At 37.4% G+C, this 144179-nt stretch overlaps 1 protein-coding gene across 1 annotated transcript; it reads left to right on the forward strand.

Annotated features, from left to right (window-relative positions):
- Positions 1-16826: 16826 nt before the first annotated feature.
- On the forward strand, positions 16827-117859 carry MDFIC (MyoD family inhibitor domain containing; the record flags this gene model as incomplete). Its single annotated transcript, XM_079711752.1, has 5 exons — positions 16827-16898; positions 17172-17360; positions 39033-39155; positions 81252-81524; positions 117612-117859. The coding sequence occupies exons 2-5, from the start codon at positions 17276-17278 to the stop codon at positions 117857-117859; spliced, it is 729 nt and encodes a 242-aa protein (XP_079567878.1). The 5' UTR covers positions 16827-16898; positions 17172-17275.
- Positions 117860-144179: the final 26320 nt, after the last annotated feature.

Below are 144179 nucleotides of genomic sequence, written 5' to 3' on the forward strand. Positions count from 1 at the left end.
ATTTGAGATGCCATAGATGAAGCAGAGTTTTCAGTTTGAAAATCAAATCAAGTTAATTACCTGCCAAGACAAAAATAACAACACTCTTTAAAGGAATATAAAGGTATCTAGTCTCCACTACATAACACTCACAATATCCAGCATACAACACATATAGAAAAAAGAAAAAGATAAGAGTAGAATTCAATGAAACAAAGAAGCAATAGGGAAAATCTAAAAGCCGAAACTGGTTCTTTGACACAATCAACAAAATTGGTCATCTACTAGATAGTATATCAAGGAAATAAAGGGGAGGTGGGGAGGGACAGAGACACAGATCAAGACTGAGTAATGGATGGTCATGGCCTCTCCTACAGATATTACAAGGATAACAAAAGAATGTTAAGTATGACTTTTTGCCAACAAAATTAACTACTATAAATACAACTTACCAAAACTGACATAAGGTAAAACAGAAAATCTGTAAACTCAGTACAGGCAAAGATTTCTTAGAACACACACACACACACACACACACACACACACACACAATTATACTTCAGGAAGGTTGTTAAATAAAATACAGGTTTGGGAAGTAGATACTTGGCATTGTATTTTCTAACTGTAGTGCTTTAGAGTCTTTGAATATGTGCATAGGGAAAACACTAGAGAAATGTTATTATGCCTAAACACACTGTGGTAGGAAGCTTTTGACATGGTTCACAATGAGCTCTATCTCTTGGTATTCACTCCCTCATGTAATCAACTTCCATTTAGTGTGGCCTGGACCTAGTAACTTGCTTTTACTCAATAGAACTAGGTGACAAAAGACCATGTCTTCTATCTTGCTAGCACCCTCTGTCTTGCTGGTACTTTCTTGCCCTCTTGCTTGCTGGCTTTGATGACACTAGGTACCATGTTGTGAGATATTCTATGAAGAGGTCCAAGTGGCAAGGAATCTTGTAAGGGCTGTAGTAGATAGCACATGAGGAACTGACACATTAGTCCAACAGCCCACAAGGAACTGAATTCTGTCATCAGTCTCATGACTAAGCTAGGAAGTGGATCCTTCCCAGTGGATCCTTGAGATGACTGAGACCTTTTGAAAGACCCAGAGCCAGAGGATCAAGTAAAACCATTCCTAGTTTCCTAACTTACAGAAACTATTAAATAATAAATATTATTTTTAATCTGCTAAATTTGGGGGTAACTTGCAGCAACAGAACTGATACACACAAACATACACCTACTGTATGTTACAAATTGGAGGATAAAAGAAGAATGAAACAGGTTTCTAATTCTGAATATTCATGAGTAGAAGTTATAGAATTTGGAAATTTTAGAGAAAGTGGTCTTAAAAATCACTGAAGCCATTTCCTTTTATTCTCATGAATAGTAAAGTCAGTAGGTGATTTTTAAGACCACTTTATCACTGGATTTAACATTTCTATCTTTAAAAAAATCATTAGTTTATTTAAGTCTAATAGTTTAAAATATTTGTCATCTTTAAAGTTCCTTAAAATGAACACTGTTTTATTTTTTCTTTTAATTTTATTAATAAAGGCATTTAAGGCTACACATTGCCCTTTGAATACAGCTTTTCCTATATTTTCTAGGTTTAGAGTCAAAATGTTCTTAATTTGTGTTCTAGTAAGTTCACAATGTCACTTTTGATTTCTTCTTTTATTTAATGATTTTCCAGAAGTATGTTTCTTAACTTTAAGGTAGTTTGGAAAACTTTGATCATTGTCTTATTACTTTTTTTTTTTACTACATTTTAATCAGTTATTTTTCTACATAATACTAATGAACAATGGGAAATTGAAAAATTTAAATTCCATTTAAAATAGCATCAAAAAAAAGTAATATTGTTGGGAGACAATTATCTATTCGTTTCTCTCATTTCTGCATGTCTCACCAGTGCAGACACTGCCTGTCTTTGTTCTGGACCATCTTTTCAAGTGTGCTTGTGTCACAAAAAACATTGGAAGACAGAGATAGAGCCTCCCTACAGAGAAAAGGGTAGGCTTGCTTACTGTTTATTATAAAATGTTTAGGTCTCTAAGCTTGTGCAGTTATCACAAGAACTTTTTTGCATCATCCCATAGGAACTGGGGTTTGGGGACGTGGTGCAAATGCTGATACTCTGGCTTGTGCTATCTCTGTGAGTACTAAACTGTCTTTTGTTTCTGAGCCATAACTCAACTGTCTTATGCCACCACCCATGTAACTGTGACAGGATAACTTGTTAGCTTGCAAGTAGGGTAAAACTTCAAAAAGATCATAGTTCTTGACAAAAACACTTAGGAATAAATCTAACAAAACATGTGTAAGACCTTTACATTCAAATTATAAACATCAGTGATATTAAGGAAAACGACTAAATGGAGAGAAATAACATTATTGTTGATTGAGAGACTCAATATTGTTATGATGTTCATTCTTCTTATACTAGTTTATAGATTTCATGAAATCTTTTTCAAAATTTCAGAAGGTTATTTTCAAGATATATGACAGGTTATTCTTAAATGTATACAGTAAATCAGATGACTTAAAATCAAACCAATTTTTACAAGGAACACTCTTGGAGGACATGTACATATGATTTCTAGACCTAAGATAAAAACTGCAGCTATAATGTAGTATCTGGGTAACGCCAGGAAAACAAGTTGATGGAACAGAATAGAGAGCCCAGAAAGAGACTGACAGATTTATGGTCATTTGATTTTTAATGAAACTGGCAAATTAGTTGAATGTGGAAAGGAAAGTCTTTTCAACAAATTGTGCTGGAACAATTGGATATCAATATAAAAAAAAGTGAATCAAGATCACTCTTTCACTACATACACAGAAAGAAGAATTTGAAACAGATAGTAGACCTAAATTTAAAACTCAGAACCATAAAACTTCTTAAAGCATAGAAACCCACCTTTGTAACCTCAAAGTAGGCAAAAATTTCTTGGACAGGTTGCAATAAACACAAACCATAACACTTTAAAAACAATAAATTGAACTTTATCAAAATTTAACATTTTGCCTCCATCAAAAGGCTCCATTAATAATATAATTAGACAAGCTGCTCTCTGGGGAAAAAATTACAGCAAATATATCTAACAAGGGACTTGTACCCAGAATATAAGTACACAGACACACACAGACACACACATACACGCAAAGTAACAAATTCAAGCAACTAAGTATAAAAATGGGCAAGATATATAAATGGTTAATAAATGAAAATTGTACAACCTCATTGATGAGCAGAGAAATTCAAATTAATATCACAATGAGACACCACTTTAACCTACTACAATGGTTAAAATTTTAAAAAATGCTGACAACATGAGATGGTACCAAAGATGTTGAGCAAATGGAATTATTCTGTATTGCTTATTGGATTGTACAATGATATAAGTTCTTTGAAGAACTCTTTGGCAGTTTTTCATAAAGTTAGCTATATATGCTTACCCAGGTATCCCACTCCCAGGTATTTACCCAAGACAAATAAAAATATATGTACACACAGACTTGTATTCAAATGTTCATAGTAGATTTATTCATAATAGGCAAAACTTCAAATAACCCAAATATCCATCAGCAGTTGAATGGATAAATAAATTATGGTATATCCACATAAATGAAATAATTCTCAGTAATTATAAAGAAGAAACGACTGACACAGGCAACAATATGGATGGCTATGAAAATTATAATGTTAAACTAAGATAACCCAGACAGAACAAAATACACTGTGTCTAAATCCATTATTATGAAATCCAGATGAAGGCAAAACTAATCCATGTCGATAGAAATTAGATAGTTGATGAGGCAGGTAGCAATCAGTGAGGAGGAATAATAACAGGAAAAAGGCAGGAAGAATATTTCTAGAAGGATGGAAATATTCTATAGCTTGTTTTGGGTGATGGTTACATAGATATACCCAACTGTTAAAACATCAAATTAAGCATGTATAATCTGTACATTTTATTGCATATTATATATCTCAGTTTAAAAGTCAGAATATCTGATGCTTTAGGGAGGTAGAAGAATTCACTTATTTACCCATAGGTATGATAGAAAAAATTCAGACACTAACAGAATAGGCACATATTTACCCTTTGGCTGAAGGGCAACTCTAGTGTTTATTTGCATTAAGAAGCAAACAAACAATGATCCTGAAACATCAGCTTAAGTTCTGGGCACTAAGGTAATTGCCAAGGCTTAAACTCTCTCTTTATAGTTTTGAATGGTGTTCTTTTGTACTCTGTAGATTTAGAAAGAAAAAAAAAAGCTAAATGATTGTGTTAGTTATCTACTGCTTCATTACAAATTACCCCAAAAGTTATTGGCTTAAAACAACACCCATTTATCATCTCATGGTTTGTGTAATGAATCTAGGCAAGGCTTAGCTGGGTTCTCTGCTTCAGAGTCTCTCACAGGCTGAAAGCAAGGTGACAGCTTGGGCTGTGGTCTCATCTGAAAGCTCAAGTGGGGGCAGATCTGCTTCTAAGGTCACTCATACAATATTTTGCAGGATTTGGTTCTTCAGGGGCTTCTGGCTGAGGGCCACCCTCAGTTTCTTGTCATAGAGGGGAGAGAGAGTAAGAGAGAGCGAGAAAGAGAGAGAGAGAGAGAGAGAGAGAGAGAAGGTGCTAGCAAGATGGAATTTTCAGGCTTTGTAACCTAATCATGGAAGGTGTATAACATCACTTTTGCCGTATTCTGCTCATTGAAAGCAAGTCACTTGGTCCAGCCCACACTCAAGGAAAGGGATTATATAGAAGGTGAGGATTACTGAAGGTCATCTTAGATTGCTGCCTGCCAAGACACTTACTAAGGTGTCTAGCAGAGGGGATACTAAGTGTAAGGTACTATTTTATAGAAAGTTGTATTTTCTGGTCTTCAGTATGCATGTTATATTATTTAATAATATTGAGAAATTCACATGATGCTAAACATAAAATATAACAAACGTTATATATACTTTCATAGTTTATAGTTCTAAGTGAATAATACAAACATTGATTGACAAGATAATGAAGTAATCTTTCAAAGTTATAAGTAGTTAAATTTGCATTACAATTTGTGAAGTATTAAAGGGAATATGGTTTAAATAATTATTTTAATTCAATTTTGCTAGTCAACCAGTCGTTTTCAGAAATATAAATTTGTGCCTGCTAGAATTTTTTTTCTTTTCTTTGGCAACGCTGCACGGCATGTAGGATCTTAGTTCCCTGACCAGGGATCAAACCTGTGCCCCCTGCATTGGAAGTGTGGAGTCTTCACCACTGTACTGCCAAGGAAGTCCTAATACTTTTTATAATATGGTAGCTATAACTTGATTGTTTAAACAGTTAATTACTTATTGGCTTGATATTTCAATGACAGAACTCATCCTAAACTATCAAAAATAATTATTTAACTTTAAAGGTGGCTTTCTAAAATACAGATTTTTAAAAATTTATTAAGCACACTATTATTATTCATTTAAAATAGCTAGGGAAACAAAATGATTCAAAAATATTTCTAATATCAGAAAAAAACTCTCTTTTATTCAATATTTTGAAATTACCATTGATCTTCTACTGAATACACTAAACTACATACACATAGACATGTAAAAATTTTTATTGGTATATTTGAATCAAGCTTCTGTATCATACAGAAGCAAGATTCTTATAAGTAGCAAGATTCTTATAAGTAGAGGAAGCAAGATTCTTTTAAGTAGAGGTTATCACTTTTTGGAGAAATTTTAACAAACCAAAAGAATGATGTTAAGCTTGTCAAAGACCAAAAAAATGGATTTCTTTCATTTCATCTTGCTTAAAGAGTGCAGTTTTTAATGTATCTGTTGCCCTGGGTCAAAGACAACTAGGGAAATATTTCAAACTGCTGATTGTTTTACTATAGTTTTTATCTTTCTCTTGGATTAAGGTTTCAAATTCTCTAATTGAAAGTCTTCTCTTTCCCCCCTTGCCCTGTTGTCTATCCTGATTAGAGTGAGGGGCGGGGGGAACATACATGTCTCCTTGACTTAAGAACCTGTGAGTCTTGGAAAGCATGACTTTAGCAGAGCCCAAGAAGGGAGTGACTTAGCTTCTTTATGCTGAACTAAACATCAGAATCATAATTTGAGTTATTTAAGAATCTTCCATAGCTTCGTTTCTAAGGTAGTTTTGCTAAATTTGGGAATTATATTCAGTTTTTTTTAATAGCTTTTAAATAGCGATGCTAAGAAAATCCCAGGCTCTCTCCAAGGATTGATTTATCAGGAAAAAAAAAAAAAGGTCCTAAGAAGTTGCTTCCTTCTGGTTGTGAAAGTATTCACATCCTTGTATGAAAGAGGTTTAGTGTCTGTAGTGCTGAATGATCACAGATGATGTCCGTCAGCTAGTACCTAAGGAAAGAGCACTCTGGGTCTCAATGCAGACTAAATGAAATATTCTAATGTTATTCCAGCAATTTTAAGTGTCATGATTTCATTTTGTAATGGTTTGTTTCAACCTTACCTTTCTTATCATCTTTGGCCTTAATGATTATGTTTTACATGATTCAGAGATTTCCTTTTATTTTCAAACTATTTTATTTTCATACCTTTTATAAGCACCATTCCTTCTTTTTTGTTTAACAAATTAACTTTAACTTATTAGGGGGATTTCCAAGTACCGCCTTCTTGATTACAGAGAGACCCAGGAGATAGTTCTTCAGAGTCTAAAAAGTAAAGACTCTAAGATGAAAAGAGACAGATGACACCAAAGGACTCCAGCCAATGTCATATTCCAGCAACACTGTAGGGCAAGATTATTCTACTGTTGGTGGTATTGGTGGTGCAGTTTGGTGGTATTGGTGGTGCAGTTTATGGTGTAAATACAAGTGAGCCTTCTAAGCATACTCTTCTTTTTTTTTTTTTTTTTGTGGCTGTCAGGTGGATTTCTTTTAAAATTTTTATTGGGGTATAGTTGATTTACAATGTTGTATAAGTTTCAGGTGTACAGCAAAGTGAACCCATTATATATATACATACATCCACTCTTTTTTAGATTCTTTTCCCACGTAAGCCATTACAGAGCATTGAGTAGAGTTCCCGGTGCTGTACATGTCATGTGAATTTTTGCCAGCACCACGTAGCCAATAGCATCTTCAGCATACTTCAAATGGGTTTTTGTTTGATCACCTGGGGGAAATTTAATAAACAGTCTCATTGTTAGAGAGGAGAACACTTAGTCTAGAAATCCCTCTAATAGAATTCTGAGAAGAATTAAAAACGTCTGGAATGTATAAATGAGATCCTAATTTGATATAGGCATACATGTTGTAAGAAATGCGGTAGAACAGGTGTTAGGTTTGGAGTTCACCTTCTCCTGTAACTTTGCACTTGCTGCTTCCTTTCTCTTTCCTCCTCACCTTCCTATCTATGGTTAAGTCCATCTCATCCAGGCTCTTCTCCAAACCCATTTCATTCTTCAGACTCCTCTCTCTTAGGATTGGGTTTGTTGTTGCCTCTTGTGTCCCATCATAGGGCCCAATTCCTACTTCAAAGTATGAATCCCATTATATTTTATTCTTCTCTTTACTTGATCCTTTCCCTTACTCTACTTTTAAGTTCTTTTAGAGCAGGGACTTTGTCTCTAATTCTATGCCCCTCTTACACACACTCACAGCATGACATTGTGTGTCTCTAATTCGATGCCGCTCTTACACACACTCACAGCATGACACTGTTCTTTACTAACCACTATTTGTACTTAGATTCTTATATGTGTGATTATTTGACTAACGTCTACCTGTCCTAAGACTGAAACTTTGTGAAGACCAGGACACGTGTTTCACTTTTCATTTTATTCCAGTGTTTAGCAGAGTATTTGACATCTTGTAGGTGATTAAAAAAAAAAAATGCTGCCAAGACCTAACTGGAGACCTGGGGTAGAGCTTATATTCAACAAATATCTGATGAATAATTACATGAAGATTTCAGTTACAGTCTGAGCTTTTCAACTTACTACTTAATTGTTCTCCATTGAACTTCTCTCAAACGTTGTTTCCTTATTTTTATAGAACGGGGATTATAATATTGTACATTTAATACATATCAGAAAGGGTTATCCCTAAGATAAAATTGAGGATGCATGGTAAAGAATGTGTACATTTTAAAGGACTTGGTATATGATAGTCGTTATAATTAATTATAAGAGATGGGCTATACCTCTGGAGGTATTGGACCTATGTCAACCTGGAAAAGGTTTTTGATAAAAGAGTTGAGTCCCTTCAGGGATTCAGAGTAGATTGCTTTTCCCTTTGATAGTGAGCTAATAGCAAACATCAAATAATTAATAGTACACTGGGCCTAAAGAGCTTCAATTTCACTTTTTCTAAAGACAGTTGTATTAGTTTTCTGTGGCTACTGTAACAAATTACCCCAAACTTGGTGACTTAAAACAACAAAAATGTATTCTCACAGTTTCAGAAGCCAGAAGTCTGAAATCAAGGTGTTTACAGGGCTGTATTTCTTCTGGAGGCTCAGGGCGAGGATCTGAGCCATGACTCTTTTAGTATCTGATAATTACCACCTTCCTTAGCTTGTGGCCACCTAACTCCAATCCCTGCATCCATCTTCATAGTGCCTTCTCTTGTCTGTGTGTCTGTTATAAGGGCACTTGCTGTATTAGATAGGATTCTCCAGAAAAACAGAACCAATAGGAGATATATATGACTTATTGTGAAGTATCAGATAGAGGCTGAGAAGTCCCAGGATCTGCCATCTACATGCTGGAGACCCAGGAAAGCATGTGGAGTAGTTTGAAGGTTGAGAGCCAGAGAGCCAATAGCACAGATTCTAGTTTGAGATTGAAATCTTGAGAACTAGGAGTGCCAAATGTGACAGAAGATTGATATTCTAGCTCAAACAGTCAGGCAGAGCGTGAATCCCATCTTCCTCTACCTTTTTGTTCTTTTCAGGCCTTGAAAGTTTTGGATGATGCCCATCCACACTGGGGAGGTTCATCTGCTTTAATCAGTCCACTAATTCAAATGCTTATCTCTTCCAGAAACACCCTCATAGACACACCCAGATGTGATATTTAACCAGCTATGTGGGCATTCCCTGACTTAGTCAAGTTGACACCTAAAATTAACCAACACACCTGCTGTTGACATGAGGGCCTACCTGGATGATCCAGAATGATCTCTTCATTTCAAAATAATTATGTCTGCAAAGGCCCTTTAGCCAAGTTAACCATGTAATGTAACATTCACAGGTTCTGGGGATTAGGATGTGGGCATATCTTTTTAGGGGCCAATACCAGCAGACTACAACAGTCTATATGAGAGTGAGTAAGAAAATATGGCTTTGTATGGATGGGCTGTTGTAACCAAAGTGTTCTGGTGTTGCTGTTTTATCTTTAACACAGATAAATTAGGTAATCACCTCTGTAGTGATTTTAGAGATATATGTAAGATACGCCTCTTTCAATACATATCCTATAACATCTTCATTTCTTGTCATTTTATTGCATTGCCTGGTAATAAGACTTGCTTGAATTTTTGTTTGGTAGATTATTATTACTTTATTATTTATTTATTTATTTATTATTGGCAGTAATAGTTGTCCTGGTTTTGGACCTCTAGAGCAAAGAATTGAGTTTATCAGCCCCTTGGTACATGGCACATTATCATGGTCTGTCCAAGTCCCTTTTCTTGTATGTATGCTTGTCTGCCTCTATATGTTCTCTCTGATTCCTATTCTTTTTTTTTTTAACATCTTTATTGGAGTATAATTGCTTTACATGGTGTTATTTCCTGCTGTACAACAAAGTGAATCAGCTATACGTATACCTATATCCCCATATCCCCTGATTCCTATACTTCACTCTTTTCCTTCCTCCCATTATCATTCTAAGATGTGTATGTAAGTCCTTTTTCTTGTGTGTGTTCTTATAAACTGTGCTCTGTTGTTTTGTGTGTATATAATTTTAATTATTAATTGCTGCTGCGCTAAAATCACATTGTTCCTTACTCCTTTCACTAAGTACAATGTTTAAAGATCCGTTCTGTGGCTGACATGTGCATATAATCTGTTTCTTCTAGTAGCTACACAATGCACATGCTCGGCAACCACGCCATAAACTGCCTGCTCCCCCAGGGATGGCTGCCCAGGTTGACTCCAGCTCCCTGCCACCAAAACAATGTGGCAGCAAATAACCTAGGTCCCTTTATGGGCCTGGATACATTTTAGGGGGACTATGAACATGGGAACAGGTTTGTTGCTCCTAGAATTTGGAGGACTATGAGTTACTAATATCTTTGTGTTTAAGGTTGGAAACCTGGGTCAGCAAGAGAATAGAATGGGGATCCAGGTGCCTGGGGAGGAGGGACTGTTCAAAGTAGGAGAGAGGAGAATAATGGGAGGTGGGAGAATATTCAAGAAAGCTTTGCCTTTTTCCCAGAGTAGATTATAGGTCTCAGGATTGAATGAACAATATAATCAATCTGTAATCCTGCATTTTTTATTTAGCATCTATCTCTTAACAGAAAATTTGGAGAAATAGAGGCATTGGTTTAAATCCCAGAGTTGAAAGTTCCTCTCTTTACCTGAGACTATAAACGAGTTTAGGGACCATGGTGACAAAAGAATCCTCATCTTCTACATTATTTCAAATATCTTTGTCTGGATCATCATGCTAAAATTATGTCTAATTGTGATTTTAGCACATCGGTCATCATTTTCAAAGACCTCCTGTATTTACTACTTTTCCACAATACCTTATATATCTAGGTTCACTATCTACATACCTTCCTGTTGGCTGCATATGATAGAAGCACATTTTCATTTCTACCTTCACTCCACTTGTTCTCTGACATGTGCCACTGTCTGCCTTAACCTCTCCCTCCCTTCCTTCAAAACACAAGCAGGAAAGTACAGTAACAGCAGGGAAATACCTGAAGGCCAGTGCCCCAGGCCAGAGGAGTCAGACAACCGAAAGGGACACTAACTGAGAGCTTGGTGGGCAGGACAAGTCAAGCTAATTCAACAACAGGAGATTCTATGCTGCATTCTTTGGTCACACATTTACAATAGAAAATCGTTGGAACTCCTGCATGGAAGATCAGATATGCCCTAGCTTCACCATCACTTAGAAGTGATGGATTCATTTACGTGGCTTCTCCAGATAATCAGTCAGAGCAAGAAGCCTGGATGTTTAGAAACTTAGCTCTATGGCAAAGCTACAAAAGGACCTTTGCCGAGTCATTTAACTTCTCTGGGGCTTTCCAGTCATTTAGCTTCTCTGTGCTTTGTAGGCATTATCTCTTGAGTCTGGAATTCCCTAAGCATTTTGACAGGCAAACTTTTACTCATCAGCAGTACTCAGCTTGGTATCTTCTCCTTCCTGAAACAGCCCCTGGCTCTCCCCGCCCACGCTCCCGCAGTTAGGCTCTGCTGCCTTCAAGTTCCTGCTGTACAGGCATTATTGACGTGAATGGCCCTCCCCCACTCTGCTCTCTGCCCATCCCTTCCCTCACACACTCTGAGCTGCCAGTCTTTCCTCTATCTTTGAACTTCTGACGCCCAGCATATGGTCTGGCCTATAGTAGATTCTAAGTATATGTTTGTTGAACCTAATGAATGAACTTTATGTCTTTATGTTTCTTTATATGTTAAATGGAGGAGTTGGGCCTTTCGGCAGATTTCAAATGTTCAAAAAGTGGAAGAACCAGTTTTCTCAGTTAAATTTAAGGGAAGGACCTATGCATTATGGAGAAAAAGAACAAAGTGCTCTATTTGAAGTAAGGATGGAATTCCAGAAATCTGTCCACTTGACCTCTCCTCTTCAAACGGGGCACCAGGAGGTGGAGAAATACAGTCACAGCAAGTTGGCCTAGAATCATGATTGCTCATTTCCCTGGCAGCTATAAAAATGTAATCCTGTGAAAGTTATTCTTTCAAGTAGCAACATTTTCTTATGTGAACTTTTTTTTTTTTTTTGGTGGAATTTTTCCTTAAATGTAAAAATACTCACCTGCCTCCTTAAAAAACAGAATGCAGCGCTAACATAACTGAATCTTTCCTTAATGACTCAGGCCCTCATTAGGAACAGTCCGTTTCACTGAGTTGAATTCACAAAGGCATTGTTATGACGTGTTTATTTCCCTGTATCTTCCCTGTCTGTCAGCTGTCATTTCTTCTGCTGTCACTTTTTTCTGACCTAATAGCTCCCTGAGCTAATCTCTTTTCCTCAAAGCCCCTGTGCCCTAAATCTTCTGTGAGGTAAAACAATAGAAAATAAAGTTTGTTGAAAAGTATATGTGTAGAATTTGAGAAAGTGGATGGCCGTTGTGTTGGCATTATGTGAAGGTTATGGAGGTTACCTGAGGGTACTAAGAGACTCAGTTTGTATGTTTGTATGTCCTTGGGTTTGGGGATTGCTAAAGTCATGCTTCTGCCTAAATGAGGTAGGTATATATGTTTTGTAGAAAAACTAACCTTGGTACAATCTGGGTGAATGTACTGACTGAATGTACCTTAAATGATATAAAGCATTTAAATCCTTTTTTAACCAAGTAAGCAGTAAAATACTTTTAAGCGTGAACCCCTAATTTATATTTATTTATAAATTATACATACTTTTGTATTGAAACTTTGTATAAGTTTTAAAACATACTTGAGAATTGAAATGACAAATGATGACATAAAAACAAATAGAAATACTCATTCTACTGTTTCCTCCTCACATTCCAGAGAATTGTCTTGTCTGCCCCCTGGGAAGTATGCACAATAGCACACCCCAGTTGTAGACCTCTGGCTTAGATAACTATGCAAAGATATTAACTTCGACGTTTGCTAGGCAGATAGCCCTCTACCCAACTGAAAAGTAATTTAGCTGCTTTTCAAGACATTAAATCAAACTAAAAAAAAAAAATCTCCAGAAACTAACATGTGGCCTAGGATATAATAGGTGCACAATAAATGTTTGAATGTTGACTGAGTGATGAAGATGTGGTAGTCCACAAGGATGCTTTATAAATCCTTTTAATTAGTTCACTTCATTTGCTTAGCTCATGTCAGATCTCTTTCACAATGTGTTTACGTATCATTACATCATCATCAGTGTGTACATCACTAGGCAGGAATGGTTGTAAGGCACATTGGGATTTCAGTGGCAGAGGGCTTTGAGCCAGGGCTAGGGTATTTAATTCTAAAGGAAGGCTGGTCCCCAGGGAAGGTTTCCATCTATCAAGATGACTGGAGTTTGAGACATGATCAAATCCGGTTTAATCAGGACCATCAGGTGATACACCTGGGGCATCTGGGCTGGTGGAGGGGCACAGGCAGTAGTAGTACTAAATAATGGTGATTCTCGAAGCTAGTCAGATAAAAGTATTACTGCATTGAGAACGGTGTGGAGAAACGGAGAGGGGCCAGTAAGGACACATTTGGTTTGAGTTTCAGGGCACAGCTGTGTTTTAGGCCTTCTGTTCTTACACAGCATGCCCACCTTGGGTACTCAGGACATCCTTGCCAGGAAATGCCATCTGTGTGCTTGTATTCCAGACACCTATCCAGCAGCCTACTGGATGGTTCCAATGAGCCATTTCACAGGTTTCTCAGACACTACATCATCCACATGACTAACTCAGCAGCTTTTCCCCACACCTGCTTCTCCTGAATGTTTCCATCTCTGTAGGTACTATTACCCCCATTCATCAAGATGCAGAAAACTGGAAGTCACCCTTGATTCCTCTAGCTTCCTTATCCTTTATCTCAGCCTATTTGGCTCCATTCCCACTTCTATCATCATCCCTTGCCTCCTAATTGGACTTCCGAGCTCCAATCTCAGTGCCTCCAAATCATTTTACATATTATACCAGAGTGGCTTTTATAAATAGACATTTGGAAAATATATCCTCCTTGTTCAAAGTTGCTAAGACCTCTACTCTTCTCTTCAACTTCCATCTCTCTCCCCCTCGCATTGGGTTATCCTCTTATACTGGACTTCTTTCAGTTCTTCATTGATGCTAGGCTGCCCTCAAACCTCTGCACTTGCACCCACACTGCCTAGACTGGTCTTTTCTCTTATCAATTTCTTCTTCTGCTTCCAGGAGAGACATAACTTTTTCCAGAAACTTTTCCCTGATTCCTAGACCAAACTGTATCTCCCTGCAAAAAAGAATTATCATGGCATTCCAGAACTTTCCCTGCCATCCCATTCAGCGACTGTTGTTAAGTGGTTGTGTGTCCATATTTCCTTCTAGACTGAGTTCCATGAAGGCAGTGGCCATGTTGATCATCTTCACTGCTGCATCCCCAGCACCCATGACAATGCCTCCCACTTCCATACATATTTGTTGAATAAAAGAATGAGAGGATGAGGGCACTGGAGTGCTCTTCAGGAACCAAGCTAAGTGATGAGTCAGAAAGACTGAAATACAGCAAAGGATGGGGTAAATGGACAGCCTGGGGAACACTTAGGATCCCACACTTAATTGCTGGTTTATCAAATACTAAGCTTATGGACTTCTAGGTGCTCCTAGAAGGAAGACCTGAGTTTACCTAAAGACACAAGATAGGCTTTCAGTCAGACAGACTTGAGCTATAAATCCTAGCAGTGTAATCCTGGCAAGGTACTGGTAGAGCTGATGTCAGAAGTCTTTGAGATAATTTGTGTAAAGTATAGATTGCACATGTATGCCAGGCATGGTTACCTGGTATTTTGATGTGGCCCTTGTGATATTGTCATTATGCCATGTTCAAAACTACCCATCAAAATGCTTCTGCTGAACAATAATAATAGTTAATATTTTTGAGTACCTTTCCTCATAGCTGATGTCCTTCTGAAAATTATCTTATTTAGTCCTTATGGGACCCTGTGAAGAGTTTCTTTTATCATTCTCACTTATGAAGCAACCAAGGCATAGAGAGATTGACTAACTTGCTCCAAGTTTTGCTGAGCAAGATATAGCATTTGACCGTCTCGGTGATTCTACCACACAGACTCTCATTTGTTCCTAATGTTTTTATTTGAATCTTATTTCTTCACTGTTAAAGAGTAAGATGTTTAAATTTAATTCAAGGAGTATTTATTGAATCACCGTCCGTGTGTGCAACATTATGTACTGTGTGAAATTAAATTAACAAATATTTACCGCTGACTATGACTTTCTAGAAGAGTGCTGTAATTTCTTAAATATTCGTGGAGTTTAACATCTTAGTGAGGGTACATTTTTTAAAAAGGCAGGGCAATATATAAAATAGGGATAAAATAGTATCTAGGCATGAAGCTTCCTCAAATGTTTGCTCTAATGGTAATGCAGATCAGAATTGATCTGTTTTCATCAAGCAGATTCCAAATAGTCCAGGCCCCCAGACAAGTTTTCAGAGAGTTAAGGCACTTTTATACACACATTCCTGAAATCTCTAAATTGAAAAAAAAAAAAAAAAAGGCATTTGTTAGTCACAGGTCATTGGGCAAAATGTCATTTGTCTTTTGGGGCAGAATATGGTCTGAATAACTGTCAGCAGAAACTTCAAAGGCTGTGTTTTTCAGGTTTAATTGAAAGTAAGTTTGGTTGCACGAATTCTTTAAAGGTAAGAAATAGGACTTCTCAGTCAATTGGAATCAATTCCAGTTGGTTTTTTGAAGATATGAAATTCCTGGGATATTATTGATACCCCTGGAAGGAAGATGTATCCAAAGTACATTTTCTCCAATTTTGAGAACATTATTGTCATTACTTTTGTCCTAGAAAGTCAGAGAATGAGTTTGTTCTAGCTTTCTACAAATTTTGCATTTCATTCACAATGAAGTAAAGAGCAAAAGTTATCTGAAATACTTTACATCTGCAAATTAGTTTAGACTTGTTATTCTTGGCTCATCAGATTAAATTGCAATCGGATCGTCTCCTTTATAAATGGAGAGTTGATCAGCTTTTTACTTCCGACCACAAGTTTATCTCACCACATAAGTCATCTGTGGGGGAGGCATTCCGCCTGTAATAGGCTGGGCCTGAGGCCCTGGGCCAGTGCATCCTCAAGGGTGTCACCCTTGCCTGCCTGGATGCCTCCAGGGACTTCATGCAACTGCAAAAGAAGTTGCAGTTTCCTCATCCGGGATCCTGTTTGACCAATACAAAGAAAGAAAGAACTGAAAAACACAATAAAGGTTACTTTAGAGTCAGAGATGAAGAGATTAAACACTCAGCTAGGGGTCAAGGTTTCAAAACCACCCTTATTATATTCCACCAGGAAAGTCTGATACTTTTTTCGTTTTGCATTGTTCACCCTAAAGGCTTCTACTTTCCTCAGGGCATCCCCAGAATGTCAGTGGGTCTGAGGCAGGGCTGGGAAGAGGAGTAGGGAGAGGGGATGCGGTGACTCTCTGGGTGGGGGGCACTCTGGGGCAGCCAGGGAAGAGCCTGCTCCCTCCTTTCCCCCCCCACCGGCGTCCTCCCCAGCGCCAGCCCTGTAGGGCTTTGGCCTCCTGACCCAGACAGAGCCGGGCGCTAGGGAGCCTGCGGCCGAGCCCGGGTCGCGCCGCCCCCAGCCTCGGGGCCGAGAGCCAAGAGTTCGAGGCCTCCCCGACCCGGATATGATGAAAAGGAGCCACAGAGGGAGAAGTGTTTCTGGAGTATAGGCGCGCTGTAAGGGGGAAAGAGTTAGAGGGGAGAGAGTCCCGCTCGGAGGGGAGCCAGCGGGGCTGAGCTGGCTGGAAAGAGGAGGCGGAGAGCGCCGAGCAGAGGAGCGGCGGCTGCCGCCGTTGCCGCCACTGCGGTGGTGTGCGCTGAGCCGGAGGGAGGAGGGGAGGGACACCCAGGGGTGGCCGCCGGCGGGCCAGCGCGACCCACGGCCCTGCCGGAGCCTCGCTAACTTTCCGAGGCGGAAGAGGAGGAGGAGGAAGGGGCTTTGAGTGAGTTGGGGGGATGCCGAGGTAGGTGGCGGTCCCCCGGGCGGGAGGAGGATGGGTTCTGATCCCAAATCCGATCTCCCAGCCTCTCCCCCTTGGGTACCCCCGCCCCCCTTCGACCCCCTAGGACTCGCTGCTGTCAACTTGCTGGGTAACAGTTTTCCTCCCGGGTTTCAAGTCAAAACTTCCCCGGGCTGGGGTTTGGGGGGAGGGAAGCAGAGGGGGAGGGAATGTCCTGCAGGGGTGGTGAGCTCTTCTCTCAAAACACTTTTTTTGTTGTTTTTTAATCCCCGCCAGAGGCGGTCAGTTGCCTGCACCCAACATCTCCGAGCCCTTAGTGCGTCCGACCCGCAGGGCGGCGAGCTAGGCGGAGGCGCGGCGAGGGCTCCGTGAAGCGGCCCATGTCCGGCGCGGGTGAAGACCCCGCTCCCGGGCCCCAGCTCGGGGCCGAGGCGGGCGGTGGCCGGCTGGGCGGCGCGGCCCAGGGTGAGTGTCGCTTGCAAGTTGCAAGCTCCTTTGTCATTGTTGCATTTTCAAATGTGTTCGCACATTGACTGCTGGGGGTCTGTGTGGGGGGACTTGGGGCGAGGACCGAGCCGACCTCGTCCTTGTGAACTTTTGCATAGTTAGCATTACTCAAGCAAGTTCTCCAGCATTGCAGCCCTAGATCAACAACCGGATAAGAGGGCGGGATCCATTGGTCCCTCCACTCCCCCCTTCCTTTGGCTGCGGAGAAACAGGATGGCAGGATCGCTGCTTTCTTAAGCATATGCATTTCAGGGCCTAAGACCCGACAGTGTGGGCTCTGAAGCACTTCCCCACTACTTCTCTTCAGTTCTGTGCCTTCGTCAGATCAAGGACTGCCGCTGCTTTCTGAACAAGCCTGCACTCTCCCTTCATCTTTCTGTTTCTTGTGGGCTCGTCTGCAACTCTGATAATCCAGGTTTCTGTGACCAATTGCTTTGGGATGGCTCATGCATACGTTTTCAACAACTGTTTTTGTTTTGAAATACACAGGCTTCAAAAGAAATGCTTTTCTAGAATGAATTAGCCCTTTGTGTTCCTCCAAAGCGTAAACACATTCAGCCTGTAAAGAAAATACTTCTGTTTTGGGGGAAAATTCCACAATAAGCTTATTAACAAGTCAAACAGTATCTTTTTTCTCTTGAAGGTAACATACTTCAGGTTTTCATTGGTGACAGAGAGCAAGGATCTTAATCTCCTGATGTATTTTCCTCTTAGGGTGGTTCTGATTTAAAGAGTTCTGACACTGATACAAACTAAATAATTTTCCAGGGCTCCAAAACCTATTTTACTTTTTCTCTTGATTTTAAGCCTATCTGATACACGCCCCCCCGCCCCCGCCCCCGCCCCCTTTAGCAATAATGTAATGAGCTTCTTGGGATTCTTTTTGTTAAGGCAGTAAAAAGTGGAAAAGAAGAAGTGAATGTCGAACCCACAATAGGTAAAAGCAGAAAACATCCATGGCTAAATTAAAATGTGGAATTCAAGGGCTGTTAAATTGAATTATGTTTATCATTTTTTTTTTTTTTTTGCTTCTAAACAGTGAATCATTTTTTCTAAACAGAGAAAATCAGAAAATCAGAACTAGAATGGTAAACACGTTTTCCCAGAAGCAACCCATGTTCCTCACACTGTATTGCCAAGGCAATCATTTTCTTGTCATTAGGCATGCCCTCAGTAGTCATATCGACTCCTTGATGGGATGTTTAGGTTCACACTTGAGGTGTTCATCACTATTGTTAACAAATGCTTATGCCAAGAATCAACCTCAAACCCACTAGAAAAACAATTGATTTAGAGCTAGTGATATCTACAATGTCCAACTTTAATAATACACATTTTTTAAGTCAGTAGAAGTTGCAGTGATAATGCACTGTACAGATGTAATGCTGTAAGGTATCACATGATCTGACTTTAAGAAGCCAGCATCTAGAATGGTCTGAAGGAGAATGTGGACTGCATACAACACGTTATCAGTGTGGAAACTCTTGGGTTACGTTTTACCTGAAAATTGACTTAACCTCAGCAACATTTTTTTTTTTTAGTAGTTTAACTTTGACTCACCACATCCTCTAAGTAGGCATCAATTTAATTATAAATGTAATGTAAAGTTGAGTTTTTAAAAAAGAAAAGCCTCAGAATCTTGTTAAAAGATTGTGTCTCAAACAAGCAGATTTCATGAGCTGAAAGAAAAAAAGTTTTGGAGCAAGTGGGTAGGGAGAAAGCTTCAAGACGTAGCCGCCATGGTTAGGGTGGTTTTATTGGTAAAGGCGTTAGTGAAGAAACTTTGCCCGCAAGCCACTCTCCTCTTAAGCTCTTGCTCGAGTTCTTTCATCCTCATCCTTCTGCCCTTGGGTTATTGATCATCTTTTCAGAATAATAGTTGAATAGTACTCTGGTAAGATAAGGCTGCTTAGTTAATAGAAACCTAATTTTAAAATTTTATATATTAAAATCAGTGAGAAAAATGGAATGTTCTATGAAAGTTAACAGAAAATGTCTTTTCATGAAGGGGGAGGATAAGATCAAGTCTTCCCCTGCGAACAAAGTACAATATATATGTGTATTAATATGTATGTGCATATATATACACATATTATATCACATAAAGACATACGATATAATCTATACATATATTACTGTGTTGTGATGCACTATCTATACTACTAACCAAAGGCATAGGAAGTTAAAGATGAAAGTAATTTTAGGGGGTCTCTAGTCTGAACTCCCCATCAAATCTAGAATTTCTATGTTCTTTCAGGTGGTTAGTTAGACACCTACAGTGTAGTACATTCTCCTTATCAGCATTCATAGTTGTGAAAGATTTTCATATTGAAAGCATTAAAAATCTTATTTGTGCATTCTGAAAATTGTCACAGATCAAGGACTTAAGCTCATATGCCCCAGGCTGTCAGAGGGAACCAGAATGGGTGTGGGAAGGTAGGGAGCAGTGGGGACTGTGGACTACTGTAGAGCTCAGGCCCAGGAGACGGTACTTCTCAGCTGCAGCTCATTGTTGCCATTTGGGTTAATATCTTCCGGTATTTCAAGAGATACTGGAAATATGGAGTTTTATGTATCATTGCTCCCTTTTTAAAAGTTGGCAACTAATTAAATTCAATTTTTTATCCAGGCCAAACAAAACAACCACACCTGCAGGCTGGAAATGGCCTGTATGCAGCTGATTTGTGATCTCTATTATAGAAAATAGAAAGTAAACCTGTGATTTAAAACCATTTCCCTGTTTATGATGAACTTCTGAAAGATTGACTTGATTTACCTTCTCAAGCAAAGTACGTGTATAAGTGTCTCGATAGGTGAAGGACAGTTTGGGCCAAACTTATTTTTGTTTTAAGAGAGAATGGATCTTGTATAGGGAGTTCACCTAATTCTCATTTTTTTCTTTTTTGGCTCAAGCATCTTAAAATTCATTGTGTTATCAGCCCTGATAGGTATTTGCTTTTTTGTGCAAAAGTTATTAGAATCCATGTGGTTGAAAGAGCCTTTTGATTAAGTGCTTCCATATTTGTGACTTGTAACTAGAAGGATCTTCAGAAATAACTTAGTCTAACTGGCTCACTTTCTAGAAGGGATGCCCAGAGACTTTAAGTGACTTGCCCAAGGTCTCATACACAGTAGAAATCAGGGTGTTTTGTGGTAAATGTGGTTGAAGTAGAGAATGAATACAGCTTTTTTCCTGTGGATGGATGAATTGAAGATAATCAGCTTTGGATACTGCGAATAGCTTGAGCCTGTTCCGGCCCCTGCAGCCCCCCTCCCTCCCCCATTGCATTTGCCAAGATTTAGACTGTTGGACTGTGTGCTGGAATATTCTTTAATGTGATAATGTGTGATTTACTGCACTCTTCTCTCTTGGGAGAGTCCTCTGAGACTATTAGGCGGACTTTTCATAGCAGGATGCAAAACGCCACTAAAGTTAATTAAAAATAATTTAAAATAGAAGCTAGGGAGAAGATGTTCAAGTTGAAATTACACAAGAAGAGCTTTGACTTAGAAGCTTAGCTGATTTGTCAGGAATTTATAGTGGCTAATCAGGTTTCCTGTATGGGAAGCCTGTTTATTTCAATTATACCACGTATGCTCGTAATATCCATATTCTTCAACTTTTATCATATCGTTTTATCCTTTTGATTAAGAATGGCATTTCTCAAAGTGTGTCATCTTTGGGCAGCTTCTATCTCTGGTCCTCAATCGGGGACGATAGTGCCTTCCAGGAGACATTTGGCAACCTCTCAAGACATGTTTGGTGGTCGTAACAGGGGTGGGGGTGGCTGCTCTGGGGATGTAGTGGGTGGAGGCCAGGGATAACGCTAAACATCTGACAATGCACAGGACAGGGCAGCGCCTCGCAACAAAGAATTATCTGGCCCAGAATGTCGATGGTGTTGACTTGCTATCCTAGTCTCTCAAGGCTACTGACATCTTTGGCTCCACTCCAGAGTTACAGAATCAGCATCTTGAGAGTAAGACTCAAGAATCTGCATTTTTAACAAGCTCCAGGTGCTCTTTATCTCTAGTTGAGAATCATTGTTCTTAGAGGCTTTTATCTGTAGAAAGACATACCATATATATATATATATATATATTTGGTAGAAAACCTTAAAAAAATCTTGAGAAAAGTCCCCTTTTCAAATTCCAAACTTTAAATCATATCATTCCACGTGTACCATCTCTTAGAGCTTGCCAGCATTTTTATCCCATATCCCAATTAATAAAACTAGGCCTGAGTATTCATCCTCAAAAATGTTTCCTGTCAAGATTATATGTACTATAGTACAGTTACATTGTGAATATTAGAAAAGAAATATATGAATAAAAATTTAAAAGGATGAGATAAAAATAAGTAAATAAATAGATCTTTTAATACTTTCTTCTGCCCACCTCAGTAGACATTTTTGTCCCACCACCCTACACTTCTCTCTGGGGATCCCAGCATTATGCAATAATAAGGAAAGAAGTCCCTAATTTGCATGTGAGCTGTATTCACTTGTAAATTGGATTTTTGGAATCTGGATTATCTTTTGTCATAGAAACAGAATGATAACTTATGTTTACCTCCATAATCTCAAAAGATTGTTGAAAATTTTATGAAATTTTATATATTTACAATGATAAATTATAGAGAACATACTCTTATGATTCTGGCAACCACATACAAATAACCAAGAACAAAATTGAGTGAAACATTTTGAATACAGATGCTTGAGAAAGAACAGCCTTAATTGGAAAACTATAAGGAAACTTGTCTAGATTTGGAAGAGGATTTGGGGGCAGTTTCAAGCACCTTGGACTTTATATTCCCAATTCTTTTTATGCCTAAAGGAACTAATGTTCATTTTACAAGTTTAGTTAGAGAAGTGCAAGCCTTATCAGCTAGGCATAGTCATTTTCCTTCTGCTAAGTAAAAGAATCAAATGCGTAAGAGGAGGATGTAACTGGGAAAAAACTAAGAGGGGAGGGAGCAAGGAAGTGGTTTAAAAAGGTACGACTAAAAAGTGTCTGGAGAGGTTGAAGTGTTTGAGTTGAGAACTGCGAATAAAGTTCTAAGGGATAGCATGGTATGAACTGAGCTGGAGGGGACCATGTTAAGAAACAAGATGATGGCACAAATCTTGAGAGAGGGAGCACTGCTTACCTTGAAGTAGGCCCTAGTATATATTTGTGGAATAAATGATTGGGTAAATGGAGGGCTTGATTGCTGTCCAGAACAAGTGTGAGTCATGGCAGCAAAAGGCAATGAACAGCATCGGTTTGGGGGTCAGGGTGGAGGATGAGACTAGGGAAAGCATTTATATGTTTGTGTTTATAATTCAGAATACTTGTATAGAGGATAAATTTTTGATACCAATTTTCATCTCTACCATAGCCTTTTTGTTTGTCTTCACATCATTTATTTCTGCCTTACTCAGGTGCTCTGTGAATGTTCCATCATATCTGTCTATCTATAGATAGATAGATAGATATGATGCTATATGACAGATACAGAGAGAAATACATTGATGAATGAAATCTGGGACGTGCAGGGTGATGGGAGGAATAAATAAGTTTACACATACCTATAATATAAGGTAGATGGAAAGGTTATAACAGAGGCACAAAGAAAATGATGGCAGAACATGGGAGGGAGAAAGCATCTCTAGCTGGGGCATTTGGAAAAACCTCAAAGAAAACTTTTGATTTGAGTTGGACTAAGGAGCATAGTCAAACTCGCCTTTGTGGACATGGATGTGAAAAGCAAGACTTGGAAGGGACTGTTACAGGATGTGGAGGACTTCACTAAGACCATTGTGTGAGCTGCATTAAGGAGCTGAGAAAAAGGTAAAGTTGTAAAGATAAGCTAAAGTAATTTTGAGGAGGGCCCTGATTTTCTTGCTGAGGAATTGGTATATCCTTTCTGTAGGCAATAGAGCCATTTAAAGTTCTTGATAAGGGTAAGGATAGGACCAAATTGGTGTTTTTAGGAAAATTAATCTGGTGGAAGTTCAAAGGATGATTTTGGAGGGAGAGGCATGAGTGCAGGCAGTGATTTTCCAGGAGGCTATTGTAATAGCCTGGCAAAAGATAAGAGGACCTAGGGCTGTACCAGTGGGCGTAGAATTGAGACTATGGATTTAAGAACAATAGCAAAGGTAGGACAGAGCTCTATCTTGCTGTGAGAAATTGTTAAGGGCATTGATTTTTACTTATTCATTTTCAAATCTCCTAAAGCCAGGCACAATGTCCAAATTTTGTTCAATGGAATTGATGTGGTTGGGCAAAATATTTAATATGGGAGAAGGTGGAAAGGTAGAAATTTAAGGTAATCCACAGGTTTGCTTTTTAGCCTGAGTGGAAACATGGGGGGAGCTGTTGAGTCTTCTTTTGATCATGTTGGTTCCATGGAACTTATCCTTACGCCAGGATAAGCCAGTAGGCCACTGAAAAAGAGAATTTGTTACTAGGAGAGCGGTGAGGGTCAGGTGCACGGACTAAGAGTTCACCACCAAGTAGCTGATCGATGGGCACAAGAGTGAGAGAGAGAGGACTGAAGACAGACTTGGGAGAACGGCTGCCCTTTTGGGAGGAGAAGGAAAAGAATACAGAAAGAGAGTCCATAAGGATTGGTCACAGAAGTGTTAGGTGTTTAGAGGTCATGGAAGATGAGAAGAGTTCTGGTTTGTTAAGGGAGAAGCAGGGAGTATAGAAGGCTCCTTTTGGATGGGCAGATTTTGAGCATGTCCACCACACACTCATGGAAAGAAAACCAGGGGATAGAGAGAGAAAAGATGAAAGAGGCTGGGGTGGAGCCGTGCTGCAGTGAGTGTTAGTAATTAAAAGAGTAAAATTGTAGGAAGGAAGGAGATGATGAGATCAGTCTTAGGAAAGTTGGGAATGTTCCCCTTTGAGATGGGGATGGGAGAAAAGGATGAGTGATCATCTAGAGAAAATTTGATGTGAGAAAGGATTATTGAAGGCCTAGATCTTCTCAGCAAAATAGTTGTAACATTTGCTGAGAGCAAGGGCAGGTGTTAGGATGAGTCAAGAAATTTGAGATGTGTAGAAAAGATTGGGAAGAATGAAGAATTCAAGAGGGAGTCAATCTGGGGCAAACAAAAGGACTGCTCAGTAACACTGAGGGCTTAACAAAGAATGAACGGCATGAATTTTTAGTGGACACGGTCAGCATGGTTGATTGCCTTTCTCAGCAAGAAGCATTCGGGACCTTGGGAATAGAAGCAGATAGAATGGAGTTTTTGTATTAGCATAGGGTTGGAAGTTGGCAGAATGGAAGCAGTGGAGGGGCTGGGGCAAGGGAGGAGGATTAGGCATGTGTGGGAAGAGTGTCTTTGTACCAGCTGATCTTGTGTTCCAGGCTGTATGGGGAGCTGGAGAGACCAGCTGTGCAATTAGAAGGCTATGATTTCTGGCCAGGAAGAATCATGCCTGTTGGCCTTGTTTGGTCAGTTCACATACAAGGATTTAATATACATAACTGAGTGATCTTTACAGGGCTACTGGGGAAGCTGTGGAATTTTTGGGTGTGTAAGAGCCTTTCCTGTTTCTTTGAACCTCATTTCCTGGATCTTGTGAGGTGATTTCATGGAAAGTTCTAATAAAAGTGTGCAATTATTTTACTAGCATTATATATATATATATATATATTTTTTTTTTTGCGGGCCTCTAACTGTTGTGGCCTTCTCCCATTTTAGAGCACAGGCTCCGAACGTGCAGGCTCAGAGGCCATGGCTCACAGGCCCAGCCACTCCGCAGCATGTGGGATCCTCCCGGACCGGGGCACGAACCCGTGTCCCCTGCATCGGCAGGCAGACTCTCAACCACTGCGCCACCAGGGAAGCCCTACTAGCATTATATTTTTATAATAAAAGATTTTGGGGAAAAGGAAACACATAAATTGTCACAGTCTAAAGTTAGGCCATTTGCAAATGGAAAGTTAGTTAGAACAACAACAAACAGAGGAGGAAAACAATTCAACCAAATTGTTTTTCTGAGTCAATGTAATTATTCTATTGTATAAAGGCATGGGATGTGATTTTTATGTTTCTATTCCGAAAAATCTTTACTCAATTTTTATTAAGGGGGGATTGATTCTGCGCTGGCTAGAGTCTAGATGTTTGGATAGTTGAACTTTGGTGATTCACTGGAGCAGATAAAAGATGCTGCAGCCCTTTCTGCTATCTTAATCAGTCCTGGGTTTTAGATGATTTTCTCTCTCTGTCTTTACCTTTTTTTCTCTGTGTCTGTCTTTTTCCCCCTCCTCTCCCTCTTGCCATTAACACTGTACTGAAGTTACTTAAACTTTTCATATTTTCTTTTGACATTAGCATACGCATTCTGAAGGAGGTAAGCATTTTTACTGTAAGTTTTTGAAGCTGAGTTGTATTTGATAGGTTCTAATCGCTCAGAGTTCACTAGGTAGGAACTACAGAGTTATTTTAACATTAATTTCGTTTGTGGTTTCTACTTGCAGTCCACTTCTGTTTTCAGGTTCACACCCACGTGATCTGAAGTAAGATGATTCATATGCATGTGCTTTTATGCCAAATTTTTAAGTAGTTTCAGGAATAAAGTCTGAAATACATTTTCACGCTAGCACATATATTTTATCAAATATATCGACATATTTGAACAGGAAACCCTGTCAACAAATATTTCTTGTGTGCCTACTATGTAGAAAATCCCGTGATGATTGAAAATGTATAACACATAGTTCTGCCCAGAAGGAATTTGTAAACTAGGTGAGAGAGAGGATAATGTTTACATGTGTGCCAAATTAAATTGTAATCCCTTGTCTAAATATCAATTCAAGATTACGACAAGTACCATGTGACAGATGAGTTTATGGGCAGTTGCCAGCTTACTGGTACAGTTCTGGCTTCTTGAGGTTGAGAGCAAATCTCAGAATAACGAGTCAGTTTTGTCTGGGTTGGGCTGTGAGTGACCCCAGCTGAAGAAGGCACAGTTTGTAGGTCTTCTTGGTTTGGATTATGCAGAGTTGAGCACCAAAAATAAGGCACCTTGTGGTTGAGCAGGTGACAGGCCCTCTGAAGGCAGGTGGCAGAGGGCAAGGGAACACGCTTCCTCTCCTCCCTTTCTCTACTCCAAGAGATGGTCCTCCTACTCTTTTTCATAGGGGATCAGTCTGTAATCTTCTGGGTCTCTATGAATATAGACCTATCCTGTTCTTATTTTTTCCATCACATCATCCAAGCAACATGCAGGATTTTAGGAAAATTTTTTGAGAGGTTTTAGTCTTTATTTCTTACTGAGATACAAGGTGAAATTATGGAGCATGGGAAAGATGTAGGACTTTACAACCTTAAAATATATACAATGTTAAAATAACTATCAGTTTTTCATCCATATGCAAAATGAATTTAATTCTTACTGAGCCAAGGAGTAGCATGTTCAATCTTTGGGTTAGAAAAATATTTCTGGTTGGAGCAGAAAAAGATGGGAGGCCCTGGTAGTGGGTATGGGCGAGAAAGTATGGATTTAAGAGAAATTGGGGTGCTGTAACTAGCAGGGTCTGGTAATTGATTGTTGGGGCCGGGGAAATAAGGGGGAAAATAGAGAGCTAAAAGTGATTCCATGGATACCATTGACCAATATACAGACTATAGTTGGAGAAATAGGCGGGGACTGAAGAGAAGTGGTGATGAATTTTGGGAAATGTTAAGTTTGAATTGCTAAAGATATAGTCGTGTAGAGTTGAAACTCCAAATCTACAGGTCAGGGCAGGAATCAGGGTGAAGGTAATGGATCTACAGGTTATCCTCCTGGAGGTGACTGAAACTGTGGAAGTTAATGAGATTGCAGAGGTTGTAGAGCCAAAATGGGTTGGTGGTCTTAAAGGAGAATTTAAAGTAGGCAGTGCCCCAAAGAGATGGTCCAGAAAGTCAGAGGCTGTGTTGGTGAATTAAATGAGAGGCTCCTGGTTTTGTCCTTTAGGAGAATTACCAGAGAGGAAGCATCCTCTGACTTCTAATTCATATCTGTCATTCTGAAGTCCAAGAAATCAATTTCAATATACTGCAAATTCTCTTTATTATTTGTGGCTTCACCACTATTTGAAATGCTCTTCTCCATCCTCTCTCATTTATTTCAAGATCAGGCTCAAATCATAGCTTTGAAATGCCTTTACAAATTAAACAACTTCCTTTGGTTCACTTTTGACTTCCATTGGCCTTCCTTCTTGTAATAGTGCTAAATAAGGGTTTATTCCTTAACCAGAGAGCTTGGGGCAGAAAATGTTCTTGATAAAATCACTCAGTTTAACTGAGAGGTAACAGAAAAGTTTTAAAAATTGTGGCACTTAGAATAATGATGATGCTAAAAAACTAAAGATGGGTGTGTACCCTTATTTTAAAAAAGGGGAAGAAGGTAATATCCTCAATTCCTTTTTATATTGTAACAGGGTTAACTGACTGCTGAGTAGGGGAACTGCTATAGATATGGTATCTGGATTTCAACAGTCAGTAAGGCAAATTCTTTCATGATAGCTTTTTTAGATAAGAGTAAGAAGACTATCGTGCTTATAAAAGTGGATAGAATATGGAAGAGGGAAGATTAGGTTTTGATTGCAAAGAGCAAAATATGATGAATCAGTGAAAATTATAAGTAGAATTTAGACAATTGTGGAGAAGTCTTTGAATAATTAAGGCATCCTAAGTTGAAGTAAGCTGTCTTCTGAGGCTGTTTCCCTATCCCTGGAAGTATTCATGCCTACTCTCCTTGGCTTATTCCTGGCGATGCTGGATGTTGATTGTTTTGAACTGAATTCATGTTTTCAGGTTGGGCTAAGAGATCTTTATAAGCCCATGTCACTCCAAATTCCATGAGCCTATGAGAGTTTGGCTTTAATATGAGTATATTTGCTGGTAGAAATAACACAATTGAACTTGTATCTGAGAAGGCAGGAGTCAGGGGTCAGTTATCCTGAAAATACATTTTTAGGGTGAGGAACTTTAGATTTAGATGTAAGAGGTGCAGGACATTTAAGATGACTGAGATAATGTGTCCTGGTCCCCTGCACCACCGTGCCTTTATCTAACCTCCCCACTACTTTTTTTTTTAATAGAAAGTGTCTAATTCTTTCTCCCCCCATTTATTTAGAGCCCAGATTATTGAGAGATTATTTGCACTACTGCTGCATTTTACACCTATTCATTTGCATATCTGTATTCAATTGCATATTCATGTAATTTTTTTGTAATTGTTTTCCCCTTTGCTGTGTATAAAACCTGTTGTTCTCTACCCACCCCCAACCTGTAAACTAGTTGAATCAATGTCATTTTTCTCATTCTTTTGAATCGAAACACACCATAAGCTTCTAAATGCATAAGAAGCCCTTTGAAGTAGTGAATTTAGATTTTGCTCAGAATCTTATTATTTTTCAAAGCAATGGTAATAATGATTAGTTGATTAAATTGATTTAAGCATTTAATTCATTCAACAAACATAGTATATCTTATTATATAATAACTTATAAAATTATGAAATTTTGTGCATATGCTCATTCATCTGTTAAAAATGCTTTGGTTATCTTAAAATGTTGTTTTGGACAATGAGATTTTAATCTGTGTTAGAACATTAGGCTAAGCAGGTAGGTTTTGCAGTGTTTCTTAAAGGTCATTAAGCTTGAGAGATTTTTGTTTGTTTGTTTTTCTTTTTTTGGATCAGTGAAGAAGTAAAATCCAGAACCTCAGGTCTTCCTGAAAGCTGCCTTATCTTTGGTTTTTAAAGGTTACATTTGGGAAACATTTGTAGATTTCCACATGTTCTTAGCCTCTGGGAAATAGAGATCCAGATTTTTTTTTTTTAACTTTTCCCAGACATTTTAGTCTCAGATTACTTGAGATTTCATAATCCGGAATACACATAGATGATCTGAGATAATGCTGGTATTTGAATGGAAGAGTAAAAATGAAATGGTTTAAAGTTTACAGATAAAGGAGGTATGAATATAGATTGCATAGCAGTAAGAATATACGTATTATGTAGATCTTAAATGATTTACCATAGATTAAAATCAAATATTTAATTGAAGTAGATCTAACATGCAACAGTCCTAAATTTTAAGCATGAAGAAAGTTGCTAATGCTCCTTTCTATAAGAACTAAGTGTATTGTATACTGATTAAGTTTTATGAGGTTTTATAAGGATATCCGCCAAGGACCATCATTTATATTAGTTCTTCGCAAAGTAAGCATATAAAGTACGGATAACAAGTAGACCAATGTACTTGATGATTGGCTCGTGCATTTTGCACTTACCTCTGCCTAGTTCAAAAGAACATTTGAGGTAACTTATAGGAGTACATTTTTAAAAAGAGATTCAAACAGAATAATGGGAAGTATGGGTAGCCCAGGAGATCCAAACCTGAGGGAAAATAGAAATGTACAGGTATAACTGTAGGGTCCAACCCGGTTACTCAGTTTTGTCTGCAAAGTTGAGGCAAAAAGAAAACATTTTTCCCTCATATGATTTTCATTGTCCATAAGGAAAAAAAAAATAACATATAGCTTCTCAGAGGAAGGAATAGTTTTCCTTATATTCAGTCTGGAAACAGATTTCTAGCACAGTTTCTTACATAGAGATTACTGAATAGATAAGATACTGTCCTCAACAGTATCCCTAAGGTTTTAAAAAGGTGCTTATTGTAATGACACTTAATGTAATACTAATAGCAAGTGTGAATGAGCCCTTATTGTATACCAGACACTCTGCTTTCCAGGCATGGTTCCGTTTATTTCTGCATCCACCTTCTGATGTAGGTACTGGTGTTATTCCCATTTTAAAGATTAAGAATCTGACAAAGGTTATGTAATTTGCTCAGGATTCGCATAGTTAGTGGTGGACCCAGGCACTCTGATTTCAGATCCTGTGCTCTTAACCATTTCTCCAGTAAAAAGTACAGTTTAAGCATATTATTTCTGTCCCAGAGAACCTAATGAGAGTCTTTATTTATCAGGAAGGATTCAAATATCTGGACTTTCAGGTGACAATATTGTCTCTATTTCTTGGAAAACCATGGCATGAACAGTATTGGACATGTTTTAAAAGTTCATTCGTGGGCTTCCCTGGTGGTGCAGTGGTTGGGAGTCCGCCTGCCGATGCGGGGGGCGCGGGTTCGTGACCCGGTCCGGGAGGACCCCACATGCCGCGGGGCGGCTGGGCCCGTGGGCCATGGCCGCGGAGCCTGCGCGTCCGGAGCCTGTGCTCCGCAACAGGAGAGGCCACAGCGGTGAGAGGCCCGCGTACCGCAAAAAACAAACAAACAAAAAAAGTTCATTCGTAACTTTGACAAGCTGATTTCATCCTCATACGACATTACTAAATTCTTCTGTTACTCTTATTTGTTAAAACCATTTAACTATTGAGATAATAAATGTGCTTGACTACAAACTGTTGGAAAAAAAAATCCCTCTTCAATAGTTTGAATGATTGTCTTATAGAAGTAAGTTTAAGTTTATTATTTCTACCTACAGTGGGCAGAACTAGAACTAGTTAAAGATCACCTGTCGGTGTATTTATGCTCAAAATAAAGAACAACTTACTACTGAATCAAACTGACAAAGAATAGAATATGTTCCTTTATGGGATATCATTCCTTGGAATTTTGGAGAAAGGCTGAGTATTCCAGGGGGCTTTCTGTCCTGGGAAGGATATGAAATTAGCTGAGCTGCAAGATCCTTTCCAGCTCTGCATTTCATCATTCTATTTCCAATTGAATATCTATTTCTGAGACTCACTCTGTAGTCTCATCAGTAAAAGTGAGCTAACGTTTTCTTTATTGTATGGTTGATGGGTTCTGAAGATCAAATAAATATTATATATTAAAGCCCTTTGAAAATTGCTAATACTGTAATTATAATAATTCATTAATTCTTTCAACAAGAGGAAACATTTTTTCTTTTCTTTTTTTATTTAATAACTACATACCAGCTGAGTGGCTGTTATATGGCACATATAATATTTTACATGTATTACTATCCAGTTGACTTATTTTTAATACATTTAGATTTTTCTCTCTTTTTAATCACCATTCACCTATTTTATTCCCCAACTGCCTGAGATAAGTAAAATGCTCAAAGTTTTAAATTTAGATAATGCCAACTAGGTAAAATATTATACAGTTTTAAATCAAATGGAAATTCTGTTTATCTGAATCTGTCTCATTATCCTTTAGCAAGAAAAATCAAGATTGGAGACAGATTGCTTCTCACCATCATGCCCTTCTTTAGAAAAATAGCAAAAAATAAAGAGTATTGATCCTGTAAGATAGACAGTCATTTCTGAGTAGGACATATTACAGTTAAATTGATCCTTTATGGGCTTCCCTGGTGGCGCAGTGGTTGAGAGTCCGCCTGCCGATACAGGGGACACGGGTTCGTGCCCCGGTCCGGGAGGATCCCACATGCCGCGGAGCGGCTGGGCCCGTGAGCCATGGCCGCTGAGCCTGCGTGTCCAGTGCTCCGCAATGGGAGAGGCCACAACAGTGAGAGGCCCGCGTACCGCAAAAAAAAAAAAAAATTGATCCTTTAGAACTATTACTTTTTTCCTTTGACTCTTTGGTGTAATTCATGCTCATCATTTTCTTTGAAAATTAACTCAAATCCAGTGCTTTACAGAGGGTTTACTAGGTTTTTCTCCACTTCATTCTAAATACTCTACAGTGTGTATATGAAGTTTTGGCTCTGTTGTTTAGCCCTTGCGCAGACTCAGATTTACAGATTTTTAGAGCCAAAAAAGTTCTCTGCAACCATCCAGCTCAGTGCCTTCATTTCTCGATAAAGAGAATGAGACCCAGCCCCAGTCACAAAGCTGGTCAGTTTTTGAGCCAGAATTATGACCCAGGGCAATTTTCATTCCCTTCTGTTTTGTAGTTGCTTGATTGTTTTGTGTGTATGTTGGGTCTCCCCAGCTAGAGGATTCGTTGTCAGGGACCAAGCTTTTTTCCCCTCATCCAAAGATTCTTCTGCATTGTCCCTATTCAGTGGAGGCACAATAGAATGCTGGGAGGCTAGCCTTTTGGTAGCAGATGCCAGTGGTATATGACTATCCTTTGCTCTAGTGCTATTTTTAAACTGTCTTCAATTTTTGTATTAATATTGAAAACATATTTCTTATATGTTTATCTATTAGTGGGACTGTTTAGTGTTATATGTAATTCAGGTTTTGTATTCTCAGAGTTGTCCTGACACAGAGACAGAACTAAATACCTCTGTATTAATTACTGATTAGATAAAATTGTACTTTTTGATAACTTGGAATACTGTGACAAAGGGGATGAGAAGCAAGGTCTGTGTCTCAGTGTTTGATGGGCTCTTCTAAGTTTTCTGTAAGTTGTGTAGTACACAAGAGCTTACCTAGCACAGTGCCCCTCAAACCTGGCCATATATGATGATGACACGCCCCTCCCACATACCACCTGAATTGGGACTTGTGTATCTTTATGTTTAAAGTGCTCTGTGGTAGAGAACCATTGGCGTGGAAGAACAGCATCATTGAAATAAGGTCCCCTGTTAAGAGAAAGTTGCTAAGTTGGGAAGGAGTGCTTGTATATGTATAGTTGAGGAAGAATGGATGTGTATACAGAAATCTTGTAGAAAGATACAGATTGATTTTTTGCATCATTGAAATTACTTGATTGCTTTTGGGATATGTCTTTTGGGCCCACATAGCAGTTGAATTGCAACTACAAACCTTCATAAAGCCAGAAAGGAATTAAATAAATAAGGACTATGGTTTCTGCTGCTGCAATTCAGAAGTGATAGACAGTCTACACTGATAACAGAAATCTGTTATTAGAAACTGCTATTTTGTCATCTTAATGAGTAGTGGCTAACCCAAACCTACTGAAAGTTGTAGTAAGATTGGTTCTGTACCTGGACATCATGGGACCCATTTTACAGTTATCTATCAATTAAATCTCACTCTCATTCCATTTATTCAATATTAGATATAACCGCACACCATTTATGAGGCCTCCATATTGGTATTCCATTAAATATTAAAGAGATGTTAATAAAGAGATGTTAATAAAATAAAAATAGATATGTTAGGAAATCACAGAACAGTCAAGTGGTCACAGAAGTTTATAAAAGTGGAGAATTAGCAAGTCAATTTAAACTTGGAGTTTTTTCTGAGCCTTACTTTGGGCTAGGTTCTATGGATTATAGCAAAAGCCTGAGACCAACTTTTTTTTTTTTTGAATTTTATTTAATTTATTTTTTTGTACAGCAGGTTCTTATTAGTTATCCATTTTATACATATTAGTGTATATATGTCAATCCCAGTCTCCCAATTCATCCCACCACCACCACCACCACCACTTTCCCCCCGTGATGTCCATACATTTGTTCTCTGCATCTGTGTTGCTATTTCTGCCCTGTAAACTGGTTCATCTGTACCTTTTTTCTAGGTTCCACATATATGTGTTAATATACAACATGTGTTTTTCTCTTTCTGACTTACTTCACTCTGTAGGACAGTCTCTAGATCCACCCACATCTCTACAAATGACCCAATTTCATTCCTTTTTATGGCTGAGTAATATTCCATTGTATATATGTACCACATCTTCTTTATCCATTCATCTGTCGATGGGCATTTAGGTTGCTTCCATGACCTGGCTATTGTAAATAGTGCTGCAATGAACATTGAGGTGCATGTGTCTTTTTGAATTATGTTTTTTTCTGGGTATATGCCCAGTAGTAGGATTGCTGGGTCATATGGTAATTCTATTTTTTTAGTTTTTAAGGAACCTCCATACTGTTCTCCATAGTGGCTGTATCAGTTTACATTCCCACCAACAGTTCAAGAGGGTTTTTTTTTCTCCACACCCTCTCCAGCATTTGTTGTTTGTAGATTTTCTGATGATGCCCATTCTAACTTGTGTGAGGTGATACCTCATTGTAGTTTTGATTTGCATTTCTCTAATAATTAGGGATGTTGAGCAGCTTTTCATGTGTTTGTTGGCAGTCTGTATTTCTTCTTTGGAGAACTGTCTAGGTCTTCTGCCCATTTTTGGATTGGGTTGTTTGTTTTTTTAATATTGAGCTGCATGAGCTGTTTATATATTTAGGAGATTAATCCTTTGTCCGTTGATTCATTTGCAAATATTTTCTCCCATTCTGAGGGTCGTCTTTTCATCTTGTTTGTAGTTTCCTTTGCTTTGCAAAAGATTTTAAGCTTGATTAGGTCCCATTTATTTATTTTTGTTTTCATTTCCATTACTCTAATAGGTGGATCAAAAAAGATCTTGCTGTGATTTATGTCCAAGAGTGTTCTTCCTATGTTTTCCTCTAAGAGTTTTATTGTGTCCAGTCTTACATTTAGGTCTTTAATCCATTTTGAGTTTATTTTTGTGTATGGTGTCAGGGAGTGTTCTAATTTCATTCTTTTACATATAGCTGTCCAGGTTTCCCAGCACCACTTATTGAAGAGACTGTCTTTTCTCCATTGTATATCCTTGCCTCTGTTGTCATAGATTAGTTGACCATAGGTGCGTGGGTTTATCTCTGGGCTTTCTATCCTGTTCCATTGGTCTATATTTCTGTTTTTGTGCCAGTACCGTATTGTCTTGATTATGTAGCTTTGTAGTATAGTCTGAAGTCAGGGAGTCAGATTCTTCCAGCTCCGTTTTTTCCCCTCAAGACTGCTTTGGCTATTCAGGGTCTTTTGTGTCTCCATACAAATTTTAAGATATTTTGTTCTAGTTCTGTGAAAAATGCCATTGGTAATTTGATAGGGATTGCATTGAATCTGTAGATTCCTTTGGGTAGTATAGTCGTTTTCACAATATTGACTCTTCCAATCCAAGAACATGGTATATCTCTCCATCTGTTTGTATCGTCTTTAATTTCTTTCATCAGTGTCTTATAGTTTTCTGCATACAGGTCTTTTGTCTCCCTAGGCAGGTTTATTCCTAGGTGTTTTATTCTTTTTGTTGCAATGGTAAATGGGAGTGTTTCCTTAGTTTCTCTTTCAGATTTTTCATCATTAGTGTATAGGAATGCAAGAGATTTCTGTGCATTAATTTTGTGTCCTGCAACTTTAGCAGATTCATTGATTAGCTCTAGTAGTTTTCTGGTGGCATCTTTAGGATTCTCTATGTATTGTATCATGTCATCTGCAAGCAGTGACAATTTTACTTCTTCTTTTCTAATTTGGATTCCTTTTATTTCTTTTTCTTCTCTGATTGCCATGGCTAGGACTTCCAAAATTGTGTTGAATAATAGTGGTGAGAGTGGACATCCTTGTCTTTTTCCTGATATTAAAGGAAATGGTTTCGGTTTTTCACCATTGAGAATGATGTTGGCTGTGGGTTTGTCATATATGGCCTTTATTATGTTGAGGTAGGTTCCCTCTATGCCCACTTTCTGGAGAGTTGTTATCATAAATGGGTGTTGAATATTGTCAGAAGCTTTTTCTGCATCTATTGAGATGGTCATATGGTTTTTCTTCTTCAATTTGTTAATATGGTGTATCACATTGATTGATTTGCATACATTGAAGAATCCTTGCATCCCTCGGATAAATCCCACTTGATCATGGTATATGATCCTTTTAATGTGTTGTTGGATTCTGTTTGCTAGTATTTTGTTGAGGATTTTTGCATCTATATTCTTCAGTGATATTGGTCTGTACTTTTCTTTTTTGTAGTATCTTTGTCTGGTTTTGGTATCAGGGTGATGGTGGCCTCATAGAATGAGTTTGGGAGTGTTCCTTCCTCTGCAATTTTTTGGAAGAGGTTGAGAAGGATGGGTGTTAGCTCTTCTCTAAATGTTTGATAGAATTCACCTGTGAAGCCATCTGGTCCTGGGCTTTTGTTTGTTGGAAGATTTTTAATCACAGTTTCAATTTCTTGTGATTGGTGAGACTAACTTTTGATCCAAGACATTTAGTTTTCAAAGGAGGCACAGTTGGATAGACTGATGATTGTGATTTAATAGTAGTTACATATTTATAATTTCTTGAATATAATGAGACAGGGGATGATAATTTTTCTTTTCTTTTCAACTTGAGGACTCCTGGGATCATCTAATTCTATAATTTCACAGATAAGGAAACTTCAAAAAAATGTGATAACTGTCTCTTAATAAGTATTCAGAGCAGGAAGAACTTTATTTTCCTCTTAGTAGTGGGTCACTACTAAGTTATGTGTGTACGGATCACATGGCATTTTCATTTAGTCAGTGGAGAGTTGAGAGGGTCTGTGTTTTAGCACTTGCATATTGGACATGATTCAAATGTGAGTCAAGTGTGTCTAGAGGCTTTATTTGTACCTATTTTCTTTTACTCAGCAATGCTTCGTAATGCCCTGGTTTCATGAATTAATTTTAGTGGAATTAAACTTGAACAGCTCAAAATTATATAATTAATTTCATTCAGCTACAATTAGAGTTACTAATTGAATCAAGCCTACTAGCATGACACCTGGCGGCAGTCAGCTACATGACAGTATCAGCAAGTATGTAGGACTCTGCGGTGAGAGAGTTCCTGTGTACTAGTGAGTTGGTAGAAAAATCTTTTCTGTTGATCATTTCAGAAAGGCCTTGGGTTGACTGTAGCAGTGGAAAAATTTCTGGAGTTGTTTAAAAAAGTCAAGATTTTAATTGAAAGTAACACATCTCAGGAAGATTACATTTTCTCTAGGATAATGCTGAGTAAATGTTACATAAATCTAGAACATATTGGTTTAGCATGCTTCTAATTTATATTTTACTGCTATCTGAATATGGTTTTGCTTTCTAAAAATACTTAGCAGTGAAGACCCTATTTTTTTCAGAAATCTTAGCCTCTGGACTTATTCCTGAGTGTCTGTGTATTTTCATGTGTTGAAATGTGTTTTATGGCAGAACTTTTCAATTGTGAAATCCCCATGGTACATGAGAAATTTCTGCATATGCAGAAATTTTTTCCTTCCACTGGAAATGTTAATACAGTTGACTAACAACTTCTGATTGAATCTCTTTCCTTTCCTTGCTTCCATGGCTTGACATTATCTAGTTTTTCTTCCTTCTCTGACTCCTTTCTAATTGTACAGACCCCCCTTGATAGTCTTCTTTTAATATACTCACTCTTTTGGTGAGTGTATTCATTTGAATATCTTCAGCAATCAGGTTTAGGAAGATGACTGTTTCTCGCTATATGGTATTTGTGACTTGCAGATTCAAATGTTCAACACTAAACTCATCCACTAGACTGTAAACTCCATGAAGGCCTGGGCTGTGTCTTGTAACTGATTGTATCCCCACTGCATAATACGATGCCCAGACATCTACCATGTACAAATATATATTTTAAAAATTATTCTCCTGGTCTCTAGGTTTTTCCAGTCAACTCCAGACTAAGAGAACTCAGTCAGCTCCAATCCCATCTTCTCTGATAATCTGTGAATCCTCTAGTTATTTTCTCACAATTACCTCCTTTCCCATTTTTTATCCAGTTGTTGAAATTCTCATCAACTTCTACCTGGACTGTGCTAAGTTTCCCTTTTAGTTTCCCTTACTCTGCTCTCCCTCTTAGATGCATCCATACTCCAGTGATTCTCAAGGATGTAAGTATAGTAGAATCACCTAGGCCCCCTTCCCCCAAATTAAATTAGAATTTTAGGTCATGGGGCCCAGGAATCTTTTTTAAAAAGTCCCCTGAGTGAGTTAAAGTACAGTCAGGATAGAAAACCACTGGTGTGTACAAGTTCATTAATCTTTCTTATGTGTGGCTTTGATTAGGCAATTCATAAAGATTCAGTGGCTCCTGTCACTTATTTATCTCACTTTGAAATAAGGTCCAGATTTTTCACCTTGGTATTCAAATATCCATAGCATGTCCCTATTCAGACTTTTACCATCTTATTTTCTAATATGCCTCTTTAAGTACTTCACAGTGCAGAAAGTTGGAACTTTTGCCCAGGTGTCTGCTTTTTGAGTTCACCCATTGCTGTCTTTCCACCTGGAATGGCCTTTCTCCCATCTCTACTTCGAGAATTCCTGCTGATCTTAAAGACCATCCAACATGCACCATTTTCTGTAGCACTTTTCTTGAGCTCTCAATACTGATGAGTTTCTTTTTCTTCCTTTGAACCTTTTTTTTAGTGCTCTAGACCTCTTATAATGTTAATTTTACCTTATGTTATAGCCTGCTTTTTGCCTGAGTTATGTTCCTAATAAGACATTACTTTTCCTTACTTCTTGGCTTCCCCCTTGAGAACCCATAAACCCACATATAAATCTCTCATCTTCTTTGATGCTTTCCCTGCCACCCCTGCCCTCTGCATGTATGGACTCACTTCCATCCTTGATGTAACCGTTCCACATTTTTCTATTATGGCAGATCATTTGCTGTTTCAGCGACTTCTTTACAATAATCTTAACATAATTTTTACAGTAAAATCTTCACTGCTAGTCATATAGTAGGTGCTCAGTAAAGCTCTGCTCTTGAGTCAATAACATATGCAACAGTTACTAGAGATACTGCTCCCATTTCTTTAAATTATGGCAGATTTAGAAGCATTTAGAAAAAAATCTATAAAATGAAAAAATAGAGAAAAATATGTAACATTTAATGATAATAAATATATATATATATATATTTTTTTTTTTTTAGAAAAATGTGATAAAGAAAATACTGAGAGAGATATAACTCAAGCCACTGATAGCTGCTTCACACACGGAGAGATGCAAGACCAGTCCATTTGGGGAAATTGTTCGGATGACGAACTCATCAGAAGTAAGTATTTTTGGAGAAAACTGGAGTGCTTTGGGGACATGACTATGATAATATGCTCTCAGTTAATCGTCTGATATAATTCTGCTGGAAATCTGTAAATCAACAGAGTTCATCTGAAAGTGTTTTTCATGAGTCTTTTAACATGCAGAGCTAAAAGTAGGGTATAAATAATACTGTCAGCTTTCATCCCATCTTTAAAAAGGAAGAATTGACCTATACATTTTGGACTCCATCCTCAGAGAGATTTAAACAAAGCTTAATATCTTCTTGAGCAGTGACTAAGTAGAAGTCAGACAGTTCTAAGTATAAACAGACTGTGAAACTAAAAAGATAAAGACGGAGGTAAAGGACAATGAGTAGTACTTTGGTAATGCCGTGTGGTCCTTGTTCTTCTGGCCAAATGATTCCAAACTGTTTTTTACAGTTAACACTTTTATCACTACTTGGCTTCTTTTTATTCTCTTTCTCTTCTTAAAATTGCTCTGTAGAATATATAAGAAGCTTTGGTTTAGTTTTGTTTTACTCTGGGAATACACTGAAATGTCAGTAGCTTTTGAGTGCTATTCAGAATGCCTGTCAATGTCAGGTTTTACTTGTTCTGGTCGCTAAATTCCCCCAGGTGGATTCAAGATGAATTTGCCATATAATGAACAATTTTCTGTAGTGAATGTGTAAGTAGAAAGAACACTACTATGCCACACCTGGAAGGGCATAGGAGTACTACATCTTTTGAAATTCTCATTCATGGTAACAGAATTATCATGTCACTTCTCAGTTTTCCAGAGTAGACAGAGGAGAAGTTTTATTCTGGGAATCAAGTGTTGTTTTACTTTATTTTTTTAAATTTAATTCTTCAGTTCAGACAACTTCATAATACAGACCCTTTTTTGTGTTACATATTACATTTACTTTGAATCTTGGAATATTGCCTTTCCTCTCTAGAATGCCCAGTATCTGTCCCTAACTGAAACCAAACAGAAAAAAAGCAGATAGAAGGAAAAAGCCAACTTTGTAGAAAACAAAAAATAACAATAGAAACAGTACTGAAGGAGACTTCAAGTTTTCAAACAAAAGTTCTAAAAGGGAGTGTGTTTTAGTTTAATTTTAGAACCATTCTGGTGTTTTACACTTTTCTATTTGGGAAGGGAATAGAAAGGAAATGAAACTCAGAAATTTGTGAGGAGCGAGATTTATATAGCTTTCTCCAAAGAATCAAATAAACATTATTTCAAGTAAACATTTATCACCGAAACATATATTGGTTGTCTTCTATCTAAATATTGACTCTACTATTGTGAAACTTAAGGTTTTGTGAGATACTGGCATATTTTATCTGTGATTTCCCAAACAACCAGAGAGTTAGAGCGAGAAGGGGTCTTACAGACAATTTTAACTTCACCTTTTGGGAGGCATAATTGTTTGCTCATTTTTTTTCCCATAGTCACAGAATTTTAAATGTGTGTGTTTCATTTAATTGATTTATTTCCCTAATCCCCCTTCCCAGGGCCCACACTAGGAAAACGTGAGTAAGAACTCTTAGGACAAAACCCCAAATATAAGTACTGTTGTGTAAGGATGTGGTGAGTCATATTAACATGTTAAAATTTTTTTATGCTATTTGATGAAGCTCATTTTAGTTGCAGAATTCATACCATTAAAGGGAATGGATTTAAAATGAACTCCTCTCTCTATTGTCTATACTGGTTACATGGACAGTGATAAAAAGAAAATATTGTAAAGTGCATGAAATCGATTCTTTATTGAGATGATGATGCAGCCTGTACCATGGGGCACTGGAGTATTTGGGAACAACTGTCTAGTTGCCTACTAACATGCACTGAAGGAATGAAGAGAGAGAGATTTATGGCCCCCTCTGAGAGGGCTGCTGGGAAAACTGACAGATGAACGGATATTGAAAGATAATGGCCAAAGACAGTATTGTTCTCTGGCCCAAAACATGTTGCCAAGAATTTCCAGATATTTGTGGGTGACTTTGGACTGTGAATTCTGATGACAGAGTTCAAAAACTACATTTTTGTTATTTTCCTGGTCATACTTTTCTAGACAAAGGCTACTCTGTTGGGTCTACAGAAAAATTTGATATCTCGATTTGCTGGGCTGGAGCATTTTATGTCATCTTTAAAACCGACTTAAGTCTGGATAGCATTTGCAAGTTTGATAATCTGATAGTTTCTGCTCTTCCAACTCCCAGATGCTAAACTCTACAAACCTAGCCTGACTTTCCATCTTTGGCTTTACCCATTGAGTCGTTGGCCATCTCTGTGTCATTTAACATCTGTCTCTCTTAACCCTGCAGTTAGGGAGATGCTTCAGCATCTAGCCCATTTTTGGGGGCCCAGTGAGTCTTTTGTAATAACGATAGGCCCTGGAAAGAAGGCGGTGGCTCAGAGCTGCATGGGGGAGGAGGGGAACATCTGTGGTGAGTCAGGACTGGGCTGGCTCCTGTGCCAGAGTCCTGTGTGGCTCCCTGAGTACCGTGGAAGAGGCGGACAGCTTGCTCTCATGGAATTGATTTTAGTTTCCCACTGTAGTGCGAGGTTGGCTGGATGGAGGCATCATCAGAAAAATGAGGCCGGCTAGGGTGTGGGAACATTTTCAAATGTGCAACCCACTCTTTTTCCAAGCTTCCATGGGACAGTTCAGCTGCATAAGCAAGAAGTGAAGGGGAGTGACTGTTTAATGAGACTTCTTTTTCTTATCTATTCTTGAGAGTGGTGAGTGAGGGCTGGCCGCTAATGTCTCTGTTGTCCCAGATGCCTGCTGCCTTCTTTGTTGGATGTTTAAGGCATAATTTATAGGGGACCGTTAGCTGTCAGTGTGATGAGGCTGTTTTTACTTTTCTGAGAATAACCGGGCTCTGGAAAGTCAAGGGAGTGGCTGCTTTGGAAATTGTATTCTAATTAAAGGGTGTATTCTCAGGCCTCATAAACGAGATCCAAGCTGAGAATAATTTCCAAATTATTCTGTGAACTTTAACCCTGACCTCAGTGGACCACCCACTTGTGGCTCAAAATTGGTGCAGGCTCCGCACAGCCCTTCCAACTTGGTGTGCCTTCTCTGGTCCTTCTAGAAAACATCACAGGTGGCAGACCTGAGGTATTATGCTCTCAGGGCCTAGATTTCAAATTGGTTGCCCTTGAGTTGCTGACTTATTAGAATCCTTTCTGGAAGTTATAAATAAAGCAGAAGAAATCCATATGGAATCGAACATTTCAAATAAATAGGCCATACACAATCTGGTCAGGGAATGTGCATTGTGATTCTCTTTCTTATGAAATAATGAAAAAGATGATTCCAACCACTTAAATTTGTTTTAAAAAAATCTAAATCAAACCAGTAAAGAATTAAAAACATAAGGAGGTTTTGTGAGGAAATTTTATAATTGGAAAGGTTTTTTTTTATTGTATAAATTTTTATCCTTTATACAGTTTAAAAGTCATTCGTATTTGGAGAAAATATTTTGGTGTATAATTTAATTTCTGGAATGGGGCTTACATTTTAGAGTTTGTAAGAGTATATTTCTATGGTTAAGACTGGCTTTTCCCCTCTGATTAGCATATATGGGACAGTATAGAATTTGGAGCTATGCCTTGTTTTACTAATCACTAGTCCTCTGACTTAGTGGAATAAATGTTGCAGTGAAGTGACGTCCTCAATTAATATTAATTTTTCTATTTAACCCATAATATGCATAAACTGATAACAGGCAATAGCCAACATTTCATGTTTTAATTAGGCTAGAAAAGGAACAGAAGTAACATCATTTCATCTCAGTCTTTGGGGGGATTTCTAAGGTAGGAAGGAGTGTGTCTCTGTGTGTGTGTGTGTGTGTGTGTGTGTGTGTCTGTGTGTGTGTGTTACTGTGCTTATACTCATAGGCATGAGTAAATTTCCCTTTAATTTAGGTCAAATTCTACTATTCTAATTATTTCCTATGGAGAGAGAGCTTACATTTTTCTTTGTTCTTCTTTCTAAAATGCCTCAGGTCTCTCTCTCAGTTTTTTCTAGGTCTTTCTGAAAATTCTTACTACTTAACTTTATCCTTGGACATTGCCTTTTACATAAACGCCTCCTAATTCTAAATGCCATTACTTCACCCTAGAAAATTTCCTTAGCTTCTCTTCTGAAATAAATTTCCCATTAAATGAAACTATTTTGCTCAGCCAGTTCTCTCCTTTGTGATTTTGTAGAATTCCCATGATCTGAAGCAAAGTTAGAATGCTCTACTTAAATGGTAATCCCCATTCTATTTAACCCATTTATTCATTTTGAAGAGGTTTTAGCTCTCATAATAGTAAGCACTTAATTGGTAGTAAAACGCAAGCCCTTGTTCTCTAATTCACACTCGCCTCTTTATGGAGCTGGTGCATCACGCTTTTTCACTCATGCTTCTACTTGAAACCCTCCTCTTGGCGTCCTCTGAGTTTCCTCTCAACAGGCTCTGTTGTTAGGAACTCTATCATTTCATTTACTAGCCTTTGCCAACTTATTGCTGATCACCCCTTAATGAATACCATTTCATCACATTAGGGAATGCTTCCTCTATCTAAAATACTGAAAGAAAGGCAGAGACTACTCAGGTGTACTATTTATATACTTAGAGCACTTCTCACTTTGACTATAGGGAAAGAACACTGAGAGGTCGGGATTTAAATGTTTTCAGCATCTCTCAAGTTTTAATGCTCATCTCAGTAAGTATTATTTGGTTTTCTTTAGAATTCACTTTATATAAAAGAGGCCATAAACAAGCATCCCACCCCCTTTCCCCCCAGGTAAGTACCACCCAGTAGGACTGGGAGATGTGGCTTTCCTGCCATGTTTCTTAGGTAATCTGGTAGTCTTTCCCTAATATCAATACTTCATGCTCATTCATTTGGGAGCAAGTCATGGTGACTTCTATCTTGCTTAGGGTCTAGTCCTCTATTTGTCTCTCAGAAAAATTCTCTTTTTTAATATGCTGACCAAATGGTGATGTAGCTACAGTTCAGATGCTTTACTTGTTGCTATAGAGAGGAATCTTTAACCATCAATCAATCCAAAACCCAACTCATGGTTTGATTTTAGGGTTGGGTGGATAATCAATAGCCATTTTTGATGGCTACCCATATTGAACACATTGGTCAATGATAGCCATTAGGCTGTGTTCTAGAATGGAGCTCAAGTTCCCTGACGCACTTTTTCCTCGTGGTGCGTGCGTTACCCCACGCTCACCTGGGTTCTGCTCAAAAAGCTAGGGAGAACCATTGTCCATGTTTTGTTTTCAGCATCTTAGATTCAGGGACCTGGAGACCAATGAAAGCTGACTTCCAGGGTTCAGACCTTGGATGCATCATTAGTACTGGTGTTGAGCAAGTTCCCTAACCTCTATGAGATCAAATTTCTCATTTTTAGAATGGAGGTACTAATTCTGTATACCTCATTGTGTTATTTTAAAGGTTATACAGGAAAACACATTGTATGCTTAATTAGCACAGAGCTAAGTGGGTAAACACTCAAGTGAATTTATCACTTTTTATTATGATTATTCTTGGGCCCAAGTATCAGTTAGAAGGCTTTTTTTTTTACTCTCTCTCTTTCTTTGGTTCCAGTGGGTTACATGTCCAGACATCCTGGGTACAGAGGCCTGGTCTTTCTGAGACCATTGATATTTACATCCATGACAGTAGCCAGCATAGTGGCTGCTACATGGTTTATGATTAATAAATGCTTGATTACTTAAGTGTATTGAATTAATGAGAGGAGGGCAGAGATTCCTGGTTCATTCATGTCAAGTTCCATATGGAACTTCCAAGTTCCATAGATACTCTAATGATGTAAAGCTATCAAGTCCTAAGTTTGACTGCTGTTCACTGATAAGGCTCTTCTGAAGCGTTTTCAGTGAACTATGGCAGTGCTCTGGATAACGTTTATTGTCTGCCTAGGTGGGTAGGGATGACGCTTTATGTAGGGCCTTTTTTGGTCCCCTATTCCTTATTTTTCTTGCCTACCTGCAAGAAAAAAGTTTGAGACTACTTAGTTCCCTTCCTTCCTTCCCTTGCTTTCTCCCTACCTCCCCACTCTCCTCCCTTCTCTCCCTCCTTTCTTCTTACATCTTTCGCTGCCTTTCTAAGTTAGTTTTTATGTTTTGTATTCTATAAAATACAGTATTTTTATTATTGTTCTTATGATTCCTATTAATAGTATCATTTAATCTATTACTTTACCTTTCATCTTTATCAAATACCATGACTCATTCAATTTCCAACCTATATCCTACTACACTTTCGTTAAAGATTTTCAGACATTCCTAACATCTTTTGCTCTTTACTGGGGGAGATGAGATGGTATTGAAGTACAAGTGGTGGATGAGGGCTCAGTGAGGGAGCCAGATTTATTCCTTTCCCATTTGGGAGTTCTTTGAGCCTCAGGGAGGAGCTGAGGGCTGGGAACTAGCTTAGTGACCACCCTGAAAATGCTAACCACTGAAGAAATAAACAACCTTTAATGATCAGGACCATAAATACTGCGGTCTAGATAATTTTAGTTCTCAAACCTCAAACTTCCTGGATCTGAACACTGTGAATTTACTCATAGATTATTATTTGTAGAACATGTTATTATAATTAACTTTCAGGATTAAGAATCAAAATATAACTTTGAAAACTGAATAAAAAATGAGTTACATTACAATGGAGTGCTAATAGTGTGCCGACATTGTGTTGTGTTGGATACAGTGATGAATAATACAGGTGCGGTCTCCACATTCAGAATTTACAGTCTGGTGGAAGAGACATACAGTTCATCTTGAAATGATAGTGTGTGTTTTGAATGCTGTGATGGGGAAGTGCAGGCGGCTGTGTGTTCACATTTGAGAAACACAAATACTCAGATAGGGGAGAGTCCAAGAGGGCTTTCCAGAGGAAGTGGTGTCTGTTTTGACACCTGAAGGAGTTGGCCAACTCAAGCAGAGCAGGGGAGGGAGTGGAGCCAGAGTGTTCCAGGCCCAAAGAACAGTACACCCACAGGTCTAGAGGCAAGAGAGAACGTGGCCAGCTTGAGGAGAGTTGGAGAAGTTTTGTGTAAGCTGGGGTGTAAAATGTGAGATGAGGGATGGAAAGATGGAGGGAAAGAATCTGTTAACAAGGGTTGAGGGAAGATGGAAGGTATTGAAGGGAGAAGTGACTTAAATTTATATTTTAGTTTGGCTATATTTTAGGATGATTGCTTTTGCAATAGTTAGAAAATAAATAAGAATGGGAAGGACTGAAGGCATTAGGAGATCAACTGAGCCTGTTGTGTTAATCCAACTGAGAAAAGAAGGTGGCTTGGACTGGGGTAGTGGCAGGTGGGTCTGCAAGAAGTAGATGGATTCAGCTTTTTATAGGGTACAATCAATCAGTAAGACCTCTGGGGAAAGGAAATGGCAGGCGCTGGGAAGGAGGCCAAGGTTTTTAGTTTGGACAAATGATAGTTGTGATGAAAGGACAGTGGGGCAAAGGAGTTAAGGATATTGTCCAACTAGGGCTTGAAGTGATGGGCTGTGAATGGCAGATGGGTAGGGAAAGAAGTAAAGACAGGAAGGATCTTACTGATAAGAAAGAAAAACCAGTGATACTAATGAATCCCCAAAGATTTCTGTTTTTTTTTTTTTAAGAAACTAAACAAAAGAGGTATAGATGCAGTAAGTGAATGGGATAAGTGGAAAGAGAAGATGGATTATGAGAATGGGAAATAGGAATTTAAGACTTCTGAGGTGGAACAATCTCAGGTGAGGACAAGGACCAAAGTGTGGCCCTGAGGATGGGCGGTGGAAATAGCTTTTCCTAAACCCAGAGTACTCGATTGGGAAGAGGTTTTTGGAAACTTCATAAAAATTGCCATATTTGGCAGGTGGGGAAACAGAAATGCAGATTTCCCTCCAAGCAACATGGCAAAGCTGGGGCTTTATCTATGTTTTTCTTGCATCTCAATCTTGAATTCCTCACCAAACCTTAGTGGCTAAGAAGAAGGCAGCCAGTGTCCATGGTTCTTGAGAACTTTTCTCTGGGTCTTTGCTGCTTTGTGCTAAGGTCAGTCACCTGTTGTAGATCAGAGAGATAGTAGTTTGATATTCTCTAAGCTGAGGACCCTGAAATGAGCAAAGAATAATACACATGGTTTGAAGCTGCTGGTTTTCTTTACTGGAAGATTCTAAAGGATCTTTTCCATCTAGTCCAGTAGACATACAAAATTGGGACTTAAAAAAAGATTAATATCAATCAGTGTGTGCATATCAAATTATATGTGTGTGTGTATTTATTTTTTTCTTAATGGAAGATGTTTCCTCACAATAGTTAGCTCTAGGGAGTAATGTGAAATTGAGTGAGGACATACTGGTGAAGAAGACTTCCATTTAATATTCTGTATGCTATCTTCTGCATTGTAGTTTTTCCCCCCATGAGGTGAATTATTTTATTGTATTAAAAGCAATAATATTTGAAAAAGAAAATTCTCCCATATAGCAAAAATTGATCAGGGTGAGGGCCTAGCTTCCCAAAGCTGCATTAGAGCCCAGTTACCTGTAGGAAATGCTCAGGTCACAGGTAAGCCAGGAGATTCCGCTTCCTTCAGGTTCTGCAGAAGACAGGACAGCTATATCATTTTGGACGTGGAGAGCAGTGTAAGATGAGAATGCAGGACCCCTTGTTGAAAACTTATGAATTTCACTGTGACAAGAGCAGAGCATTAAACCAAGTGCACTGGTCCTTTTAAGCTTGGGGCTCAAGTGCTCTTGGCACGGGTCACATGCCTATGAAGCTGGGCCTGGCTGGAGCCTTGAGAGAGCAGGGATTTAGTTCTGGTAAGCAAAAAAGGTATACCTTGTACACATTTTATAATTTTTTAAGTATGTTCCTGAAATTCAAGAATGAAGGAGTTTTTCTGGGCTTGTCAAATCAGTTGCTACGTTGTTAGTCACAAGCATGAGTGACTTGTGACGATAGCTTCGTGAAACAGCTGCCATGCGGCAAGCTCTCAAAGGGAGACAGTGGCTCCCAGCTCTTATCCGGCCACAGAAAGGGTGAGATCTGCTTCCAGCTTTACCTAGGCTCAGTACTGAGAGTGAGGGGCTGCCTCAGATTGAGGAGCATTGGTGGAATTCCCTCTCCACACCTTTCAGGAGTTCCATTGCCCTTCAGCTTAGCACAGCTGGGAGTCAACACTGTGACTTGTCCCATGCTTCTTTCAAGGAGTCCTTCAGGACTTGGTGGTAAATCCGAGCTCCATGGTTCTCCACCGGAAGCTGGATTCTTCCCAAGTCCCTGGGTTCTGTAGCAAGAGACACAAAAGTCAGGGAAATCCCTTTTAAAACCCTCAGATGCTGGCTTAGAGGGTGAAATTGCATTAAGCGAACCAGAGAAGAGAGTGGGTGGAGAAATTTGTTCTGCTTTGGCATATTATATTTAATTAAATACATTTTCCATGGTTCTTGAGAACTTGGATTGGGAGATTTAAGATTCCCACAATCTCGAATTGTCACAAATAATTGATTCATGCTGGTGTGATCATAATAAGACCATACGTCTCATCTTTGGATGCTGCCCATACATTACTTGTCTTTATGAAAAAGATATTCACCTGTCTTCTATGTAAAGGCCCGTCTTTGCAGGTTATTTTCTCCCTATTCCTTCAACATTACCAAGGTTCTGTCATAATCACGAAGGTGAGTGATAGCGTAGGTTGCAGCGGTGACCACAACACACCTAGTGAATAGTGTGATCGTGTGTAATTAACATTGTCTTACTAGTCCTCTGAGTTAGGCTTTTCTCATTGCACTTCTCCCATATCCAGTAAACTTTTTAAAGTCTTACCAAATAGCTCTGAATGTGAACATTTACTACTGGGAATGTAAAATTAAACCCATATTCTTACATATTTAGGACTTCAATATTTTTCACTTTAGCCAATTTAAGAGGGTCGACTTTAGGTCTGGCTTTTTTTGCAAGAAACAGAGCAAAAGCCATTCGGTATTTTTTATTTAGATACGCATGACTTGCCTTTTAATTTTTTTTTTTTTTGCGGTACACGGGCCTCTCACTGTTGTGGCCTCTCCCGTTGTGGAGCACAGACTCCGGACGCGCAGGCTCAGCGGCCATGGCTCACGGGCCCAGCCGCTCTGCGGCATGTGGGATCTTCCCGGACCGGGGCACGAAGCCGTGTCCCCTGCATCGGCAGGCGGACTCTCAACCACTGTGCCACCAGGGAAGCCCCCGCCTTTTAATTTTTTAAACAAAAGATTCCTTTTTAATTTATTCAATTTCAAAGATTATACATATAATGTGTATATAAATATACATATGAGTCTGTTTTTATAGAGGGTTGAATAATACTTTTGCCATGAAGTCCAAATCTGTTTGGACTAATTCAAGGCAGGGTGAACAATTAATTTCAGGCTACAAAATCTTCTCATCATTTCTACTTTACATTTGAGCCTAGTTGCCAATCTGGTACCTGGAAAGTTGATGTGAAGGGGTGTTGGTAGTACATTAATTTCCTGTTAACATTGCAAATCCAATGGCAGAACCATAGTCAGTCATTGTGTGAACTGGTGTTGGGTGTAACATAGCTGTGACTCTTTATTCATGCCGTCGGCTCCACCTTCTAGCATAATCACTTTTATGCTTAACTAGTATCTTGTGTGTCTTCTAAGTCAAGGCTTCCCAGTGTTTGACTGATATAGAGCTTCTTTTAATTTCTTTGAAATCACATCAATTCTTGCCTCCTTTAAAGACTTTATGTCTATTTCACTTTAGCCACCTTACAAATATGGACACACCTTGGACCTTGCTATCAATGAGATCTGCTCTATTCTAAGATTTTGAAATCAGAAATTAACTTTCTCATTTCTTCCTGCACTTTACCTTAATAATAAGTATGCCTAATCTGCTAACTATGTTCTTTTCCCCCATAGTATCGCACCTCCTACTTCACTTCACCTACCATTTTTTCATGGCCATCTGGGACCTGCAGATGATCCTTCATTATCCCCTAAATTCTACAACCTTATGCTGTATCTGCCAGGCTTACACTGAAACTAAGGTAGCCGACCATACCATCAGTCTTCTCACTTCACATTCCAAGGGCTGTGGATCATAGACCAAAAATGTTGTGTAGCAGATGGAGCAGCTCTGGTATAAATACATGGTCTCTAATCTCAATTAAGGCATCTCTGCTAGTACTAGAGGTACAGTTTCTGGTTGATTTCCACTTGTGGTCCATTCTTGCCTTTTTATTTTATGACATTTTTTAATAAGGACTCAGATTATGTTCTAATTCCTTCATCACGGAGACATGTTATGTTCTATTTAAACACCAGTTCCTGGTATTCAAAGCCTGTTCTGGTCTGTATAGCTGATACCTTGTCCTTTCTTGATCTATGTTATGGAAGGGTTAAATACAACTAAAATAGGCTCTTATAGATCACTTTTCTCAGTCCAGTGGTCTCTTCTCAGTCCTCATATTTTCTGTAAAATTTGATAGGACGTTTCCTTCTTGAAATTCTTTCTTCTCCTGCTACTCTTGCCCCTCTTTCTGCCTCTGTAGCTATAACTGGCTTCCTTTCAGTCCCTCAGATGCCCTGAGTCCCTTTCTGTCTCTGGGCTTTTGCATTCCAGATCTCACCCCAGGCTTAATTGTCGCTTCCAAAGGGAGGCTTTCCCAGACCTCTCAATCTAAAATGGGTTTCCCTATTTCTCATAGCACCTTTTCCTTCCTAGCCCTTGTCACAATTTGTAATTGATTTTTGCTATTACATGTCTAATATCTGCTGGCTTTACGTTGCACTCCTAGCAATTAGCATTACTCTAGGACCACAAGAAACTTTCAGTAAGCTATTTTGGATGAATGACTGTGGGAATAAAAGTTTACTTTGTCCTTCACTACTTCCTTTCATGAACTTTTCCCTTAGTTAAAATATGCTCCTTGCTCTTCCCTCTACCTGTAGAGTATTTTCCTTCTCCCAAGCTTCACTTGTGTTCCCTGTCTTTCCACATCTCCAGCCAGACATCTGTGATTTCTCCCTCATTTGGACTTGTATTTATCTTCATCTCTCCTAAAGGACTCATTAATTTCAAAGTTGTAGTGCCTGTGTGGATGGCCCTCTTCCCTGTCACGAGCTGAAGGCCCCTTAAAGGCAGTATCGGCATCTCATTCAGTTTTGTATCCCTCACAGTGTCTAGCCCAGGGCCATGCATGAGAGTTTGTTCCCAATACGTACATGTTAATTGTTGAATAAATGAAAATCGGTACCTTTTGACTGCACTTAGCTTCTCTGTAGGAGTCTGACGGCTTTGACTTGGTTAAGCTGTAGTAATTTGTCTTAAAATGTGGACTGACTTTCTTTGCTTCTCTTAAGGAGCTAATTTTCTGTCTACAGTTCATGCATATCAAAGGATGCTTTTTATTAGTTATATTAACAATGTTATTACTTAGAGCTGTTTATAGTTAATGAAATTTTTCATATTGATGATCTAACTTGGCCTATCAGCAACTTTATCAGGCAGGTGAGATAAATATTATTATCCACAGATGAGATTGAGCTCAGAAAAGTCAAGCAGTGTGCCTAGGGCTGCACAGCTAATATCCCGATTACCTAGCCGTGATTCCCACGTGGGAGGTGGAGCAGAGGAAAGGGTAAGGACTTTGTGCTGTTTGTGGTCCCCTAAAGAATGCATTAAAATCACAGGCGGAGATGACAGTTTTCCCAAATTATAAGCATATTCCAAGCTGAAAGTTCTAATCCATTTCCTAGTTGGGATTTATTGCTATTCTACCACTGTGAATGATATGACTGCATCCTGCCTTTGTCTTAGGTCAGAAAAAACGTTGGGAAAATTACAATCATACTCCTTTGGAATGTCATCTTTGTTGTGATAAATTCAAGACAATTCCTGGGCTTAATATATACTTGATATCTTAGAAAAAAAAGTCTTCTTTACTTTTCAGAACTATTTACTCATTCCTTCCATGAGAACTTGTTCTCATTTCAGGAGATGGGCAAAGAATCTTGGCATCTGCCGTTCTTTCTGTGGTATGAAGATAGGCATTTTCCTTCTGCAACAAAAAGAGATCTTAATAATGGAAGCTGAAGATCTGGGGGATGGGGATGGGCAGGAGTTTGATTCTATAGTCATACGCCTTTGTGCAAAGCAATTGTTCTCAACTCTTCACATTAGCTTAAAAACAGGCCCCACCCCAGACCAATGACCTCAGAATCATTTAGGAGTAGGGTCTACGCAATCTTAATTATTAAAAGCTCCCCAGTTATTTCTGAGTTGCAGCTCAGACTTAGAACTCGTAAAGTTTTTAATCAAATATGTTGCCCTACAACAAATAAGCTTGTATGATAAGCTGAAAACTAGTTTTTTTATTTGAACATTTAAAGACTTTTTTTTTTTTTTTTAAAGTGGTTCCTTAATAGTTGTGACGGTAAGACCCAGAGGAACTGATGGATATGGCTGCCTACTGGGGAGAGCCCAGGTGCTGGCTACCTATCTTAGCCCTTCGGGGAAGTTGTTTTCTCAAGAGATGTTTACATTGTTCAGAATGTATGTTTCTTTTAATTTTGCTATGTAGCACTTTAAGTTTTATTACATTGGTAAAGAATGATTATAATTTGTACCCCTAGCCTTGTTCAATGAAAAGACTTGAAAATCTAAAATTTGATGTGACTATAAGGAATTATGGTGTATCTTAGGATCTTGACATTTATGAAGTCAAAATCGAAGTTTGTTACGTAAGTCAAATGTTTCAAGTATGAAAATGCTTTTGCCTGTTTTTTCTCTGAAGAATTACAAATGCTTGCTTCTTTCATCTGCTTTAGACACTATGTTCTGAACTAGAGTAAGCTGTCTCTTTCAGTCAAAAATTTCTGGAATAGGCAGGCTTCCAAACACTATATCTAAGTGTCTTATAGATATATTGGAAAGAATATCTCCCTAACTATTAAAGCTAGAGTTTGTTCTTAGAGTAAAGCAAAGTCTCTTATAATAGAGATACAGTTTACCTAAGCGTCATATTAATAAGTAAAAAAAAAAAAATCAGCTTTTTGAATAATATATGAATTCATATGGTATCAGTGGTATCTAGGCATTTGGGACAAAACATAATTAGTTTCAATTCCCTTTGAGAGGGAGATGTGGATGTTAAAATTAATTGCTGATGAAGCATATACTTTGGAGAACAGTGTATTTCAAAACTTTGTGCAATATCAGCTATTTCTTTCAATGGTATGGAAATATAGCCTAAGACTGAGAAGATTTATTAGGGGCGGTTTTAAACCATTCTTAGTATATAGAAGTTCATAGTTTGCTACTTAGAACTGGATACCGAAAAGAAGAATAATAGCAAATATTTATAGGCCTGCTTGGAAAACATTAATTCTATACAATTTCTGGCACCATTGTTTGTAGCCAATAAACCAAATACTAATCGCTTGTATAAGAGTAATCAGTATCACAATATGTAAATATTCAAAAGGGCTTGGTTATATAGTTATTATGAGTTACTCCTTTACAAAACACTGAATAATGGACCTACTCCAGAAAAATCAGCACTTACAGAGTAAGAAGACTTAGATTTGTGCAATAAATATATTCTGAGGGAGGAAAGGAGGAATACAGTTTGGAATAAATTGACTTTATTAAGTAAAAGTGAAGAAACTACCTCTATGGAAGGAACTATTTTGCTACCAGGAATAAATATTCCAAACTTGCACAGTAGAAAATCTAATCATTCTAACCTTGAGGGACTTCTTTCAAAGGTTTCAGTTTTATCATGGAAATTAATCAGGCTATGATATATATATATAGTATGTGTAGTATAAGACCCTATGCAAGCAATTTTCCATCAACTCTTAATTTTTTGAGACACATAAACAAAATACTGTACCTTCTCATTTTTTGAACAACTCTTTGAAATCTGCACTCTGGGAAATTAGCACAGGTGTATCATCCTTATTTGAAACATTTTCAAGTCTTCCTGAGATGGGGCTTCCCTGGTGGTGCAGTGGTTGAGAGTCCGCCTGCCGATGCAGGGGACACGGGTTCGTGCCCTGGTCCGGGAGGATCCCACATGCCGCGGAGTGGTTGGGCCCGTGGACCATGGCCACGGCCGCTGAGCCTGTGCGTCCGGAGCCTGTGCTCCGCAGCGGGAGAGGCCACAACAGTGAGAGGCCTGCATACCACCAAAAAAAAAAAAAAGAGTCTTCCTGAGAAATGGAGCCCATTACTTAGCCAAGGATTCACCACTCTGCTCCTCATCGCCTTTTTCAGGTTTGCTTAGTTTGATAGACACTGGATTCATGATCAGCTCCTTGTCCCCATTAAGCCTACAGAAAATGAGGGGTTTGTTACAACACTCACTGGGAGGAACTCTTCCATTTGGTTTGTTTTTCTGATGACATCTACAGTGTTAAAGTAAAAATATTTAAACGAAACCGTTCACAGAGTGCGTGCTTAATGTGCCAGAAGCACAAATGTGTGGGAGTATTCATTTTCTTTCTCTTTTTTCTTTCTTTCTTTTTTTTTTTTTTTTTTTTACTAAAAACAAACAAACAAAAGCCCAACCACTACTTCTTGGATCTAAAAAACAAAATAGGATAACTCAGCTTACAGAGTCAGGTTCTACCATTCTAGGAGGCTGAATAGCTGCGATTATAGCTTGGTCAGTAATAATGACAGATTTTAGTGTCCATTTTAGTGTATGAAACACTAAATTATGAGTTGAAAAACAGGTAGTTTATAGTCCTAGAATAGCATTTCTTGGAGGCTGTGGATGATGTTACATCATTTCAGGGTGGTTTTCTTTTTTTCCCTTTTAATTGCAGGTGCAGTGTTGTTTTCACTTCTTTGCATATTAATACAAATATGAAAATATTTGTTGATGGTCTATTTGGAAAAGAGTCTTATTACTATGTACATCTTGACCCTCATTGTATCCTTATGATTTTTTTTTTTTTGGCACACAGTATTAAAACTTAGTCCTTTGGAAAATGTCATAAAGAAGTTTCATTATTCAGATAACTTAATTTTTATAAGTCTTCATAAGGGCTGCCTCAACTTAGAGAGTTTCCAGTCAGTTGGGCCTGATGCAATCCACTCTAGTATGCCTTGCAAACTAACTGCTGAAATCTCACATACTGTTAATGATTATGTATGAAGACTCTGGAAGAACTGGAGGTGTCACTGATGATGGATATAGACATAGCATAGTGCTTTTTTAAAGTAGGGGAAGGTATACATGTGGCAAGCCAATTAACTTGGCTCCCAAATTCTAAATAGACAAAGCATTTGGAGGAAAATGGAATAATGGCCAAAAGCTTGACTGACTTGTCTCCCAGCTCCATCTTGACAGGAGTGAGCCTTCTGGTCAGACATAGTAAAGCAGCAGCATGTAACACTGGTGCTTAGAGAAAGGCTGTGTGTATGTAGAGAAGGTAAGGCATGGAGTCCTATGATTTGGATTCTAATCCTGCCTAAAACCCATTAGCTGTGGGGCATTGGGTAAGTCACTTGTCATCCAGCTTCAACTTCTGCATCTTTAGAATATAGATGGGAGGAGTACCTTCCCTCACTACCTCATGAGGTTGGTTAAGGGTCAAACATGGAAATCTAAATGGAAATATTTTAAATCTAAGTTTATAGATGGATATTAGTTATATATAATGATGAGAATAACTAGTACCTGGGTTAAAGGTTGAAGTGCAGGACCACTTTGAGTTATGCCTTGAAAAGAATGGAATCTCTTCCATAATTGCATTTTTAGGCTGATCCAGAGATACTAAGCAGAGAACCAGGGAAGCAAATGGGGTGTGATTCTCTGAATGCTCTCACTGGTTATCCAGAGTTGGGGGAAGAGTCAAGTACACATATCATGGCCTCTTTCATATGATCTTAAAAATAACCACCCAAAACAGATCATCAGAAAATGTGCACTGAATAGGCCCCTCTTATATTTAAAGCTGAAAATTAATTTTAAAATAAATGAAGTCTCTCAGTCAGATAAAAATATACAACAGAATATTCTTCTACAAAATGAATACTCTTTTTGTCCTTGATTTCTGGTAATATGCCACTGTATTAGTGTTTTCAGTATAAAATGATGCTTCTACCTAAGTTACTAATCAATAGGAATTTACTTCTGTGTGGATTTATGTGCTTAATAAATGGAATTCTGACTTTTCTTAACACTAAATTAACACTTTAAAAATGGGAAAAAAAATATGCAAATACCAATATACCAACCATGCTCAGATTTAACAAGTGTCAACATTTTGCCAAATTTTCTTGTTTTCTCAGTTTGTTTTAAAAAAAACAAACATGTTTCGTTCAACATGGCAGATTGAACATATATATTCCTTTCTCTTTGGAAATCTCCCTTAAATGATAGTAAATTAATAATATTAAAAAAGACAAATTTAAATAGAGAGAGAGAGAACAGACAAGGACACAGCAGTGGATCAGAAATGTTAAGAACTTTCTGAATGATGGAAAGTAGATGGAAAAATAATAACTGAGTTTGTAGCACTGAAAGCCAGAACTGGGGTGTCAGTATAATGCAATATGGTACTTAATACCCCCTAAAAGTTCAAGATTTGGAGACACCTGGGATCTTGGAATCTGGGGTGAAATTTGGACTGAGAAGAAGAGGGCAGGTGGAAAGTTTGCATATACAAGGATTAGACCATCAGATCCCTTCCACCCACTGAATCTGAGCAGCTGTGCTACTCCCACTCCCACTCCCACCCTCACAAGACACAAAAGAGTGGTGCTCTAGAGAATTTAAACGAGGGAGGCTCCAGACCTTGGACACCTGGAATAGCAGAGCATGGGAGCAAGTGACTTACTGACCACAGGGTGCTTGGTGCCAGTTAACTCCCTGCATGATGAGACACAGACGCAGTCCCAACCTCCTTTCCCCTTAATCATTGATGGTCATGAACCAAATATCACAAACCAGAGAAAAGTACTTACTTTTGTATTTTTCTTGCTCATTAGTTTTCCAATTTTGGAAAAAAACAAATGGAAGAGATTTCATCTTCCCTCCTGTTGGCTGCCATGGTCCCTAGTAGCATTCCTGAGCTCCCAACAACTGGCTGAGAGCAGAGGGGCTATGAACCTAGTTAAATTAGTCATTGTTGGCTGTAGGCGGACAGAAAAGGGCTCAATCCCTACTCCCACTCCTTCAGGTTAGTCTTGCTCCCAATGAAGCTACCTCTATTTAAGGTGTCATACCTTCTCCCTGCCTCATACTTCTTTCTCTAGAAAAAGAAGAAAATTTTAATAACTGTGTTAATAGATATTATCCAGGTGGCTTAGATTTTAAATGACCAGGTCCTAGTGAGGTGGGTACTTAAACTGATTCTTTTCGGATTGTTTTCTAGATATCATGTCATATATACATCGTTTTTCTACATGTTGACAGTGAATCATGGATCTATACTCTTGTAATATTAAAATTAAGGAAGGTGCCTTAGAGATCAGTGCATTCAACCTCTATTTTTTCAGTAAGCAGAAAGAAATAAACAGTTTGTCCAAAGATAATCAGGTAGTTAGTGGCAGGAGCAGGGCTATAATTTTTGAAAATGGTCTTTGATTATCAATGAGAATATCTAGTTACCCCTTGCAATTTGTAAACAACAGTGTGGGATTTGAAAGGCCGTATTAATAGAAAATAATTACTAGAAATTAATAGGAAGTTTAAAGTCCCCAGGTAGATACATTTATTCAATTCACTGTCCAGTTGCCCATTTTGTTCTCCCTTAAGAGTTTATCTTCATGATAAAAATGGCTTTGGTCAGCATTCTACCCACCTGTGGTTCTGGTATTAGAATTCTGATTCTTTCTCCAGTAGAGCATACGAGGCAAGAGACAAGGAGAATCCCTGGAGGGAGAGTATGTTTTTTGGAACCTCACCAAGATGTTACTAAAGCATGTGTGTTGCTCAAATAAACCCTGTGGAGTTGGAAAAAGGTTGAGACTTACTGCTCGAGAATTGTGTTTTAATTGAGTAATGGAATCTGATTTAGGAAATTGGAATAAAATATGAAGATTAGTACGAATCAGCGATAGTGTTATTTCTAAAATCTGAGCAGATTCATAAGAATAGTAGCAAGATACCCTCACAACCATTCATTTTACTATTGAAGAACATCAAATAATTCATGCTATTCTCTTTAGCCTCAGAACAATTTTCACCCAATTTCAACATAAACAGATTTGTGCGTTTCAGGGAAATGGATGTATGTGTTTCTTTCTTGGAAGGTAATTAAAGGATAAGGTTTCTATAAATGTTTCCTAATATTCCAAATTGTGATAGTATTTTACATGGCCCCTTTATGTAACTTCCTAAGAACCCTTTTATTGAGAGTGTCTTGATTCACAGTAAGTATTTAAGCCAATTTCTGGTCAGTTATACCGAGAGTGGTCTTATAAGTGAATAATTTATTATGATAACGGCTTATATAGTAAAGAAGCATAATATCTGGAAAAATATTGTCAGGAATTGTTTATGGAAGCACGGTCTATGATTTTTCTACTATATTTGTTTATAAGTTGAATTAGGCAATAAATATGTGGTCCAAAGGGCTGTGGAATATTCTCCAGCCAAACTGGCTTCCCATCAGTTTAGCAAATGTGCTGAGCCCTCTTCTGCTTCAGGGCTTGTTCTGAGTTGTTAACCTGGCCTGAAACTCTGTTACTCCTCTTTGCAAGGCCCCTTCCCCTCCAGATCTCTGTAGAAATGCCATTCCTAGCTCTCCAGACCAAAATAGTTTCCCTTGTTATTCTCTCTGGTAGCAGTACTTTTCCTTTATAGTACTTAGCATCATTTTAAATTGCATATTCTATTTATTTTTATTTAATGTTTAAAGTCTTTTTTTCACCTCTATTTAGTCTCAGCACTCTGTCTGATACATAGTAGATGTTCAATAAATATTTGGCAAAAACATGCATAACACATAAAGAAAACATAATTTCATAGATAATGAGTACTTCCACCCACTCTTTTATCTTCAAGTGCTAAGATAACAATCTTAGTTTTTTTCTACTGGCTCCAGTTATTATTTGTGTGTTTTTGTCTACTATTGGAAAACAGAGCATCATTCTTTTGATTAAATTAATATGAGGTCGGTGGTGATGAATAAACTTGACATTCTCATTTTTCCAATTCTTTTGAATTACAAATAATAATTGGCCATTTAAATGTGTGGAATAGTTGTGGAGCTTTGGAGGATGAAGGTAATTGCTACGGGTTCTAAAAATCATCTGGATTAAGAAGAAGAAGTCATTATATCAGGGAGGTATGGGAGAAGGCAATTGTGCTTATGTTTCCCTTGTTTACTTTTCTAGGTATACAGTATGTACTTATTAAGATTTTATTTAAATGGCTGAAATTGGGAGCTGTAAAATGAGCATTATTTTTTCCTCGTGTCATTCCTTCATTTTTTCTAAGTGACCACTGTTCAAAGTGCTGGAGCAGATATTCTGAAGAGATGGGCACTTCAGCACTTAATAAATGCTCATTGAATGACTATAAAAGTGCATGAATGACATGTTTCTTGCTACAGAGGAGCCTGCAGTCTGGTCGAGAGGGCAGACCTTTAAACAAATTTTGCTCTAGGGGTAGAGAGGAAGGAGATTTGGGGTCAGCATGTGATGCAGTGCTAACAAATGAAACTTGAGGGATGTCTCCTGGAGGGTTTCTGGGAATGGTATTTTTATATTCTTAAAAGGGACAGTTGGAAAGAGCTCCCTTTTTTTTTCAAGGACTGTCATCATCTCTGGATATGGTGCCTGGACCGGTGTCAGGGAGTCTTGTAACTTTGAAGGGAACAGTCAGATGGGAAAGCTGACATGCCAAGGATGGTGGTGAAAATATATCGATAGAACCTGTGAAATTAATAATACTAGAGCTACCGTGTTTGGATTTCTTTTTATGCAAGATAATGTGTATCCGTAAGCTCTGTGAGGGCAAGTTCTTTGTACATTTTGTTCACTGTAAATCCCTTATGCCTAGAACAAAGACTGGGACTAGAGTATATACTCAACAAATATTTTATAATAACCTATTTAATTTATCAATAGTATGCAGCCAAAGGTACCTTGATGGATTTTGTATGTTGTAATGGCAAAATTAGAGGAAGAAATGTTTGTATAAATGGTCTCAATCATATTCATCTTTAAATGCAGTTAATGAGTTTGTTCCTCTGTGTTTAGTCATTTCCTGGTGCTTATGTTTGGGAAACATTTTATTCTCACAGAGGCTAAAATTGTCTTGATACAGTGGTGAGGACAAGAATCTAAAATTCACATTCCTCCAATCAGTCTCCAAAAATTTAAAGCAGCCCTGTAAGGAGGTGCGGGGAGAGCTTTTATCTCAGGAGGAGACAAGATAATGAGAAAATACTGTTATTTTCACTTATTCACTTGCATATTGAAACCTTTCCAATATGTTTAAGTTTATAATATGTTCACATATAAGAAAGAATTTTAAATTCATATATGTGAATCTACCTCTACAGGTTTAGAAAACTATATTGCACCATTATTCTGAATATTGTTGTTAGTTAGTTTCTGGGATAAGCAGCTTATTTATTACTTCCTTATGGAGGAAACTCACAGCATCTCCTGTTAGGGTTGGACATGACAGTTAGGACCATCCCAGTCTTAGTGTCAATTCTGAAAACTTTGCTTGGAGACCCATTTTCAAATTATGTCAGAGACAGCATCATCTATAATGAGAACTGCTATTAAAAGTTAAGTACAAAGGTTTCCTTGTCTTGGGCCATATGTTAAAAGAATTTGTTGAAGAGTGAAAAGCCATACTAATAACAGATACTCACCAATGAACTTTGATGGTTATGTGCTCTATTAAAGCTCTGAGGGGGCTTCCCGGGGGCTTCCCGGGGGCTTCCCGGGGGCTTCCCTGGTGGCGCAGTGGTTGGGAGTCCACCTGCCGATGCAGGGGACGCGGGTTCGTGCCCCGATCTGGAAGGATACCGCGTGCCGCGGAGCGGCTGGGCCCGTGAGACATGGCTACTGAGCCTGCGCGTCCGGAGCCTGTGCTCCGCAACGGGAGAGGCCACAACAGTGAGAGGCCCACGTACCGGGGGGAAAAAAAAAGCTCTGAGGAATTCATAGTGACAGAATTTACTTTTTTTTCTGATTCACTTGTATAAGCTATTGGAAATAAATGGACTTTTTAAACGTTCAGTTAGCAATTCATAGTTTCCTCTCCCTAATTTCATATCTCCTAACTGGAACTTCATTTACGTTGCCACTCCTGTAATCTCAAGGAGATACCAGTTTTCCTTGTACATTAAGTTGGATTTACTTTTATTACAGGGAGGGGGAAAAACTTTTAGCTCTATAATTTGGTACTGACTTTTCTTAGGCTGTTTTCAAAAAGGTCACTTAACTAGTATTTTTGATGCATTTCCCTACACACAGTTTGATATCTCTAACTGAATCTTTAATTCCCTTGTTATAACAGAGTTTCTTGAATCCTTGCTGTAGCTTCACCATCCTTATATTATACTTTTACAGCAATTCCCTAGACTCATGAAGGTGAAGGATGAAGTTTATAATGGTATTGAATACCAAACTGTTGCTTGATTTATTCAGGAAGGTTGTTATATACTGGCATCAAGTGACAGCTTAAAAGCTAGTATAATTTATCATCATCAGTTAATTTTCACTGGGTGTCCACTGGGTGCTGAACATTGTACAAGGCTTTTTGTCAGCAGGTATGTGCCTGATAAGGTTGATGGAACTCTGAGAAGACGGAATCTTGCCCTTAAGGCACTTGCTGTATAATCAAAGGCAAGTCAGCAAATGCCTAGAGTTGTCAAGCTCTGTGTACAAAACCTATGTAACAGAAAATATTAGGGTTCTTTTCAGCAAATGGAGGTCCCACTCTCATTAATACCTATACAGCCACCAGAAGAAAGGGGGCATTGGGTGGACCAAGAATAGGTGTCTACTATGGTCTGTTTGACTGGCACACATTTCTGTGTGTGTCTACACAGATATATTTTTTTCCCTACATATCATTTCAAAATACTCCTATGTAATGAGATCCAGTTATCTTTTGAACAAACATTATGTACTCTGCCTCTGCCTAATGAGAGGCAAATCAAAGTCACATCCCGATGATATATCTAGAGCTAGTGTCATATGGCTATTCCACAGATCTCTGGGTGATCTTTATTCCTCTGGAATGACCCAGAAATCTGATCTCAATCAAATTTGGATGTAGTGACTCATCATCTTGGAAATTATGGCTTAAAACGGATCTGATTGTATAAGGGTGAAGGAAGTACAGGATAGCTGCCGTGTAAACTCAGTTACAGTACTGGTCTAAGGAGTATCCATATTCCCCTGATTCAGGAGAGTCCAGAAGATGCTGTGGTCAGGGACTATCATCTAAGCATCTCTATTCAGTTTCTTCCCTAACCTTGGGTTTTGTGGCCAGTGGATGGATTACCGAGGATTACCCGAGGATTATCTGCTAAGAAGTTTTCCCTTTTTGGGTTACCTTCATGGCCATCTCTGAGAAGGGCTTTGGGGAGAGTTCCCTTGCAGGGGGCCTTAGCAGTTTTTTTCTTGTTGATAATAAGAACTTAGATTCAGGGATTGCCTTAGGGTGGAACAAGTCACAGGTCTTTATTTGCTAGGCTAGGGTTTTTTTGTTTTTTTTTTTTCTAGCAATATAAATTCTTTAACATCTTTGTTAGGTGCTTATCAATATCCTTTTTTTGGAGGTAGTGGTGGCATACTTCATTTTCTGGTAACTGGCTCAAAAGCTGTGTGTCAAATAATGGTCTTTGACTCTGGTCCCTTGCCTTGCCACTTTTGTTTCAGAGTTCAGGGATCCCTCTGTCTCCTTTAGTCTTGATCTAATGGCTTCCTGTCACTAGCTCTACTTATGTGGGTGGTGAAGCTTGACCCAGGCTGTATGCTTCTCCAGGCTCCTTCCCCAGGCTGTACCCCTTGTGAATGAGTTACATGAACTACTTAGTGAGTAGGAAAGGCACTTGAGAGAGCCTGGAGTTTCAGGCTTCCGCAGATCTTGCACCTCCTTAATATCCCCTTATTCCATTTTCCAACACTTCACATTTACCCAGTCAGCACACTGCATTCAGACTGTAATAAATAATTTGGCTGCTGAAATTCAGGTAACATATCTGAACTTTAGTGGTCCAACATTACTGGCTACCAGGGCTATTTCTTACGGGTTTATATCTGTGAGTTGCACAAAGGCAAGTGGGGGCCAAAATCTAGCTCTTGCTCTACTCACCAAGGTTTGCGTTCAGGCAAGGAAGGCTTTTTGAAATTTGTCTCTACAGAGGGCAGTGCCTTTTTCGGTTTGCAGAGTAGCAAATTTATTTGTGTGATGCTGTCTTTGGCTGTTGCTTGAAGGTAAAAAAAAGCTTTCTTTAATAAAACTGTCCGCATTTTCTAGTCAGCTTTTATGTTGGCCAGTTAGAATGGAGTTTGTTGTTTTATTGTAGCAGCTACTGAAAGCCATGAGAAATCCAGTATACCAATATACGGGTAGATTTCTGCAAAGTCCCCTAACGCTCCAGCCTTCCTGTGTGTCCCAAGGACTGATGACTGCTTATTTTAACTAGCTACTTTGCTACTGTTTCATACTGACAGCTTATTTTCCAGCTAGGATGGAGTGATCCTCATTTTTCCCAAACTTGTCTTTACTTAGTTTCCCATTTTAATAACCTACTCCTGATGCAGGTTTTTATATTATATCACAGTCCTTCGTTTCAAGGTTTTTGACTTGTACCTTGCCTTACCAGAGAGCCTTATCATATAGAGAAGGGCTGAAGGCACCCAAAGGTAGGCTGGGTTGAGGACCTACGTCAGAAAGCAGTCTGCACCTATCCAAGTGTGTCAATGTGTATATTAAGTTGAAACCTAAGAGTGCTGCATGCTTCTTAACGGGATGTCTTCTTACATGCTTTGTGGTCCTTGAAAGCTGTAATCAGCGTGTAAAGACTCTGGGTGAATTCTGAAGTTTCAAGTATTTGGGATTTTCAGTATTTGCTTTTTTAGTTGCCAACTACCCTAATTTTACTATAGTTTATGGCACTTAATGTTTGTAAATGGTAACTTGGTTAAGCATTTCTGATGTGTTATTTAAAAAGGTAATACTTGAATATGTTCTATCCCATTGTGATAGATGATCAGGTGCTTTTAAAGTGATTACTTCTAAAAACAAATAATAATAGTTTAAAAAATCTTTTTCTATAAATCTCATGGTGAAACACTAGCAAGGTCACAGAAATGTTTAACTAATGGTCTGAAAATTAAAGTAAGGTGTAGCTACTTAATACTGCCTGACTTGCTATTGTTTTGAGAATTCTGAGGAAAACTTCTATTTGTTGAGACATAACACAGTAACAGTAGGACTTTTCAAACTTCTGCTTGCCCACTATTGATCTTAAAAACAACAATAACAACAAAGGAAATGCCTTTTTATACCTAAAAAAAGTATATGTGATATATATATATATTTGTCCTGAATATGCCCATTATTACCTATTAGAAAACTCAGGAGTCATTCTTCAAAAGAACATGAAGGCATTACATTCCTTTTAAAGTTACCACATTAAAAAATATTTCAGTATGTAAAATAGGTTTTTGGAAGATTGTGTCTTTGTGCTATTTTTATTAATATATTTTCAGTCATACAAAAAACACCATATAAGCTATTGATTTTCTGCAAAATATAAGCACATATACATTTATTTAGATATTTATTATACAATTATAAATAATTGTGCAGAGGTCACTATATCAGTTGAATCAAATGAGAGAAATACCTATTGAGTCAGTGAACAAAGGAGACCACAGCAACCAGAGGTCTCATCTTCACTATGGGATTAGATGGGAGGATGATATGCTCTTTTTTTTTTTTTTTAGAACGATTTTATTTTTTAATTTTAATTTTAATTTTTTACATCTTTATTGGAGTATAATTGCTTTACAATGGTATGTTAGTTTCTGCTTTATAACAAAGTGAATCAGTTATACATATACATATGTTCCCATATCTCTTCCCTCTTGGTCTCCCTCCCACCCTCCCTATCCCACCCATCTAGGTAGTCACAAAGTTCTGAGCTGATCTCCCTGTGCTATGCGGCTGCTTCCCACTAGCTATCTGTTTTACGTTTGGTAGTGTATATATGTCCATGCCACTGTCTCACTTTGTCACAGCTTACCCTTCCCCCTCCCCATATCCTCAAGTCCATTCTCTAGTAGGTCTGTGTCTTTATTCCTGTCTTACCCCTAGGTTTTTGTTTTTTTTTTTGCGGTACATGGGCCTCTCACTGCCGTGGCCTCTCCCGTTGTGGAGCACAGGCCCCGGACGTGCAGGCTCAGTGGCCATGGCTCACGGGCCCAGCTGCTCCGCGGCATGTGGGATCCTCCCAGACTGGGGCACGAACCCATGTCCCCTGCATCGGCAGGCGGACTATCAACCACTGCGCCACCAGGGAAGCCCCACCCCTAGGTTCTTCATGACATTTTTTTTCTTAAATTACATATATATGTGTCAGCATACAGTATTTGTCTTTCTCTTTCTGACTTACTTCACTCTGTATGACAGACTCTAGGTCCATCCACCTCATTACAAATAGCTCAATTTCATTTCTCTTTATGGCTGAGTAATATTCCATTGTATATATGTGCCACATCTTCCTTATCCATTCACCTGATGATGGACACTTAGGTTGTTTCCATGTCCTGGCTATTGTAAATAGAGCTGCAATGAACATTGTGGTACATGACTCTTTTTGAATTATGGTTTTCTCAGGGTATATGCCCAGTAGTGGGATTGCTGAGTCATATGGTAGTTCTATTTGTAGTTTTTTAAGGAACCTCCATACTGTTCTCCATAGTGGCTGTACCAATTCACATTCCCACCAGCAGTGCAAGAGTGTTCCCTTTTCTCCACACCCTCTCCAGCATTTATGGTTTCTAGATTTTTTGATGATGGCCATTCTGACTGGTGTGAGATGATATCTCATTGTAGTTTTGATTTGCATTTCTCTAATGATTAATGATGTTGAGCATCCTTTCATGTGTTTGTTGGCAGTCTGTATATCTTCTTTGGAGAAATGTCTATTTAGGTCTTCTGCCCATTTTTGGATTGGGTTGTTTGTTTTTTTGTTATTGAGCTGCATGAGCTGCTTGTAAATTTTGGAGATTAATCCTTTGTCAGTTGCTTCATTTGCAAATATTTTCTCCCATTCTGAGGGTTGTCTTTTGTTCTTGTTTATGGTTTCCTTTGCTGTGTAAAAGCTTTTAAGTTTCATTAGATCCCATTTGTTTATTTTTGTTTTATTTCCATTTCTCTAGGAGGTGGGTACAAAAGGATCTTGCTGTGATTTATGTCATAGAGTGTTCTGCCTATGTTTTCCTCTAAGAGTTTTATAGTGTCTGACCTTACATTTAGGTCTTTAATCCATTTTGAGTTTATTTTTGTGTATGGTGTTATGGAGTGATCTAATCTCATACTTTTACATGTCCCTGTCCAGTTTTCCCAGCACCACTTATTGAAGAAGCTGTCTTTTCTCCACTGTGTATTCTTGGCTCCTTTATCAAAGATAAGGTGACCATATGTGCGTGGGTTTATCTCTGGGCTTCTTGTAGACAGCAATCCATAATGAAAGCTGCTAACTTAAACTGAAAATATTCTATTTTCGAGTATATGGGTGGTGAGCTCCTATTATCCAGATGAGTTAACTAGAAACTGATATTCAATAGCTGGTGTAAAGTAAGGCCAGATTTGTCATCCATTTGAGGATAAAAAGAAGCATGAGAGAAAAGCTCCACTTGGAGGGATATAATAAAATTTGTGTTATTCATCGATGTACTGTCTGGGGACTTTTCAGTAATACATACAAATATTAAAAGAAAGTGTAGCTCACTTTCTTTAATGATCTTTATTGTTGCATTTATTCTTCTGTTTGTATATTTATTTGAAGCCTGTTTATTTACAAGAAGGTTTGGGGTTGATTTATAGGGGGGAAAAAGAGCAACTGGTAACAGAGAATAAAAAATAAAAGGCAAGTAATAAATCAGAATGAAATGGCAGGGGAGGGGATTAAGCAGGGGAAAGTGAAGAGGGAGAAATCAATGGGGTAGAACTGGGAAGATAAACCTCCCCAGGCCCATGAAGATGTATCACTTTGCCAGTGAAGGTCCTACTGCCCAGGGAGATTCAATACCTTTCTCAAGCTCACAGAACCAGGAAATACTGACTCCAGAATTCAAACCCTAGCGGGTCTTGTTTGTCAAAGACTGCACGCATCCCACCATCTGTTGTTGGCAGTATCTTGTTGAAGAAGACACTTGTGTACCAATTGCTCCTGATATAAAGGAGACCGACGGGTCCTAGCTTGCCTGGGACTGTCCTGTTTTTAAAACCACTGTTCTACCTCTCAGCACCTCCCTCAGTCCTGAGCAAACTGAGGTGGATGGTCAGCCTGCTGGCTTTCCTTCCAGCCACTGTAAAGGAAGAAATTTGACAGAGTTGTATCACTGTCCTTGAATGGCAGCTGAAGGCTGGGGTACTTTTCCTACAGAACTGCGTGATGCATGATTATCCCTCAGTGATAGTCGGATCCTGTGTTATAAACCTGAGCTGCTGCTTTCTAAGATCCACCAGAGGCTGTGGATTTGGCAGTGGTCTTTCCACTGCTACTAATATATTGTTTTGCTTCTTTCTTGCTAGGGAAGTGTGGTGTCTTTTGGGCCATTTGGGCTAGGGGCAATTTACATATATTATATGTTGATATACTATACATAGTTGTTCATAGGCTTTGATAGAAGATATGAATTTTTAAAAATAAATCCCAGCATTAATTCCACGGCTAACTCAAAGTTTATTTCTTTTTTTTTTTAACATCTTTATTGGAGTATAATTGCTTTACAATGGTGTGTTAGTTTCTGCTTTATGACAAAGTGAATCAGCTATATGTATACATATATCTCCATATACCCTCCCTCTTGCGTCTCCCTCCCGCCCTCCCTATCCCACCCCTCTAGGTGGTCACAAAGCACCAGCTGATCTCCCTGTGCTACATGGCTACTTCCCACTAGCTATCTATTTTACATTTGGTAGTGTATATATGTCCATGCCACTCTCTCACTTTGTCCCAGCTTACCATTCCCACTCCCCGTGTCCTCAAGTCCATTCTCTACATCTGCGTCTTTATTCCTGTCCTACACCAGGTTCTTCAGAACCATTTTTGTTCTTTTTTATATTCCATATGTGTGTGTTAGCATACATTATTTGTTTTTCTCTTTCTGACTTACTTCACTCTGCATGACAGACTCTAGGTGCATCCGCCTCACTACAAATAACTCAATTTCCATTCTGCTTATGGTGTAATATTCCATCGTATGTATGTGCCACATCTTCTTTATCCATTCATCTGTCGATGGACACTTAGGTTGCTTCCATGTCCTGGCTATTGTAAATAGAGCTGCAATGAACATTGTGGTACATGACTTTTTGAATTATGGTTTTCTCAGGGTATATGCCCAGTAGTGGGATTTCTGGGTCGTATGGTAGTTCTATTTTTAGTTTTTTAAGGAACCTCCATAATGTTCTCCATAGTGACTGTATCAATTTACATTCCCACCAACAGTGCAAGAGTGTTCCCTTTTCTCCACACTCTCTCCAGCATTTATTGTTTGTGGATTTTTTGATGATGGCCATTCTGACTGGAGTCAGGTGATACCTCACTGTAGTTGAGTGATTAGTGATGTTGAGCATTCTTTCATGTGTTTGTTGGCAATATGTATATCTTCTTTGGAGAAATGTCTATTTAGGCCTTCTGCCCATTTTTGGATTGGGTTGTTTGTTTTTTTGATATTGACCTGCATGAGCTGCTTGTAAATTTTGGAGATTAATTCTTTGTCAGTTGCTTTGTTTGCAAATATTTTCTCCCATTCTGAGGGTTGTCTTTCCGTCCTGTTTATGTTTTCCTTTGCTGTGCAAAAGCTTTTAAGTTTCATTAGGTCCCATTTGTTTATTTTTGTTTTTATTTCCATTTCTCTAGGAGGTGGGTACAAAAGGATCTTGCTGTGATATATGTCATAGAGTGTTCTGCCTATGTGTTCCTCGAAGAGTTTTATAGTGTCTGACCTTGCATTTAGGTCTTTAATCCATTTTGAGTTTATTTTTGTGTATGGTGTTAGGGAGTGTTCTAATTTCATCCTTTTACAAGTAGCTGTCCAGTTTTCCCAACACCACTTACTGAAGGGGTTGTCTTTTCTCCATTTTATATTCTTGCCTCCTTTATCAAAAATAAGGTGACCATATGTGTGAGGGTTTATCTCTGGGCTTTCTATTCTGTTCCATTGATCTGTATTTCTTTTTTTTCTTTTTTTTTTAAACATCTTTATTGGAGTATAATTACTTTACAATGGTGTGTTAGTTTCTGCTTTATAACAAAGTGAATCAGTTATACATATACATATGTTCCCATATCTCTTCCCTCTTGCGTCTCCCTCCCTATACCACCCCTCTAGGTGGTCACAAAGCACTGAGCTGATCTCCCTGTGCTATGCGGCTGCTTCCCACTAGCTATCTATTTTACGTTTGGTAGTGTATATATGTCCATGCCACTGTCTCACTTTGTCACAGCTTACCCTTCCCCCTCCCCATATCCTCAAGTCCATTCTCTAGTAGGTCTGTGTCTTTATTCCCATCTTACCCCTAGGTTCTTCATGACAATTTTTTTTCTTAGATTTCATAAATATGTGTTAGCATACGGTATTTGTCTTTCTCTTTCTGACTTACTTCACTCTGTATGACAGACTCTAGGTCCATCCACCTCACTACAGATAACTTAATTTTGTTTCATTTTATGGCTGAGTAATATTCCATTGTATATATGTGCCACATCTTCTTTATCCATTCATCTGATGATGGACACTAGGTTGCTTCCATCTCCTGGCTATTGTAAATAGTGCTGCAATGAAAATTTTGGTACATGACTCTTTTTGAATTATGGTTTTATCAGGGTATATGCCCAGTAGTGGGATTGCTGGGTCATATTTCTGTTTTTGTGCCTGTACCATACTGTATTGATTACTGTAGCTTTGTAGTATAGTGTGAAGTCCAGGAGCCTGTTTCCTCCAGCTCCGTTTTTCTTTCTCAAGATTGCTTTGGCTATTCGGGGTCTTTTGTGTTTCCATACAAATTATGCAATTTTTTGTTCTAGTTCTGTGAAAAATGCCAGTTGTAGTTTGATAGGGATTGCATTGAATCTGTAGATTGCTTTGGGTAGTATAGTCATTTTCACAATGTTGATTCTTCCAATCCAAGAACATGGTATATCTCTCCATCTGTTTGTATCCTTTTTAATTTCTTTCATCAGTGTCTTATACTTATCTGCATACAGGTCTTTTGTCTCCTTAGATAGATTTAATCCTAGGTATTTTATTCTTTTTGTTGCAATGGTAAATGGGAGTGTTTCCTTAATTTCTCTTTCAGATTTTTCATCATTAGTGTATAGGAATGCAAGAGATTTCTGTGCATTAATTTTGTATCCTGCTACTTTACCAAATTCATTGATTAGTTCTAGTAGTTTTCTTGTATCATCTTTAGGATTCTCTATGTATAGTATCATGTCATCTGCAAACAGTGACAGCTTTACTTCTTCTTTTCTGCTTTGGATTCCTTTTATTTCTTTTTCTTCTCTGATTGCTGTGGCTAAAACTTCCAAAACTATGTTGAGTAATAGTGGTGAGAGTGGACAACCTTGTCTTGTTCCTGATCTTAGAGGAAATGGTTTCAGTTTTTCCCCATTGAGAACGATGTTGGCTGTGGGTTTGTCATATATGGCCTTTATTATGTTGAGGTAAGTTCCCTCCATGCCTACTTTCTGGAGCGTTTTTATCATATATAGGTGTTGAATTTCATCAAAAGCTTTTTCTGCATCTATCGAGATGATCATATGGTTTTTCTCCTTCAGTTTGTAATATGCTGTATCACGTTGAGTGATTTGCGTATATTGAAGAATCCTTGCATTCCTGGGATAAACCCCACTTGATCATGGTGTATGATCCTTTTAATGTGCTGTTGGAATCTGTTTGCTAGTATTTTGTTGAGGATTTTTGCATCTATGTTCATCAGTGGTATTGACCTGTAGTTTTCTTTCTTTGTGACATCTTTGTCTGGTTTTGGTATCAGGGTGATGGTGGCCTCTTGGAATGAGTTTGGGAGTGTTCCTCCTGCTGCTGTATTTTGGAAGAGTCTGAGAAGGATAGGTGTTAGCTCTTCTCTAAATATTTTATAGAATTCGCCTGTGAATCTATCTGGTCCTGGGCTTTCGTTTGTTGGCAGAGTTTTAATCACAGTTTCAATTTCAGTGTTTATGATTGGTCTGTTCATATTTTCTATTTCTTCCTGTTTCAGTCTTGGAATGTTGTGCTTTCCTAAGAATTTGTTCATTTCTTCCAGGTTGTGCATTGTATTGGCATAGAGTTGCTTGTAGTAATCTCTCATGATCCTTTGTATTTCTGCAGTGTCAGTTGTTACTTCTCCTTTTTCATTTCTAATTCTGTTGATTTGAGTCTTTTCCCTTTTTTTCTTGATGAGTGTGGCTAATGGTTTATCAATTTTGTTTATCTTCTCAAAGAACCAGCTTTTAGTTTTATTGATCTTTGCTATTGTTTCCTTTATTTCCTTTTCATTTGTTTCTGGTCTGATCTTTATTATTTCTTTCCTTCTGCTAACTTTGGGTTTTTTGTTCTTCTTTCTCTAATTGCTTTATGTGTAAGGTTAGGTTGTTTATTTGAGATGTTTTTTGTTTCTTGAGGTAGGCTTGTATTGATATAAACGTCCCTCTTAGAACTGCTTTTGCTGCATCCCATAGGTTTTGCGTCATTGTATTTTCATTGTCATTTGTTTCTAGGTGTTTTTTGATTTCCTCTTTGATTTCTTCAGTGATCTCTTGGTTATTTAGTAGTGTATTGTTTAGCCTCCATGTGTTTGTGGTTTTTTACAGATTTTTTCTGGTAATTAATATCTAGTCTCATAGCATTGTGGTTGGAAAAGATACTTTCTACGATTTTAATTTTCTTAAATTTACCAAGGCTTTATTTGTGATCCAAGATATGATCTATCCTGGAGAATGTTCCATGAACACTTGATAAGAAAGTGTATTCTGTTGGTTTTGGATGGAATGTCCTGTAAGTATCAATTAAGTCCATCTTGTTTAATGTATCATTTAAAGCTTGTATTTCCTTATTTATTTTCATTTTGGATGATCTTTCCATTGGTGAAAGTGGGGTGTTAAAGTTCCCTACTATGATTGTGTTACTGTCAGTTTCTCCTTTTATGGCTGTTAGCATTTGCCTTATGTATTGAGGTGCTCCTATGTTTATGTTGGGTGCATATATATTTACAATTGTTATATCTTCTTCTTGGATTGATCCGTTGGTCATTATGTAGTGTCCTTCTTTATCTCTTGTAATAGTTTTTATTTTAAAGTCTGTTTTGTCTGATATGAGAATTCCTACTCCAGCTGTTTTTGATTTCCGTTTGCATGGAATATCTTTTTCTATCCCCTCACTTCCAGTCTGTATGTGTCCCTAGGTCTGAAATGTGTCTTTTGTAGACAGCATATATATGGGTCTTGTTTTTGTATCCATTCAGCCAGTCTGTGTCTTTTGTTTGGAGCATTCAATCCATTTATATTTAAGGTAATTATCAATATGTATGTTCCTATTACCATTTTCTTAATTGTTTTGAGTTTGTTATTGTAGGTCTTTTCCTTCTCTTGTGCTTCCTGCCTAGAGAAGTTCCTTTAGCATTTGTTGTAAAGCTGGTTTTGTGGTGCTGAATTCTCTTAGCTTTTGCTTGTCTGTAAAGGTTTTAATTTCTCCATTGAATCTGAATGAGATCCTTGCTGGGTAGACTAATCTTGGTTGTAGGTTTTTCCCTTTCATCACTTTAAATATGTCCTGCTAATCCCTTCTGGCTTGCAGTTTCTGCTAAAAGATCAGCTGTTAACCTTATGGGGATTCCCTTGTATGTTATTTTTTGTTTTTCCCTTGCTGCTTTTAATATGTTTTATTTGTATTTATCTTTTGATAGTTTGATTAATATGTGTCTTGGCGTGTTCTCCTTGGATTTATCCTGTATGGGACTCTCTGTGCTTCCTGGACTTGATTTACTATTTCCTTTCCCATATTAGGGAAGTTTTCAACTATAATCTCTTCAAATATTTTCTCAGTCTCTTTCTTTTTCTCTTCTTCTTCTGGAGCCCCTATAATTGGAATGTTGGTGTGTTCAGTGTTGTCCTAGAGGTCTCTGAGACTCTCCTCAATTCTTTTCATTTTCTTTTCTTTATTCTGCTCTGCTATAGTTACTTCCACTCTTTTATCTTCTGGGTCACTTATCCATTTTTCTGCCTCAGTTATTCTGCTATTGATTCCTTGCAGAGAATTTTTAATTTCATTCATTATGTTTTTCATCGTTTGTTTGCTCTTTTCTTCTAGGTCCTTGTTAAACGTTTCTTGTATTTTCTCCATTCTATTTCCAAGATTTTGGATCATCTTTACTATCATTACTCTGAATTCTGTTTCAAGTAGACTGCCTATTTCCTCCTCATTTGTTAGGTCTGGTGGGTTTTTACCTTGCTTCTTCATCTGCTGTGTGTTTCTCTGTCTTCTCATTTTGCTTAACTTACTTTGTTTGGGGTCTCCTTTTCAAAGGCTACAGGTTCGTAGTTCCTGTTGTTTTTGGTGTCTGCCCACATTGGCTAAGGTTGGTTCAGTGGGTTCTGTTGCCTTCCTGATGGAGGGGACTGGTGCCTGTGTTCTGGTGGATGAGGCTGGATCATGTCTTTCTCTTGGGCAGGACCACTTCCGGAGGTATGTTTTGGGTGTCTGTGACCTTATTATCATTTTAGGCAGCCTCTCTGCTAATGGGTGGGGCTGTGTTCCTGTCTTGCTAGTTGTTTGGCATAGGATGTCCAGCACTGTAGCTTGCTCATCGTTGAGTGTAGCTGGGTCTTAGCATTGAGGTGGAGATCTCTGGGAGAGCTTTCACCGTTTGATATTACGTGGAGCTAGGAGGTCTCTGGTGGACCAGTGTCCTAAACTCGGCTCTCCCACCTCAGAGGCACAGGCCTGACACCCGGCCAGAGCACCAAGACCCTGCCAGCCACACAGCGCAGAAGAAAAGAGAGAAAAAAAGAAAGAAAGAAAAATAAAATAAAGTTATTAAAAAGTAATAAATTAAAAAGAAACAAAGAAAGAAGAAAGCAACCAAACCAAAAAACAAATCCACCAATGATAACAAGTGCTAAAAACTATACAAAAAAGAGAACAGACAAACAAAAAAAACAGACAGAACCCAAGACAAATGGTAAAAGCAAAGCTATACAGACAAAATCACACAAAGAAGCATACACATACACACTACAAAAAGAGAAAAAGGAAAAAATATATCTCTTTTGGAAAGTCTGAGGTCTTCTGCCAGCGTTCAGTAGGTGTTCTGTAGGAGTTGTTCCACATGTAGATGTATTTGTGATGTATTTATGGGGAGGAAAGTGATCTCCACATCTTACTCCTCTGCCATCTTGAAGGTCTGTTTTTCAAATTACAGGTGTAGGAGCATGTTTTGTTGAGAGACAGGTGGAGAAGCAGGTTGGCATAGAGCAAGCCAGCTTGCTGCTGCCTGAAGTCCAGCCCTCGGTTGCCACGGCCGTCTGTTGGTCCCGTGAGCCTGGAAGGGAGGACAAAAGAGGTGTCCCCGTGGCCGGGACAGGCTCTCAGCGTAGGCGATGGGAAGGACCCGAGTGAGGAGCTGAGGTGGCTATGGCCGCTCCCACTGCAGATGCCGCCGATTCCCCTGGGCCGGAGGTGTCAGAGAGGCCGTGTCCTCAGGATTGTGGCGCCCAGAGCACAGCGCTCACCTCAAGGTTTATTTCTTATGTAACAGTATGAGATGAGCGTTCCAGGTCACTGAGAGGCTCTCTTCCCTGCTGCCATGCAGATTCCTTCTGTTTGGTTTCTCCAACATCCCTTAAGATATTTCCCTCAGCTGTGGTCAAAGCTGGGTTGCCCAAGTGCAAGAAAAATAGTATAGGGAGGACACAGCCATGTCTTAAGGCCCCAGCCTAGAAGTGGCAAGAATAATTTCTTAGTCCTTCAGAGCGAACATGGACACGTGGCTGAACTGAACTGCAAGGGAGGCTGGGAAATGGGTTAGCCCCATGCCCAGGACAATGGGGAGGATGGATCTGGTGAACAGCTAGCAATCACCCTCTTCCAGGCTCTACTTAAAGATGTTTAAGTACTTCCTAAATGTTCTTTATGAAATGGAGAAAAGTGCTCAATTCTCCAAACTTCTAAAAGTTGTATTCTGTTGTTTTGGGAAGAAGTACATCTAAGCCCTGACATCTGGTGATTTATTTTGCAATACTTAAAAAAGAATTACTGTTAAAAATGCTAACCACTGTGATAGCATCATAAGACAATCCCCTCCATCCTGTGAGCCCTCAGTCATGTAGTCAGAATTTAATTGGGATTCTCAAATGATCAAGGTTCTAAAAAAATTACAGTTCCAAAATATATCTCAATATGTTAGTATACACATTAAATAAAATGAAGATGGAAAATCATAAGGCCCTTGGAGGGGAACTAAGGACACAGAAATAGAAAATGCCAGGAGCTTCCAGAGTGTGTGTTAGGATGCTGGGTCCACCCAGGGTCTGCACACTGAGAAAGGCTTGCATCAAGCTGATACTTGGTTGTCTAATAGCACGTTTATTTTAGTTGATTTTAGCCTAAATTTACATGATAACAATAAAGTAGTATAGTTTTGTCATATTAGTGCATATTGAAGTAAGAAACTTTTAAAGCTATTATTGTATGTAGATACATATTTTATGTACATATATTAAAACACTATTTTATTATAGATATGTATAAATAAAGTCTACGTGTGTGTGTGTGTGTGTGTCTGTCTGTCTGTCTCATAGTGACCGTGGAGTAGCATAGTACTTTGTACCCAATAAAAGCTTTTTAACTATCCCTAGGAAGAGTAAATTCGGTTTACACCAAGTCAGTTTCCCCTGTCCATATTCTGTTCTCCATATTTTATTTTGTTCATTTTGTTACTGACAATTTTAAACCCTAAGCATTTAATTTAGACTTTTTTTTGTATGTGTACAACAACCATTTAAACTGACTAAATGGCATGAGAATTCTTTTGTAATTTTATTAAATCTGACTTGTGTAAAGAGACCAGCAACTGAAGATGATTTGCACATTCTAATAGATTATACACTATAGCAGAATGTTGCTTTATATTGCTACTCCAGCAGCTGCAGTTTCAAGTATAGTTATTAATAGCTCCAATATCACCCAGTTTTTTTTAAAAAAAATTTTATCAAAAGAAGTTCATGCTATTGACTCATTACTCCCATATTTATTATTATTGAAAATCACTAGATCTAATTCTATTGGTTTCCTTCCTGATTGAAAACATTTGAACCTAGAAAGCACAGTATTTCTTAAGACATTTGTAACTATTCATCATGGATATTAAAATTACAATCATGGTGCATTGTGTGAACAATGATTTAAATTAAAAAATTCTTTACACATATGGTAAGCGGGTGACCAATGCTATCCAGGTTTGGAGATGCTGAATGTTCATATAACTGGTATTTGAAATTTTGATGTGTATTGCATTTGTTAGTGAATATCAAGAATACATTTTTTTGCTCATATAGAGTAAGTTTAAAATGGGGTCTTTTGTAGAAGCACCCATCCTGTTTAGAATGATATAACAGATGCTGAATGTTCACATATCAAACAAAATGCCAGCCTTCTGTAGAAAAGAGGTGTCAAAAAGTTTCTTTGTACCTTTAACGCATGTGATTATGTAGTACAAAATGCAGAGTTTGTAAAATTTCTTGAATATACAGGCAAAAAAATGAATAATTCAAAACAACTCATAAGTTCTACATTCTATTGTCCCTTTATAACGCAGGCAGAAGATAGCAGTGCACTCCCAATAGAGCTGAATTTGCACAAGTTACACCTCTGAAAATGCCAGATGGTCTATGGTCTACTTTTGAGAGCTGTCACATATGTAAAGATTTGAAAAAAGAAAGACAGCTGAATGAGAGCAGTGGATCATTAAAAGGAGAGTGAGGGTCCCTAGGCATCACTTGTGTTTTAAGAAGCATTGTGTCGTTCCCATATTAGTGTGCTTTTTTTTTTTAAGCCATACACAACTTTTACACAATAAGGAAAAGAAATCTGTTTAAAGCCAAGTAGTTATGGTTTAATCAGTCAGACGTTTCTGTTCTTTATTCAAGAATAAAATCACATTCCTGATTTGGTTTTAGTTGTACTTTTACTGTAAGATTTAATTCACATCTATGAAAAATTATCAATGAAGTTAAATGTCTTTTAAGATAATTCATATATCTAGGGTTTATCCAGTTTTGATTTGACTCATATATTGCATGCATCTGACAAAATCATAATGTTAAGAAACTGGAGTGAAGAGATAATACTTGGTTACTTGACCCATAATACAAACTACACTAAAAATAATTAGGTGGCAGTGAAACAAAAATGAATGTACTATCATTTATCTGCCAACAGAAATAGATATCATTTTGAAGATTGAAATGTAGATAAATCATTAAGGATATGTTTGAATATCATTCCGGCCATACCCAGTAATTTGCAAAAAGTCAATTTTGATAGTAGGAAAAGGTCAGACCTGTCGGTTTTAGAATTTGGTGGCAAGACCTGATGTCTTTTGCCACCTTTATTTTTACTTATGGAGAATGTTTATTACATAATAATTTTAAATTGATCTTGGATTATGGAATATGACAGGGCCTTTTTGATTGATAAGTCTCCCCAGCATTGGTCAGTAACATTTCAACTTAACCCAGCTCTCAGATTGCTTGAATTATTCTTTGCAGAGAAGAAGTGGCCCAAAACATTCCATTCATTTGGTGCGATTATTGGAAGGAGCTCTGAAAAGAACACCAAATTAGGTTTAACTGTCTTCTTTGGCATCCCGTTAAATACATATGCATAACTAGCTTTATGTTCAATAGCAGTCATTAGGATGTCATTCTAGTTGATACAAGAAGTTACAGGAGCAGCAAATTAATCTCTGGATCAAATGATTGCACACCCATAAGAAATAGATCTCCGGCACAAGCCTTGATTGTTGATTTCAGTTTTGAGAAGGGCATATATAGCTAGTAAACAGAGAAGTAGCCTTCTTTTTTTCTTTTCACCAGAAGTTAGGAGAAAAACAGAACATTTTGATAAATTTTATAGCTGTTACTTTGTGTTATTCCCAAATAATAAATGTTTAGAAAACTATTCTCCTTATCACTAAAAAACTTAATAACTCTAAAAGGAGTTCATATATTAGTTTTATAAATTGGGTATTATTGTTAATAGACTTGGTATGAAAGGATGCTTTCATTAAGCAGAAAAAAAACAAACTTTTTTTCTTACAATATGCACATTCATGAGTAAAATATTCTGGTATGTTAAGATGTTTTTCCTTAAGAGACATAGGATATGTGAACAAGAATGGAAGTAAACAATGTGTGCTAAAGAGTCACTCAAATGCAAGCTGTCTTGTTTGTCAAAAATATATACCAAGTCTTAGGTAGTCCCCAGATGATAGGTAATTAGTCCATTTTAGACTTATCAGTGCCACGTATAACTGTTACAGTTTTGCATGCAATACTTTTTCTAAGTCAAAGACCTCTTAGTATTCAGATTTAATTTACATTTCCTAACTGTTCATAATCATAAACAGAAAAGACTAATACAGCAGCTTCAGATTTTAAAACTTCAGGAAATTATATAATAGTAAAATTTCACACCGAACGGTTTTTGTTGTTGCTGTTGTTTTGATGAAATGCTATGATTGGTAACTCTGCTTAGGAGCTACACAAGCAAGGTAAATGTTTAAGAACCTCATTACTTAACCAATGTAAACAGATAACATTTGGGGTTGAGATCAGGGCTCTTAGCTGCAAAAACCAGAATCCATTTTAGCTAATTTATAGAAAATAAATGTATTAGTAGCAATAGATTCTCCCAAGAGTTACACAGCCAAGGATCATGCTCATCCATTCAATGGGGCTTCCCTAATGAAAACCCCACTAATGCTGCACCCTAGGCCCACCGGTCTCCTAGGAAGTGGACACCAGACACTGCACCCACTGCCAAGACCAACAAATGCCTTCTTTGCTGTCTGTGCGAGAGGCTCCACGACCCAGGTGTGGCTGCCATCTTGCATTGGTACTTCTGAACCTTCTGCACTTCTGCATACTTCTCCTTGGTAGAATGTAAGTCACGTATGTGCCCTCTAACTCAAGAGGAATGTAGGGAAGAGATAGAGGATGTTATCAAAAGCTATGAGGGTATTCAGAACTGCTGGGCAGACAGATGATCACTAGTCACCCGCTTGTTTTGTGATTTGTTGTCCAAAGAATCAAAGTAGTTTGCCCTTTTTAGTGTTATGCTAATAAAATGTTCTTTTATAATTTTCTTTTAAGCTCTTCATATATAGACATTTAATACATCTGAAATTTCTTTGTATGAGAGATACATGCATTTGCATGTGAATACATATACATTTTGGGGACTTTCTCTGCTGTTCCATTGGTTTATGTCTATGCCTGGGCCACCACCATACTGTCTTAGTTACTGTAGTTTTAAAATAAGACTTTATATCTGGTAAGTCAAGTCCCACATTTGTCTTTTTCTTCCTTAAAATTTCCTTAGTGATTCTGTACTCTTACTTATAAATTTTGGGATCAGCTCGTCAAGTTCCACAAATAAGCCTTTTGGAAATTTTATGGGAATTACATTAAATAAATTGGGGAGAATTAACATATTATCAGAATTAACATATTTATACTCTCTCAATTTATTAGGGTTTTCTTTTATGTCTTTCAGTAATAATTTGTAATTTTTGCCACAAAATCTCTGCCGCCTTTTTTCTAGCTTAATTCCTAGATACTTATAGGGTTTTTTGTTTGTTGGCTTGTTTTTCTTTTTTTGTTGCTATGAAGAGTTCAATTTTTCTTGCATATTTGCTAGTTGCTTACTGTTGGCTTGTAGAATTTGGTTGATTTGAATATGGTTCATCGTGTATAAGTCTTGCTAAATTCTTAGTTTTTCAGAATGTATAGTCTCTTAGATTTCTCCTGGAATATTCAATTATGTACCCATCTCAGAAATTTTGTTTCTTCCTTTCCAGGACTCACCCCTGTTTTTTTTCTTTTTGGTGTTTATTGTTTTTGCCAGTGTAATGTTGCATAAGAGGGTGAAGGTGGGCATTTTTTCCTTGGTCCTGACTAAACAGGAGCACTTCTCCAGTGTTGACTTTTAATTTTGATAGATGCGTTTTGCCAGATTAAGGAAGTTCTTTTCTATTCCTGTCTTTCCATAAATGGTTTATTTTAAAATCAAATTAAAGAATATGGAAAAGGTTTTCTTCTTCAGAATTTAAAGTGGAATTAAAAAGAAAAACAACTATCTCGTTCTCTTATCCAGCTTTGATACCTGACCTCATTGTTCCTTGCCTCTTATCTCAAAAGGTAATTGAGCAGTTTATAATTTTCAGGGATATTGCTATAATACTGCTTGTCTATGGCACCTAAAAAAGGATCTGGGACTTAGAAAACAATCCACATTAGCTGTTGAATGAGTTTTGAATTAACGGTTTTCAGATTTGCAACTTAAATTTTTTAAAGAAAAAAAATACCTTTTTTTCTCCTCTCTTTATATCCCTTGTGGAAAGTCACCCTGATGACCTCCTTCCCATTTTCCCTTTTAGTAATTATGCTTTCTCTATGTTCATGTTTATTCATGTTTTCCTTTTTTTTTTGTTTTTCCCTCTTCACTTTTAGGATCATGGGTAAAATCCAAGAAAGTCTGTTACTGAGTCTATTTTGATTATTTTCAAATATTCATTTTTTTAACTGGATAAACTTTGCCTGTTTTTTTCACTTAGCCCAACCTCAGCGCTTGCCTCAGCTTCAAACTGCAGCACAGGAAAGTGAGGAAGAAATAAGCAAGATAAAGAACGGCCACCCAAGTCTGAGCAATGGAAATGGAATCCACCACGGGGCCAAACATGTATCTGCAGAGAATCGAAGACTTTCAGCACCCGTTTCTCAAAAAATGCATAGAAAAATTCAATCCAGCTTGTCTGTAAACAGTGACATCAGTAAGAAGAGTAAAGTAAATGCTGTCTTTTCTCAAAAGACAGGCTCTTCACCTGAAGGTAAGTGTGAAATATATGCATATTTTACTTGACCAGATGTAAAATCATATTCACAAATAATTATTTGATCAAGCAAACATAAATGAAGAATCTTGCTTATCCTCCAAGCAGGAATTTTGGTAAAATGCAGCTTCCCCAAAGGAAAGCACAGGCCGGGAACGGAAGCGTTGGCAGCTGACATCCTGCTTTTAGATTGTCTTCTAGAGTGAATAGTCATTACTTTAAATATGACTGCTATACTTCTTTTTTTAATACCACCTTTAAAAATACAAATACAACGTTTTGGTGGCATATGAATGTATGTATTTTTTTTCATCCCTGATTCAATATGTTATTCTGTGGTTCGGAGATACCCGCTTGTATTTTTGTCTTGCAAATCAGTTTTTAAATATGCAAAACTAAAGCAAAGATTTGGTAATTTTCATGCTTTTGCCAGGGAGTGGGCTAGGTGATCTCTGTTGCTTGATGCACCAGTATCTTCCAGCTACCAGTGCTGCCCTGGACAGCTCCCCTCCCCCAGCCCTGCCTCATTCCAAGCTCACTGTGGTCTGGCCTTTAGCTCCTTCCCTAGGGGCACTAGGCTGTGTTCTCTGACCTCTCAGGAGTTAGTGACTACCTTGTTAATTAAATACTATGAAGCTGGAAAAAGCTTTTCTTTATTATGACACAAACCCATCTGGTGATGTTGGGTTTATAACCTACAGATTCCTTTTATAAAAATGGCGGTGGTGTTATGTCAAAAAAAGAATAGCTTTCCCTCAAGTTTAAGGTCCCAGATTTCCCCCAGCATATATGCATGTCCCTCTGCTCTACCACTTCCCTCCTTTCAGCAGTTCGTGGGCATCAAAAACTCAAATCTTTTTTTTTAAATATATATATGTATTTTTTCTGGTTCAGGTATTGTGTTTGTGTGTGTATATATATATACATTCATATAGATAAAATATAAAATATTTTTCTTGTTCCCCTTACCTTTCTATTTTAATTATCATGAAATCTTAAAGAAGGGAAATTCTGAGGATGCTTCTGTGAAGTTGGCCATGCTTATTCATAGAGAGAGAAATTGAGTTGTAAATAGGAAATTGTATTGAGAGTTACCAGTAATGAGTGGGGAAAAAGAATATTACATTTTGGCTACAGGTGTCTCAAACTCAACTGAGGTAAAGTGTTAGGTTGATCAAATGATATGATAATAAATGGTCTGCATAGTTCCAGGTCAGTGACACTACTTTCCAAACTAATTAGATTGAAAGGGACATGATTGACACTTTAAAATGAGTTTGACATGTAAGCTGCATGGTCATCTCTGAAGCATAGGTAGGCTGTTAACTAAACTGGCTCTCCAAGGAGTTGGGAAGGCAATGCAATTTTTGATAGAGAATCTTTGCTTCTAAGTGATTGGGTGAAATAATTGAATGCAATTGAAATCTTCTTGTTTTATACATTTGACTTTTCTTATTGTGCCCCTAACCTCTAATTTTCCATTTGATATTTACTGATTTTAAATAATGGTAACATTTGCATATCCAACTTGAAATAGCTTATGGAATTTTTATAAAATTTGTTATTATTCACTTATTTTTAATACCATGTCTGAATTGATTTCTAATGGAAGAATGCAGCTTTGTAAGTAACATATGAAGGAAGAGGAAAACCAGTAGTTATATAAATGAAGTAATATAAATGAAATATAATTCTACTCTCCCTCTCTCTCTCTCTCCTCTTCCTTGCTTTTTCTCTACTATCCTCCTCTTCCCCACACATACTTAGGGCTGACTTCAAAGGTGTGGATAAGGGAAGTCCCTTCTAATCCTTCTCTTATTACAAAATCTGTTCCAGATTGGATCGGGAGTATGAGGAGTAGGAAATGCCAATGGAGTTGTCTAAATATATTGTACAATGTCCTACCCACTTACTTCACTCTTACACTATACAATTTAGCCTGATGGTAGGTTCCTTTTATTGTGATTACTTGAATTTAGATGAAAATTCCATTGTCCTGCTACATATTTTCTCAAAGAAAGATAGACATCTTCCTGCTTTTTGCTGCTATTTAAGGTTGTGCCTTCAAATTTTATTGTTTCTTCTGACTTTCAGTTTTGAAGGAAAGTTTAAACAAACAAAAAGCACAGAACTGGTAGATGGCAAATTAAAAGGAAAAGGACCTCCGCTCTGCCACCAACTACTGGGGGCACTTGGGTCTGGGGCTGCTTTTTCTAGAAAATGCCTTGGATTAGAAACCTAAAAGGTTAGGTTCGATTCCAGGATTCTGTGGTGCTTTCTTTATAGCAAAGCTGCTTCACTCTCAGAACAGGTCTCTTGCTGTATAGAATATGTGAATTCTGGGCAAGTAGAAATCTAATAACTGCTGATAGAACAGGGCAATGGCAGAAATTTTAAAAAATTATTTCTTTTTATTGAAATATAGTTGATTTACAACGTTGTGTTAGTTTCAGGTACACAGCAAAGAGATTCAGTTATATATATATATACACACATATATATTTTTTTACATTCTCTTCCATTATAGGTTATTACAAGATCTTGAGTATAGTTCTCTGTGCTATACAGTAGGTCCTTTGTGTTTATCTATTTAATATGTGGTAGTGTTTGTTTATATTTTAATTGCAAACTCCTAATTTATCCCCCCCCCCACTTTCCCCTGTGGTAACCATAAGTTTGTTCATTTGTATCATTTTTTTAGATTCCACATATAAGCGATATCATATAATATTTGTCATCTATACATATGATATTTGTCTTTGGCTTATTTCACTTAGATGAACCTAGAGATTATCATACTATTTTGATGCAAGTGGCATTATTTCATTCTTTTTTATGGCTGAGTAATATTCCATTGTGTATATATTCTACATCTTCTTTATCCATTCATCTGTCTATGGACACTTAGGTTGCTTCCATGTCTTGGCTATTGTAAATAGTTTCAATAAACAGAGATAGTATCTGGATTTCAGGAGGCCTATATGTCAGAACAGTAGGTCTTGAACAGGCTTGATTTGTGATACTATTAAAAATGGATAGAAATTATTTTTTAAAAAACAATGGGGGATTTAATTACTAGACTTTTCTCAGTTTTATGTTTTTCTTTTTGTTTCACATTTTTCTTAAGTCTTCATTGTCTATGCCTGTTCTTATAGCAAAGTGAGCAAATGCTAGCAAAACAATATTTGCTGAAAACCTTAAAAACAGTCAACCTTGCCCAGTTTGGCAATGTGTGTTTTTTTCTGGATAAATAGTGCTTGTGGTTATGATTTTTTTATTGCACATAAACAATATCAATAACCAGAGGGACATTTTTCTGGTTCAGATGGTGGAATTAAATGTATAACTCTTTCACAGTCTTTCATTAAGGGCTACTTTGCTGACCAAGTTTGGAAAACACTATGATGTGGGTCCATTGCTTATACAGAGGTAAGGATGGACCCAGCCACACAATTGGGTCCGTGGGTTGGTGACATCTTTTCATATGTCTTTAACTGTGGGTTATTTAAGGCCTCAGTACAAATAGACATGTGTTTCATCAGATTCTCTTTTTAAGCTATGTCGATTCATAGAGTTAGTTATGTAGGTTCATTCTGTATACCAGGTACTGTTCCACCTACTTCACTCACATGAACTCATTTAATCCTCCTAATAGCACTATAATTCTATGAACTGTAAGTAATTATTTAATTATAAATGAGAGAACTGAGGCACAGAAAGGTTAAGTGAACCCACCAAAGTCAAATTAGTACATGATAGAAATGAGACTCAAACCCAGATCATTCTGGCTCTATAGTCTATGCTCGAAACCACTATGGTAAAGTTCTCTGAGGAAAAGGTAATTTAGTGGCCATTCTAACATCACATGGGATGTTGATATCATTGCAGCTGTGGGTCAGGCAGGGATCTTCTGATTAGTAAACATTGGCCTTCTTTAAATTCTTCTAAAATTTTAAAAACAGGTCTCACACCTGTGTTCTGTGTCCCATTTTCCTTCCCTACTAAACCATAAATTTCTGAAGAGGCTGGATTGGGTCTGAGTCCATTTTTTAAAAATTTACAGTGGTGTTCAGTACTATAGCTTCATAGAGTTTTGCACGAGTTAATAAATGATGCAATGTTTTATTCCAAACCACTTCCTTGAAACTAGCACTGGAAAGTTAAAATATGTACTCATAGTCATTAAAAAAATGTTCTTTCAAGAAGTTCCTTTTATGAAATAGAGGAAAAAAATACCCATGTGGGAAAATATTGTATATTTTATTTAAAGATTATTAAATTAGTAGATTTCTACTTGTTTTATATAATTAAATATTTTCATACATACTTCAATCTCCTGATTGCATCACCCAGGTAGAAAGTTTTAAGACTAAATGTTTAAGATTCTTGACCTTTGAAATAATTATAGTATAATTTAGTATCATAATATTCAAATTACCAAGGGTTTTCATTAGACTCTAAGATGATTTTTCTTATAGGAATAGTAAATCCTAACACATCTTAGGTGTGCCAGTTATAGCTATATGTTTTTGTAAAAATTAAGTTTCAACGAAGATTTTTTGGAAGAGATTTTTATACTTTTTAGGAATATTTGATAGTTAACATACTTCATCTTAAAATATAGATTTAGTACTTATAGAGAAATTGCATATCCCATCCCAGCAGCTCATTGAACATAAATGCTGAACAAAAGTGTCAGGAGCATTGCATACATGGCAATATCTAGGAACAGTCTCGTTTTAAATCGTAGAAGCAGCATAGCCTGGTGATTAGAGCACAGACTCTAGAACCAGTCTTCTTGGGTTCAAATACTGGCTTTACCAGTGGCCCATGTTGTATCCTCGGGTAGGTTACTTAATCTCTTTGTGCCTCAGGGTCTTATCTGTAAAATGGGGATGTAATTAGTTACCTGTATCATAGGATGGTTGTGAAGAGGAGTTGAGTTGATGTTGCATTCAGTTGAGTTAGCATATACTTCATCCGGGCCAGGCTCTGTTCTAAGTGTAGCTGCTGTTATCATCATCATCATGAAGGAACACACAGGGAAGGAAGGGTCAGGAATGTCAGCTTTCTGGACAGGGCAATGCCTGGATGGAGATCTGAAGGATAACACAAGGTTAGGGAGTTGAAAGAGGCATTCAAGGCTGAAGGGGGCTTGTGAAATAATGTATTTTGTTCAGAGAACCAGAAATAGTTTTTTGCTGAGGAGTCAAAGTAGGAAAGATGAGACTGGCAAGGACCAGTCCATAGGCAGCCTGGGATGCCCTGTTCTTCCAAAACTATGTAGCCAGATACTTACAACTTCTCTGAAGGACATCATTTTATATCACGAAACGTATTTCTTTTTTCTCCATGATGCAGAAATTCTATGGTTGCAATTATGTAAACCCAGAATACTGCTATATGTTAAGCATCTGTACTTTGATTGCCTTTATAATCTTTTTGTATTTTAGTAATGAACTATTACCATAGATAAAATGATGAATTGGTTTTAGACTTGTTGAGCTGGGGATGCTAACAAGATCTTTAGGAAAGCTTTGGCCCTATAGGGATGGACTTAAGCCCAGTCCTCCCATTTCACTCATTCTGTCTGCTTCCCTTTCTTTAAATTAGTCTCTTGGCTTCTTACCTTTTCTCAGTCTTGTTTTTAGACTCCTGTTCCTCTTCTTTTCCATGTATTTCCCCTTGCATTCATAGTGTAGCCGTATTTCACAACTACCATAGGGACAGGCATCCTGTCACCAGTAGGAGGAGTACAGCCATGACTGGGAGGCAGTCTGGGTGGGGCACACAGCCTTCAAAGGAGATATATAGCACAACTGAGCAGGACAGTTTGAAAAGCCCATTAGGTGATTCAGATAGATCCCTCCCCCTCCTTCCTTGACCTCACCATTTCCCCTTCTCTCCTCATCATCTGCAAACCCTGACTTAACTCCTTGCACTTGAAATTGTGCCTTCTCTGCATGCTTGAAGTTCCCTGCACACATGGTTAATGACACAGCTGAATGCCTTTGCTGCTTATCTTCCCTCACCCTGGAATGTTCTTATAACTTACTTTGCCTTCTTGACCTCTACACATTTTTTTCAGAACTCAAGCATCATCTCCTGATGCCCCAGTTTTGGGCTAATTGCTCTTCTTTTGGGTCCCCATAGTATCCTCCAAATACAAAATGATACTGGAGTTTGTTTCTTTTACTCTCTGTCTTCCGCACTAAAATGTAATCTCATTGAAGGCAAAGATTCTGTTCTATTCATCTTTTAGCCTCGAGCACACAGCCTAGTGCCTGACTTACCATAAATGGTGAAACATAACATTTTTCAGGTAAGGAACATAAATTGGAGAACATAGATACTTATTCTTTAACATTTCACAGACATTATGGTTGAAACCTCAGGAATTGCTGAAAGCCTTAAGGGAGATAATAAGGGGAGATAAAAGGGAGAGCAGATATTTGAGCTAAAAGAAAGGCAAAAAAGAAACTCAGCTGAGGCAGGGCAGACTTGGAACTCAGAATTCCTGTCTTCCAGCCCCATCAAGTTTTCTCGTTATTCCGTATGGTTTTTCAGTCAACCATACGTGCCCAAATCCTAAAACCATAAAAAAAAAAAAAAAATTAGAAAGGTAAACTTGGAATTGAATGGTTCATTCTTAGTTTTAATAGTATTATAAAATCTTATTCACTTTTCCCCCATAAAAAAATTCTCTTGTAGAAGTACTAGTATTTTAGTGGAATGATAATAATAGGACTTCATGACGTGACCATAGTATTATAATCTGAGATTCCAGAAACAAATTTCCTTCAACTTTGGCAAGATATATTGCTGCATCCCTCAAAATACTTAATTTGCTTGGATGATGTTGTGTTTTGTTTTGTTTTCTCAGGCACAGTGCCTTCCATTCCATGTCAGAATAATTGTGTGGGAGAAAGGTTTAGAATTCTGCTTTCTGATGCAATATTTGCCAGTCCATTGGAAAACAGGATTTTAATAAATTTCATTGCTCAGCCAGCAAGCTAACTGGAACAACAGTAATACAAAGAGAAGGGTGTTTGAATGTGTGTGTGGAGAGCAGGCATGATCAAAGTTGACTATGTCATTCTGCACATATAAATCATTGCTTCTTATTTACTTGAAATATTGAATCAGCTGTCCTTAAAAAATTAAAACAATTATCTAGCAAAGTATTTATAAGTGCTAAGTGTTACTTTAGGACCAAAAGTAAGTATTTAAGTACACTTCCTTTTGAGTTTAGGAAAATAGGTTAACTTTGTAATTTATGATATAGTAAATTATTCTCATATCCATGCATTTGATGAAAAGCAAAGATTTTACAAGGTTCTGAAATATATATATATAAATTTGACATTTGAAACATAGAAACACCTCAAAATATGCCTCAAATCTTGGAGTGCTCCTTTTCTAATAACTGACAGCTTTGTGGGCCATGTTAAAGAAGAGATAGACACAGCTATCCACTGTATGTGGACTCAACCTTTGGTGTTTTGGTTTTGTAGGCACGCTTAGACCACTGCTCTAAGAATTTAAATTAGTTTAGCATTCACTCAGGAGATGGGTGGGGAGGAAATAAAACAATGGAGATACAGATAGATTGGCCAGGAAGCATTGGGGTGTGGGGTAGCTGAGTGAAGAGACTATTTAGAAACCCAGCTTCAGAATAATAGGCTAAGTGGAAAGAAGAATTGAATAAATCTAATGACCCTATTAATATATCCAGGTTTTAATTTTTTCTTTATCTGGTGATGGTAAGTTTAGGTGATGTTTTATTAGGTGAAACAGGAACAGGTAGGTGCAACAGCTAGGCTTGTCCCAGATTACTCAGATTACAGTTTGTTTTCAACCCCAAGAGTTGTGCCAGGTGTGGGCAGTGAAGGTTTTCTTTAGGGTTTCAGGATTGAGTTTAAGGGTCCTGGCCCAGGACTAAAGCTGAATAGAACTGAAGCAGCAGTCAGATATGCATTCTAAGCAGGACTGCCATTCATCGTCTTGTTCAACTAGTTGGGAAAATGAATAGAAATTAGGAAATCATGAAGAATAGCTGAATATAGTTTGAGACTGACCATGAGTTGAGTTTTAGACCTGTTGAATTTCAAATAATGCTATACAATCCAAGAACATTTGGAAATATACCACTGGAGCTTCAGAGAAGGAGTTAGGAGCAAGCATACTAAATTTATATTTGTTCTCATAGAGGGGATATTTGAAACAATGCATCTGGATGAGATTTCTTAAATAGAGATTTTAGAGCAAAGTTCGCATGGCTGAGAACTGAGTGACTCAGGGATCACTGGCAGCTAGCCAGCTTGGTGGGATGGGAGCGTGGCTTCAGCTTGAGCACTTGGGAGACAGTCCCAAGGAAAGTTCAAACTTTTCTCCAGAGGTGACGTCAGAGTGAGGCCGTGGCACTGATAAGATAGCTAGGGGAGAGGTCAGAAAGACGAGAAAAGGAAGATGATCTGGCCCAGAGGAATCAGTAAGAAAGGTGAGAGAAGAAACAAAGTGGAGAGGGTGGTGTCATGGAGGCCAGAGAAGAAATGTTTTAACTCGAGGAAGAGGCCTGCACCCAATATTGCACCAGTTATTGCTGACAGCCTCAGTGGGATGAGAACTGAAATAATTCTGTTGGATTTAACAAGGTGGATGTCATTAGGTGACCTAATTAAGAGCCATTTTTATGGAGAAGCTGGAATGATGGGGGTTGTGGATGAAACACACTGATGACAATAGCTCTAGAAAGGCCAGAGTCCACGGAGGGTTGTTTTGTTTTAAGATGGGAAAGGTTTGTGTGTGTTTACATTTGGATGGAAAGGATCCAGCAGAGAGGGAAAGGTTGAAGATTTAAGAAGGTAATAATGATACCCTTATTGACATGCCAGCATGTCATTTCTTTAGAGTTTCGATCTAGAGTTCAGTATACTGAATTATGTAAATGCACATCCATTATCAAAGCATGAGACCTGAGTAACCAGAGAAGCATTTACTGAATTGTTAACCTAGGTAACTCCACTCTTTATGGGTTGTACGGTTGATTAATCTTAGAAGCTTTCTGAGTAACTTCTATGGAATACATTGGTAGGAAGAAATGATTAAAAAGCCTATCAAGTCCCCACTCGTACCTCATTCCAGGAACATTAATTGCATTTGAATGGAAGACATTGACAGGGCAGACATTTATGATTCTGAGTTCCAAATTCCTGACTTGTGTTTGGGACCATAAGTTGATGGAAGTTGATAGCTTCTTATACTTTAGATTGCTAAGGCCCTTGATTGAATTTAATCATAGCTTTGACACACAGGATAGAATAAGACAGGAAATAGAACATAAACAAGTAAACACGCAGTTAAAGAGTTAGAAGAAAAGTGTAGGAAAGATGAGTAAGGAAACTACTGCAGAATCCAGTAGCTTAATTTTAAAATGTTTTGAAAGTAAATCTGTGTTTTAATGTGGTCTAGTCTTCACTGAATTACTATCACCAACAAAGGCTTTAAAAGGTTAAGACAATCAAAATTCCAATTAATTTAATTGTGATAGTCCCTTAGAGAGTGATTCTGATTATATTTGGTTCATGGGCTTCTTTGAAAATCCATCAAGTTATGATTCTTTCCCTCAGGTTTCTAAGGTAGTAACAAAATCCTGTTAGAGCTTGTGTTATTCCTGAAGGTAACAAAAGACCCTGGATACCTTCAGGTGTCTTATTCTAAAATCAAAGATCTCTAAGAAGTAAACAGTAAAGTGAGGAGCAGATTATGGGGGACCTAATGAGCCACTGTAAGGATTTTGATTTGAGTGAGGTGGGAAGCCAGTGACAGGGTTTGAGCAGATGACTGACATGACCTGACTTACCATTTTTAAGTATCACTTGCCTTTTGTGCTGAGAGTAGACTCCAGGTACCCAGTGGCCAAAGAAGGGGGGCCTGCTGTGTGACTCTTGCAGTAATTCAGATGGGAGATGATGGGGTTGGATCAGGGGGGCAGTGGTGGAAGTGGTGAGATATTGTTGTATATGGATGTATTTTGAAGGCAGAGTAAGATCTCTTGAAGGATGATATTTCACGGATGACTCCAGGTTATTTGGCCTGAGCAGTTGAAAGTATGGATTTACCGTTAACAGAGATGGGAAGAACAGGGTTTGGTTTGAACATGTTGGACTTGAGATGCCCATTGTCTTTCCAAGTGGTGATGTGAAATAAGTGCTTGGATAGAGGAGTTTGGAGGTGAGAGGAAAGCTCTGCATCCTGAGATGCTTTGTGAGTCATCAGGGTACAGAGTGTTCAGTGGATGAGATCCCCTAGGATTTTTGTTCTCAATTCCAGCACCTGGCTACCTGGAGTAAGAATTTCTGGGCAAAAGGAGTAGAATGTGCAATATCACTCTGGGTATAGACCCCAGAGGATCTAATTCATTTGGAGTGGAGTGTGGCCAAGGCATCAGCATCCTTTAGAAGTTCCCCACGTGGTTCTAATATACATGCAGGGTTGAGAACTACTGCCCAGGAAGTAAAGTTGATTAGTATTCCAAGAACTTAGCTATGGACCAGTCCAGTGTGTAGGTGTCAGAAAATGAAGAGGAACTGAAAAAAATGGGATGAGTAGTCAGCAATGGAGAAGGAACCAATAAAGAGGGGGCTGCTTGGAAACCAAATGAAGAATGTATTTCAAGATGGAGGGAGTGATCATGTGTCAAATGGCAACTGAGAAGACCAGTAAGGTGAATAAGAAGTGACCATTGACATTGTCCTGTGAAGGTCATTGGTGACCATCATACTTTTGGTGTTGTGATGGGGACAAAAGTCTGATTGAAGTGGGTTCTAGAGAGAATGAAAAGAGAAAAATTAAAGATTGCAAGCCTAGGCTACTCTGTTCAAGGAGTTTTCCTAAAGGAGAATAGTAAAAGGGCTGTGAGCTAAAGGGGAATATTTTTAGAAATGGGCTGTATTGGTTGAGTGTTGTTGGTAATGAGCTAGTAGAGGAGAAGAAGTTGGTAGATTCTACAGGACAAGGATGTCCTTGAGTAGGTGAAGCAGAAGAGATCCATTAGAAGGTGCCTATCTTGTAGTTATTGATATCTGTATCTATTTCTTATCACCCCTCTCAGATTTTAGATCATTAGCAGAAAGTGGCCACATTTTGACATTATCTTTTACAGTGCCCTCTTTAGTAGGCTTACATGTATGAGGCACTTTGTATTTATTTAACCGGTGATCTTTCAAATGACCAGCAGGAGTTGACATTGTGGATTTACAGTTTTGCAAACCTTCCATCTAAGAAACTATTTTATCATTTGTAATGATGTAAAGTGTGCTAGAAGTTTCCATTCATTTTAGAAGGATTTCAAAATATTATTTCCTAGTTATAATAATAGCACTAGACACTGCATAACACTACAATTCCCAAAGGAAGAAGTTTTTGGGAAGAGATGCAGGATGTTTTGAATCTTCTGACAAAAACTGGCTGGTGACTCATTAGTCTCTTGTAGTTTATGAAGTATATACACAAGAAAAATAGTATCAGAGAGCATTTTCATTTAATATAATTTGTCATCAAATATTTGAGGTGACCACCTAGGGTAAAACTTTATCTTAGATGCTCATGACAAATCAAAACATTTTCTTTATATTTTGTGTTTCACCTTAGCCTAAATTTTTACCACTTTAGCTAAAGTGTTTTTCACTTTTTAAAAATTAGTTTCATTTTTAAGGATAGAAGAATAAAAATATTTACCTCAGCTGATGAACTGAAGAAAATACTGGTGTATAATTTGTACCTCAGTTCACATCTAAATGCCATGCGGTCTGCCCATTGACAATCTGGAGGAAAGAGAAAATTCAAAATTTTAAACCTAAATAGATTATTCACATACCTTTGTCTTTAACTAAAACTGTTTCAGTAATACTATGTTTTTTTTTTATTGTTATCTTTGGTGCTGTTGTAAATTTCCTTCTTTTTCCCCAGTGTTTTATTATTAGATTTTTTTTCCAATTCCTTCCTTTGTGTGCCTGCCACCGCTCTCTCTATACACTTAAAGGATCTAGTGTTTTATTGGCTAAAAGACACTAAAATGTTTATGAATAGAAAACTGTAATATTGGAGGGAAATTAACTTTGAACAAAGAATTTTTGAAAAAGAAGATTCTTAAGGAACAGGAACACGTCTAGAAATATGTCTGTTTTGTACACTCATCAGAGAAGCTTCCATCTTTAAAGATCCGGCCTGCAAGCCCAGAATTTTGGTTGTCTTATTTTGGTTATTATTCTAAAGCATACCTTCTGTATCTTTGTCCACCTGTTTGTCAGTCTTTCAACACGCTGCCTCCTCATTTCTTTTTCTTACTTTCTGTCTTTCCTCCCTCCTGACTCATTTCAGTTAGAACTTTTGCATGATTTCACTCAACAATTTACTGCAATTTAGAGGAACTCAAATGGCAGTGATTCATGACATTTTCAATAATAATGTTTTAATACTCTTTTCAGATAAAACTATCTGGAACTATTCTTAGTTTGTATGTTTGTGAATATCAGTATATAGCTTAAAAGAAGCAACTCCAAAATTCTCTAAGACCCAAGACTTTTAACGGTGATTCTTTTCTAGGTTGAATTAGATTCTCATGATATTTGAGTTGATTTCTTTTCTTTCAGAATACATAGTTACTTTGCTTTTTTTAAAAAACCGCATTCTTAAATGACCCTGCCTGAGTCCTAAAACTAATTGAGATAACACAAAAATACTAGCTTCTCTTAGAAGTTTTCTCATTAATTTTAATACTTACATATAGTGTTAAACTATGACAGTTTTGAGGACCTTTTATAATTAATTTATGTAACTCTCAACTAGTATAGTATGAAATAGGATAGAGGGGAGCTCGTGGTATAAAGTTGCCATATTTCTGAAAAACTCTTGTAAGATGAAAAATTTTTTCTATAGAAGGATTCAGTTGAATACATAAGGAAGCTATTTGAAAGATCCACTTACGATCCTCCAGTTCAGGAGTTCTTAGCTTTGGGGGGAGCCCATGACTTTGATGGGGAAAAAAAAAAAGTCAACTTAATGTCAGTAACCTCTAAACTTTGAAGGAAATACTAAATTTTACTTAATTATAAATGAAAGCAATAAACTTAAGTAGTGTTAGTAGTACCTGGGACTTTGATATTTTTACATTACATTACAGTTATTTCAGAAATCATGAAATATTATTTGTTAGTCACTACTTTAAAATTATAGTAGTTATCAGATCATCTCTAGATCTTGTTTTTAATGTGTTAAAAAAAAGGCACATATTTATCTCAACTTTTAATACTATGATAACTATTCCAGCATAATTGGTTTCCATTGAAATCTTTTATATTTCATTTTACACATTTAAAAATATTATTTCGTGTCCATAGCACTTGGAAATAAACAAGGATCCCTGCTCTAGCTCCCTTTGCATCCTAAGCATTCTTTGTAGTATAACATTCTTCGTAGTATAAATTTCTTTTGTAACATACTTGTTTTGTAAACTTACATTTCTGTGTGCAGTTTTCATAATGCAGAGGACACATTTTTGTAAATAGCTTTTTAATTTTTGCTCATATTAAATTGAGGACGTATTCAAATTTCTACCTTAAAAATTATATTAAATAGTAAATCCCTAAGTTACTGTTGTACTTATTTTTACATTTTAATGATATTCTTTTGCCAAGGCATTATCAGCAATACCAGGACACAGAGGCATGGAGAAAATTAACTTCATGGTTTTGCCTGCCACCATTTGAATAATCTTAATGTAACGCTCCATAAATAAGTATGGGAGAAAACAGAGGAAAGAATCAAAGTCAACAACCTGGTGAAAAATGTTTCAGACTAATCAGTCTTCCGAAGGGATTTTAATTGATATACAGCAGAGTGTGGCCTCAGGCCCCTTCCCAGCACAGGTCCTTGGTAAGTTGTACGGGCTTCCCTACTTCTTGTACACCTGACAGAAGGGAAAATGGAAGGTGGTAGACCACTCTCAAGTGGATATAGGAAGCAATTAGAAGAAAAAAAAAATCGAAAAATTATAAAAGTTTGCTCAGGGAAATTAATCATTTCCTATTTTGAAGGGAAAAATATTCATACAAATAAATAGTAGTTGTCTCCTAAAGACTGAGAAATCCAGGAGTTTGGGGGAAATGTGAAGATAATTGAAAGAAAAGAGCAAAATGGATTAATATCCTACTTTTCCAACCATGTATTAAACCTGCCTAAATTTCTACTCTGACTTCTCTTGGGAAATCAAACTGGAGGAACTGGCCCTCTTGGGGAATAACATCCCATAACATAACATAATTTAAAGTTGACACTAGAAGTTGAAGTTTATTTTTTTCCTAATAATTATGCTCAGTGAGGGATGCAGAAATTGTATTTTGGAATGACAGAAGAGTAGTTACTTTAGAAAGAACTTTTTAACATCTATGGTAGCTATCTCCTAGAAAATGTGTTCTGTAGAGTGATAGGAGAAGTGAAAGTAAACCCAAAAGGAATCTTTGCCTCAGGCCCTACAAACGAATTTCATCAAGTCAACAGGTATTTATTAAGGGTCTGTCATGTGCCCAGCCTTGTGCACTAAATTCTGTACAGCAGTGCCATTTTATTCTTTAACCTAGTGCCTTTGATTACTGTTGTTACTTTTTAAAAAAATATAGTTTTAGTCAGAAATAAATATGAACGTACTGGCTCTTGAAACCCAGTTGACCATTTTATAATATATATATATATATATATATATATACACACACATAATAGTATCTATATGATGGCATTTAATATATATGCAAATAATATACATTTAAATATATTCTAATATATTCTTTTTATATGTATTTGGAATATATATATATTTATATATTTGGATCTCTTGACAAATCTCCTAACTTGCTTGAGACCCTGTCATTCTGACATACTTGTCTTTCAGAACCCCAAATCTACACTGTCTTTTCACCTTCTCTCTATACCAAGGAACTGAACAATAGTGAAGAAACCTTGATGTCCATAAAAACTGCTGTCACTACCCATGTGTGGTCTTGGGTCTCAACTGGATTCTCACAGACCCTCAGGTACCAGCATACAGCAGCAAACTGGGCAGGCCTGCCCTCTCCCATTTTCCACAATGACTGCTTCATTTTGTTGCTACTCTTTCAACAAAGCTCTCTGAAACTTGCCCTCACTCTGCCTGGAGAGAAGAGGCCATCCAGCATTTCCTCAGTATCTCTCTACCTTGAGCCTCTCCCGCAAACTTACCTAAATAATCTGAACCTGTTTTTACCTCCCATCTCAAAGGAACAGACGGCTCCCTTCTGCTGCAGCACATCCTGTTACTGCAGGTCCTGCTGTCCACTTAGTCCTCTGAGTACCCCTTCCCAGATTGTTTTAACTCTTTCAGTTACGCAAGCCTTTCCTGTCTCATGGCATATATGTTGTGAGCATATGCAAGTGTTTGTGTATGTCTCTTCCTCAATTCTGCATCCCTTTGTAGCGCTTCCTCAGGTTTTTCTTTCCCTTCACAGATTTCTTGAAAAGCTATCTGCATTTGTAGTCCCTACTTCTCTATTCAGTCGTCGCTCCTTATCTCACTGCTATTCATTTCCATCCTTGAAAGTTCTCTGGCTAAACAGAGTTGACACCAGAAATATTTTTCTCTCTTGCTTCCAACGCACATCCCTTTCCTGGAGTTCCTGCTCCCTTGTTAAGTGCTCAGTCTCCTCTGCCTACTCCTCTTCCTCAGTCCTTTCCTTAAATGCTGTTGTTCCCTTGCATCTCTTCTCTTTTCATTTGGGACATTCTCCCTGAGCTACTTGATTTTATTCACTCTTAAGAGTTTCAGCTACGTCTTACTCCCTAGCCCAGCTCTGACTATCACCCAATCTCCAAACTAGTGTCTCCAGCCACCTCTTGGACATCTCTATTTGAGTGTTCTCAGGCTTAACCTGTCTTACATTCAAAATATTTTCAACAAGACTATTTTTCTTCCTCTATTTCTTTCTTGGTCAATAGCTCCAGGAAGTCACACTTGACTCTTCTCTTCCCATCACTGCCTCTCCAGGGTCTTATCAACTCTTACTAACCCCACCTTCTTTAATATTCCTCAGAGTCATCCTGCCTGACCCACACTGATACCATATTATTACCACTGATGCTGTCCCTACCTCTTCATTTCTGAAATAGAAAATTTAAGGCTTTCTACCTGGTTTTCCTGCTCCAACAATACTGAGCCACTCATCTCTAAAACTATCATATTCTTGCCTGTGTGCCTTTGCATAGCCTCCCCACTACCTGTATCCACCTTTGCTTTCTCTTCACCTAACAAATACATGTTATCTGACCATCTGCTCCTGGGACTTAGCTGGCTTGGAGTCAACTCCTGTTCAGCATTAACTTTCCACTGTGCTTTGACCTTTGTGTTAATCAAGCAGTGGCTCTCTTCAAGGCCAAGAAAAGACCCTGAGCTTTAAAATCTACTGTTTGTTGATAGATAATAGTAGATTGTATTATCATAGAAACGTAGTGCTTGAAAAGAACTTGGAGATCATTTTCCCCCACATTCTATGCATATGGACACTGAGTGAAATGACTTGCTCAAGGTCACTGAGCCTACTAGTGACAGAGTCAAGACTAGAAAACAGGTTTTAATTTTCCAGATGCTAATAAATAGCATACTACTTGGCTGTGCCACTCATGAAGATGGCAGGGTGATCATAAATGGAAACATCTTTGGTTTCTATGAGGCTTCCAGCAACAGGGAAATAACATTCTTGGGGGCACAAAACCAGACATACAAACAGCAACCACCACCACAGACACTTACAGCATTTTTTTGGTAGTTCTGCCATTTGCTGCCTGAATTGTCCTAGTAGGTAATGAGCTGTGACTCAGGGAAACCTCAGCTGGGGGATGGCCCTGATGAAGTGCAGAGGATTTGGAAGCAGCTAAGTAACAGGGTTTTTATCTTCTTTTCCACAATTTACAGTATTATAACAAGGCTACACAGTTTGTTTTTTTTTTTTGTATGAGAAAACCAGGTTTATCTGCTGTTGTCGATTCTAGAGTATTGCAGACAAGAAGACCATAGATTTTTCTTGGCTCTGGAGTTTTTTGTACGCTAAATTAAGGTGGAGGTATTTATACCTTATAATTTCAAGGTCCTGTTCATCTAAGACTTGTAATGGTGCCTTAAAAAAAAAAATCAGATGGTATTAACAGATAACATGGATGGAGAGAGAGCGATGTGGAAAGAGGAACAGTGGCATCATTGATTCACAAATTAATTCCATAAATAACAGGATTTACCTCCTGTGCACAGCTTTGAAGTGTGCTTTGGTATCTCACTTCGCCCTAACGTTTTACTCGGCTTGTTTCCCTTCATCTTTCCTGCAGTGTCTGTTGACTGCTGTGCCTCTGTGGTTGGGGCCTGGCTTTTCTGTCAGGGCCAGGGAGCACATCCTGGGCCTTCTCAAGTGAGGCTCCCCCTGCCTGCGTGAGGCCTGTGCGTCCTGCTGGGGATGCTGCCCTGCCTCCATGGGGGCCTGCAGGAACAGTCACTGCTGGGGCCGCTCAGCCCTTTGGACTCTTGCTAAGGAACGCTCAAGTGCCTGGAGAATTGTTGTGCCTGACCCCAGCCTTGTGTGTACTGTCAGCTTCCCCTTAGTGTGTTTGTTTACTCCCACACTGCCACAAAAACTTCGTGTCACATGGCCAACCCTGGGGGCTCTGTAATAGTCACTGATATTAGCCTAAAAACATTCTACACGGGGAGTTCCGGTTCAAGAAGGTGACATAGGAAGATCCTGAACTCACCTCCTCCCAAAGACACACCACATCTACATAGGGGACAAGTTCCTCTTTAAAAAGAACCCTAAAAACTAGCTGAGCAGCTCCTACACATCAGGCAAATGAGAAAAAAACCCACATCAAAGAAGCTAAGAGAGGCTGAGACACAATCTCACCGTAAACCCCACCCCTGGTGCAGTGACCCACAGTCAGGAGAGAACTCAAAACCTGGAGTTTCTCCCTGAGGGTGAGGGGTTTAAACCTCGTATCAGAGACACCAACTTTTAAGACCTGCAATGGAGAGGTGAGCTCCCAAAACATCTAGATTTAAGTACCAGTGGGACTCGTTTCTGTGAGACCAACAAGGCTACAGTGACTGAGAAACAGCTCTTAATAAAGGGCTTGTTTGCTGACTCACCTGGGACCAATGCAAAGACAACCAATCGAGAGGTGCCAAACATTATGTGAAAGAGACTTGACTTATTTGCTTAAGTTAAAGTATCAACCTGAGGGGCAGGCATCTAATTTAACACACATCTAGGGGCCTACTGAAGTTCTCTCTGGGGACAGAGGTGGGCAGGCTCCATCTCTGTGTCCCCACTCCCCGCCTCCCTCCAGTTCACTGGGTTATCTCCCAGAAAGGAACCTGTACCCTCCTCTAGCACCCTGATTCTTATGGCTGCTGCCCAGGGATATCTCTAGATCACCTAGCTCTGGTGGCCACTGGGGCTTATGCTCAAGGGTCCCAGAAGACCATCACCAAAGGACAAAGAGTTCTTAAATGGCCACACACACCCCCACTCTGGACACATCAAGAGGCAATAGTCTAAGAAAATCTTTCTGTGAAAGAGGCCTATTAGCTTATCTTCATAACTATGGCCTGAGGGGCAGGCTTCCAATTAAACACACCTCTAAGGGCCTGCTATGTAAACCTGAGGGCAGGCACTGTTTGTGTGCTCTTCCGCCACTGTGCTCTGGAGCACCCATATATCTGCCAGGGGAGCTTTTATACACATCTGGTGGCCAGTTTTTATGGTTGCCACCCAGGGGCCAGCTAATGCTCCATGATCGCCTAGCTTGGGAGGCCAGCAGGTCTTGCATTCCTAGGTCCCATGGTATGTAACAAATGGAGAGACAGTTCTTGGCTAGCTATCACTCACAGGGCACTTCACAGAAGACTAAAACACACCCCCAGTGTTTTTGTGAAAGATGCCTGTTTGCTTGAACTGAGCTTTAGCTGGAGGGGCAGGCTTCTGATTTGGCACTTATCTAAGGGGCTGCAGAGCTACACTTGGGTATGGAGGTCAATGGATGCCATCTTTGCACTGCCTCTCTTCCTTGCTGCAGATCTCCTGGAAAGGAACTTGTAGACTCGTCTGCCCTGATTTTGTGACTGCTACCCAGGGGATACCTCTAGATTGGTGGCCAGTGATCTTATGCTTGGGGTCCCACAGAAGTGTAATATATTTAAAAGCTGCTAACTGAGGTCTAGCTTCTAATCATCCTGGACCTAGGTGCTGGCTGAAATTCTCCTCTTAGGAACACTGTTAGGTCTTGGCACACCCTCAAATACCGGGAGCTGCTAAAAATAAAATAGGCTGCTTCGACAATCACAAAGGTTTGAGAGACAACCAAAAGCTAGGGCAGGATTGAACAGTAAGGTTTATCTCCTATATGAGGCTACTCCTTCAAGACTGGGAGAGGTGGCTGTTTTCTCTAATACATAAGTCAACACAGGGTGTCAAAGAAATAGAAGAAACAGAAATATGTTTCAAATGGCAAAATGAGAAAGAAAAAACTCTCAAAAGCTCTTAATGAAGAAGAGATGAATGATTACCTGATAACAGTTCAAAATACTGGTCATAAAGATGCTCACCAAACTCAGGAGAAGAATGGATCAACATAGTGAGAACTTCCACAAAGAGATGGAAATATGAGACAGTACCAAATAGAACTCACAGAGCTGAAGAACACAAAACTGAACTGAAAAATACACTAGAGGGATTCAACAGCAGACTAGAGGAAGCAGAAGAAAGGGTCAGTGAACTCAAAAACAGGCAGTGGAACTCTTTAATCAGAGCAACAGAATGAAAAAAAGAAAAAAAAGGGTGAAGATATTATAGGGGTCCCAGGAGGAGAAGAGAGAGGGAAAAGTGTGGAAAATTATTTTGAGAAATAATGGCTGAAAACTTCCCTTACCTGGAGAATGAAACAGATATCCAGTTTCAGGAAGCCCCAAAATTTCCAAATAGGAGAACCCAAAGAGACCCACAAGACACGTTATCATGAAAATGTCAAAATTTAAAGACAGGGAGAGAATCTTAAAAGTATCAAGAGAAAAACAACTTGTTACTCATAAGGGAACACCCATAAGACAATAAGCAGATTTTTCAGCAGAAACTTTGCAGGCCAGAAGGGAGTGGTACAATGTATTCAAAGTGCAGAAAGAAAACTTCCAACCAGGACTATTTTACCCAGCAAAGTTGTCCTTCAGAATTGAAGGCAAGATAAAGAGTTTTCCAGAAAAGCTAAAGCAAAACAAGTTCATCATCATTAGACTGGCCTTATAAGAAATATTAAAGGGACTTCTTTAAGCTGAACAGAAAGGGCACTGATTAGTAACAGGAAAACATATGAAAGTATAAATCACAGTGGTAAAGGTCAATATATAGTAAAATTCAGAATAATCTAACATTGTAAATGTGGTAGATTAATCACTTATAAAGCAATTATGAGGTTAAAAGACAAAAGTAGTAAAAATAACTAACTACAATAAGTAGTCAACCCAACAAGAGGCTATGACATTTGTATATATTTATGCGCCCGACATTGGAGCACCTAAATATATAAAGCAAATATTGGCAGATCTAAAGGGAGAAATAGCAGTACAATAATGGTAGGGGACTTTAATATTCCACTTTCATCAATGGATAGTTTATCCAGACAGAAAATCAGTATGAAACATTGGCCTTAAACAACATGATGAACTTAACAGATATATTCAAAACATTCCATCCAAGAACAGTATGGAGGCTCCTTAAAAAATTAAAAATAGGTCTACCGTATGATCCTGCAATCAGCCATAAAAAAGAATGAATTAATGACATTTGCAGCAACATGGATTGGACCTAGAGATTATCATACTAAGTGAAGTAAATCAGACAGAGAAAGACAAATACCATATGATATCACTTATATATGGAATCTAAGAAAAATGATACAAATGTACTTCTTTATAAAACAGAAACAGACTCACAGAATTAATATTGTTAAAATGGCACTACTACCCAGAGTAATCTACAGACTTAATGGGATCCCTATCAAATTACTCATGACATTTTTCACAGAACTAGAACAAATAATCCTAAAATGTATATGGAACCATAAAAGACCCAGAATTGCCAAAACAATCCTGAGGAAAAAGAACAAAAGAGGAGGCACAACCCACCCAGGTTTCAGACAATACTACAAAGTTACAATAATCAAAGCAGTGTTACATTGGCACAAAAACAGACATACAGATCAATTGAATGGAATAGAGAGCCCAGAAATAAACCCATACACCTATGGTCAATTAATCTTCAACAAAGGAGGCAAGAATATAAAATGGGAAGAAGACAGTCTCTTCAGCAAGTGGTGCTGGGAAAGTTGGACAGCTGCATGTAAATTAATGAAGTTAGAACACACCCTCACATCATGCACAAAAATAAACTCAAAATGGCTTAAAGACTTAAACATAAGACATGACACCATAAAACTCCTAGAAGAGATCATAGGCAAAACATTCTTTGATGTAAATCATACCACTGTTTTCTTAGGTCAGTCTCTCAAGGCAATAGAAATAAAAACAGAAATAAACAAATGAGACCTAAACAAACTTACAAGCTTTTCTACATCAAAGGATACCATAAACAAAACAAAAAGCCTACAGAATGGGAGAAAATATTTGCAAACAATGCAAGCAACAAGGGCTTAATTTCGAAAATATACAAACAGCTCATGCAACTCAACAATGACAAAAAAAAAAAAAACCTAAACCAAAAAATGGGCAGAAGACCTAAATAGATATTTCTCCAAGAAGACATACAGATGGCCAATAGACGCATGAAAAGATGCTCAGCATCACTAATTATTAGAAAAACGCAAATCAAAACTACAATGAGGTACCGCCTCACACCAGTCAGAATGGCCATCATTAAAAAGTCTACAAATAACAAATGCTGGAGAGGGTGTGGAGAAAAGGGAACCCTCCTATACTGTTGGTGGGAATGTAAATTGGTGCAGCCACTATGGAAAACAGTATAGAGGTTCCTCAAAAAACTAAAAATAGAGTTGCCATATGATCCAGCAATCCCACTCCTGGGCATATACCCAGACAAAACTATAATTCAAAAACATACATGCACCCCTATGTTCACAGCAGCACGATTTACAATAGCCGAGACATGGAAACAACCTAAATGTCTATCAACAGATGAATGAATAAAGAAGATGCAGTACATATATACAATGGAATACTACTCAGCCATAAAAAAGGAATGAAATAATGCCATTTGCAGCAACATGGATGGACCTAGAGATTATCATACTAAGTGAAGTAAGTCAGAAAGAGGAAGACAGATACTATATAACTTATGTTGATTTGTATCGTATTTTCAATTCCACATATATCTATGAAACAAAAACATTCAGACACAGAGAACAGACTTATGGTTGCCAAGGGGTGGAGGTGGGGGGTTAGGAGAGGGAAGGAATGGGAGCTTGGGGTTAGCAGAGGCAAACTATTATATATAGGTTGGATAAACAACAAGGTCCTACTGTAGAGCACAGGGAACTATATTCAATATCCTGTGACAAATCATAATGAAAAGCATGAAAAAATGTCATTTGCATAACTGAGTCACTTTGCTGTACAGAAGAAATAAACACAACATTGTAAATCAACTATATATATGTATATATAAAACTGGAATATTCACAAACGTGTAGTGATTAGACAACATGCTATCAAACACCAGTGGGTCAAGAGAAGAAATCAAAAGAGAAATAAAATACCTTGAGACAAATGAAATGGAAATACAACATATTAAAACTTATGGGACAAAGCAAAAGCAGTTCTATGTGGAAAATTTACAGTAATAAATGCCTACCTCAAGAAACAAGAAAAATCTCTAACAGCCTAACGTATACCTCAAGGAACTAGAAAAAGAAGAAAAACAAAGCCCTAAGTTAGTAGAAGGAAGGAAATAACAAAAATCAGACTGGAAATAAGTGAAATAGATAAACAAAATTGATAAACCTTTAGCTAAACCTTTAGCTAGACTCACCAAGAAAAAGAGAGGTGACTCAAATAAAATTAGAAATGAAAGAGGGGACATTATAACTGATACCATAGAAATACAAGGGAACATAAGAGACTACTACTATGAGCAATTATACGCCAACAAATTGGACAACTTAAAAGAAATGGATACATTTCTAGAAATATGCAACCTACTAAGATTGAATCAGGAAGAAATAGAAATCCAAAAAGACCCATTTTTAGGAAGGAGATTGAATCAGTAATAAAAAACAAAACAAACAAAAAACCCCAAAACCTTCTAATAAACAAAAGTCAGGACCAGATAGCTTTATTGGTGAATTCTGCTGAACCTTTAAAGAAGAATTAATACCAATCCTTCTCAAAATCTTCCAAAAACTAGAAGAGGAGGGAAAACTTCCAAATTTTTGTGACGCCAGCATTACTCTGATACCAAAAATAAACAAAGACACCACAAGAAAAGAAATTACTGGACAATATCCTTGATGAACAGAGATGCAAAAATCCTTAACAAAATATCAGCTAACTGAATTCAACAATACATTAAAAGTATCTTACACCATGATCAACTGGGGTTTATTCCAGGGATGCAAGTATGGTTCAACATCCACAAATCAATCAGTGTGATACACCACATTAACAAAATGGAGGATAAAAATCATGATCATCTCAACAGATGTAGAAAAAGCATTTGACAAAATGCAACATCCATTTGTGATAAAAACCCTCAAAGTGGGCAGAGAGAGAGCATACCTCAACATAATAAAGGCCATATATGACATGCGCACAGCTAACATACTCAACAGTAAAAGCTGAACGATTTTCTTCTAGGATCAGGAACAAAACAAGGATGCCTATTCTCACCACTTTTATTCAGCATAGTACTGGAAGCCCTAGACAGAGCAATTAGGCAAGAAAAAGAAGTAGACATCCAATTTAAAAAGAAGAACTAAAGCTGTCTCTGTTTGCAGATGACATGATCTTGTAGAAAACCGTGTAAAGACACTTCCAAAAACTGTTAGATCTAATCAATGAAGTCAGTAAAGTTGCCGTATCCAATATTAGTATAAAAAAATCTGTTCCATTTCTATACACTAATAATAAACTATCAAACTTAAGAAAATAATCCCATTTATAACTGCATCAAAATGAATAAAATACCCAGGAATAAATTTAACCAAGGAGATGAAAGACCTCTACACTGAACACTATAAGACATTGTTGAAAGAAATTGAATAAATGGGAAGATATTTGTGCTCATGGATTGGAAGAATTAATATTATTAAAACATCCATACCCTTGAAAGCAATATACAGATTTAATGCAATCCCTATCAAAATTCCAATGGCATTTTTCACAGAAATAGAACAAACAATCCTAAAATTTGTATGGAACTACAAAAGACCCAGAATAGTCAAAGCAATCTTGAGAAAGGAACAAAACTTCAGAAATTATGTGCTCTAATTTTGACTATATTACAAAACTATAGTAATCAAAGCAGTATGGTATTGGCATAACAAACAGACACATTGACCAATGGAACAGAATAGAGAGCTCAGAAATAAGCCCACAGATATTGGTCAATTAATTTGTGCAAAGGAGCCAAGAATATACAATGGGGAAAGGACAGACACTTTATAAATGATGCTGGGAAAACTGGATAGCCACATTCAAAAGAATGAGACTGGACCACTATCTTACACCATACACAAAAATTAATATAGATTGAAGACTTGAATATAAGACCTGAAACTATAAAACTCCTAGCAGAAAACATAGGTAGTAAGATCCTTGATACAGGTCTTGGTGATGATTTTTTAGATTTGATCCAAAAATCAAAGGCATTGCCTTTAAAGCAAAAATAAACAAATGAGACTACTTCAGACTAAAAAGATTATTCGAAGCACAGGAAACCATCGACAAAATGAAAAGGCAGCCTACTAAATGGGAGAAAGTATATGCAAATTGGGATTAATATCCAAAATGTATAAAGAATTCATATAGCTCAATAGCAAAGAAACAAACAATATGATTTAAAAATCCACAATGAGATATCACCTCACACCCGTTAGAATGGCTGTTTTCAAAAAGACAAGAAATAAGAAGTGTTGGGACTTCTCTGGTGGCTCAGTGGTTGGGAGTCCACCTGCCAATGCAGGGGACATGGGTTTGATCCCTGGTCCAGGAGGATCCCACATGCCGCAGAGCAACTAAGCCCGCAAGCCACAACTACTGAAGCCCATGCACGTAGAGCCTGTGCTCCGCAGCAAGAGAAGCCACCGCAGTGAGAAGCCCGTGCACTGCAGTGAAGAGTAGCCCCCACTCTCCGCAACTAGAGAAAAGCCCACGCGCAGCAATGAAGACCCAACACAGCCAAAAAAAAAGAAAAAAGAAGTGTTGGTGAGATCGTGGAGAAAAGGGAAAACTTGTGCACTGTTGAAGGGAATGTAAATTGGTAGTCACTATGGAAAACAGTATGGAGGTTTCTTAAAAAATTAAAATAGAACTACCATGTGTGGGCTTCCCTGGTGGTACAGTGGTTAAGAATCCACCTGCCAATGCAGGGGACACGGGTTCGAGCCCTGGTCTGGGAAGATCCTACATGCTGTGGAGCATCTAAGCCCGTGCGCCACAACTACTGAGCCCACGTGCCACAACTACTGAAGCCCACACACCTAGAGCCCATGCTCCACAACAAGAGAAGCCACTGCAATGAGAAGCCCTGAGAAGCCCACGCACGGCAACGAAGAGTAGCACCCGCTCATCACAACTAGAGAAAGCCCGTGCACAGCAATGAAGACCCAAGGCAGCCAAAAATAAATAAATTTTTTAAAAAGATAAGTAATATTATTTAAAAAAAAAAAAAAAAAGAACTACCATGTGATCCAGCAATTCCACTTCTGGGTAGTATCTGAAGGAAATAAAAACACTAAGTTGAAAAGGCATATACAACCCAGTGTTCATTGCAGCGTTATTTACAATAGCCAAGATGTGGAAACAATCTAAGTGTCCATCGATCAATGAATGGTTAAAGAAAATGTGGTGTATATTATACCATGGAATATTATTCAGCCATTAAAAAGAAGGAAATCTTGCCATTTGCGACAACATGGATGGACCTCCAGAGCATTATGCTAAGTTAAATAAATCAGACAAAGACAAATACCATTATGATCTTATATGTGGCATCTTACAAACAACAGCAGCTAGGAGCTATAGATACAAGGACCAGGTGGCTGGTGGCTGGAGGCTAGGGGTGGGGGTGGGCAAAATGGTTGCAGGGGTTCAAAAGCTACAAATTTCCAGTTGTAAAATAAATAAGTCATATGGATTGACTATAGTTAGTAATACTGTATTACATATTTGAAAGTTTCTCTGACAGACATTAGATCTTTAAAGTTTTCATCACAAGAAAAAAAAAAGTTGTAACCCTGTACAGTGACGGATGTTACTGAGACATTTTGTGGTGATCATTTTGCATTATATACATATGTGGAATCATTACATTGTACACCTGAAACCAATATGTTGTATGTCAACTATACCTCAGTAAAAATGAATAAATAGCATCCCGTATGGCAAAGGTATTATTTTACTATCATCACCATCATCACCTTTTACATGATCACCCAACTGCAGTACTACATGGCTTAAAAAAAAAAAAAGGCTGATTTTTCTCATAATATACCTTGCACAATATTTAAACAAGCACAAATCAGAAGTGAAATTGAAAGGTGAATTGTTAAATAAACACAGTTGCAAAAGTAAAAACAGGAAAATATTAAGTTAAGCTTTTGGGAGAGATTTCTTACATCATTTTTATACAAATATATATTTTCCTTAAACCTAGAGGATTTACTTATTTTTTTGTCCTAACCATAGATGATATTGTGACCAACTTTAGCAGACTGTTTATACAGTGACTCTTTCTAGGAAAATGCTTTTAAGATCTAAAGTAGATTTTGTTATCCGAAAGTTATATCCAACCTTCCTATTAATTAAACTTTTTGGATTAGAGATATTTCAACTGGCCAACTTAATAAAATTACCATTGAGTAGGTTCAAGTATGGTTTTCCTCTGTTTTTGCTTTCTAGGTTCCTGACAAAATAAATGGATAACAGTTTAAATATGGAAAATGATTATTATTTTTAAATCTCCTGTCATAACCAAACATAAGATTGACTAAATCTTTCTGGGCAGATTTCTGCTCCACTCTTCTGCAGATTCTATCTCTTAGAACTACCTTCTTGATTCTCTCTTTTTAAGTATTTGAACTATGAACAGCCTTTTATAAACCTCCTTAGGTTAAAATTGAAGGGCCCTATTTTGTTGTGGTAATCAGAGCGAATGAAACATCGAAAGGTAGAGAGTTGTACCCTCTCTAGAATAAATATTTTGCCATTATCTTTGTTGCTATCACAGTAATATTAATAAGTATGTACATGAATTCTTTACTGAGTACTTTATATACATTGTCTCGTTTAATCCTTACCTTAACCCTATGAGGACAGTACTGTTATTACCAGCTATCAAATGTGTGATCTTAAAGTACTGTAGAGATTCAGTAAACTCATATGCATAATACTTGCACCATTGCTATTTTTTCACTTTTCTTTCCCTGCCCCTCTGTCCACATACTAACTTTGCGTTTTAAGTGTTTTAAATAAACACCTCTACTAACTGAGTGTTTACTCCCTGGCAGATTTCTGTGTTAAGCTCCTGGGAAACAAAAGGGGACCTGATATATATGTTATCTTCCTAGACTTTATAAAGTGTGACTCTTTAGAAAGGAATACTTGAATCAGTGCTATAGTTAAGTCATGACCAACAATTACTGGATCAAATCTCTCTTGAGAGTTTGGAATATTTAATGAATCAGCAACAGATCAGGCAGCAGGGTAAACAAATAAGAAAATCAAAAAAAATCTGTGCTATCCACTTACTGTAATTTAAAATATAAATGCACTTCCCACAGAAGGAGGATGGATTCTAGGATTTGGACACGTGTTAGGTATATGATTGAGGAGTTCTTTTGTGGGGTGTGGGAGAATGGTACTGTTTTTTTCTATAGTTCTTTTGAGTTTATTGAGAGGAAAGATAATAGTAAAGGTTATTGTTCAGTTTCTGTTAAGTGTGGTCCTCTTTGTGCTGCAGTGGAAAATGTAGCTCCTCTCTTTCTTTTACCTCCTGACCTATCTCACTTTCTTCCCTACTAGGAAAATGTTGACTGTGTTTTGGCTAAGATGCATGGCCTCGCGGGGACAGCAGTGTGCCAGAGGGCTCTGTGTGGGAGGCGTACTTCGGGCCAATTTATGCAAGCAGCAGGTCATTCTAGGGCTGTAGGCCAGAATGCTGTGCGTCCTCTGGCTTGGAGACATGCAGCTACTTGGAGCTAAGCTACCGTGCCGTCTTAGTAAATATTTCCTGCCCCCGTGATCACTTGAGGAACAGAACTCCCTGGAGATGTCTGTGTCTCGTCCCTCACAGCTGGCTTTTCACAGAGGCCAGATACTGACTTAGCCATCAGGATGACTTAGCCTGCAATTCAGGATGACCAAAACCCACTTTTAGCCTGCTTTTTTATTTTGTATTGAGAAACAGTTGCAGCAAAGCAATATCTGGGAAGAGGAATGCCTCTTGCTCTGCATGGTGAGTCCCCCTGTGCCCTCCCAGGGCAGATGTGAGCCTTAGCAGCTAAAGACATGGGGACACCTGTGGGTTCTCTGTGGCTTTGATTATAAAGCTAGAGTCAGGTTTGATCGCAATAAAATTTCCTAAATTACTAATTACACATAACTGACTGTTCATGCTTTAACCTGCATTTGCTCTTTGGCATACTGTTGACCTGTTGAAAAAAATAATGAACCCCTGTTTCTTAGTATATGGTCTACATGATGGGGACCTGATTGAGAAAGCATTTTCAGTCATAGGAAATGTTATTAGAGATCAGTCAAGATAAGACACATACAAATCTACCTTCGCTTAAAAATGGGTTGTGGGTTATTCTCAGAATTCACTGTTCTTTGCCCTTCCCTGTACTCTGCTGTACAGTGTCTTTGTTCCAAGAAATTCAAAGCACCTGTCATACCACATCTTAAAAGAAGGAAACTTAAAAAAATAGACTTATTTAGAATACAGCTGAGTTTCCTGTGCAAAGAGTTTTCTGATGGTTCTTAGGGTTCATTTCACTATAACTGCTTTCCTCACATTTGCCTAGTATTTTGGGCCACCTATGACTGGGTAAAACGATTTGGGATTTTATTATTAAATTCATGTATTCTTATAAAAATAAGTCTTCAGTCTCATTTCAAAGAGAACAAAGGCCCTCAGATCAGTCACAGATATTTTCACCAGTCATTGAAGATGCTGTTTAAGTAAGTTTCAGTTGTTACCTTCAGGGTGTTGGGAAGCTAGACACTTGCCAGATATGCCAGCTGCATGGATTTAACATTGATGACCTTTCAGAGGACTCAGAGATTTTGTTTGGGTTTGTGTCTGCAAGTAATTCATAACAGTTTTTTTAAGAGTCAAATGTTGTGCTAAAGATTTCCTTTTATGCTTTCTTTTTAGCTCCTTGGCTGCTGGTATGTTTCTCTGTTTTCCTAAATTTACAGTAGCTGTCAGTCTTGTGCTGAGTTCTCCTCTCAGTAATACACTGAATTGTGCAATTCTTTTGGGCCTAGTTTGGAACAGGCATTCTTCCCAGAACCTAGTTGGCTTCTCAAAGGTTAAACACTTTTGGCAAAAAACTGCAAATATGACCGAATAAAACCATGAAAACGAAAAACCACAAGAACAGCAGGAAAAACAATTATTTCTGACAGTGAACTACATGGATGCAGAGGACTCGTCTCTTTTAAAGTTTGTTTCTCCATTTAGGTCTTCTCAGTTTGTTAATTCTTATGATCCTGTCTTTGCTTCAAATAAAACCAACAACATAATGCCTTTTATGATTCTCCATCCCCCTGGGGGTGGGAGGGGTGGCAGTGACAGAAACTGTAACAGCTGTTTCTTCTTAGTTTATTTTAACCTTTTTGTTACCCCAATCACAATCAAACTACTCTTTCTAGAACACAACTGAAAAGAAAAATGCTTTTGGAAAAGAATACAAACCAGATTATTAAATTGATTTGATAGAATTTAGGGATTCATTTTTTGGTTTCTTTTTTTGTTGTCATATCTTAAGTATTTTTCTACTTATAAAGTACAGAAAATGAATGTGTTTCTGGTAGATGTTTCTGTAAATGCACCTTGCTTAATATCACTTTCATCTCTAAAATGAATTTTGGTTTGTGGCTTCTTTACTTGCCCTATTCATAGATTTGATTTTTCAGAGCAGCCCAAAGTGCTTGTCTAGTAAATTATGTAGGACCTATGTTTTAAGAGGATGACTATTTTTGTAAGTTTTAATATTTACATAAAGGGCTTATTCTTTTGAGAACTCTGTCATAACTGTATATTTTACCAGTAGAGTTCCTATGTAATCTCTACAATGCTTCTGTTCATATAAATATGACCCTTAATTTTTAAGTTTTAAATTTAGACTTCTTTTGATTGACACATCATCTCTCTCTTGGCTGCCTACCATCTTATGTCTGTTTCAACAATGTAACTGGAAGTTTATGAGTTCTCCAACTCATCAACTTTGCTCTTAACTTGTTGAAGGATAATATTTACTATCAAGTCTTCATTAAAACTAAAATTCAGAATAATCTTTAGAAAGGAAATGTGAATCGAGGCTTAAAACAGATCAGCAAGACAAATCAGCAGAAATCAGTTGAATTTATAACAGATCTTCTTCCCCCCAAGAAGGTGAACTAAGTGTTAGAAGTGACCCATCCCTGTATTGGCAGCATAGCATGATGGATTAGACCATGGATTACAGAGGCAGATTGTGTGGGTTCTGACCCTGCCTACTACTTCCTGACTCTGTGACTTTGAGAAGATTTCCTAAATTTTCTGTAATCTGTCTGTGGTAAAATGGGGATAATACCATTACTGCTTCTTAGGGATGTTATTTGAATCAAATGAATTAATATTTGTAAAGAGCTTAAAACAGAATTTAACAGAATTACCAAGTTTCTTAAATAGTTAAAAAAATATGAAAGAGTAATGAAAATATCTCTTCTCCTAAGATTACACATTCTTAATTAATAAATGCTTTTTTCTTCATTAATGCCAGGCTTCTTATTCTCTGTAAAACCACCACTTGTATCTATTATACAAATTACACTGTATGACCCAGCAATCCCACTACTGGGCATATACCCAGAGAAAACCATAATTCAAAAAGACACATGTACCCCAATATTCATTGCAGCACTATTTACAATAGCCAGGTCATGGAAGCAACCTAAATGCCCATTGACAGGCGAATGGATAAAGAAGATGTGGTACATATATACAATGGAGTATTACTCAGCCATAAAAAGAAACGAAATTGAGTTATTTGTAGAGACGTGGATGGATCTAGAGACTCATACAGAGTGAAGTAAGTGAGAAAGAGAAAAACAAATATCATATATTAACGCATACATGTGGAATCTAGAAAAATGGTACAGATGAACCAGTTTGCAAGGCAGAGATAGAGACACAGATGTAGAGAACAAACCTATCGACACCAAGGGGGGAAAGCTGGGGGATGGGGGTGGGGTGGGGAGTGGGATGAATTGGGAGATTGGGATTGACATATATACACTAAATGTATAAAATAGATAATAAGAACTTGCTGTATAAAAAATAAATAAAATAAAATTCAAAAAAGAAATTACACTATGTTGTTGAAGACAGTCTAGAAAACGAGTGTTTGATCTATTTGCACTAAGAATTTATTTTTTCATGTTCCTTGTTTACTAAAAATGCAAAGTTCAACAGACTTAAATTACTTTGTAGATCTTGTTGGCTAAAAGTAGGAGTTTGGAGAGATTCTATTCTTGGCTTAGGGCTTCTGATTTTTGTATAACAACCATCATTATTGTCTAAGATCTGGAAGGGACTTTGATTCTCAAATGAATATGTTCTATGAGCACCAATGAGTTGTTTAGTTGGGAATGTCACTCCCATTCCTCTTCATCCTGAGGGCAGCTGATTTCACATGTTACATTCAGTCCCTCCCTCCTGATTACTTATTGTTTTCCCCTCCCTTTCTGAATATCGAATGGCTGGACTCCCTTGTTTTGAATCAAATGCTAAAACTTTTTATTTCATTCTGCTACTGAATCATCTTTTTAATGCCTCCTCTCCTTTTCACTGGCTCATTTGCCAAACTTGGCTATCTGCCACTTTACTTCCTCAGCCATATTATCCCATATCTTCAGCTAAAAACAAGATTTGATTTGAATTTCTCTTCATCAGTTCAAACTCTCAAGGTCTAAATATTAACTCATCTGTATCTTATCTCTTTTAACTACAAAAAGCCACATACTGAGAGAGGACAATCATATTTGACAAAGGACTGATGTCTTGACTATATTAAGAACTTCTACAAATCAATAAGAGAAAAAGGCAGTTCAGTAGAAAAGTGAGGGGAATACACGAACACCTGTTTCAAAGGTGAAACATGAATGGCCAACAACATGATAAGATGTTCAAACTTATTAGTAAACAAGTAAATGCAAAGTAAAACCACCATGAGATGCCATTTCACACTCAATGAATTGGCATATATGAAAATATGCCAGTTTCATAGATTGGTGAAGATGTGGAACAATGAGCATTCTCATACTTGGTTGGTGGGAATACATTTTGGAGCAATCACTTTGAAAGCAAATGTGGTATTACCTAACTTGATTAAACATATGCGTATCCTGTGGCCCAACAATTTTACTGCTAGTTATTTGGCATGTGTACTCTAGGAGACCTGCACAAAACTGTTTCAAACATTAATGTTTGGAATAGCAAAACACTGGAAATGACCAAAATATTCCTAAGTAGGATGAATAAATAAATTACAGTGTATTAAATCAATGGAATACTGTACATCTAGAAAACAAGTGAACTTTAGCTACATGAATCAAGAAGGGTAAATCTGAAACACATAATATTGAGGAAAAATGCTATTTATGGGAATTTATATGGTATCATTTCCTTTCTGATAGATTATGTAGGGATATTTACACATTCACTGTTGTATAAAGTACAATGAAAAGCAAGGGAAGAGGAAGATGATTTAGGAAGGGACCAAAGGAGGCTTCAAAGGTATCATTACCCTCTATTTCTAAGGCTGAGTGGGAAGGCCATTCTTTCCCCTTTAAGACTGATAGATTCACTACATACAGTTCAATGTATATTTTATGATTAATACATAAAGAATCTAATGCTCAATAACTATACTTAATGTTTTTCAGTATCAAGTGAGTTTTTGTGGATTCCTCCTCTTAGTCTTGAAATATAAGCATTCCACAGTAGAATACAAAGTTAAGGTTAGAAGTGTCCTTAGAATTAGTTAATATGGATATTTGTTTGAAGGCATATTGAAGAGAACTGGGTTGCTTGCCAGTTAAACACTAGTTTCTTAATAGGAGTAATAATAATACAGCCAGCTCTTTATAACATTTCAGATATTTTACAAATCACGATGATAACATAATCCTGGAAATACTCTACTGAACAGATACATATAAGACATTAGGATAAAAATTTATAGAAAGAATGTAGAAAGAGGGAAACTATAGACTCTAGAAACAAAGAACTTTCCAAGGCTGTGGACTTGGATCCATGAAGTTGATTTTACTGTTCTCCTAATATGTTTGGATATCGTAATCCCCACTTATCTGTGGTTTTGCTTTCCATGGTTTCATTTACCCACAGTCAACTGCAATACCAAAGTATTAAATGGAATACTTTAGAAATAAACAATTCATAAGTTTTAAATTGCATGTCGCCCTGAGTAGCATGATGAAATCTCATGCCTTCCCACTCCATCCCACGTTAAACATGAATTATCCCTTTGTCCAGCATATTTCACCTGACCATCACTTAGCAGCCCTCTTGGTTATCAGACCGACTGTCGCAATATTGCAGTGCTTGTGTTCAAGTAACTTTTATTTTACATAATAATGGCTCCAAAGCACAAGAGTAGTGATGCTGGCAACTCAGATATGCCAAAGAGATGCTGTAAAGTACTTCTTTAAGTGAAAAGGTGAAAGTTCTCAGTAAGGAAAGAAAAAAAATTATATGCTGAAGTTGCTAACGTCTATGGTAAGAATGACTCTTCTGTCCATGAAATTGTGAAGAAGGAGAAAGAAATTTGTGATAATTTTGCTGTCGTACCTCAAACTGTAAAAATTATGGCCACAGTACCTAATAAGTTTGCAGTTAAGGTAGAAAAAGCATTAAATTTGTACAAGATATTTCAAGAGAGACTACATTCACATAAATTTTATTACAGAATATTGTTATAATTGTTCTCTTTTACTAGCAGTTATTATTGTTAATCTCTTTGCCTAATTTATAAGTTAAACTTCATCACTGGTGTGTATACATGGGGAAAAAATAGTATAAATAGAGCTCAGTATTATCCGTGATTTCATGCATCCACTGGGGGTCTTGGAATGTATCCCCCAGTAATAAAGGAGGACTACTGTACTACTAAATACATTAGGGGAAGATGGAGAGAAACTCACAGTCTTACAGTTCTGTGATCTTTTTCCAATTGCTCCATAGACAATTTTACATGAGAGTGGGCTTGGCACTGAGAAGATTGGGAGGAAACATTGGTGTGTTTTTTAGCTTTTTTTTTTTTTTTTTCCCCACACCGCATGGCTTACAGGATCTCAGTTCCCTGACCACGGGGTGAACCCGGACCACGGCAGTGAAAGCCAGGAATCCTAACCAGTAGGCCACCAGAGAACTCCTAGACTTTATTTCTACAGCCAACTCTGGAGTTTTCCTTTTTGAGTTTTTTCTGACTCGCTCCCCTTTTTGCCATCTGGCATGTAGAGTATGTATTTCCCACATTTCCCCCTTTTACAAAGTTACAGACTCTCTACAAAGTTAGAGACTACAGAGAAATGGGAATGTTCAAGGAGTTGGGGAGTTTATGATGGAATACACAATTTGATGAAACTCCATCAAAGGCACTCAATCATAAAGCCAAATACAGAAATACACAAGTCATGTGACAGTGGGATGCGGGTAGGGATTGTTCTGTACCGTTGTTGTTGTTGGAAGCAGAATCCCCTCATTAAAGCTTGCATTGTATGAAATTTAAAAAAGAAAAGAAGGAAAGGAACACAAATACAAACCCAGAAATAATCCTGCTAAAAATTCACAAATATTTCTGAAAATAGACAAATGTCTTATAACATTGGTCTTATTTTTATTGTATGTGTTAAAGTCCTCCAGAAATAGAAATTTTCTTCAGTTCCTTTTACTTGCCCCAAAATTCTACAGGAAAGAAGTTTAGAACATGGTGTACTAAATTTATTAGATTGTAATCCATTTGATTTCTCACTTTTTTATATCAGTTCATGAAATTTATTGTTTAGAGAGGCATCACTAGAGATGTCTCGGGAAATAATAGAAATGTAAAGTACTTTGCCACACAAGAAGTGGAAAAGCAATTTCTATTTTCTGAAGGACTATAATGTCATGGAGTCATTTAGCAAAGAGCAGTAGATAGGGAAGATGGATGAGAGGCATAGAAAAGTGGAACTCAGGACCCAGGACCAGTGCACAGTGTGTGAGTAATACTCTAACCCACGTGCACACACACATATACACAAGTACGATCTTTTTTTTTTTTTTTCCAGATCCAGTATCTACTTCTAAAGATTGCTCATCTAGAATTTAACTTGTTTCTTTTTATGCCTCTAGCCCACAAAAGACTACTAGGACTGCATGTCATTAGGTTCTGGATTACTTAATTATTTTCATCAATTCTTATTATTCAGTATATTGATGATTTATATATTTTGTGTTCCTCCTTTTTCTGACTGTGGCCTCCTCCCAACTGAAAATGAAGATTGCTGTGTTCACTGTATCCTGGCCTGCCTGTTCTGTGAATTCCTGACCCTCTGCAATATTGTCCTGGGACAAGCTTCGTGTGGCATCTGCACCTCAGAAGCCTGCTGCTGTTGCTGCGGAGATGAAATGGGAGATGACTGTAACTGCCCTTGTGACATGGATTGTGGCATCATGGATGCCTGTTGTGAATCATCAGACTGTTTGGAAATCTGTATGGAATGCTGTGGAATTTGTTTTCCTTCGTAAATATTTATCTTCTGTTTGCATTAAAACTGGAGAGTGTTTTAAAATTTTTCTTTTAAGGGGAAAGAAAAGCACATGGTAAGATTCTCATCAAACAATCCAGTATTTGCACTGTTAACTCATTATTTTAGGAAATCTCTGAGAGCCTTTTTTTCCCTCTAACCAAATCTACATGGTTTAATATGTGAAATTTTAACTACTTTTAGACTTCTTGATAGGTTACAATGACTGAGGGACATTTTGACAAAACAGAAAGAAAGGAAGGGAGGAAGGAAGGAAGGGAGGGAGGAAGGGAGGGAGAAAGAGAAAGAAAAAGAAAAAGACAAAATGTCTCCTCCTTTGTTTACCTATTTCTATTTCTTTTAACCATTCTTAGGAGCCCCTTGCTCCAAATGTATTATTTCTCAGTGGTTATTTAAATCAGACAATTTATTTGTGATGTTTATTAATGGTTAAAAGTAAGTATTCTTTAAACTTTGGGAAACAAACCCACACAGTTGTTGGGGACCCAGTGTTCATCTCCATGCTGTGTTCTCTACTCGCTCAGCAAACACTGAGTGCCTACTGTGTGTAATCTCCTGCTGCAACACAGAGATGGATGTCATTCATCTCCAGTCCAGAGGAGCATAGGAAAGTTTAGAAGAGGAAAGAGACCTGTAGAGAATAAACCAGCCCACAAGGCATATTGAAGTGAGGATTATGAGAGAGAGAAACTCAAAAGGCTATGGGAATACACAGAAAGGAAAGCTAATGTCTACTGGAATATTCAGAAGGCTTCAAGGAGAATGTGGCATTTGAAGGAGGCCTCTTAGGATGAGTGATTCATCTGCTGCTTGAATGAATTAGATTTAGGACCAAGTTTGAGGTGACTAGCCTGAGCTGTGTGTGCCCTTGAGCAGTTAAAAGAAAAACGCCTTAAGTATGTATTTTCTTTTTTTAAACTATAAAATTAACTAATAAAATGCATTTTTACATAATTTAGATATTATGATAAAGTTTTGATAAAAACAATGCTTTATTAAAATAGCTATATTTTTTAAAGAATGTGGAATACTTTTGAAAAGTTGCACTTAAATTAGGAGATTTTTTAATATTAAAATCTCAGCATTCTAATTTTGATTTATTCAAAAGCTTTTCTTTTTGAGAGCTTTAAGTCTTTTGTGGGGGGGGGGGTTGTTAAGAAAAACTGAAAACCCCCCAATATTTATAAACACAGTTAATCTTAAGTGCAAACCATTCCTTCCAATTCAGTAGGAATCTTGACATCCACTACTATGACCGAATTTCAGTACTGCAACTTTATATTAAATTAAACCATTATGGCAGGTTATAAATATCCTTAAGTATAAAGAAATTAGTCAGTTACAAGACTTACTAAGTGTTAGCGACTTGGTAAGTTACAAAGTTACTAATACATAGAGACTTTGTGTGATGCAGATGAAAGGGAGAGTAAATTTTCATACTACCTGCTCTCCTACTAAGTTGGATCCCCAAATTGTAGTTTGGTTTGATTTAATGTAATTCCTTGTAGAAATTTTGAAAGTATACCTTTGGATGAATAGTTATTTTTGATTCTTCCGGTTGAATATCAAATTGATAGTAAAAACAAATGCATACTTTTAGGAAGCCTTTTAGCAAATTTAGGCTTTTAAGAAAGATTTTAAACCCAAAGCATGAGTATGAGACCCACGGGTTTTCCTTTGAGATGAAACTTAGTTTCTACTTATATTATTACTTAAAAGGCTTAAAAAAGAAAAAAAAGTTAGCAGACTCTTGAATCCCCCTTTAAGTACTGTTTACACACACACACACACACACACACACACACACTGTTAAACTGTCCATTTTAAATAGAGTTCTAGTAAACAGCTGTCTTTCTGTTCCTTGTCTAAAGAGTGTCTTTGATGTAACAAATGAAATATAAGAACATCTTTCTACTATTTCATAGTAACCAGAGTCTGAGTATTTACATATACCCAAAGTTAACTTATGCATATATATTAGGATGTGAGAGTATCAACTTTATATTGACATATAAAACCTCCTAATGACCTGGAATCATTAAAATATACTTTTTGTCCTGCAAAAATTTTCAGCCAAATGATTTGACTAATATTTAAGTGTATTCTGCTACTATTTGTGATGATGATATTAGCACTTTTAAAATAATGTTTCTCTGTAACAGAGAGCATTAGTTGATAGCAGAATTATTCTCATATTTATATTCATAGTACTTTTGCTCTATTGTCTATTCTGCAGTCATTCCATAAAGTACCATGTATGATTTTTTTAAAATAAATGAAAAAAACAAAAGTAGGCAAATGTGAAAATAGTTTCAATATGTATTTTAGAATTTCTGTATGTAAAGTGTTTTGTTGAATTATATGGCCATCATGACTAAGTGCTCTAGTTTACAGTTATAGATTTGGTCTCTTTTTAAATGTGGAAACTTAATCTTAAATCTTTTTAAACTGGATCTGTATTATCCCAAATATATTATTTTGAAATTTAAAAAATGACTTCTCTATTGTTCTTTAGCCTATTTTCAATCTAATTGATATATTGATATTTAAACGAATTCAACTATAATTTAAAACCTTAAGCTTTTCTTTTCTCCTTACATCCCTCTCTAAAGATTTCCTAGTCTCATTATGTAAATCACATGACTCATGCCCATAAATGAACTATGAAAGATTCAGATCGGTTTATACTGCAAATCATAGTTGACAAACGATTTCAAAACATAGTTTTCTTTTAAAAATTCACAATAGAGCAAAATGCATGTTTTGTACATTTTTTTAGTAAATTTCTTTTATTCATTTGCTTTGGGATTATCTCCCAACTTATAAAAACTGTGGTAGGTTCTTTTAAATATGTGTACTGAAATTAAACACAAAATAGCTGTGCAGTTGGGTATTAAATTTAACGAATTTCACCCAAGAGTAAATCATCAGAAGTACTTTCAACTAGGGCCTTTAGTGTCACAATTTTTAAGTAACAGGAAATGTTTTACTGTTAGTATTTAACCCCCCAAATCACTTTATTTAGGAGAAGCCTTTTTACTTAGGAATATAATAATTTTATTTTTGTGTTTTTATAGTATATCGACTATATCCATTTTCCTCACCTGAAGCAGTCAGTGCTTCTCTGAACAGTTCAAGGAGTAACCAAGGCAACCTTATGTAATAACTTTTCATTCTTTATCCATACAAACTCTATCAGTGCCCTAGATTCTAATGTTATAAACATCAAACTCACTGCCTAACATAAATAAGACTTGAGTCCAGAGTCTCTGTGGCTTGCCTTCTTGAATTCCAGTTTAAATACCTAGATTTACCCAACCACCTAATGAATAAGTTTATTTATTAATAAGATTATTTTTCAAATTATTCAAGACCTTTATGCCCTTTCCAATTACTTGTGATTTGTAGGCCTGTAGGTTTATTACATCTAATCTGACAGGCAAGATAAAATTTAATCAGATACTATAATATCCATTTTTCTCTTATTTTAATACTAATATAGGAAATCATACCATTTTGTTTTAAATAGCAGTTAATCAGGGATAGGGTTTATTCTACACTACTTATATTTTAAAATCGAGGATTAGGTACTACAAGGCAGTCTTTTTAACCCTTCATCTCCATGTCCCCTATAACCAATAAATTTATAGTGACTATTTTCTCTAAGCCCCTCAAGGGAGTCAAAAAACCCTCAGGATGTTTCATCCTAGGGAAGAAGTTTGGCACTTCCCGTGAGAAAACTGTTAGTTCCAACAGTGAGGTGACTGATATTTACTTGCTCATTTCAGATTACTTTTAGAGATTCTGGTTAAAATGGGAGGGGTTGTGGAGAGGGAAAACCGTTATGATGCAGCCCTGATGTAGAGGGTGGTTTTTGCAAAAACTGTCATTGGTGACTAAATCCACCATGCATTTTCACACTGCAAAATTCCCAGTGAACAATGGCTGCTCCCTCTACTTTAAAGGACTATGGATCAGTGTCATCCGAATGATCAAATTTTAATAAAGTCAACCGGCAATCTGTACGTGAAAAGGATTCTAAGCAAAGCCACATCTGAGCCTCACCTGGAAAGCAGGATCTCTATCTAGGCAAGCAGAAATCTGCACCACCTCATTCTTTATCAAACTGGGACAACCGTGTGACGTCTCCCACTAGGGCAACAACTATAGCCCCTAAGCTGCCAAATGTCAACCTGAGTAGTTCCCTGCCTTCCAACTGAACAGCGGCCACTAGTTCCAGTTCTGTTGTTTGTCCATTATGTATACCCTTGATCCCTCACCTCAGCCCTTGCTAAAAGAGACTCTTGAATTTATTTGTGAGGTGACCATGAAGAAATCACTTTAGATAACCATGCCTGGACATATTACCAACATCGAGTATAGCTATATGTGTTAAAGACAAAGTATAGCTCTGCAATTAAGTGTTCACTTTCAGGCAGGTCTTTGAGGTTCAGTGGAGAATGTAATTATCAGGAAAATAGTGAAAAGCAAATTCAAACAAATTCTAAGTTTAGCTTGAAAAACTGAAAAGGTTCTTAAGTTCTGTCTGATGCATAAAGGGGTAGGAGCAAAGGAATTACATTCCAAAGCCAAGAAAGAGGGTGTACAAAAGCAGCTGATCCACTTGACATAGTTCATAGCCTTTTGCAAAGGAATAAAAGCCCGTTGAGCAGGGAACCAAAAGATCTCATTATAGGATGAAGCCAAGCCATATTAAAGCTTGTGCACTAGTAACTATGTCTAAAAACAGCCTGCTGTTTTATATTGAACCAATACATTTCTTAACTTGGTAGGTTGCAGTGTAAAGATGTACAGAGCCTGTCTGCTGGATGCTATGCCAATTACAGATGTGGCGGAGTGGTGTCAAACACCTACAAATAGTTAGGATCTCAAGCAATCTTAGAGTGAAACAAAAGAAGTTTTAAAATGTCATCTCAAAACCTAGATAGCACAGTTCATCATATGTGTCTGACTCTCAGAGTCTCGAGATCACCTTTATTATATAATTTAATGTGGACGTCATATGATCCCTCAATCAGAATGCACAATTCTTTCAAGGACATGAATAGTGCCTGAGAGATAAGGAGAATATCTTTTAAAAGTAACACCTTCAGATGACAAGGCACCTGTGATCAGCTCTGCAGGAACTGCGTTTTATTGGTGTTGAGGTGAAGGAGGAGGGAAATGCCCATGAATACATATTATGTTAGATTTTGTTAGATCATCAGGAAGAATAATTGGGCATATTTACACAATTACATTTTAGTAAACTATTATGCCAGCTTAACGATAATACATATTCTGGTAAAAGTATATTAAATGACAATCCTAAAGCAATTTAGCTGCTGAGGACATTATTTTTTTTATCTAATTATTCACAAATTAATGAATAAAATTAAATTCAAATCACTGAAGAAAATGAAACAATGGTGAGAATCAGAACTACAGATTAGTTAAAGCAAAGATATGCAATGCATAACAGAATTAAAGCATTTCTTTTATTCAAACTCGGTGCTTAAAAAAGAACAAATCCATCATCTTGAAATTTGACTTGTAGCTTGACATTAAAAATAATATGAGTAGAATTTTCAGTGGGGTAAGCACAAAACTAGTTCAAGTTGTGTCACTCTCAATTACTGTACTCAGGTGGTGTGCCCATTAAAATTCCCACTTGTGGGTTCCGCTCACTATGCAAATGGGGTCATTACCTGGAGAATTTAATTGGTTATGACACTGGGAGTAGGACTTCTCCTTTCAAAATAAACCTACTTACACACATTTTCACTAGAAATTTGATTGTTATATATACTTTGGATTGTTTTGCCCTATAAATATTTACTAAAATTAAACTGCCTTTGCTTACTTATTTCTTACAAATAATTCAAAGTGGATCCGAATTACTTTGTGTATGTGGTTTTGTTTCTCTATAAGGCTAGTTAGAATGATCTTTTGTAAATCATATTGCTAACAAAATAGTATTTAAAAAAATCTTTGTATCTTTCACACTACCCATCACATGTGGTACATTTCCAGTGAAGGTTTTCATCATTGAATAGTATCTGTTTTCTCTTTCATCATAGTTCTAAATATTCACTTTGAGGGGCTTTTTCCATTTTTCTCCTTTTTTGTCACTTACAAAAAAAAGTGTACAGTTAAAGAGTTGACCTGCCCTCTTGGGTGTATAATATACACAGCATGGCTGAGAAGCCATGCCTGTAACACTTGCAAGGCCCTTATATTCACTGATAAGACGGGGTGAAGATATTAAGTTGTTTGTAAGAATTAGTTCTAGAGACGGTTCTACCAAGAACCATGAGACATTTAAAAATTTAAAAAGAACAAACAATAAATCATTATGAAAAGTACAGTTCTCCATATACCTACCATCTGTTTCCACTAACAGTGGCAATTTCAACTGGAAAAAAACCCGAGTTTACAACTAGATAACAAGAATATTGATAATGGCCTGAATTTACAACAAACACTGAAATTACAGTATGGTTTAGTGAAATGTAATATTAAACTGGACACCCAGGAATTTACTTCCTAGACACTGTCTCAACCAGCAGTTCCCAGAGTGAACTTGAAGTGGGAACAGGATTGCTGTAAGTATTAATGATATACTCTCAGGGAAGTGCTAATAGTTCCTTGGAAGAGAGAGGGGTTTGCAGTCTAAATTTGTATTACAATACCAAGTTGTACAACAAGCTCAAATTTTATTACTAGCTTATCTGGTCCAGATAAGCTAGTGATAAAAGAGAATATTTTTCCTTTAATGTAAAAAAGAATATTCTAAAATCAGAGAAAAAAATAATTCTAGGGATGATAGAAGAAGAAATACTACAAATTTGTAACTGGACCATTGGGCAGGATTTTTAACATCTGTAACTATGGGAAATTTCCCATAAAATATCAAACATGGATCCAAGTCTCTACATTCATTTTTCTATGATATTTCTAATTGTGCCCGGAGGATAGGAAGGAGTTGGCGCATCCAATAAATATAATCATTTACATGCACAGAGCTCCCTTTGAAGTTAATAGGACCTATGGAAAGGGGAGTTATGCACCACGAAAACGGAGTTCAACCTGAGTTTAGTTCTTTCTTTTTAACATGCAGTGATATTGCCAACACATTTGGATTTTCCTACTGCTTACCTTTTCTTTGTATGTGATGTTTCAGTTGGAGTTGAGTGAAGTGCTCCATGTGTAGAGGAAAGATAGCCCAGAAGAGAGGATGTGATGATTGGCAAGCTTATACTCAGGGACAAGCTTTATAAGATAGTATCCAAAAGTGATAGGGCCTGACGTTTGTAGAGGTTGTTTAACTTTTCAAAAGGAAACCATATACATTTTCTCATTTGATCTTCACAACCCCATGATTTATCCAAGATGTACAATTTTACCTCCATTGTACAGATGAAAAAGCTGTGGCAGACTGCTTAAGTTCACTTCCTAAAGCCACACAGTTCCTGATAGAATGTAGGAAACCTGATTTCTATTCCCAGGTCTTTTCATTAGAGAGGTATATTTTTTTAAGCAATCTTATATACAACTTAATATAGTAAAGAGATTCAGCTACAACGTCTCTGCTTGAAACTGGAGTGAGGAAGTTGGGATCTGAATTCCTACCTGCCTTGTTCCTTGTTTCCCATCTTTCCTACCTTCAGTGGATATCCTGGCTCAGTGGATATCCTGGCATGGGCTCCAAGGGAGACTGAAAATCATAGCTACTTATCTGAAGATACTTATATGTGCTACTTATTTCTTATTATACACATTGACCCAAAGTCAATCAACTCACAATATTTCACTGTCCTGTTCCTACTTATCAATGAGTCTTTTTGTTTTTTCCTAGATGGATGAGGAGTCAAGAGTTAGATGTTCTTCATAAGACCGTTTGCTGGTCATTCTCCATAGGTCCCTGCAGATCTGTTCTCTGTCTTTGCCTGCATTGTGCCAGGATCCCTTGCTTTCTGATTTCTAATTGGCTCTGGCTGATGGCAAGCACTAATGGGAAATCAGAAGGTGGGAGGAGAGAGAGGTCAAGGTACTAATTCCCACTGTGCTCCTAGGGCCCCTTCCTGCCAGGCAGTGATTTTTAACAACTCCATTCCTCCATATAAGGTGATCTTGTGCAGTGACCCCTGTCCCGTAGCTACAGCTCCATGATCTTGCGCCCTCTGGCATGGGGAAGTAATATTTCCCAACTCTGCTGGTCCCTGGCACTTCAAAAATTCCTGTTTTGTTACCTTTCAACTGATTGTTCCTCTGTAAACAGTCCCTTTTATTAAATGCTCTTCAATTAAGCCCTTTGAGTGAGCCATCTGTTTCCTGCCAGTACTCTGACTAATGAGTAAAAGTGAGTTTGTGTGTGTGCAAATGCACATGTTGTCTGAATCCAATACTATTATCATGTGTTTCTAAGATTTATCAAAGTAACGTAAATCCTGGTGGTCTCTTAGATGTCTGTCTCTAACATGGACAGTCTAATCTAATATCACAAGAACTACCCTGGACACTCCAGAAATGTACTTGACAACTTCAGGTTCAATTATCACACCTCTCCATGCTAATATTTGAGACTATAACAAGCTGAGGGTGGGAGACGGAAAAAAAGAGGGTATCATTACCATGAATGGTCCAAAGTTTATTGAGTTTATAAAGCTTTAGGATCGCTAGAGATAATGAGGTTTTCCTGTCTCCCTACAACCTAAAATGATTCAACATTATTGACATAAGCAGACCCACAATAGAAACCTTAGCCTGGAAATGAATCCCTCCAGAAATGTCCTATCTGGGGACTCTATGTGATTGTAACCAGTGGTAATAAAACAATTGAATATGACATCTGTATGCCTTCAGAGTCAAACAGTTCTAAGCTAAAGTAGGTCCAGTATCAACCTTGGTCCTCCAGTTCAACCCCCAAGTTGGTAAACTGACAACATTTTAATTGATGCCTCAATATTCACCCAGTTAGTCAAGGAGACTTTACTGATAACCTATTTGTTCAGACCCTGTGCTGGGAATAGGGATAGCAAGATATCCATTTACGAATTCTCAGTTTAGAGAGAGAATGCAGATTAATTTGATAGAATTAAAGAGTTATAATAGAGACAGTATAATTGCTAAGAGAGGGGAGAAATGGAGGCTGACTAATGCTCCCCAGGAGAGCCAGGGAGTTTTCCTAGAAGAGGTAATATTTGAACTGGGATTTGGAGAAAGTAAATAGTTATTGGTCCATTCTGAAGTTGCAGTAATGTTGGAAAGGATAGAGTTGGTGATTATGGCAAGAAGTAGAACTGAGTCCAACAAGGCAGCACTTTAACTGCTTTGCTGAAGTCTTCTGAACCCTGACCTGTAGGCAAAGTGAAGCCTTCTGAGGATTTAAATCAAGGAAATGGCAAGATCAAATTTATATTTTGATATAATTTTATTGGGGCAGCAGAGGAATGATGGATTACAGGGGACTGAAGACGAACGTGGGTCAGGAGTTAAAAGATTGTGGGTTCATCTGCACAAAAGATGGTGAGGGCCTGACCTAAGGCATTGACTGTAGAAACGGATTGGGGGGGGCGCCATGGGGAGGGACTGAATTAAACACATTTCTGAAAGAGAGTTGAAAGACTATTCCAGGTGAATGAACATGTTAAATGTGCCCTGTGTTTGCATATAAAACCAACTGTATGAATGTTAAATCAAAGTCAAATTCATAGAAATTTTAAAGTATATACATGTTTCAGGCCACCAGTGTCATGTCTTCACTAGTGAGTTAATGGATCTGACAGTACTTGTAAATAGTTTCACCAATATCAGGAAACTTTGTCAGAATTCCATTTAGGGTTTACATGATGAGAATGGTAGTATACATAGTGTTCAAGTGGGTGAACCAGTGAGAAAAATGTTAGAGTAAAATTTTCCACTTCGCTAGTATGCTAGAGATGTATGCTAATGGATGTAAGCCAGGGGTTAACAGGAAGAAGTGAGAGAAAAACAGAAGCAAAGAAACATGGACAAAGGATCTCCAGAGTGCCTGGCATATAAGAGGTGTTCATTTATATATTTACTGAATTAATATGTGAACAAATGAGTAAATAAATGAGCATATATGTATATCATGAATAACAATGTGCAGAATTGGATTTGTATTACTACAACACACTGGATGAAAATTACGAGCATAATAACTGAAAGAGGGGGAGATTTTCACTGGGCTATGCACACAATGGATGGGTCATTTTTAACTAAATTGACAGATCCCTAACCAGTCACTTATTACTGACTGGTTAAATGAATCATTCTTTAATCGGCTTAGTGAGTAAGTCCAGTTCCCATCATGTCTTAGGTCATACGTTACCTAATACATTGTTTCCTTAGTTCTATCTAATAAAGTGACCCAAACCTGCTTTAACTATTTTATTCTTTGCAAGAAATTTGCAAAAGGATCATAGAATTAAATTCTGGTTTTTTACAAAATAATTACGTTAAAATGTAAATACTTAAATTCAAGTTGCAAATACTAATGAATTTTCAAGGAGGTCTTTAAAATATAGGTGTGTCTTAAGGATCATAAGGGAGAAGGAGAGTCACCAGGACAAAAGGAAGCCACTTGTCCCTGGTGGTGGAGGCTGGTACTTGAAGGGAATCACAATACAGCTTCCCAGGAGGAAGTTTGACTTGTATGAACTGAGGGCTTTTATCTGTTCATGAAAATATTTATTAATTATTGAAAGTATGGAAGACAAGGCAATGGAAATCCAAACCAAAGCTTAAATTGGCTAGATTCTTAAAATGTTTATTTTGATTCCTTGAGTGTTTTTGTTTTCAGAGATCACATCATAGAATAAAAGGAGTCATATGTTAAGGCTTTTCATATATTATGAAGTTAAAAGGTTGCCATTTATTTAGATTACATTTTCCTTTAAACAAAAGTTTTTGTTGTTTAGGTTCTTTGACCTAAAATATGATAAATTGTACTGAAGTATATAGGTGGTACTAGTAATTAGTCAGAGGCTAGCTCAAAACATATCTCTTTTTAAAATATTTCATTGCATAGTATTGGCATTTTAATCATTTCTTCTTTAAAGAAGAGTATCTGCCTGGGACAAATGACTATTTCCATGGGGAGTAAAGTTCATATTTAATGAGAGAAAACGTGTTACTTTTATACTTTCTTAATTTTCAACAAGCGTCTGATTTTGAAAAGTATCAAATGCCTGCCTATATTTGTAACAAAAAAAGTTGTATTCTTTCTATATTCACTCAAAATTTCCCATCATTTGGAAGATGGCAGATTGTCTTCAAAAAGTTTTTCTAAATGAAAAATATGGTGGGATAATACACTGCATAATTACATGCCACGTTTGCATTAATAAAGAATTATACTTGTAAGTTTTACAACTAGAAGTAGCACTGTGGTTGTCATATATTACAGCACACACAATTTGATTGTTACAGAGTAGACATCTGCCAGAAACATTTCAGTTTAGCATGATGAATTTACCTTAGCCCTGTCAAGAATCGCATTACAATGCCAAAGTATTGCTTTGAATATATGTTGAAAAACAGAAATAAATTTGTTGAGGTAGGGTTTCAAATCCCCTCAGAATCATGTCATTACTGGTATTGTGGCTAGGCACACATGAGCTCACGTTACTCCAGGGGGGATTTGCCAATATTGAATGTCTCTCATTTAATCAGGACAGCTAAAGAAAAGATACTGTTGACTGGGGATGATAGAGGAGTTTATCAGCATCACAGCAAGGATGCTAGCATACTCAATTTACATAAAGGTATAAGAATATTTAAAACATAATCCCTTTCTAAGCCATTTAAACACATTTGCATGGGAAGTGGTTTATCTGCAGCCCCCTTTTCAGCTTAATGGTAAACTTCTCTGAAAGATTTAACTAAACTCTAATAGAGACCATATTTATCTCAAAACATTTAATTGTAGGCATTGTTGGTTCAAATGGTGGAATTTACACTTTCCTTGTGTGTGAGATATAAGATTATAAGGTAGACAGCAGGAGATGCAAACAATTGGTAGATTATTCCCAATCCACTCAAGAACTATTGATAAGTCTATGTCTATGGTCTTTGGGAGCCTAGGTAGACCGCAGTCTCCTCTATAGCCAGCTTCAGAAATGCCAGGCAAAATTTTGCTCTAATTTCTTGAAAGACCTATGAATTCTATCAAAAATTTGCTGCATACTTTGGAAAGATTTTATGGTGTAGACATGACCACATGATAGGTTTCTTATATCCACAGCAAATTTTAACATCTAAGATACAAAATAAAGACTACTGCCTTAATAATACCAAAGGGCCACATCCACACAGGCAAGATTGTGTGCAAGGTTCACAGTTTAAATACCATGAAATTTAGCTGCTGCTTTCATTTGAGAAATGTGGCAGATAAGAGCAGTTTCAATATTGCACCACTGCATTAATGTAGATGTAGCACAGATATATTAAATTTTTTCCTCTCAACACCATGCTCTAAGAAAGTAGTAAAAGTATTATGTTTGCATGATACTGATTTGACATGTAGTCTGAGAAATATATGAAATGTTGTATTTTTAAAGGACCGGGCTTATGAAAAGTCTTATTTGAGGGAGTGTGGAATCAATTCGCAGGGATAGTTTATGGTCTAGAAACTCCTACAAGGTAATGGGAGAAACTGGTATATATGTATTAAAAAAGTATGACAGAATATTAATAACCTATATTGAACTTCATCAAGGAAAAATAAAAATCATATAATATCTAAGTTTATATGTGCAACATAGCAATAGTATTCAGTTAGTCTAGAAACAGTTTATATCATTTTTCAGTTTGCCTTCTGTATCTTCTGATTGCTTCCAATTCAGCTAAAATAAAAAGTTCTATCACAGTCACATAAGCTAAGTATAAAAATATGATTTAAGTATAAAGTAATCCCAGAAGTAAGCTTTTTATATTGTGTTGATAAAAATATATGCGTGTGTGTGTGTATCTCCTTGTTTGATGTAATCACCTATATATCCTGGAAGAATAACCAGAATAACTGTTTTGAAGAAGGTTTGCTGACTCTTCTCTAGCAAAATCTGATTATATTACAGGCATTAGAATCCTAGTTGTCTCCTTCTAAAAGGAAAAACTCATGGCAAAATAGCCCAGCTAAACAGAAGACATGGATAGGAAGAGAACAGAAAAATACAATCATACTGTATTAAGAAAATAGTAACAGAGACCATTGACAGTGTATCAAAAAAAAAAAAAAAAGGATTCACAGAACATCGTATCGTGGCACAAAGAATATCATGTCACTGCAAGACAGCAACAAAGAACACTGCACTCATAGGGGAAGTTCTTTTTATTAGAACTATGAGAAATCCTTTTTCATATAAATTCAGAAATCTCGGACAGTCTAATAGGTCTGGTATCTCTCCAACATATCTTCTATATTAAAATCAAAAAAAGTTTCAAATCTTTTCTACTTGCTCGATATAGTCTAGCAAGGGGAATTAACACTATAAATCAAATCAAGTTCTGCTGAACTTGTATGATGAAAGCATGTCGAGTTTTTCATTTGTGAAAATTTCAGAGTCTTTTTGGCAACCCGATACTACTGCTCATTGGGCTCCACCTCTGGCTTTTACATCAGGAAAAATATGAGATACTCAGAGTGATGCTCAACATTCTGATATAGAAGCCTGAACCATCAAGATTCTCAAAAGGGAAATTCCAGAATGTAAAATATTTTCAAAATAGAAATGATCATTTAAATCATTTAACAATATTTTGTACATGTTGTCTTCACAGAGAAAACTTTTAAAGAATAAATTGAAATCTGAAATTAAATTAACCCTGAGAGTACCACAGTTTGTATAAACAATAATAGTACTTAGGAAATTTAGCGCTAATAACCTGTAGGATATTTTTTTAAACTATAGCAACAGCCCTGAACAGCTGTCTGTATCATCTGTATCTCTCTTCTCTTGGCATTCTGTCTGCAGATGTTTTTCTTCTTCTGACTTTCCTTTTATATTCAAGTTCCATTTTCATTCATCATTCTTCACTGCTTCCTCCAAACTGCCTGTTTATAATATCCTCTCCTAAGTCCATCATCCTCTTCCCCCGGTGCTTCTCTTCAATGTCTCTCTCGACATTCTTATACCATTCAGCTAAGTTCAGCACACCCTTTTTAAAATTAATTAGTTAATTAATTAATTTACGGCTGCGTTGGGTCTTCGTTGTGGTGCACGGGCTTCTCACTGTAGCCGTTTCTCTTGTTGCGGAGAACGGGCTCTAAACGCACAGGTTTCAGTAGTTGTGCCTCACAGGTTCTAGAGCACAGGCTCAGTAGTTGTGGCACACGGGCTTAGTTGCTCCGCAGCATGTGGGATCTTCCCCCACCAGGGCTCGAACCCGTGTCCTCTGCATTGACAGGCGGATTCTTAACCACTGCGCCACCTGGGAAGTCCCTCGGCACACACTTTTAACTGGCCACTTTCTACTATGCACTGGGCAGACAAGCTAAATCAGAGTTGGCTCCTGCATTTCCAGAGCACATGGTAGACCGAGGGAAACAAAGACGTGAAGAAATTACGAAAATGCATTGTGAGATTTAGAGAAATGTGAAACTGTTTAGGACTGCAGAAGACCAAGGCTTGGGAGGAACGAGAATTAGGCTGGAAATATCATTTGAGCCAGTTCTTGAAAGATGATTTCACATTTCCCAGGCAGACAAGGAGAGGAGGGAGGACAGTTCAAGCAGAAGGAGCAGCATCTACAAATAAAGGAAGCTGTGAAGAGCGTGCATGTCCTAGTAAGACCAGAGAATGTTCAAGTGGCTAAAAAACAACTTATGTGGGAGGGACAGTGTGGAAGATGAGACTGAGAATATAAGCTGTGGCTAAATTGTTTTTTATGCTATGCCAAATAATTCAGATCTTATTCTACTTGCCATAATTGTAAGCAGGAAAAGGCAGTTTCAGATTTGTGTTTTAGAGAGGTCATTTAGGCAAATAGATGGGAAGATACTGGAAATGAGGGAGAGAGAAGGAAGAAAGCGAGACCAGATATGTTGGTCTGTTGTTATAGAGAGGTCAACGGTGGTCCAATACTTAAGGCTCCTAGGTCTATGGTAGAGGGGTTAAAGGATGGGGGATGAGACATTCAGGAGATAAACTGATGATTGAATATATGGGACTTAGTAACAGGATATGAGAATGAGGAAGAGGAAAGAGTCGAGGATGACACCAAAGGTTTTATCTTGAACCGCCTTATGATCATGTCAGTAACCAATATAAAGGAAGTTTGATGAATGCAATGTGCTAAGAATAAGGGTCGCGTACGCATGGAATAACCAGGCAGCCTGACACGGGGAACGGGAGCTCTAAAAAGAAGTCAGGACAAGAAAAGTAAATTTGAGTGTTATTTTAGTTTGGATAGCATTGCTCTGAAAGCAGAGTCTGAAGCAAGAACTTGTATTTACTTTATTTGGGAGGTGATCCAGAGAGCAGGATTGAGGGATCAGGGAGAGAGACACAGGCGAAGAGGAAAAACCAATTTAAAGGTGTTACTGAGGTCGTCACTGTGGGCAGTGGGCCTCAATTCTGCTGGTACCAGCTAAGAACAGCACAGAATGTTTCCCAGAAATGTGTATCTGAGGACAAGAGGTCAGGGCATTCATCTATAACATTCTATTCCATTGGCTGACATTCCCCGAGGGTATTGACACCCACACTTCCAAGCTGTGCTTGCTCTGGCCCACCTAACTCTCACAGGTCTGAACTAGAAACTCTGGTGCAGAAAGCCAGTAAGGGGTTACTTGATGCCAGATTTGGTCAGCACGAGATAGGTAGAAGCCCCGCGGAACTATCAGCTCCATGCATAGCTAAAAACAGAGGTGTCACTTAGCAAATGTGAGTCAGGGCACCAGATGTATTTGCTATAAAAGATAACCACAAATAGGTGCTAGTTGAAGTTCCTCAACTTAATGAGATCACAGAGTAAACACACAGACCAGCACCTCTTGACATGGTCAGATTTCACAGTAAACCTATAAGAAGTATAAAATATATTTGTATTTATTTTGAGATAAACTTTTCTGAGAAATAAGTCCAAAGCTTTCATCAAACTCTCAAAGTATTCCTTGACCCAGAAAAGTTTAAGAAACACAAATTTGGAGCAAGAGTGGAAGTACAAGAAAAGAAGTTTTGGAAAATAACATTTAAGGCTTAGAGAGTAGAAGATGGGGAAAGAAGTGTTAGTGCCCAGGCTTTGGGATCATAAAGGCTTGGGTTTAATCTAGGCTCTATTTGAATATGAGCAGATGATTGCATTCTTTGATTCTCATGAGCTCCTTTGTAGAACAGAGATAACATTTAGATCACAGGGGTGTTATGAGTATTATAAATATGTGCAAAGTACCTAGGATAACGTAAATGCTCATTAAATGATGAGTTACTAGAAAAGTAGAAAAATGCCAGGAAGAAACTATGTAATAGAATTCATGAAACAGTCACAGAAAAAGAAGCAAATTATGATTTTCATTAGGCAAATATATAAGAGGAATTTGAAAATAGTTCATTGGATTTTTGATGATTTTTGTCAAGAACAATCAAAATACATTGGGTAGAGAAGGTCAGGAGAATAGTGGGTTGAGGAGTAAAGTATTGGATTATAAAGCAGACTCATACAAATCTGATATCTCACCCAGTATCAAGCTTTATAAATAATTTTAAGGATGTTCTCGAAAAGAAGCACAGATGAAACAGAGAGGTCTGGGACTTCCACATAGCTTTCCAAGTCATTCCTCCTGCAATAGACATCCTATCTCCGGCCCCAAATAACATAAGGCCTCCAAAAAAGGTTTTACAGTGTTACCTGACACAATCAGGAACATATAAGTTATGAAACATCTCCATTTTACACCCAAGAGAATTCTATAATTTATGGGACATTCTCCAAGAGTCATGCCTTATAAATCCATACATAGATCCTGGATTTATGTACTATAGTAATCCTTTAGTCAGGGGCATCTTGTTGAGAGAATTCTGTGAATAAGGTCACTTTCTTCCAGCAAATATTATTAGTCTATTTACATGTAAGTCCAGCTGATAAGGAGATTAGATCAATTCACTTTCCCTCATTTTCCTTTACCCAGGGGTGCTCTGCACTCCAAAGGAGACTGAATGGATCATAAGCCAACTGCTTGAACTTTTCTCCATAGTATCCTATTCATTGCCCCACCCACCTTTAACTCAAATGCCTATCATACTTCTCTCCCAGTAGATAAGTAAGCTTTTTAAAATTATTTGCTGTATATTCTTCCAGAATTCTCTTTAAATATTTACATTCTATTTGTGTATGTTGGGCTCAGATATGGGCTTATACTCTACGTGGTATGTGTGTATTCGTATATACATTCTTGTTCTGTTTTGTCCTTCACAGTATGGCTCAGAGATCTTTCCACATCATTCTATAGAGACTTAGTTCAACTTTTTAATGATGTCCGCAGCTGTGAAGGGTCTGAGACTTTAGTCTATTTGCAAGTTAAATCTAGCTTGCCACAATTTCAGGGATGCTGGTAGACAACAGACACCTTTGTTAGAAACAAAGAACTTTTTTACTAACAGCGAGAGCAACATCCAGAGTATCAGCATTTATAAGAATTTCCTGAACTCCAACTCCCACAGGGTAACACAAAGAAGAACAGGCAATGCCTGCATATGCAGAAGATTGAGTGACCCAAGCTTAGCGAACCCAAATCTTTATTAATCAGCTGTGAGCAAACCAGCTATACTTTTTCCCTGGAGGAAGATATTATGTTTATTATACTGGAGAGTAAACAAACATGGCCTGAGCTCCAGAGGGAGATACGATCTCTATCTTCCAAGGCTATTCATTACAGAAACATTCTTGCAGGACATGCAGAAATGTGAGCGGTGCCATGGAGGATTGTCTCCCAACAAACAAGTTTAAAATATTTCATAGACATTAAATATTTTCCTATTAATGGTCATTAACAGGAAAGGTAGAACAAGTTTTTATTTCTTGAATAATTATTTTCCTGGGGTTACCTATTGAATGAACCAAACTTTTTAAGTTATTGTCTAGTTGTTCAATTATATTTATTTGATGTGAATTCATTTTCTAAATTTTTATTTTGTTTGTTGTCTTTCTTAATGGCAGTTTTTCGTGTGCTTTGAATGTTTATTCTGAATCTTCCTCTTGAATGCACTTTAATTTTTTTCTCTCTCTAAATTCCAGGTCTTCCTCTCTGCTGTCTAAGAATTTTTGAGTTGCTCTATCTGATCCCCTAGGGCCACCTTGTCAGAATCAGGTCTTAGGCTGATGACTAGCTGTTCCCAACTGGGGATATTTCAAATTGATTAACTGAGCCAATATCTGGTTTGGGTTCAGACCTGGCTTCAAATCTGAGTTCCCTCCCTCCAGTCTCTCAAAGTATGTGTCATCTTTTAAATCACAGTCCTTAGTGATCCAAAGCAGCTATTTTCATTGTCCTCTCAAAGCACAGTGGAAGCAGGGGGCAAGGGTAGGAAACAATATCCCAAACCTTTGTTTTAAGAACTGAGGCTGATGTAATATTCATTACATCACAGTAAGTGAACCTCCTGCTGTCTTGACCTGATCTGGGTGTGGAGCCCAGCATGCCCACAGCCTCAGCTTTACTTATACTATGTGTACCTGTTCCAGTAGTCTATTCCACAGAGCCATTCAGCTTGCTATGAGCTCAGATACACACAGAAAGCTATATATGTGTGTGTATGTGTGTGTAAACATATACTATATATATATAGTTTCTTTCTAAAAATTATATTTTGTTTTCCACATTGCTATGTATTTTGAGCATGGGGGACCTCAAAGGATGAACTTAAAATGCTACCTTGACAGCTTGACTGGAAGCAACTATAACATAATAAAAACTAATTTATACAACTGAAAAGCAAAAAACCAACCAACCAAAGAAAAAAAAGTCAAAATGCAAAAAAGCCCCAAGAATTTGATTAAAACATGGGCAGAGGATCTGAATAAACATTTTCCTGAAGAAGACAAGCAGATGGCCAATGGGTACATGAAAAATGCTCAATATCACTAATCATTAGGGAAATCAAAACTTCAATAACATATTACCTCACACCTGTTAGAATGGCTATAATCAAAAAGATAAATAACAAGCGTTGGTGAGGATGTGGAGAAAAGGGAATGCTGTGCACTCTTGGTGTGAATGTAAATTGCTTCAGCCACTATGGAAAACAGTATGGAGGTCCCCCCCCCCAAAATTAATAATAGAACTAACATATGATCCAGCAATTCCAATTCTTAGTATTTATCTGAAGGAAACAAAAATACTGACTTGAAAAGATATCTGCACCTTCATGTTCATTGTAGCATTGTTTACAATAGGTAAGACATGGAAAAAACCTGTGTTCATCAATGAAAAAATGGATAAAGAAAATGTGCTATATATATATCATATATATATTTATATGTATATTTTTTCAAATATATATCTCACTCACACACGCACACACACAGAAACAGAATATTATTTAGCCATAAGACAACATGCGTGGAACTTGAGGGCATTACGCTAAGTGAAATAAGCCAGAAAGAGAAAGACATACTGTATGATCTCACCAATTTGTGGAATCTGACAAAATGAAACCAAAAAAAAAAAAAAGCAAACTTGAATTCATAGATACAGAACAGATTGGTGGTAGCCTGAGGCAGGGGGTGGAGAGTGGGCAAAATGGGCAAAGGTGATCAAAAGGTACAAACTTCCAGTTAAAAAAAAAAAGTAATTTATACAGAATTGTGGAAATGCATATAAGCCTTTTACAAGGTTATAAATTGACACCTAAAGTTTAGGATTATTTTTGAGCTGGGTTTAAATCAATAGAATTTTTCTATTAGAAGAGCAACTATTCAATGTACTTCCAACCTCAGAACTTTCTTCCATGCCCTAATAACCTGATGACCTTAAAATACTTACATACTTGCCATATATAAAATATTATTATCAGGTCTACCAAGTCTACCAATTACTCGGAATCTAGACCCAGTTTTCTGGGAGGTGGGGACCATGGAGGCAGGAGAGATGGGGAATCAGTATGCTTAATTTTTAAATGTATCAGTTCTATAAATATTTAAAAATGAACATTTTTTCAGGCCAATCATAACCATCTGTGGATCCCAAATAAAACAATTAAAAAATAAGAAGTTACCTTTGAATAAAGCTCTGAATCCAGTGAAAGCGTTTTACCATTTAGAAATCTGAAAAATATGTAAAAAAATAATTTGTCTTTTAAGAAATATGGTAACACAAAATAGAATAACATAGCTTTTAATTTCCTATTGTTATTTATAAATGGTGTAAAGCATAATCTTTTTAAAAAAACTTTCAAACTTTCAATAAATTGTTAGGCACAATTAATGAAGGACAATGCAATCAGATTTTGAAGGACTTTTTTCTCTAATATTGTGTATTTTTACTTAGATTGTCACTTACCTAGTGAAAATGTGAATTAAAGTAAGGAACGTATATATTTAAAAATAGCAGAGCTACATATTCATATGGTAAATAATTAGATAAACCTAAAAAATTCCATCCTTTAACTAAATCTTTATCTTAGCAAAAAACCTAAAACCTATCCCCAGCCAATTTCCCTGTTCTACAAATAGATGAAAACAATGCCCTTTGAGAAGATAAGATTTATTGAGAGGTGTTTTTTACCTAATTCTTGAGAGAAGCGACCAGAATTATAAGACATAAAACTTGTGTTGCTATTTCATACATGTAATATTTAAATTAATGATGGTGCTTATTGAAATGCAGTTCCATACCGATATTTGGTACATTTTTTTCCTGAATTTCTCTAGAACTTCGTAGTATATAGAAGTTTAAAATCAGACTTTTGGATTTCTTAGATCAGTAAAATTTCCAGAAACAGTTGTGAGAACAAACATAAAATTTTCAACTATTTTATTTTGCTAAGAAAAAACATTACAAAAATACCCCCTGTTAATATCATCAAAGATTTTAACAAACAAAATTAATCAAAGACATAATATCAAAATAAATTACAAGTTTTCTCAAGAAGTAGTGGTTGGCAGAAACAAATATATATTACTTGCATTTCTTGTTTTGAAGTGAACCCATGAACACTTCATTGTTGACTTATTATTCAAAAAATATTTACTGAGAGCAGTGTGCTAGGTTCTGTTCTAAATGCTAAGGAACAGCAGTGAACAAAACAAAGTCCCTACTTTCAAAAAGATTAAATTCCAGGGAGAAGAATTAATAAACAAATATACAAGTATAAATTTTCTCCATCTGATGTTATAGCAGTTGGAGAAAAATAAAGCAGAGTAAATGGAATAAGCCTTGCCAGAGTGGGACAGGTGGCTATTATTTGATATAAAATGGTCAAAGAAGATCTCTTTAATAGGGTGAAATTTGTGCAGAGGCCTGAAGAAGTCAGGGAATAAATAATGCTGCTATCTGGAAGAAGTAAGTTCTTGGCAGAAAAAAAAGCAGTGCAAAGGCCCTGAGGGAAACAAATGCTTAATATGTTAGGAACAATGGCAGAGAGCTCTGCATGGCTGAAGCAAAGTGAGCCAGGGAGGGGCTTCCCTGGTGGCACAGTGGTTGAGAATCTGCCTGCTAATGCAGGGTTTCGAGCCCTGGTCTGGGAGGATCCCACATGCCGCGGAGCAACTAGGCCCGTGAGCCACAACTACTGAGCCTGCGCGTCTGGAGCCTGTGCTCCACAACAAGAGAGGTCACGATAGTGAGAGGCCCGTGCACTGAAATGAAGAGTGGCCCCCACTTGCCACAACTAGAGAAAGCCCTCTCACAGAAACGAAGACCAAACACAGCAAAAATAAATAAATAAATAACTAAACTCCTACCCCCAACATCTTCTTAAAAAAAAAAAAAAAAAGAGAGCCAGGGAAAGACTATAAGGAAAAGATAACAGAAAGTTCATGGGTAGCCAGATTATATACGGATTGTTAAATACTTCAGCTTTGAGTGAGATGAGTAGCAAATGGAGAATTTTGAGCAGAGGTGTAAAATGATGTGCCTTTTTAAAAATATTCTCTCCCAATAAACTTTTCACTTTGAAATAATTTTAAATTTACTCAAGATTTGCAGAGATAGCAGTGGGAGTTCCCATACATGTACATCTCACTAGTTTCCCCATTGTTAACATCTTACATGGTTTCTTTGTCAAGGTAAATAACCAACATTTGTACACTACTATTATCCACATTCCAGACTTATTTGGATTTCATCAGCTCCTCCATTAATGTCCTCTGTCTGTTCCATGATCCAGGCCATGCTTTGAATGGCATTAGGTTGGCAGGTCCCCATGGTCTCTTCTGGTCCATTATAGTCTCTCCATCTTTATTTTTAATGACCTTGACAGTCCTGAGGAGTAGTGGCCAAATTATTCTGTAGAATATCCCCCATTCTGGGTTTGTCTGATGTTTAGCTCATGATTAGAATGAAGTCACCCATTTTGGGAAAGAATTCCCAGAGGTGAAGTGCCCATCCTGTCATATCATATCAAAGGGTTTATGATATCTGCATGACCTCATTGATGCTACTGAACTTCATCATTTGGTTATGGTAGTATTTGCCACATTTCTCCACTTACAGTTACTATTTTTTCCTTTCTATATGCCATGCTTTGGAAGCATGATTTATGTTTTAAAAGGATAATTTTGATTACTATTTTGAGAATAGAGTAGATGCAAGGAGACAGTTGGGAGGCTGATGCTGTAAACAAGGAGAGAGAGTGATGCTGCCTGCCCAACTGGAATGAACCTCCACATAAATTAAAAGAAGGTGACTTTTCACTTGAGAATATCTTTGAAGAAGCAGTAATAATTATTAGCAGTATTAAATCTCAACCCTTAGGCATAAGACTTTTAAAATATACTGCTTGACAAAATTAGAAGAACACTTCTGCCTGCTGCAGTAAAATGATTGTCTTGAGGAAAAACATTTGTATGATTGAATTGTGAGATGAACAAGCCACTTTTTTCATAGTACACCATTTTTTACATAAAAGAATTACTAGTAGACAAACTATTGTTATCCAGACTTAGGTATCTGGCAGACAGTGTCTTGAAAATTGATGAACTAAATCTGTCACGTCAAGGAACACAACTGGTGGTATTTGTTGCCAATAACAACGTTTGAGCTTTCAAGTGAAAATTTGAGTTTTGAAAACTTGTATCCAATACTCAAAATCTTTTTTAAAAAAGATTTAAAATTAAATCAGCCAAGATAGCAATGAATGTGAGTTTTTAAATATTTTATAATGAAATGTGTCAACATTTGGAAGATCTTGTAAACTCAGGGAGCCAAGTTTTCCAAAGACCAATGAACAATGTTTAAAAATCATGTATGGGTCAAAGACCATTCAAAGTGTAAGACAGGTCAATGGATTTTAATGCGACAGTACAAAAAGTTTATTGATATGGCTTTAGATTTCTCTTTGCAACTAATCTTTAAGAAATTACTGCTACTTGTAATTTTCTTTTTTTTTTTTTTGGTGAGGCATAAAAAAAAGAATATCCATGATTACATGAAAAGGCTATTATAAGATAAAATAAAAGAGTATAAAAGATATAAAAGAGTATAAGATACTCTTTCTTTTTTCCATTGACATATTCATGTGAGGTTGGATTTTCTTCCTATATTTCAACCAAAGACCATATTGCAACAGACTGAATACAAAAGCAGGTATCAGACTCTTGCTTTCTTCTATTAAGTCAGGCATGAAAGAGATTTGCTAACGTGTAAATCAATGAAATTTTTCTTCCTGAATTATTTTCTCTTGGAAAATACTTCACAAAAACATGCTATATGTGTTAATGTATGAAGACTTACTATTGCTATTTTTGGATGAATTAATAAATACAGATTTTTAAAATTTCTTGATTTTAATTTCTAACTTAGAAACTATTGACAGATATAATCAATATAAATAAACATTCTTTGGAAGTAAATGTTAGAGAATTGTTGCTCCAAAAGACAGTTCTGAACAGGTCATACCTTTTACGTAAATCTTTAGTGACTTAGGCTTAAAAGAAATGGAGAAATCATTAAGAAAAAGAGCAACTGGTGTGAATGCACAAAACAATGAAATGACTACGATTCAAAAACACATATACAATTATTAGGCAAAATGTGTAAGTGGGAAGATTATTACAACAAATATTTACAGGCTAAGTATCACTATCTTATATATAGGAATACATTGCTTTTTTCATTTTTAATAGTCAATCCTCAATTTCATAAAATATTCTCTCTCTTGCTCCCCACTCCCATCTTGCTCACACTTTTCCTCTGTCAGGAAAATATACTTAAGAGTGGTTGTCTCTAATTGGTGAGATTAGGATACTTTTAATGATTTTTCTTCTTCTTTTTGTAATCTGTATTTCCCAAATCTCTAGTTTTTAATGCCAGAAAAAAAAATGCTAACAATGTTTAGAAGCCAGACATTTTAAAAATCATTTTTAATCTGATGATTCATTTATACTGGTATTCTTTATGCAAAACCAAACATCACTTATCCTGAATCATTAAAATTATTTGAATAAAACAGTAAGATTGCCTAAATTCATTGGTACATGATTTCCTTATGGACACTAATAATTATAGATGTTTTTGATGCTTCCCTCAAGCACTTAGCACTTTGTCAACAGTGAAATATATATAACTTTCAAAAACAGTCCCAGTTGTTAGAAAATTTATAAATGTCATTGATTATTTGCAGTTCTGATATAAAAAAATAAATATACTTGATAAAAGAAACATGGAAAACATTGGTTTAAATAGGTTTGGGTAATGAATATTGATTTTATTTTTTCTTGTCTTATCAGCCCCCTATTACTAAGACAAGTCAAGAGTTGTTACTGTCTGGTTGCATATGATTTGAAAGATTGGTCCAATCATCTGAATTGTAGAAGAATTTGAGTAGTTTGTTGTGTTCATTACATTCACTTTCATTTCACTACAAGATAAGAAAGAATATTTTGAATTCTTAAAATTTTATCTTCTTATTTACATGTTTAACATTTTAATATTGCCTTAATTTTTAACAATTAAAAATTTAAAAGTTAAAATGAAAAAAATAAAACATTCTATTTTATTTCTTCTCTGCAGTGGAGTGAGATTATAACATTTTTGTTCCACAAACCATCAAACCCATCAGCAGAACTTCTGTGTAGTAGCTTAAAAATGTTGGTTAATGTACAGTTTTAAGTTTTTTTATTTCTCCCGAAACACAATAACTAACTAAATTTAACCAAACTTAACCAAAGTCAACCTCTCTCTTCCCCAAATGGTTCATGTTTTTAAAAATGTGCTTTCAGAGGACTTGAAATGAATGGCTTGGCACTATTCTCTGACATCTTCAAGTACTCTAGTATTCTTTGAGAAATTAAATGGTGAGTTTACTAATAGTATCCTCTATTTTGAATTTCTTTTACCTACTCCAAAGTCTGAAAAACAGTTGAGCTTCTAGTGATCATGCCCATGAAATTGCCTTTGTGAGAGCTGCCTTTAGAAAGTCTTAAGCTACACTCAACACCCAACAGAATATTCTCTTAGGTGATTAAATTCACAATAATTATACTTGCTTCTTGTTGTGTTATCCAACAACCAGTGCTTCCATATTTCCATTTTTACTAGGCAGTAAGGTATCCGTTTCTATTGTAGCTTCCTATAGTTATGAGCCAGAAGAAATATCTACCATTTGAATTTCTTCTCTTAATGCTGAAATACAGCCTCCGTTTCTTCCCCTTTGTTTCCCACTGTTCTTCCATTTCTCACTTGCTTTTGGTCTCTTTTACTTGTTTGCATCATTATTCATCTCTTCTTTTGAGGAGACTTCCTCAAAATAGATTGCCATTAGGTCAGAAGTCACAGCTTCCTTTAACTTGAGTTCACTTTTCAGCTTCCTTAACCAAGCCCATGAGCAGATGGTCATATTTGTTGTTGAACAAGTTAGACAACAGTACAGAAAAGAGCTACTTAGGGGTAGTTCAACTCTTGATGATAATTCTCCTAAAAATAAAAATCTTGAGGCAGTTGAAGGGAAATTATTATTTCTCCTTTTATCTTACCGTTTGGTTCGATCAATTTGCCTACTTTTGCAGAGGTATTGAAGAGGTCTCATTTTTGTGTTTATTTCTCCCAAATGGAATAAAACTTTTGGTATGTCTTTATTCAGCTTTGTTCCTACATACATTTTTATTTTAATCAAAAG

Source organism: Hyperoodon ampullatus (genome assembly GCF_949752795.1).
Source record: "Hyperoodon ampullatus genome assembly, chromosome: 9".
NCBI classification, from domain to species: Eukaryota; Metazoa; Chordata; class Mammalia; order Artiodactyla; family Ziphiidae; genus Hyperoodon; species Hyperoodon ampullatus.